General features: G+C 41.2%; 1 protein-coding gene and 1 long non-coding RNA gene across 2 annotated transcripts; one reads left to right on the top strand and one right to left on the bottom strand.

The window, feature by feature from the left end:
* Positions 1-29,044: 29,044 nt before the first annotated feature.
* Positions 29,045-30,428, bottom strand: LOC121453627. Its single transcript, XR_005975034.1, has 2 exons — positions 30,217-30,428; positions 29,045-29,892 (listed from the first exon to the last, which is right to left on the bottom strand). It is a non-coding gene; the product is annotated as an uncharacterized LOC121453627 (long non-coding RNA).
* A 76-nt stretch (positions 30,429-30,504) lies between these two features.
* Positions 30,505-114,460, top strand: LOC121453626 (DNA excision repair protein ERCC-6-like 2). Its single transcript, XM_041660519.1, has 19 exons — positions 30,505-30,782; positions 34,576-35,000; positions 39,023-39,142; positions 45,826-46,019; positions 49,136-49,297; positions 50,069-50,276; positions 52,956-53,096; positions 55,190-55,303; positions 56,081-56,200; positions 60,257-60,328; positions 60,917-61,062; positions 64,115-64,210; positions 70,289-70,388; positions 73,625-73,777; positions 75,103-75,183; positions 77,052-78,156; positions 84,585-84,739; positions 108,950-109,119; positions 112,825-114,460. Exons 1-19 carry the CDS (start codon positions 30,740-30,742, stop codon positions 113,768-113,770), a joined length of 4,551 nt encoding a protein of 1,516 aa, XP_041516453.1. The 5' UTR covers positions 30,505-30,739; the 3' UTR covers positions 113,771-114,460.
* Positions 114,461-144,179: the final 29,719 nt, after the last annotated feature.

Here is a 144,179-nt window from a genome sequence, read left to right as displayed (position 1 = left end):
AGAGTCCATTATGGTGGAGTCCATTTGGGTGGTGTTGGGGGAAGTGTGAACACAGGCAGCTGGAACAGAAAGCTGAGAGATAGCATCTTCAGCTTCAAATACCGAAACAGAAAATGGACAAGAAGTGGGGCAAGACTATTGTCTTAATGACTTTTATGTTGCTGTAAAGAGACACCATGACCAAGGCAACTTATAAAACAAAAAAGTATTTAATTTGAGGGCTTGCTTACAGTTTTAGGCTGGTCCATGAGCACCACAGCAGGCAGCAACATGGCTGGCAGGCAGGCATGTAGGCACAGCATGTGAGAACTTACTCTGATCCACGTGTATGAAGCAGCGAGAGAACTAACTGGAATGGCCTCCTCCAACAAGGCCACACCTCCTAATCCCTACCAAACAGTTCCACCGACTGGAACCAAGTATTCAAACGTATGAGCCTATGGGAGACATTCTCATTCAAACTACCATAGCTTTATACACTTAAAGTCCATCTCCAACGATGTACTTCCTCCAAAGGTTCCATGACCTTCCCCAAAAGCATCACCAACTGGGGACCAAGTGTCCAAACACAGGAGCCCATGGGGGACATTTACCATTCCAGCTAGCACACAATCTTTCTCCATACCGATGATGTGCAAATGAACAGACAAGCAAAGAAAAACTACAAAGCAAAAGCAAACCAGATGAGCCGATGCTAGTTCCCATGGTGTAAGTACTCTCTCCATGGTCTGCTTCAAGCTCTCAATGGGGCAATCCCTGTATGTGGACGTGGGAAGAGACCCTATAGTTTACCCTTCCAGCCAGTGCAAGCAGCCTGGAGTAAACCATTCCCCAGACCTCCTAAATAAACTTCACGCCCACAGATCTTTATTTTGGTGCCCACTTTGGGGACAATACAAAGAAATATGGAAATCAAAGTCCAGGGAAATTGGGTATAGTTTTCTTAGATGTGGACCGTTGGCCAGAGGCTGAAAGAACAGTTTGTTATTACTTCATAAGTAACATGATAAACTGTGACAGTAAGTCAGACGTAGTTTGCCTGTGAGTTACTTAGACTTCCAGTGTTTGTTGGTGGTAATACATTAGGTGCTGATGCTTTATCCAGCATAGCAGAAAGGAACTGCGGTCTTATTATAAAAGCCTAGGCAGATCATAAAATCCTATATTGCAACATTGTATCACAGCGTCCTGCCAAAGGGCCTGATTTACTCCGACCATTATTCTTCGCCATGACAGTTTCACTAGACCTGTTCTCGTGTTTGCTTATGTAATTAGCAAGACGGACTTTGCATCTTCAGATGAGAACCATATTTATTGCATTCTTCAGTAGAACAGAAATGAACTAATCGGTCTTGGGTTTTGTCCTTTCCGAAAGTGTTGTTATAATACATTTAGAACCTCATAACTTTTGAGAACACTGCCTGGAAGTTGCTTCTTTTTAAAACTATTTTTCTATTGCCAAAAAATTCAAGGCAGCTCATCTTTTTTTTTTTCTGTCTTTTGTAATATGGACTTTCTACCTCTGTCTTGCCAAGTGCATGCAGCCCAAGCTGCAGGAATTACCCTCCAGTGTGCAAAATGAAAGGATTTCAATGCTCAGGAGCTTTCCATTTTGTATTCTTGTGAAATCTGGGCCAAATATATGTGATGTGAGTCGGATGCTCAGAGCAGCCTGGCTGGCTGCCGCACAGAGTCCTTCGGGCTTCTAGTAGCCAGCCTATGGGAGTTTGTCCCACTTCTCTGATGAAAGTGGACATGGGTGTCAGAGATAAATCATGTCCTCCTTATCTATTCACCTTTGTATTTTACACTTTGTATTTATGTATTCATTAATATCCCCATGTATACAAATTCCTCTCTTTAAGATTCTGTCCCAGTGGGGTTGAACCCAGAGCCTCTTGCATGCTGCAGGCAAGAACTCCCTAGTTCCTTACCTTTCTTTCTCAGTTTAACAGAGCACACCAAAATTGCTTATCATCTGCCCGAGAAACCTTAGCTAGCTCGCATTTAAAACTAAAGGCACAGTATTTTACATATGATTGTGTGGCATAGAATCGGATATTTGGTCTAATTGTGCAAATTAAAAGCAAATACATCAGAGAATGAGTCATTGGCGGCTATTAGGTTTGTCAGTTTTCTTACAAAGTCAGTAAGTACATACTGTGCATGGGAAAGCAGACATGCCAAAAAGGTTCTAGAATACTGGTATATGGAGAAAGGACCAGACCATGTGTCTTGTTTTGTTTTGACTTCTTTAACCGTGGTCTGCATTTGGCTTGAACAACTCGAGATGCAGTTATGGATGTTTTTGTCTTACTCTCCATTTGACATTGAGGACTTTCAAGGCAAAGTGTAGGTCTTCTATTGTTTTACTTTTTATTTTTGTTGTTGTTGTTGTTTATCGAGACAGGGTTTCTGTAGTAATATGAGCGGCGGGCTGCATCCCCAGCACCCCAGCAGCCTGGCTAGCTTATGCTCTGAAATAACAACACACAAACTGTATTCATTTAAACACTGCTTGGCCCTTTAGCTCTAGCCCTTACAGGCTAATTCTCACATCCCGATCAACCCATCTCTAATAATCTGTGAGCACCAGTCTTACCGGGAAAGGTTCAGCATGTCTAACCTGTCAGCTTGCTTCATTGTGTGCATCTGCCCGGGAGAGCGGAGCATGGCATCTCTCTGAGGCGTCTGCTCCCGAGAGGAGAGATGTGGAGTCTGAGCTCACTTCCTCTTCCTCCCAGCGTTCTGTTCTGTTTACTCCTCATTCTAACCAATGAGGGCCAAGCAGTTTCTTTTTATTTAACCAATGACCTTCCTCCATCATTTCCCCTTTTTCGGTTTAAACAAAAAAAAAAAAAAGGCTTTAACTTTAACATAGCAAAACTACATATAACAAAACAGTTATCAAGTAAAAGTTACAATAATCTTTATCATAACTAAGGAAAACTATAACGATAACTAACTATTCTTAACTCCATCAAAGACTCCAGAAAGATACAATACTACCTAAGCAAACAAGAAAAAAGCAACTTTTAAAACTCTAGAAATGACAGAGACATCTCGCTGCCTGGACAGTCACCCAAAGTTCCTCTGTACCGTTGGGGCATCCATCTTCAGCCTTCAGGCCCATGGTATCCAGCAGACATTTCCATAAAGCAGGAAAATTCAAAGTCAGTTTAGTCACTATCTCTTGTGTCCTGCAGAATGTCTCGCAGACTCCTTCATGAATCAGGAACCCCGAAAGATCATCTCACCTTAGGCAAGTTCAGTAGTCCTCTCTCTGCGGATTCTCTGTGTCCAGTTTATGCAATAGTCCAGGCAAGAGCAGTTTCTTGCCCAAATGGCTATCAAACTCCATAACGAGCCTCTTCGATGCCCACCTTCCTCTTGAAGTAGATTGGTGCTGCCAGGAGCAGAGTGTCTCATTGTCATGAAAAGTCCTAAGTTATTAAAACATTAAATGTCCTATTCTGTAATCTTTGAAAAATATGAAGAATGTCTATCTAAAATATATCTCTATATATCTAGAAAATCTAACTAACATGACTACAAGCTTGACTATTATTTATGATTATCCATCAACAACCTATATTTCCTAATTAATTATACATTACATTTTAATAATGAACTACACAATCACAATACCTTAATCAATATCAGAAATACATATACATATAACAAAATTGACCGTAAATCTCTATCAATAAAGCAAAATCTATACTAATGCAAATTATTCATACCTATATCATATCCCCCTTTAAATGTAAAAGAACGTTTATAAACCATATTTGGGAACATGGGAGCAGTTTTTTCTCTCCAAACTGCTTCCTGCTGAATGGGGGCGTCGTTAATTAGGTCTTTCATGGTATAACCTGTGTGCTAGTTTCATCTCAGTTGGCAGTTGAGCGAAGCAGTTTTCTGAAGATGTTCACAGCAACCCTTCAGGAGGACGTGGTCCATCATACCAAATCGGAATAGAAGAAATGAACAGGGTCTCATCCTCTGTGAAAACAAAATAAGAAACTCCTTTCCAAAGCATCGTGTCCTTAGATCCAAATTTCAAAGTCAAGGCATCAAAATATCTATGTTGGATTAGTTCAGCAGCACTTATAAATAAATATCTTTTAGCATCTGTTGCTCCTTCCTCAGCATTTAAATAATTTAAAGAGAGCATAATAGCATACAGTATCAAAATTCTCTGTGTATTTTCCATCTTTGTGCAGCTTTGTTTTAACCTCTATTTTGTTTATTTTTACTTTTAACTCTTTGCTTTTTGAGACAGGTTCTCTGTATCTTTTACCTGAAGTAACTCTGTAGACCAGGCTGTCTTTGAACTCTCAGAGATCCGCCTGTCTCTGCCTCCCAGGCATTCGGGATTAAAGGTGTACACTACTACACCTTGAACTCACAGAGATCTGTTTGTCTCTGCCTTCTAGGCACTGGGATTAAAGGTGTGTGCTGCCACACCTTGAAGTCACAGAGGTCAATCTCACTCTGCCTTCCAAGTGTTGGGATTAAAGCTGTGTACTACCACACACAACAACTCTCTTCCTTTTTTTTTTGTTTTTTACTTTAAGAACTTCAACTCTTAGCCTACATATATTTTTAACACACTGTAAACCATTTAAAAATTTTCTTTGTCTTTGAATCTCTCTTTACTGTATATCTCTCTTTTTCTGACCACATGAGTCTTTAATTTACCAAGCAATGTCAGTAGGATTAAAGGCGTGGCTTTGCCGGCTAGATGTAGCCCATTCCTTAGCTTTCCAGCCTCATGGCTGAGGTACTGGCTGTAGCCATGTTTACTGCCACAACTCTATGGCATTTCAAGGTCCCTGCCAGCAAGCGAGCTTCAGCAGCCTGTGCTTGCAAACCGCACGAACCGCCTGAGTAAAAGAGTCAGAGTTTGCCCTGGCAGGACAGCCCAGAAAGCCGGCATTTTTAAACGGCACAACTTTTTTCCTGCTACGGCTGAAAACCGAAAAGCATGCATTCAGCTTTTTGTCAACACCATTTAAGTGTTTCGTGGCAGGACCTCTTAATGAGCTGCAGGGTTTTGCAGCTAAAGCTGAGTCAGGAAGCCTCTATTAAATTGCAGCTACCAAGAAAACATGCTCTTCTCTTTCCCAAGCTTTCTCAGGCTTTCAGTGGATTCAGTTGTCCACACGTCTGGGCGCCAATCTGTAGTAATAAGGGCGGCGGGGCTGCATCCCCAGCACCCCAGCAGCCTGGCTAGCTTATGCTCCGAAATAACAACACACAAACTGTATTCATTTAAACACTGCTTGGCCCTTTAGCTCTAGCCCTTACAGGCTAATTCTCACATCCCGATCAACCCATCTCTAATAATCTGTGAGCACCGGTCTTACCGGGAAAGGTTCAGCATGTCTAACCTGGCAGCTTGCTTCATCGCGTGCATCTGCCCGGGAGAGCGGAGCATGGCATCTCTGAGGCATCTGCTCCCGAGAGGAGAGATGTGGAGTCTGAGCTCACTTCCTCTTCCTCCCAGCGTTCTGTTCTGTTTACTCCTCATTCTAACCAATGAGGGCCAAGCAGTTTCTTTTTATTTAACCAATGACCTTCCTCCATCAGGTTTTTCTGTGTTGCTTTTGGTGCCTGGAACTAGCTCTTGTAGACCAGGCTGGCCTGGAACTCACAGAGATCCGCCTGCCTCTGCCTCCCAAGTGCTGGGATTAAAGGTGTGCGCCATCACCACTGCCAGAACTAGGTCTTCTATATCATTCATCTAAGTGCCTCCTGGAACATGAGAAATTATATAATTTTTTGAGACAGGGTCTCATGTATCTCAGGCTGGCTTTGAAGTCCCTGTGTAGCTGAGGCTGGCCTTGGACTCCTGATCCTTCTACTTCCTTCTCCCAAGTGCTGGATTACAGGTGTGCCCCACTATGCTTGGATCTATGTATGAGAAATACCATTAAACAGCAGCAAACTAAAAGGTACATGTGTCTTTTCAGCCCTGGGCTTGAGCTAGCAACAAAGCTTTGGACTCACTCTTCCACGTTTCTGTCTGCTCTATCTTCTGTTTATAACTTAAAGCATAACTTGTGGCTGCCTTTTATGTCTAAATGGTTTATTATTAATGGGATCACTTGTGGGCCTAAAATGGCGACACATATGACTGCCTCTCTGGAGGACGCTTTCAGAGTGTTGAACTTTATTCTGCTTCAGCAGATTGAATCTGTCACCGTCTCCTCTAAGTGTGGCCCAAAGTTGTGGGTGGCAGAAAGCGTAGCCTGTGGAGCACATGTGTCCTCCAGGCTCTACTGGAAACATGAGGCTTCTTCAATTCCAGATGCCACTTAGGCTTCCAGAATAGTTGGCCTGAGAAAAGCCATCCCTGGGAGATTCTGAGACAGTGCCAGGCTGGGCCCTGGGCGTGCACTGCCCTTCTTGGCATTCCTGTTGGTGCCTGCTTTCAATTGAGCTCAGAAGGCAACTTTGCACCCACGTTCCTGTCTCCCTGTCTGTGTTCCAACCTGATTAGACCAGCCAGCTTGTTCCCACCGCCTTTCCCACTTTATTCTGATTGTCCTTCCTTCATTCCAACTACCTCTTCTAATAACAACTTCATCAAACCCACACTTTGCCTTGGCTGGCTGTTTTCAGCACCCATTGCTCCTCTCCTGGAGTTCCTTTCCACTTAGCCTGGGCAGGACCTCAGAACCCTTCTCTATGAAGTGTAAGAGATTTACTCACCTCCCTTCTAGCTGGTCTCTATCTGGAATCTTCAGTTTAAAGGCCTCTGTGGCCTTCTCTTATGGGAAGAGAGAAAGTCTCTAGAGGACATAGCTCATCTGCAAGAGCAGTCAGAAACAATGAATTCTCCGACTTCAATCCTGCCATGCACAGTCAGAAATTCTGAAACCAGAGTCCAAAAACGTGTGTGTGTTACTCTGAACCATTTATAGGTGTGGTTATACATATTATATTTACCCACAAAGCCATCGGTGGTGGTTTGCATAAGAATGGCCCCATAAACCCATAGATTTGAATGCTTGGTCATCAGGGAGTGACACTACTTGACAGGGATTAGGAGGTGTGGCCTTGATGGAGGAAGTGTGTCCCTGAGGGTGGGCATTGGAGTTTCAAATGCTCAAGCCAGGCACAGTGTCTCTTCTGCTGCCACTGATCTGGATGTAGGACTCTTCTGTTTCTTCTCCAGTACCATGTCTGCCTGTGTGCCTCCACACTTCCCTCCATGCTAACAGTGGACTAACCTCTGAACTGTAAGTCAGCCCCAGTTAAATGTTTTGCCTTATAAGAGTGGCCGCAGTCATGGTGTCTCTTCACAGCATCAGAAAATTGACTAAGATACCATCACTATTTATTTCTAGGTCTCAAATAGAAAGCCCATATTCATTAAGCAACAGCTTCTCATACCCCCCTTCTTGAAACCCTGGGCACCTCTGCTTCCTGTCTTCATGTATGTGTCTGTGGAATGACATCTTCTCTAAGTGGGATCCGAAAACACATGTCCCATTCTGTGCCATGCTGTGCTGCTCAGAATGACTTTTACTGAAGCATGCACTTGAATTGCCTTCTTTTTCTAGGCTCAGAAACATGCCTCTGCGTGTATATAGTACATTTTACCTATCTGTTGGTGGGCATTTGGGCTTCTACTATGATTCCTGTTATATTATGTGATTTGAGTCCTTGACTTCAATGCTTTAAAACTGCTCAATTATTCATCCGGAGATGCTTCTGATCTGTTTCCATGGTGAAAGCACCAAGCCCATTTCCATCACCAGGACACAGTGTTCCTGTCTCACTACAGCTCTATCAACATTGATTGTTTTCTAGTTCTTTTTTAAATCTGTGTGTGTGTGTGTGTGTGTGTGTGTGTGTGTGTGTGTGTATACACATGCATACAAAGGTCAGAGGACAACCTGTGGAAATAAGATATCTTCTTATACTATGTGGTTCAAACTGAAGTCATCAGACTTGGCTTTTACCCCATGAGACATCTCACCAATCCTTTTCTCCATATTTTGAAAGTTGCCATTCCCTGGGGAAAGTGATATTTGTTAATGGTTTTGATTTTTATTTGCCCGATGACTAGTGACATCATTTGAGCACCTTGTCAGGTGCTGCGGAATGCTTATATGTGTTCTTTGGAGCAGTATCTATAAAGTCCTTTGCCTCTTTTTAAATATTTTCCTTTTCATTGCTGTAGGTACTCTAGATACCAAGTGCTTATTAAACACGTGATCTATAAATATTTTCTGCTATTTAATATAATCTTCTCACTCTCTTATTTCTGATTCTTTTGTTACAGAAATTCTAAATCTTGATGAGGTCCAATTTGTGTGCTTTCTCTTTTGTCAAAATCTGAGTTTTGGGGTATTGTACCCAAGAAATCATTGCCACATGCAATATCATAGTACTTTGTTCTTGGGTTTTGTTCTAAGAGTTTCCATGTGAGTCCTTAATCCATCATGAGTCCGTTTTTATTTATGTGGTACTAAGTAAAGGTTCCACCTCATTCTTTTGTGTATGGCTATTTGGTTTCTCTGTATTTTTTGAAGAGCCTGTCCTTTCTCCATTGAATGATGCTGTGTGTGAATGTTCCCCAAACTAAGCAATCATCGTCTCAGATTTCAGAGGTGCCACCTTGCAAAAGAGCTATCCCAGCTGGGCTTATTGACTGTTCACAGCCCCTTGTGGAGGCTTGGGGAGTCAGGGGCTCCTCACCCGGGTGTCCAGTATCTCTCTATAACCAGTTTTGTGCAATGCTGCCTGAACTGTTGTGGCCTTGGGGAAGAGTTAGAATATATAGGTGGGGGAGACATAGGAAAGGAGGTCTCCATCCATGCAGCTCCAGGGAAGCCTTCATCCCTGCTGGGTAAAGGTTTTCTAGGTACAGCCTGTTGGGGGAGGATCAGCCACACTGTTGTCAGAGGTTTTCTGTCCTGCCTGGTTCCCGCAGTCGTTAAGTCCCAAAGAAATCACACAGAGATCTACATTAACTATAAATTGATTAGCCCATTAGCTCAGGCTTCTTATTAACTCTTATAACTTATATTAGCCCATTATTCTAGTTTATGTTAGCCACATGGCTTGGTACCTTTTTCAGCGAGGCAGTCACATCTTGCTTCTTCTATGTCTGGGCCCACAACTTTGTCCTCTTTCCAGAGTTCTCCTGTTCTCCTTGACCAGCCTCTACCTCCTGTCTGGTTGTCCCACCTATACTTCCTTCCTCGCTGCTGGCCAATCAGTGTTTATTTAGAATATAATTGACAGAATACAGACCATGGTTTCACACTACCACACCCTTGTAAGTAATCTCTTACTCAGGTTCTGCAAGGAAACCTAATACACTCATTGGTTCCCCAGAGAGAACTTTGGCAGAGTCGTGCACTGGTTTGTTGGTGGAACCTCACGAAGAGGGTAACCATTGCTTTTGTCTCTCTCTGGAAAGGGATTTTTAGCAACAAATGGCCTTGGCATATTTTTATCAATTTGGATTTGTTTGTTTGTTTTGGTTTTTCAAGACAGGGTCTCTCTGTGAAACAGTCCTGGCTGTCCTGGAACTCACTATGTAGACCAGGCTAGCCTCGAACTCACAGAGATCCACCTGGCTCTGCCTCCCAAGTGCTGGGATTAAAGGTGTGTGCCGCTATCACCTGTTCAATCTGGATTTTTAATGAGCTGCTGTAGTAACTATTCCTGGGGAGATGTGAGCTAATGTCTATTCACCTGCTAACAGACCTAAGTAAGGATACCACTGAAGTCCAACTTGGCGAACCAAAGAATTTACTGAGGTTACTTATAGGAGCATGGGGGAGGGGTACATGAGCATGGGGGAGGGATACAGGAGCATGGGGAAGGGGTAAAGGAGCATGGGGGAGGGGTATAGAAGCATGGGGAGGGGTACATGAGCATGGGGGAGGGGTACATGAGCATGGGGGAGGGGTACAGGAGCATGGGGAGGGGTACAGGAGCATGGGGGAGGGGTATAGGAGCATGAGGAGGGGTACAGGAGCATGGGGAGGGGTACAGGAGCATAGGGGAAAGGTACAAGAGCATGGGGAGGGGTACAGGAGCATGGGGAGGGGTACAGGAGCATGGGGAGGGGTACAGGAGCATGGGGAGGGGTACATGAGCATGGGGGAGGGGTATAGGAGCATGGGGAGGGGTACAGGAGCATGGGGGAGGGGTACAGGAGCATAGGGAGGGGTACAGGAGCATGGGGAGGGGTACAGGAGCATGGGGAGGGGTACAGGAACATGGGGAGGGGTACAGGAGCATGGATAAGGGTACAGGAGCATGGGGTAGGGTTTGCTTACAGAAGCATGGGGAGGGGCTGCTTACATGAGTGTGAACAATTTAGGAGTCACCGTTGTCATGACAGGGTTAATTCAGTTACATCTGAGCATGGCAACTATAGGAGTCACCAAGTTCTATCAGTTTCCAGAGATGTGTCTTCAACACAAGCCTGGGAGACAAAGAGTTACTCTGAAGCTGTCAAGCAGTGCAAAATTCCCTGACATACTGATTTTCCCTGCTCTTTAGAGACCCGGGCTTATTTAACTGACAAATTGGACTTTGGTTTCTTAGTTAACTGTATCTTTCAATAGTCGGGCATCACGCAACTCTGAAGTAAATACTGGCTGATTAAAGTAGTGAAGGTTAAAACGTTTAAACCATGTGCTGTAGATCTCAGCAATCAAGTCAATATGTTTAAAGGGAAGAATTATTAGAGGTTTTATAAAGCCTGGCTTGAACAAATTAATTCATCAGTTTGCCAAGGGTCTGCCGATGAGTTCAAGAACCCATTTTAAAGGAGAAACATCTGCTGAGTTTAAGTTCCTGTTTCTAAGTGCATACTGTGGGCTGCTCTCTCTGAATGGGAATATGCCTTACACAAACGCATCTGAAAGCTGATTTGAAGTCACTCCGGTGGTTTTGAAGATCAGGAGGCAAATTCCTGAGTGACATCAGAGATTACTGGCCTGTCCACTTGTTCTCTGTGACTGAAGAGGACTTTGACCTCTCTGAAACTGCAAGGAATGCCAACAAACCATGATGCCAGCTGAGTATGAAAACCCTTTATTTACCCATGCTGGCCTTCCTGAGGTCACATCCCTAGTGGGATGCTCACAGGTACTTCCTTACGCTTATGCATATGTGTTTGCCAAAGACACACAAGTCTGTCTTACATCTGTACTAACGCTAACCTCAACTTAGACTACTTCCCACTCTGTCTTGAGCTAAAAAAAAAAAAAAATGCAGCTGGCACACACCAACAGCCGAGGAGATGGACGTTCAGAACCATTGTGTGAATCCATTCAGGGCTTCAGCCATGTAAGTGGAATGCCTGTCTTTGGTTATAAGGACGTTGTTTTTCCAGTTCTAAGCATGGCCTTCCTTGACATTTTCAGATATGTTTTCCAAAAAAAAAAAAAAACACGAGGTCTCTGAAGAGTCCTCAGTCCTGGTACACACAGGCTGTAATCTCTAGATTGGCTGCAGGCTGCAGCAGCATTTCTTAAGAGCTGCTGAAATTCAGAATCTTGGGCCCCACTCTGATCTAATGATTCAGAATCTGTCTTTTTTATTTTTCTTCTTAAAGATAGAGTCTCATGTAGCCCAGACTACCCTCAAAATAGCCACAAGATGGCTCAGCAGTTAAGAACACTGGCTGCTCTTGCAGAGATCCCGGGTTCAGTTTCCAACACCTACATGGTATCTCACAAACATTTATAACTCCATTTTCAGGGGAGGCAATGCCCAATTCTGGTCACCATGGGGGCAAGGCACATGCATGGTACACAGATATATACATGTAACATGAGATAAACATAAAAACTTTAAATTGCGATGTATCCACGGCTGACCATTAACTCCTGATCCTCCTGCTTCTGCTTCCCAAGTGCTGTAGCGCTGTGATTGCAGGCATCCACCACTGGGCCCAGGCCTAGAGTCTGTGTTCTGACAAGACCCCCCGGTACCTGCCCCTGCTTGAGAACCTCTGTTTCAGACCCATTTTAAGAAACCAGTGCTGGAATTCACACACTGGAAGAGACTTTTAAAACCCTTCCAACTTAACAGTCTTTCAGAAAACAATTTTCATAATGATTGATTTGTATGTGAGGGACGAGGATTTTGTTCCAGACTAGTAAAAACCAACCATTATGAGTCTGAAACCAATTCTTTAATTTTTATCTAAGGATTAGTTCAATAATACATGGAAGAGATTTGAGCAATTATTCCTGTCTTCAAATCAAGAATCAACCTTTTAAAAAGATTTTGGGAGCTTAAGTTCATAACTCATGGTGTCCTCTATTGCTTTAGGTTATTTTTATATACACTGCATGTTCTTGGTATTGTTTATGGTTTTTATCATAGTTTCATAATTAAATCTGGGATGTGTAGGTTGTAGTTTGCTCAGGAAAAAATGGGAATCTCAACTGAATGGAGTAGCCAATATTGCCCCTGGGTATGGCAACTAGAAACAGCTTCGTGGTAAATCAAGTCAGCCCTTATATACTGAGTTTTGTCAACTTCCTAAGTCATACCCAGCAAGTACGCACACCACACACCACACACACACACACACACACACACACACACACACTAACTTCTGTGATCCAGTGGTCTGCATTAAGCCTGTGACTGCAAAATTAAACCCTAGAATTAGGAGCTGATGAGAGTTAACAGCTAAATTTTGCTCAAGGTTCTTTGTGACATGACAATTTGGGTTAGTTTTCAGTACATTTAAAGTTCTTATTTTTAATTATGTGTATGTATGTGGATATGTGCATGTGAATGAAGGCACCTTAGGAGGCCAGAAGATGGTGTCAGACCCCTTGGCACTGGAGTTTCAGGCAGCTGAGCACTGCCTGGCGGTGAACTGGGAACTAAACTTGTGCCATCTGCAAGACAAGCACATCTGTCCTAATCACCACTGAGCCATCTCTCCAGCCCCTGGATTAGCTTTCAGGGAAAACCAAACATGTAGACATGACAAAGAAGAATCAATCCCATTCCTCATATTTCCGACTTAATAAAATTCCACAGGACCAGATCCAAAATTCTTGTGTTGTGGCTGTGATCTACTTGAGGGTGCCAAAGACCCTGACTGAGATGCTCCGCCCTCACCATGAGACTTGGGCATAGCTAGATGTGTCAAGGACCTAACCAGGTGCCTTAAGGCCTCTCTCTATGTGAAGTCAGGAAGCTGAGGGCGAGAATAACAGTGTCTAGCTGCTTCATTAACTGCTCTCCATGAGCCTGTGAAATGCATTCATTTTTGCTTCAGTGCTGTTCATTTCTGGCACTTCTGCTGGGCTCCTTCTTAGGACCTTCTTTTCTGCTTACATTAACTATTCTCTTTTACATGATAATTGATGTTTCCCATCAGAGCACGTTTATTTATCATGGTTGTTTTAGGTTTCCCAATATCCCAACCAATATGGTGATAAGTGTATGTTCTGTATACAGAAGGCTGGGGGAAAACTTGAAAGAAAATGAAACAACTACCCAGGGACTGGTGTGGGGTATGTGTGGTGAAAACGTAAGAAAGAGAGAAAAGAAAGACAGGAGCTATTGGAAGCCAAAAGCACTCTGTCCTCTGTGTGCCTGTACCATGAGGTCTGCACACATGGTGACTTTCTCCTTGGAAACAAGAGTATTCTCTCTCAGATGTGTGCTCTGTTTTCCTTGCCTGAGTTACCCATTTATCAACCTCTGGGAAGTATGTTGACCACTGAGGGACAGCTCCTCTCCCTGCATCAGTGACCAAGCTTTTCAACTTCTGGAAAGTCCATTTTAGGTGCTCCCTGTATGACTCAATGGCACGCTCACTGCTGATAAATAATCTCATTATGACTCCCCAGCGCCTAATTTTAACAACTTGTAGTAGAAGGAATGAGTTGCTGCGGAGACGTTTTCTTCAGGTGCCTTCTCCCATCAAGTCTACAGTTGGAAACTTCCCTTTTGAAAGACCAGAATGTGCACACATTAATGCCAAGTGCTTGTTTCTGCCAGTCTCTATCCCTCAAAAGAGCAGAAGAGATGGATGACTATGATTTTCTACTGTTAACAGAGATTTTTAGAAAAAGATGCTCTTATTTGATGGCCTGGATGTATGCGTGTTTCAGATTTTAAAAGAGGAGAAGGAAAAAACTGAAAAGCTGCCATCCGCCTGTGATGTCTGAGTGCAGCTGAATGAAAAAGAGACTTCGATGTGTGAGGTGAGAAGCTGCTTCTGTTGAAGTTAACTTGAAAGCCAGCGGATATATTGGGTCGCCATGTATCGTTTATTCCACGTCAAAGTTCATGTTGAAACTCAATTGCACTGTGAGTAAGAGGGCAGAAACAATCTGATTATACTATTGGAGGTGGAGACTTGGTCAGGTGAATAGTGTTAGATGAAACCATTAGGGTGGATAGAAACTCTTTGACCCACTGCTAGTAGGTTTATAGAAAGAGGAAGAGATTAGTAGCAGCACACACACACACATACACACAATATCAACACATGCTACCCTGCACCATCTAGATGCTACCAGCAAGAAAGCCTTCCCAAGATGCAGCCCCTTGACCTTGGACCAGAGCTGTGAACCAAAGTAAGCATCTTTTTTCCCCCTCCACCTCTCTCTTCTACTGTCCTTCCCCCTTTCTCCATATAATTGAGTGCTGATTGTGAAGTTAATAATAAGAAGGAAACTGAAATTAACACCAATTACTTGGTTTTTAATCTTTTGTGCTAATGTAGGCCATCGCAGACAACACAGCTGATGCATAAACCTTATTATAAAGGCGTGTGGTTGTCATCGACTTTTGCTGAAAGCCTCCAGATAAGCTGCTTCCTCTTGATCACACTGTTAACTGTTGGAACAACAATTGTAGCTATAGAGAGAGCAGCTTTGCCATCATACTGATTCTTCAGCCCAGTGTTTCTTCATCCTCGGAAAGGTAGAGCATTTGCCTGGAAGTCTATCTTGCCTGGGCTATAAAAACGCAGCAGTGGGAAGCACTGCATACCAGCCACAGTGTCACAGAGATGCCCAGATACGAGTTCAGTGAGACCCTCAGCTACTCAGGTAAGTTAATCTACTTCTTTGCTGCATTACTGAGACAGTATGGTGGTTACTCAAACCATTCCACGTTGGAAACTTGTTAGATGTTGCTAGCTCTGAACGTCACCTGAATCCTCTCCTAAGGTTTATATCAAGGTTGAAAACCTTTAACATTGAAGATAATTAAAAAACGTACTGACCTCCATGAACTTAAAAGTTTATGGTTAAGATTATTAGCATTGTCTTCATCCTGAGAACTCAAGAAAATTAGAAATTTAGATAACTGGTATCAAAGGCCAGTTGCCCACATTTTAGGGATAATTAGTTGCTTTCTCAGACTTGTATTTGGAAGTGACTAATTTGCTTACAGAGAGTATGGGTTCGTTTTTGTTATTCTGTATTCACTGTTCAGAATAGCTGGCTTCCTTCTCACATCCAGTTTACCCAGGGTTTCTGGCACTGCTCTTTGCCCGCTAATCTCCTGATGGCTGGTTCTTCACCTTAGTTGGAGATCTCAATTTAGCTCTGTATCTTTCATAAACAGAATCTCTTTCCTAGAAATTCTAGAACTATCTTATAAGAAATGATTTTATTTTCCCCCAGCTTTTGATTGTAAATATTTTACCATGTTGAAAATTTGAAAGACAAAACAATAAATGAATCATAACCCAAGGCTCACATTACCACATCTCTGCCACCTGAATTCATAAGCCTTGAATGTTAAAACATCACTAGTTTTTTCATGTGTGCATGTGTGCACATGTGTGTACCTCTATGTGCTTAGGGATGCTACATTAAAATGAATTGCATACTTCCGGAACTCTACCCTAAATTTCAGGGGCAGCTTCTATAAGCAGGGTGCTCTGCTGTGTAAGTACAATATCAACATAACAAAAAAAAATAGTTTTGCAATGTTATCTACTCCCTAGACTACATTCAGCTTTGTTCATGTGTCCTTAATACAGTTTATATAGTATATAGTATGATATTCCTTTAAAAAAATCAAGTTTTAGATAGTGGATTTTATCTTTGTGTCTCAGTTTCTTTTGATTTAGAACAATGTTCTAACACAATCTACCCAAAGACATACTAATTTGATACTTACCTGCTGGGGAATGACAGCAGGAAAATATTGACTTTAGGGTTGTGAGCGGGTGTTAAGCAATTGGGCATTGGAGCTGGATCAATGACTCAGCAGACAAGAGTGCTGCTCAGAGGGGAGTTTGGTCCCCATCATCCACATCAGGGAGCTGTAACTCTAGCTTCCAGGGATCCAATACCATCTTCCGGCCTCACTGGGCACCCATAGTCACATACACCTAGACACGTGTGCACACACATACCCAGAGGCACATAAATAAGAAATAACACAATACATTTTTTTTTTGATTTTTCGAGACAGGGTTTCTCCGTAGCTTTTGGTTCCTGTCCTGGAACTAGCTCTTGTAGACCAGGCTGGCCTCGAACTCACAGAGATCCTCCTGCCTCTGCCTCCCGAGTGCTGGGATTAAAGGCATGCGCCACCACCGCCCGGCCCACAATACATTTTTTAAAAACGAAGTCAGACACTAGCTGACCCCTCATGTCCTTACTTGCTACAAAGTACATATTCCTTAGTCTCCCCATGAACACTTGCATTTACTACATTGAAGATGATTGTTTTTCTTAAAATATACTTTGGTAAATGTGGTAAATTTAGCAAAAGAATTATTAGATTCATTCTCTAATTTATCTTAAAACCGACTGATTTCTGGCCACTTGACTCAGAACTGCCCCTACTAAGAGGAGCCATTTAGTGTTTATTGACAGAATCACAGTCAGGAGAATGGCCACATGTGAAACAAATTGTCAAGGACTAGGTTTAGTTTCTGAGCACTGTAATTTCCTAGAACCTACTTGGATCGCCATGCCAGACTCTGTTCCTAACCAGGTTAGACTCTGGTTCTAACTAGGGTGAGGAGAGCCTAGTATTGGCAGTTAAGAGTTTCAGAGCTTTAACTGCAGAAAGCTAAACTACAGAAAAATCTTTTTTTTTTTAAAAAAAAAAAAAAGGCCATAGGAAGGGTGTATTTAAATATTAGAGGTCAATTTCTAGGGAATTAAACAGGTGAGATTGGGATTTTAGAGCTGTTTGCCATAGAGAGCACTCATATTTATGTCTCTACCCGAGGACCCAGGGATAACTGAGATGAACTCAGCATTCTGTCACTTGTCAAATTTTCAAATTTTCGGGCTGAGTTAAAATAACAATGAGATCAAGTCTACAGGTCAAGGCAGCCCAGCTTCTTCAAATCGCCCCCTGCCATCTTGAGGGGTAGCGCTCATCTGCCACCAGGTGGCTGTGACTTGGGCTGACTGGTCAGCCTTCTTCCTGGTCCAGGAAAACCAGGGCTCAGGTTCAGCTCTTTAACCCCCTGTGTTCCTGCACTGACTTGATACAGCAGCTGGCCTGCTAGTTGTTGACCTAGTTCAAAGCCGGGTCTTCATACCCACTGTACAAATGCGTGGTGAGCTTGCAAATCTAAAGCCTAATAGGAAAGCGAGAAGGTCTTAGTGTGGAAACAGGAACAGAAACTTAGTGAGGCTGCCAAAACTAAAACCGAGAACACCCAGAGCTTCCTTTAGGCTCCAGGGATTTCTCAAGACTTGTTTGCACTGTTTCTCGGAGGCGGCTTCAATCTTCTAAGTCCTTCATTAGCCAGTCAAACGAAAGTTCAAGGAGACATTGAGAAGCTCTGTTTGATCCTGAAAGTCATTACCAATAATCAAAGGGCCTTGGCAGCTCAGCTCAGTAGGCACATTGGGAGCATCACGTGGCTTCCGTCCTTGGGATGTCACTAACTTGATGGAAAATCCACAGTGGGGTCAGTGGACTCTCAGCCTCACCCTTGAGATCCCCTAAGGCCACAGATACTTCAACAAGACTTAATTATGTTTTTTTTCCCTCTTACAGTTCCTATGGACATTCTGATTTTTCTGTTTATTCTTTAATGAATAACATTTGAACTTACTCTATATATCAAATACAACTATTTTCCATTGCCATGTAAAAACGCCATCTCTTCCAGAACGCCAGTTTTCTTCCAGGATTCCTGATGGCACTTGTCAGATTGTATTTGTTTATTTTCTAGCACTCCGCGTATTTCTACTGTGTGAATAAGTATATCTTGTGTCATCTTCCTCTATCACACTGACATTCATAGGCACAGAGATCACATCTTATCACTATTTCCAATTGATCATGGGGTAGAAAATGGGGTTAATAATATTTCTGGGTTCATACTATACAGTCACTAGGGTTCTAGAATCAAATACTTCCGGTATTTATTCCTTTTTCATCTCATTCCCCATTAACACTCTCCTTTCTCTTTCCACATGTATCTGCTCTAAAAAACTTGGATATTGATCATAAATGCATGGCCATGTGCTGCATGATGCTGTGGCAAGCAGATTGCACATATGACGTTGGGGCAATGCCGTGCTTTCTTTGTTCATGTAAATGTAGCCCATGACGCTCACATCATGCTTTCCTCGGAACATGTCGCCTGTTAAGCAATGCCTGACTGCATTTTGCTTTTTTCAAAATGTTGGATTGTTCTGTATTTTAGTAGACACAAGACTTATTTATTTGGCACCATGTTTTTAAGATCTGTTAATATTGCCCGGTAGACAACTGTTAGTTCAAATTGCCAAAAGATACTCAATTATAAGCACCACACTTTCCTCAACTCTTCCTTCAGCGCACACCAAAATTTCTTTGAATGCTTGGCTTCTACAGTGTGCCACTGACGACCAAAGATGTTTCATTTCTGTAAAATCAGGACTCAGTTCCTTTTAATTCTGATTTCATTTCCATCTTCTCTCCTTTTATGTGTTCATTATAACAAACTTTGTCAACTTTGTTGAACTTTTTGAAGAACCAACTCATTTTGATTAATTTCTTTAGATTTGTTTTCTATTCTCTACCTCTGTTGTAATCCTGTATTTTTTTCTTTTCTGTATTGCATTTCTTTGCACTAGTGGTCTGTATATGAAAATTATTCACAAAATGTAACCTGCGTTGTTCAACTCTAAGAGTCTGTTACAGCTAATGTATTGAACATGGTACAGACTTTCAGTTTTATGAAGGCAGAATCATGATATTTCTGTTAATGGTTTTATCTCCGGTGCTTAGCAGAATTCCCAGCATATGGTAGGTTTTCTAAATAAACATTTATTGAATGAATGTCTAAATAAATATTCAGGGAATTGTGAACTTTTCAGACAATTTTTAATATTATTAATTCTTTTGTAAATTTCTCATTTTTGTTAGAGAATTTTTATAGCAAAAAATTAGAAATTGACATTTAGTAGACTATAATATTATTTACATTAAATGAGCTGTAGATTATATGAAATACACAGAAAAGGAGACATGCAAATTATAACTGGTTTATACATCCACACCTGGAGTCTGAACAATACACTAGTCCTGCCTGAAAAATGCAGCCATTCCTGTGCATGCCACTGTGCAATTACTGCACTGCACTCGGCCACAGACTCCCTCCCTCCATCATACGGTAACCAGCTCAGTGAGATCACATGTTTTTCTAGGAATATTGTAGGTGTACTGTACTCCAACCACTACAAAGATCACTAAAAGACTTAGAACTGAAGTGATTTTCTTTTTATTTCCCTGTAGAATATCCACACATATTAGTGGACACTAAATGATCAGACCGAAGTAGAAGACTTGGCTTAAGTTATCTGTGTGATAGTTATGTCCTGGTCCTAGGTGCTTGCTCAGGAGAGAGAGACTTTGCTCTATCTAGTGACGGTTGAGTGGGTGAACCCTTTCACCGCCATGCTAAACTATCATCTAGCATTTTAGAACTATGTTCAGTAGACATGCAAAGTTACAGGGTGCTACAGCCTTAGTGACTGGAGCAGTTTTCTTAAGGAACAGCACTGAAAAGATTGATAACTGGAAGAAAGCAGACATTTTCCTATGCCGGTGAGCACAAAAAGCAGGGAAATGTGCTTTGGGTGGCAACATTCTTGCAGGTCTTCAGATACTGAGAACTTATTTGTCAAAGCGAGCAATATAAATAATTAGAAGAAAGAAAAACAAAGGCCATGTTTTTCTACAGAAATTGAATGAATTATCGAAATTTGAGAAGGTGTTAACAGTCCTGAAAATATGAATTCTTTGGGTTTTGCATTTCCACTGTGCATAAGTAGTATGGGATACTTCAACCATTCTGTCAAATAATCTCAGCATCGGCTGGAGAGCATGAACAGTTCCCCTGAAAGAGTTGCTTTATATTGAAAAAAAAAAAACGGGGTCCAGTTTAAAAACAAATTCACTTGCCTTTTATATATTTTTTTTATATTTCTTCCATCTTAATTAATTCCTTAACTTAACTCACTTCCAACCAAATACAGTTAAAGCCTACGTATTATTCAACCATATAATGCGTTTAGGATAATGTGATCAAATTAATCTCTGTGTTTGCATTTGGAACAAGCCATCGAAGTCTGTACATCTTATAAACATAGCACTTCTTTTGCCCTTGTTTTATGACACCTACAATCTTGTTCACTGGGGAACATTTTTGAAAAGTAAAACTTGAGCAACAATCTTTTTCAAAGCACATCAGTACATTTTAACTTTGCAGTTGAGAACTTAGAACTATGTAGCCTACTCTCTCTTCGGTTTTCTTTGCTTGAAGGATTTAAGTGATGCAAACTCCAAAGACAATCTTCAAAGATCAGATGATGTGCCCTAAAACAAGTCAGAGAAAAACTATCTTTAATAGAAATCACATGGGTCATTGGGCATAGGTGGGACCATGGCTCATATAATATGAAAGGTGTTGGGAAAGTCCATTTTAAGGCCAGAAAGCATTTTTTTTAACCCACAATTCTAAAATATGATCCAGATAGTTGGGTTTTTTTTATCATGCTTACTGAAAGCTGTTAAAATACAATTTACCTATTTCTCTCATATCTTGATTCTATTCAGATATAATCTACTTTAATTGAACTTCTTAGAAAAAAATTCTATTGTAAATATGCAGTGGATTTTTGGAGCTTAATTCCCTAAAAATGTGTGTTTAGGGGCTGGATGGATGGATCAGTGGATAAAAACCCTTGCAATACAAGCTTAGCAATCTGAATTCAGTCTTCAGAAAGCACAGAAAGGTGGAGAGAACCAACTCCAAAAAGTTGTCCTCTGACGTCCAGATGTGTGCTGTAGCAATGTGGTCACACATTTCATACACACACAATAGTAATAAAATTTTTAAAATCTAACAAGGAAACAGTCTGTATATGTTCAATACAGACCAAACACCACATTTTCACTAGTTTCTTCTTCTAGTTGAGGGAGGCCTTTCCATGGAACTTGTATTAGCTAACTTTCTGTGCTACAGCGCTTTTGATATGTGGGGGAAGAAAGTACAAACAAGAGTATTATTTATTAATCTTTTACTTGAAATTTTATTCAGTTTCACGTTAGCTTTCAAAAACTAGTTTGGGCACTTAAAAATATCAGTATAGTTAAGCCTACATTGATTTAATTACTTACATATTTTGGGCGTATGCATGTGTGTGCGTGCCCATGTCTACATGAGCATGTAGACATCAGAGGATACCTTAGGTGTCACCTGTTAGAGGGCATCCACTTTGTGAAAATTTGAAACAGGGTCTCTCGCTGTCCTGGAATTCACAAAGTAAACTAGGTGGCTGGCAGGGATCTACTTGTTTCTGCATCTCCAGTGCTGGATTAGAACTGGACGCCATCATACCTGGATCCCTCCAATCCCTCTCACATACCCCTCCTTGTTCTTTCTTAAATTTCCACCTGGAAGATGCCTGATCTCAACTGGCATTCTTTAAAATATAGGTTCTACAGTTTCAACTCATGCTTGCAAGTCAAGTACTTCTACTATCTAAGCTATTTTACCAGCCTGCATTTATTGTGCCAAAACACAAAACAAAACAAAACATTAATCTAGGCTGGGTGGTGGTGACACATGCCTTTAATCCCAGCACTCAGGAGGCAACGGCAGGTGGGGCAGGTGGATTGCTTTGATTTCAAGGCCAGCCTGGTCTACCCGTAGATCTAGTTCCAGAACAGACTCCAAAGCTACAGAGAAACCCATTCTCAAAACGAAAACAAACAAACAAAAATTAATCTATTGATTTACATTTCCATCATAATCTACCAACAAAGTTGGGCAGCATGTTTTTCTATGGATATACTATTTATTCTGATCATTCTCTGCTGAGGAATAATCCTCTTGTGTACTGTAAAGATTTGTCACTCGAACTAGTTTAATAAAATGCTAATTGGTCAGTAGCCAGGCAGGAAGTATAATAGGTGGGGCAGCTTAACTAAGGATGATGGGAAGTAAAAGGGTGGAGTCAGAGGTTGCCAGCCAGACACAGAGAGAGCAAGATGGGCATGCTGTAGTGAGGAAAGGTACTGCCATGTGGCAGAACATAAATAAGAAATATGGGTTAACTTAAAATGTAAGAGTTAGTTAATAATAAGCCTGAGCTATTGGTCCAGCATTTATAATTAATTTAAGCCTCTTTGTGGTAATTTGGAAATTAGCTGCCAGGTATTTGGGAATGAGTGGCTCTGAGACAGGAAACTTCCGTCAACGATTCTCATAAGTTAATTATATATGATATTGTACTTTTATATATGTATCCAATTTATATATTCTTATTTTCTTATTAATTAAAATCTTACATTAAATAAGATGAAAGTATGCCAGAAGGAGTGCTTTGAATATAAACACTCAGGCTTCAACAACATGCAAATTTTGACACAAACAATAAAACACAGTCCTGTCCAATTAAAGATCTAAAACAGGCGTGATTAAGCAAGGCCACTGCTTTGCTAACTGTCCCTTCCATGCGTACTCTGTTCTTCAATGCTTCCTTCCCTGTTATAGTTCTTTGCTGTTCATTTGGTATTTGATGGTTTACTGAGCTGACTAGAACATCTGTATACCTGAAAACTTTGTCTTCTTTCTTGCTAAACTTAAATCATTAAAAAAAAAAGGGGGGGGGGTTTGATGCTTAACTTTACAGTGTTAGTACCAGTGCTATTTTTTAACTATTCCTTTGATACCATGTCAATGTTGACCTCACCATTCTTCATTTACTCTTTCATATGAATCCTTACAATCTCACTGTTCAGGTCTGAGGGAAACCCTTGTTGGTAATCTGGCAAAGAATTGCTCTATAAATTTATTGGGTTGGGAGGAGCATCTTCATCGTACTGAGTTTTCTTACCGTAATAACACAAACTCTCTCTCTCTCTCTCTCTCTCTCTCTCTCTCTTTCTCTCTCTTTCTCTCTCTTTCTCTGTGTGTGTGTGTATGTCTTTTTTTTTTTATCAAGACAAGTTTTCTCTATGTAATAGCCTTGGCTGTCCTGGAAATCACTTTGTAGACTAAACTGACCTTGAAATCAGAGATTCACCATGCGCCAACTTGTCCAGAGATAGGTATTTCTTTATTGAAGATTTTCACATTTTATTATTAGCTTAAAAATATTTTCCATTTATTTTAAACTATTAACTATTGTAATTTTTGTTATTAAGTGTAAAATAATCTATTTTAAATTATATTATTAAATTTGAATATAGTTCACTTGTGCTCACCAATAATCCTCTTATTCTAAAAGTTTATCAATAATTTTTCATTTTATACATAAATGATCATCTTGTTAACTATTGTTTTTATAATTTGTTCCTGGTATCTATGACTTATATCCAACATTGGTTTACTAGAATGATTAGTACAATGTTGACTAGAGGGAGCAACAGACATCACACTCCTGATTTTAAATGGAGACCATATAATGAAATGAAATGAAAGTTATGCCCTGGCAGTGCTGAAGCATGCATGGGCAGCCCGAATATGGTGATACAAATTAATAGAAATGGGTTAAGATGTAAGAGTTAGTTAATAAGAAAACCTGAGCTAATAGACCAAACAGTGTTGTAATCAATATAGTTTCTGTGTGATTTTCCGGTCTGGGCAGCTGGAAAACAAATGCATGGTCTCCAGTTGTAGGTCTCTGCATCTGTTACCATCTTTTGCCAGAGGAAGCCTCTCTGATGATGACTGGGCGAAGTACCAATCTATGAGTATAGCAAAATATCATTAAGAACCATTTCATTGACTTTTTTTTTTTTTTTGTCAGTTTAGTTCTACCCTAGGAATCTCTGAGCCATCCAGTTCCCAGTTCCTGTATATCTAGGCATTGTCAGGCATGGGCCTCCTCTTGAAGCTTGGGCCTCAAATTAGACCAGTCATTGGTTGGCCACTCCCACAAGCTCTGAGCTGTCTGTCATTGCTCCAGCACATCTTGCAGACTAGACAGGTGTGGGTTGAAGATTTCGTGACTGGGTTGATGTCCTGGTCCCACCACTGGGGACCTAGCCTGGTTACAAAAAATGGCTGGTTCGGACTACATATTGTTGTGGAATATTATTTTAAGATGTGTTAAACTTATTTATGCTGTGGAACATTTGTTTTAATGATGCAAAGATGTTGCATTCTTTTACATTGCTTGTGTTTAACTCTGTTAAGCTGTGTTACTTTGCCTGTCTAAAACACCTTACTGGTCTAATAAAGAGCTGAATAGCTAATAGCTGGGCAGAGAAAGGACAGGTGGGGCTTGCAAGCAGAGGGAATAAATTGGAAGAGAAATCTGGGAAGAGAAGATCAAGGAACAAGAGAAGGAGAGAGGACACCAGGGGTCAGTCACCCAGCTACACAATAAGCCATGGAAAGGTATAGAGAAATAGACAAAGATAAAAGCCCAGAGGCAAAAAGTAGATGGGCTAATTTAAGAAAAGTTGACTAGAAACAATCCACGCTAAGGTTGGGCATTCAATAAGTAATAAGTCTCCATTTGATTTATTTGGGAGCTGGGTGGCAGGCCCCCAGGAGTAGAAGAGTAAACAACGCAACAACACGTATCCTCCAGTACTAGGTTGTATGAATTTCAGGGTCACAGTGAAGCTGAACACAGCAGTAGAAGCCTTTTATCTTCTGCAGGACTTGTTTAATTTTATGGAGGATAGAAGCAGAGTAAGGAAGGGAGAGAAGATCTCAGTGACCTACCTCCTGAAACAAGATTCCATCCCCTAACGTTTCTAGAACCTTCCAAACCAGGGCTGCCGGCTGTGAGTCAAGAATTCAGTGGCTCCCCTGGGTGAGAAATTTCATATTTATGTTATAATACCTGCCTTACATTGGGGTGACTGAGTTTTATCTTTTCCTATTGAAAACTTGTATGCCCCTTTAATATTTAACTATACTAACATTTAATGTGAAGTCTCCATCAGAAGTTCATCAATGCCTGCTTTCCTTTCCAGCAAAGGCATCTTTTAACTCTTCACATGCCTTCACTGTCTGCAGCAGTCTGTTACTGTAACTTAAACTGCTTGCTTCCGTTTTGGGGGTTTCAGCTGATGGTGCCTTGGCCCCAGTGTTTCTGGGCCTGACATGTTATGGCAAGGGTACATGGTACAACAAGCTACTTACCTCGTGGTGTCCACCAATCAAAGAGAAAAAGAGGAGAGCCTGGGATCTCAGTGTCTCCTCTAAGGGTATGTTTCCAGTGACCTGAGCCCTCCCACTAGCCTCTACTTCTTAAAAGTTTTCGTTACCTCCCAGGAGTGCCAGGCTGGCAAGTAAGGATTTCTCGCGTGAAACTTTGGAAGTTATGCAACATCTAAGCTGCAGCATTGTAGTCATGTTGTATGCTATTATACAACATTCTTATTTTCTTTTATTTTCATATATTCAAATTGTTTCTATTGTTTTGGTTGTTGCTTTACAAGGCCAGTAATTGCCTACCAATTTTTTTAGGCTAATCATTCCTTCTTACAATTTAAAATTTTAAGTTCAAAATCCTTTAACAGATTCTGTAGTGAAAGCCCACTGGTCTTGTCTGAAAATATTATTTGCCTTAATTAAAATCTAGGTTGGCAGCTATCTCCCGTTGGCACTTTGAAGTCGCTCTTCTATTGTCTCAGACTTCAGTGTTACTATGGAGATGTCTGCTCGTCTTGGTGTCATTCCATTGAGGGGTAATCTGACCTTTTTTACAGACCCTCAAGATCTCCAGATTCTTTGCTACTTTCTTCTGTAGTTTCACTTCTATGTCTAGTAATGCATTTTATTTATACACACCACTCTGCATACTTCCCTCGTCTAAAGACATCAGAGATTTCTTTGAGCATTGTCTCTCTCAGGCTCTCTAGTCTTTACTTCTAGGTCTTCAATTAGATTTTCACCTTTCATCTGAATTTGCTTTTTTCTTTCTTTTCTGTTTCACGGCTTCTTGGTCTTTTACACTGTATTTGGGGACATTCCCGCAGAGCTTTCAGTTCATAATTTTTTGTTAAGATGTGTTTCATATGCTCTTTATTTTACCACTGAGTTTTAGATTTCAATAACTAAAATTTACATTTCTAGAATTTAAAAATAATCTATCTAGACTTTTTTGAGACAGGGTTTCACTGTGTAGCTCTGGCTGGCTTGGAATTCCCTATACAGACCAGGCTGGCTCCAAACTCAGAGATCTACCTGACTCTGCTTTCTTGAGTGCTGAGATTAAACTGTGTGCCTGCTTATCTAGTACTTCTTGACGGTGCCTTTTATTTACTCTCTTGCTTTCTGTCCAGTATATAAAAACATCAATAAATATTTGAGTGACAGTTAAAAAATACCTATTATTCTAATAATGAAAATTACCAGGGTACTATTTTTATTGCAAACATTTTATGGTGGATCTTGTTCATGATGGCTTGTTTTTGTATATTTGTTTCAGTTTTGGGATTGTAAATTTCAGGATAGGGCTTTTTCTCTGAGATCTGTGAATCTTTAACATGGTTCTCACTTGAAAGGATGCACTTGTTTCTTTCCAACTAACTGAATGCAATAATCTGGTACTTCACTCTTATTATTTTGGGGATTTCCAGATTGTGTGCAAATGAAAATTCTAAATCTGTATGCTGCAGATACAGGAAAATATCATAAAAATCAACAGCATAGAAAATCCTTGAAAAGGATCCTCAAGCACATCCTTTTTCCATCGTTTAGGTGTTTCTTTAAGTTTGCCATTTCGTGAAGAACATTGTATTTCAAATCTTCTTATTTTAAATGGAGAGTTTTACTTCCAACATGGGCTTTAATAAGACTCTGTGAGGATGAAAGCTTTATCTTCTGCCAATGACTGTTAAAATTCATGGTTATGTAACTGAGACAGGTTAATGCCTTCATGATAGCAGTGGGTTAAGTACCACTTCAATAAGCCAGCTTTCAGTTCCTTACGTAGATGTCCTGTGTGCTTGTAATATATTTTTGAGAGGTAAATTATACATCTTAGTATTTTGACAGAAATATTTCATCCAGTACTTATGGGTGATTGTGTGTACCTGTGTTCATATGTGTAAACATATGTATATGCACAGAGGCCAGAGGTTGGTAATACATGTCTTCCTTGATCTCCACCTAATCATTTTGGAGTCTCTGGCTGAAACCAGAGCTCACCAAATGACTGCATAAAAGCTTAAGGAATCCACCTGTCTTCTTCCCTCCACAACCAGCACCAGGGTTATGGGTGCACATACCCATTCCTAGACTTTTTATACAGATGCTGGCCATCTGAACTCACTTTACTGACTGGGCCATCAGTAAACAATACCAGTTCTTGTTTAGTTGCAGAATTTTCAGGCTTATTATCTGCCATTAAATGGAATACTACATCAAAGTCACAGGCTTTAATTCTTCAAATCTAAAGATTTCTTCTGTACACGGTTTTAGAGACCTTATATAAGAACAAGTCAGGAAGGCTGGGAACACAGTTCAGTGATGGAGCTCTTGCCTATACACACACAGACCTTTGTTTGGAGACAGAGCCTCTATAACCCAGGCTGGCCTCAAGCTTGCTGAGGCTGCAAATGACTTTGTACTTCTGATCCTTATGCCTCTATACCCCTAGTGATGGGATTACAGGTGTGTGTCACCACTCTGTTCATGTGGTGCTGGGCGTTGAACACAGGGCTTCATGTATGATGGCCATACATCAACTGAACTACAGCCCCACACCCTTGGTTTTTAAATGCTAAACGTTAAGACTTATTGGCACACAAGGACACATCCACTGCATTTCTTTTCTCTTGCTCTCACTTACATCTTCCATCTTTCTTTTCATTGGCTGCGACAATAGATCAAGGGAGAAAGAAAGGCTACAACCCAAACTCATATAATTAATAAAACTTAACAACATTCTTGTGTTATTTTTGTTTTCATACTTATTGTTTTCTATGAGCCTTTTGATGGATTAATCCATCATTTTAAAGACCTATTTGCCTCACAATATGTATTTTTTTACATTGTGAGCTTAAATATTAACCAATTTTAATAAAGTATTGGGGGGTTAATAATGCTAAAAGTCTCTTTAATATTCAAGTAAAATTCTTTTGAAATGCTTATGCTATGATGATTGTATTGGGTGCTGAGGGTTGAACCTTGGGTCTCATGCATGTCAAGTATATGATCTATATTCCAGGTGCGCTACACCACAATCCTATTGTTATAGTCTAATTTGGCTTAATTATTCTAGGTTCTCTATTGCTAGTGGTTTTGCATGCAACATAGTCAATGCAACAATACTTATAATTGACTTCAGAAATTCTCAAATATATCAATTTCACTTTGAAATAATTAGCATTATAGTGTTTGGAGGGTCACAATATCAGCATCCCCACAAGAGACTGGCAGACAACCGGCAAGAACAACAGCTACTGGTAAAGGCAGGAAGAATGTTACAGATGCTTAACTTCATGAAGCACGTAGATCTTTAAGATAGTTTCATGTTACAACTGTTTCCGTTTCATTGTACAGGACAAGCATAGCAATGCGGTGACATAATCGACACTCAAGGATAAGGTGTCTTCTTTCTTGTTAGTCATAAGAATATTCCTTCGACAAGTTGATTTATTTTATTTAAATCAAACTTATTTTGAGTTTATCAAGTCACCTGTAGTTACAGGTCAGCTCTGTAAGGATTGACATCTTAAATCAACAGACTTCTGGGAAATCAAGACAATATACAATTAATGATATCAATGGATAGCAGGTTGGAGAGTGGGGAAGAGCCAAACTTTTCTTGTAGCAAAAAACAACAACAACAACAAAAAAAAAAAAACAAAAAAACCCAAAAAACCAAGCTTGATTAAAATTTCTATTTATCATTTTGATTTCAAAGAGTATGTGAGGAGAGTTTAAGATAAGGAATACATCAGAATGTATGCTAGAATCAAAGGTTGTAATTAATAATGTTTTCAATGGTTGTATCTGAAACATGTCCTATAATAGATGGGGATCTTAAGTTAGAATCAATGGATCAAAAATAATATGGTACAATAAACTACCAGTCAAAATATTAACCTATGCAGCATGTAAATTTTAAGTGGATACATTTCATATTTGTATGAACAAACATTTCTTATTGTGACTGCAAAAAATGGAGATCGCTTTGTAGGACAGGCATAGTGTATTCAAAAAAGATCCTATAGCAGGCAGGATAATGATTCCCTCAAAAAGAAATTTGTCTCTATAAATTCAGGAACCATAAACTTTTTTTTACGTTTCATAAGGGTCTTTACTGATGCGGTTAAGAATGCAGACATGGAAATGAGATTATTCTGGTGAGCTCTGAATCCATCCTGGTCAAGTCGAGGAGTCATGATTTCTTCCACCTTCGGGAAGGAATGCAGCTTCTGACATTGGATTTAGCTTCAGGAGACCCATATAGGAATTGTGGCCTACAGAAATCATAAAGACATTAATGCTGTTTAAAACAAAAAGTTTTGTGGGAACCGGTTACAACCGCAATAGGCAAGAGGCTTATTCCAGCTAAATCAACGACATACTGCGTAGTACACGAACATTGTAACACTGTAACATTGTAACAGAGTGCAAAAAGATACTCTGGCTTCATTAACTTGGCGGGGAGGTGTCAGACAACGGGCAGCATCCATTTAGCTCATGCTAGAGAGGGTAACAGGCTGCGTGGTGTGCGCTTCTTCATCAGGGCGTTTCACGAGGCTAAAACTCCGGGGTTAGTTAACCGAACCCCCCTTGTTTACCTTGTTTGTGCAAGGCCTGCTGGTTTTGTAACAATAAACTAGGTAAACCCAATAAGACGACCTCTTAAAGCTCGCCCTCCTGAAGCTCCCAGACGACGAAGCCAGCACAAGGACAGCAATCTTTGCAAGGTTCACACTGTCCTTTCCCGCTGTTGGGGAACGCCACGCGCCTGGAGCCTCAGCAAAAATAAATAGATAAATAAAAGTTCAAAGTCGGCGATGAGTACCAAATCTCGCGATATTTGGACGTCCGCAGATCGACCGGGCCGACCGAGTCCAGAAGGGAGCTCGCCGGAGCCGGCTTGGAGGCTAACCCATCTTCTCGCGATATCTGCCGGGAGCGCCTAGGGGGTCGTTCTCGCGGGATTTCGGCACTGCGGCTGGTCGCTGCGGTGACGCCCACCCCGAACTCTGCGCTCCCGGCGGGCGATGCCAGGCGGGCGGCCTCCGAGCCGTGCCCTCTTCGCCGCCGACCGCTAGATGTCGAGAGCGGCGGGGCTGCCAGGCGCCTCCCCCTGGCCCGATGGACGCCTCCTCCCCGCAGCCCCGCGCGGAATCCCGCAAAGGTATGAGCTCCGAGCTCGCGCCTTTGCGCTGACACGCGCCCCGAAGGGACTTCCGGGAGAGGCTTCCGCGTGGTTTTTTGATTGGCAGCTGACGCTTTAGACCCCTTTCACCGCGGGAACCTGAACGTCAAGAGTTAGTGCTGCTCCTCTCCGTGGGAACAGACACCTCATCTTTTCAATGGGGACAGTTGAGTTTCATGACTATTAGATGAGATGTACGCAAGTGACTCCACTTTTGACCCGTAATAAGCATTCAGTAAATGTTAGATATTTTTCCTTTCCGTCTTTGCATATGCCAGTCACTAGACGATAGTAGGAATTTGTTAAGTGGATGAGTGAAGGTCTATTTAGTTAAGTTTTAGTCTTATTACACAGACAGCTTATTACATGGTGTATTGAAGCCGCGAATTCTGCCTCTAGTAGACCACCAAGAGTTTTTGAAGAAGGCATGTTTATTTCATAAGTATCAGGATGCAGGCTTGCCCCCTAACTTATATTAATTACAGTGATTGCTATAACTGATTAAAAACCGTTTTGTGTATGCCTGCGTGTGCACGCACCAGGCATGTGTACGTTAGGGGACAACTTGAGCACGTCAGTTCTCTCCTTCCACCTTGTGAGCTGTGGGCATGGAGCCCAGGCCACCAGTGTTAGCAGCCAGTTGGCTTACAGGTGGAGCATCCTATAGACCTCACAGAATGGATATACAGTTGACTGTTTGTTGCCCAGGAATCTTCTGATAAATTTTGCTTTTTCCTTTGAGGAAGGTCTCTCATGAAAGCAAGGCGGGATCCAGTGCTAAATCTCAGAGTAGGCAACAAGCCCTGAACTCCGGGACTATAAATTGATAAAGTCATCATAATTAAGGGCCCACAAATATAAATGCCTTTGTGAGTCTGTCTGCTAAAGGCAAATAAGTAGAACTTTTTTTTTATTGATTTTATTGAGCTCTACATTTTTCTCTGCTCCCCTCCCTCTCTCTCCCCTCCCCTTCAACCCTCTCCATGGTCCCCATTCTCCCAATTTACTCAGGTGATCTTGTCCTTTTCTACTTCCCTTGTAGATTAGATCCATGTATGTCTCTCTTAGGGTCCTCATTGTTGTCTAGGTTCTCTGGGATTGTGATTGGTAGGCTGCTTTTCTTTGCTTTATGTTTAAAAACCACTTATGAGTAAGTACATATGATAATTGTCTTTCTGGGTCTGGGTTACCTCACTCAATATGATGTTTTCTAGCTCCATCTATTTGCCTGCAAATTTCAAGATGTCATTTTTTTTTCTGCTGTGTAGTACTCCATTGTGTAAATGTACCACATTTTCCTTATGCAGTCTTTGGTTTGGGGCATTTAGGTTGTTTCCAGGTTCTGACTATGACAAACAATGCTGCTATGAACATAGTTGAGCACATGTCCTTGTGGTACGATTGAGCATCCTTTGGGTATATACCCAAGAGTTGTATTACTCCGTCTTGAGGAAGGTTGTTTCCTAATTTTCTGAGAAATCGCCATACTGATATCCAAAGAGGCTGTACCAGCTTGCACTCTGACCAGCAATGCAGAAGTGTTCCCTTTACCCCACAACCTCTCCAGCATAAGTGTCGTCAGTGTTTTTGATCTTGGCCATTCTGACAGGTGTAAGATGGAATCTCAGAGTTGTTTTGATTTGCATTTCTCTGATGACTTAGGATGTTGAGCATTTCCTTAAGTGTCTTTTAGTCGTTTTAGATTCCTCTGTTGAGAGTTCTCTGTTTAGGTCTCTACTCCATTTTTTATTGGATTATTTGTTCTTTTGATGAACAATTTCTTGAGTTCTTTGTATATTTTGGAGATCAGCCCTCTGTCCAATGTGGGGTTAGTGAAGATCTTTCCCATTCTGTAGGCTGTCGTTTGTCTTGTTGACCATGTTGATTTACAGAAGCTTTTTAGTTTCAGGTGGTCCCATTTATTAATTGTTTCTCTCAGTGTCTGTGCTACTGGGGTTATATTTAGGAAGTAGTCTCCTGTGCCAATGCGTTCAAATGTACTTCCTACTTTCTGTTCTATGATTTTCAATGTGGCTGACTTTATGTTGAGGTCTTTGATCCTTTGGACTTGAGTTTTGAGCATGGTGATAGATATGGATCTATTTTCATTCTTCTACATGTTGATATCCAGATATGCCAGCACCATTTGTTAAGTATGCTTTCTTTTTTCCATTTGATATTTTTTGCTTCTTTGTCAAAAATCAGGTGTTCTAAGGTGTGTGGATTAATATCCATAAATGATCCCTGGAAATAAGATGCAGGGAAACTACTCACTACCTTTCTTTGACATTGTTCTTCATTTTATACCCATTATGTGGTACAGTGTCTGATAAATAATCAGTGTTCAAATCATGTATGTTGAGTGTCAAATTAAGGAATTAGGTTTTAAAAATCAGAGGCAGATGCATCATTTAAAACAGAAATTATGTGTTAGGAACTGCCATGGTATCGTTAGCTCAGGCTCAGCTAGCGCTGTCCCAGAGAGAAGACACTTGGACCTGCACACCCTTCGTGCCTGGACAGTAAAGTAGGGTTAATTTCATAATAGAATAACAGTTCTCAGTTTGGATCTTAAGAATAGAGTGGGAGAACATGTTTTTTTCATGTGTACTTAGGATGACTATAGTAAAACCACCTCAGCAAAGTTAGTGGGAATAATGCTTTTGAGGAATAATTGATGAAGACCATCACGGTGAGTTATTCCTGCTTAAGACAGCTTATACCTCTCATTATAACCAGAAATGTTTTGAAGTTCTAACTGGAACTTCTCAGGAAGATCCTAGGAAAGCACTGATGGTCTTGTGGTATCAGTGAGGAGTGTGTAAGAAAAATAATCCCCAGTATCCTTACAGTTATAGCTGTATAATTTCTTAGATCCTTTCAATGAGGAATTCCATTTGGAAAATTACCTTTTCTTAGTGCTCTCCATTTTGTTCTCCTTAAGCTGCTTAGTAGTATATTCTAGGAAATCTCTCCCCACTCATGCTGTCTTCAGAAGAGAAAAAAAGACAGTTGGCTGAATAGTTAACAAAGAGTGAGTTCAGGTGCATAGAAATCAGTATCTTCAGTAATGGCAGGATCTTACAAAGGGCTCTTAGGACTCATTTTTGTCTCTCTTTTCAAGACTTATTTTATTTAAGGTGTATGAGTGTTTTGCCCGTGTATTTATGTGTACCACATGTTTGCCTGGCACCCAGGGAAATCTGAAGAGGGTGTTGGATAACTTGGAATGGAGTTATAAATGGTTATGAACCACTGTGTGAATACTGGGAATTGAACCCTGGTGTTCTGCAATGGCTTCAAATACTTTTCAGAGCCCTCTCTTACAGTTTAAAATATTCAACACCCAAAATAGATAAGCTGTAATGGTTGTGGTGTCATTGTAGTCAGATAAGAGGTTCCCTTGGCCTATTACATACCGGTGTTCAGAGAAGGATGGAGTAAACAAAAAGCTCATGTCACAGAGTTGCTTTCCTGAAGATTCCAGCTTACTCTTTACTGTGTCTGTTTCTCTTGCTGTATCATATAAGGAGAATGTGTATAATATTTATGAATCAGAAAGAATGTTTAAATCAGTGGATTTCAGCTCTGGTTGACCATCAAGATCAATTTTATAGGAATACATCTGATAATATATTTTAGAAAAATATGCATGAAAATAAATATTTATTTTGTTTAAGTTATTTGGAAAACATGTTATATTTTCTTTTCTCAGATAATGAGGTATGACTTCGTGAGCTTTTAGAAAAGCTAATTTTCTTTCTTCTTATAGACAGGTGGTATCCAGGAGAAAGATGTCTTGCTCCTTCTTCAGATGAGAAAAAGCTTTGTGAAGCAACCATAAAGTCTATCACTGTGGATGAAGATGGGAAGCCATGTGCAATTGTCCTGTATTCAGATTTTCAGGAAAAGAAAATACCTCTTCAAAGACTTCAAGAAGTAAAATCAGCTAAAAATTTCTCCAGAAGTTTTATATTTGATGATGAAGATTTGGAAAAACCTTATTTCCCAGATCGAAAAATTCCACCATTGGCTAATGCTTTTAAATTATCTGAAGATGGAGACTCCATTCCTTACACTATTAATAGGTATTTGCGCGATTACCAAAGAGAGGGAGCTCAGTTTCTCTACGGACACTACATCCAGGGAAGAGGGTGTATTCTCGGTGATGACATGGGACTTGGAAAAACAATACAGGTATTTATATTAATTACTTTATAATCAGGGTAAGCTCATCCTATGTATAAGAGTGCATTAACTTATTCAAATCTCTTTTTGTAATACCACCTGTTACTATACGTTTTTGTTTGTCTCATTAGCTAGATGGTAAAGTTTCAGAATTGAGAACAGTGACTCGGTGTGTCACTATTTTATCCTCAGTACTTTGTTAATATGTGGGGAATAACATTTTTCTTAATTTTTATTCTTAGAGAAAATGCCATATGCAATATAAAAAGTTAATTAACATCTAGCGCCCCAAGCCCTTTAAAAACGAAGCAAAATAGCCTTTGCATTTTAAAGATAAATTTGATAATATCTGTAATTCATATTGTAAGACTCGAGCTTTGTAATGAAAAATGAGCTAAATCGCCTTTCAAAGTGGCATTTAATTATACATTTTTAAAAATATATTTTGGTCGTTTTGTTTTGTTTTGTTTTTTTGTTTTTCGAGACAGGGTTTCTCTGTGGCTTTGGAGCCTGTCCTGGAACTAGCTCTGTAGACCAGGCTGGTCTCGAACTCATAGAGATCCGCCTGCCTCTGCGTCCTGAGTGCTGGGATTAAAGACCTGCCCCACCACCGCCCGGCATTTTTTACCCTTTCCTAACTCCTCTTAAATCCTCTGCCTTTCCCAACACCGTATTCTTTCCTCTCTTAAACACACACACACACACACACACACACACACACACAAGCAAAAAACCAAAGAAACCAGGCAGGGAATCAACCAACAACAACACACACTCAAAAGAAAAACGAAACAAAGAAACCCATGGGATTCATTTTGTGCTGACCAAGGACCCTGACCATAAGACCAGCTCTGGAGTGTGTGGTTGATACACCCATTGCCACTCTATTGAAGACAATGGGCTTTCCCTCTTGATCAGCTATCAGTTGTAAATAGCTTCTTGGCTAGGGAGTGGGACTTCATGCCCACTTCCCTTTTTCCATTCTGGGAAGCTGTCTGTCTTGAACTTGTGCAGATCTTGTGCTTGTTGGCACAGTTTCTGAGTTCATGTGTGCTTCAGTCTTACTATACCTAGAACATGCGATTTCCTTGGAGTTGTCCTTAACTTCTGGCTTTGTAACCTTTCTGTTTCCTCTTCTGCATAGATCTGAGCCTGGAGGGGAAGGGTGGGATAAAGACATCCCATTTAGTGCTAAGTACGTTGAAGTTTGTCACTCTCTGCATTACCATTTTTTTTAAGCAAGCAAAAATCTTTTTGCAAATATTGTTCTGAAACATTCTCTGTTTCTTTTCATCTTCTGTGAGATGAAAAACAATAAGGAATGTGGTTATCTCTTTTGTCTTATGAAACCCACTTGTCACCCTCCTTTTTTTTTTTTTTTTTTTTTTTTGGCTAGGCCTTTGGTTCGAATGTTTGAACTGTTTCCTAGTCTCTCATTTATTCTATATCAGGAGGTAACTGCAGGTGAGGGAAGGTGACTTATAAAAACGTTTGCTTGGCAGAGTTTAGAAGGGAATGCCTGTGAAAGCAAAACTTTTCCTGGAAAATATTTTATCTTTGAAATGCAGGTTATGACTTTTATTGTTCTAATGTGATAGTCTTAAATTTTTATCTATTTATCTATATATATTCTGTAAGCAATTTTGTAAATATTCCATAGTAAAGAACCTTCTGATTAGTTTCTTCTGAGGATTAGTTTTAAAAATCTTCATTCTAAATTTGTCATAGATCTGTAAATTGAGATTTGTGTAGACCTGTACTGTGGCAGTGAATTGTGGTAGACCAGGCCTGATCTTCTCCAGATATCCATGTTCCTTTTGCTGTGGAGTAGTAGACCAAGTACAGTGTTTCTCTAATCTTGCATGTCAGTGTAGTTTTGATAGACTTAGGCCAGTAAAAATAGCATAGATGAGATGAGTACCATTTTGGCCCTGGCCCATGAACTACCTGTATGATTCTTCACATCCTTCTTTCCCCTTTGTATATTATTAACACATTATAGTTAGCATCACTTTAATTATATCAGGCTGAGAGATTTCCATGGCTTTAGTCTCCCTGTTCACTTAGGGTGTGTTCTCAACTAAAGGACAAGTTTATACCTTTTTTTGGGTGTGGGTGAATGAAGCAGTAAAGTTAGAAGTTAGTGTATATTGTTGTTATTATCATTAGTGTATTTAAGGAATTAGGTAAAGCTGATTTCTAATTGGATCTTAAAATGTAGTTACGATATTTTACAAAAGTCTGAGTGTTTTTAAAAATGATTTGTTCTTAATTATGTGTGTATGTGTGTTTCTGTGCATGAGTATGAGCACATATGTGTGCAGGTACCTGAGGTGTTCAGAAAAAGGTGTATGATCCCCTGGAGCTGGAGTTGCAGGCAATAGTGAGCCACCCAGTGTAGGTGCTGAGAACCAGACCTGGTCCTCTGCGAGAGTAGTGCACTTCTTAGCTGCTACACCATCTATCGCTTCAGCCCTAGATCTGAGATTAAGTAAGTGAAAAGCATTTCATGTTTTTGCTTTAGGGAATTTGACAAATCTAGAATTAAGATTATTTTAGAAGTATTCTAAAGTATTCTATTTGTTTCCTCTAGTCACTTTTAATAACTTTTGTGTCTCAGTTTTTGTTCTATGAAGCACCCACTTGTGAATTTTTGATAATTTTTTATTTTGGTGGTGGTGAGTAATTAATATTTCTAACTACTGAGCCTATGGCTTAAGATTTTTTTTTAAATGAACAACTTTTATTTCTTCAAATAACTCTAATTACCATTCCTTTTCTTCTCTCATTTGGGTTTAGATAATTGGTATCTACATATTAAAATCACTTTTCTCATAAGGTGTGTACTGACAAACACATGCATGGATGCAGTCACACTTGTAATTCCAGCACTTGGGAAGGATAAAGCAGGATTGCTACAAGTTTGAGGCCACCTTGACCAGGTTACTAAGTGAGCTTTAGTCTTCCCTGGGCTAGAGAAAAAAGATCTTTGTCATCCCCCTTCCTTGTCCCCAAATCCAAACTTTCCTTTATAGTTTTTCTACTTTCTTTTATAATTTTTCTCTAGATTTCAATATTTCTATAATTTATTTATTTTTTTAAACTTATTTATTTATTTATTTATTTATTATGTATATAATATTCTTTCTGCGTGTATGCCTGAAGGCCAGAAGAGGGCACCAGACCTCATTACAGATGGTTGTGAGCCACCACGTGGTTGCTGGGAATTGAACTCAGGACCTTTGGAAGAGCATGCAACGCTCTTAACCGCTGAGCCATCTCTCCAGCCCCTATAATTTATTTTTTAAAGTAATGATTTATTTACTTCTATATGAATACCCACCTCATACACTTTCATCCCAAATCTTTAAAACAACCTTGCCAATATTATTTTTATCATTTTTGCAAAGAACTATTTAGGGAGTTGAATCACCTTGCTGAAGTTCACACAGCTGCCAAAGAACTAGAGCTAACGTTTCAACCAGCCAGCGTCTAATTGGTTGAACGTTACTTGTTGTTGATCGTGTGACTACACATGCTTTTTCTTATTTTTAGCCTTCTTATTTAATTTTTGGAGAATAGCCACTATTTAAAATGGTATGTGTATTGATGAGTTGTGGTACCCTACATTAAATTGGCATTGCCATTCATTAGATAAACAAAGGTACTAATCTATGAGGCAAATATTTCTTCCTTTAAGGAATTCATTTTTTACAGGAAAAGAAAAATGTATAGTTTATTCTAGAGGCTTTGAGAAGATAGTATCCATGGATAGAAACAAATAGTAAGGTAATATCTCAGATGAGGGAATAAAGAAAGAATTCATCAAATGGGCAGAATTGTTCTGAGATGATGGCCATGTGGAGTTTTATGTGTTCAAAGGTAGTATTATTATATGTTTGCTTGTTAATTCAAAGAAAGTACCAATATTTTTATGCTTCCTCTGACATATTTTTGTTTGTAGTTTACTGATTAGTTTGTCACATGTACAGTGAAATTATGCATAGTGATAAAGTCTTTTTTCTTCCCAGGTTATTTCATTTCTGGCTGCAGTTTTGCATAAAAAGGGAACTCGTGAAGATATTGAAAATAACATGCCAGAGTTCTTACTAAAAAGTATGAAAAAGGAACCCTCTTCTACGGCCCAAAAGGTAAAATGTCTCGAAGTGTTTAGCTTATAAAGCTGACATTGCAAATACAGAAGCATTTAATCACAATATAATGTATTATACATTTTAAAACAGGAATTTAGACATTGAACTATTTATTTAATTAGACTATTTTTGGAAGGTTGCCAGTTTCATCTGCTAGTTGAATCAAGTTATATCTGAGACTTGCCCACCCCGTAACTAATCAGGCCTGGCTCTGTTGAGATCAGACAAGATTGGACATGTTCAGGGTAACATGCACAAAATAAGAGATTTGTAACAAAATTAATAAAACAATAAAATTATCAGAAGCGTTACGCTTGCAGCCTTTGTGTGTATACGTGTGTGTGTGTGTGTGTATACGTGTGTGTGTGTGTATACGTGTGTGTGTGTATACGTGTGTGTGTGTGTATACGTGTGTGTATACATGTGTGTGCGCGCGTGTGTGTGTGTGTATACGTGTGTGTGCGTGTGTGTGTGTATACGTGTGTGTGTGCGCGCGTGTGTGTGTGTGTATACGTGTGTGTGTGTATACGTGTGTGTGTATAGTGTGTGTGTGCACGTGCGCGCGCACATACGTATGCAGAGGCACATGCACGTATGCTAACGAGAACCAGAGGTCAGTGTCTGGTGTCTTCTTTCTTCACCTTAGTTTTTGAGTTTTTGAGTCAGGGTCTCTCAGCAAACCTGGACCTTGCTGATCCATCTAGACTGGCCAGCCAGCAAGCCCAGGAATCCTCTTGTTTCTATGTCCTCAGTGCTGGGACTGTAGGTGTTCACTGGCACACAGCTTTTTAAACCATGGGTGCTGAGGATTGAATCAGACCCTCATGCTTGCACAGCAGGTCCTTTACCAACTGAGCCATCTCCAGTCCCCTTATGTGCTCTTTTGTTGTCCTCAGTATTTAGAAAATTAATAGGAATAAAGATGGAGTGATTAGATGAAGACAATTACTGTTTTATTAAGGTAGTGAACTATATTCCTCAAGTTCTAACACGGGGTTTCTTTAAGATTTTATAAATCTTATTCATAAGATTGCTATGAAGTCCAAGTTTACTCCAATGACCTCAGAAGAGTTATATTTATATAAAAAGTTGAGAAGTACTGGTTCATGGTATTTTTGTTATTATCTTAAATTTTCTTACTATTTTACCAGCATTCATGCATGTGGTCTGAGATAATAGCTGCCTCAGTTGACACTGGTGTCTTCATTTATTCTTTCCTTCCTTCCTCCATGTGTCTGTGCATATATATTTCAATCCTTTGTCATAGCACACAGCATTTTTATTAGATCTTCTGTAGCTGAAATTTTACTAATTTGTGTTGTCTTGTATTCTAATAAATTCCATTAATGTATAGATGTTCCTTTGAGCACTACTGTAGCTCCATTACTATCTTGATAAGTAGTAGTGTTCTCGTTATTCTTGTCTGAATTGTCTGTGACTCCACTTTTGCTCTTTTTACCCAAGTACTATTTAAAAGACAAGTTCTAAAATTTCCAGATAAATATAGTATTTGTGATGGAAGAGCTTAGTTCTTAGGATAATATAACTGAAATATTTCCTTTGTAAAGTATTGATACTGTATTTTGTGTAGTCTGTTATGTTAAAATACCCATTTATTTTTTGTATTCTTTGTTATTATGGACACATAGTTGTGTACGTTCTGTTTAACCAAACTTGATTGCCTTCTTAAAAACCTTAATCCTATAATTGAGACAAATTAGAAAGACAAGGATCCTCTTGACTGCTGAGTGTCGAGAATTCCAGCACAATTAGCAGATTTGCTGTGAGACTTGCCTGTCTATAAACATCAGAGCCATTTCAAGTAGAATACTAAGATATGGAATTTTGCATAAGACTTAAAGGGATATGTCCTTTGAGTTTGGCTCACTCCTTTCACAGCTGTAAACCTGCAAGTCTTTGAGATGCTCACTAGACTATAAACTTTGTTTATGGGAAAAGCCTATGTTTTCACTACCTAGTGTCTACTATAATTGGGATTCCTTCAACATTTGTCACCTGTAAACCTATCCACTGTATCTCAGGAAACAACCTATGATCCCATTTACTGAAAAATGGTATTGAAGGAAGGGTGTTAGAAATTATTTAACAAGGGAACCGTATAGCCACCAAAATTATCTATATGGCTACTGCTAAGATACTTAAACTCAACTCTCTTGACAAGCTCATGTCTGTATGTGGCTATGTACTGTTTTTTCATATTTTCTCATCCTGAAACTTTTGCAGTGTAGTCAAGAATCCTGAATTTTCTTGAGTAACAGTCTCTGAAAAAGAACTCAGGCTTGGACAGGTGGCAACTGTGTCTCCTGCTTCTAATATGATTTTCCTGTTTATTTGAGCAACTGAGTTCTGAGAAATTAAATTATCTGTTATGACTGAGGTTGTGTTGACCTTGTGTTTGTGTTGACTTTCATTAGTCTCTTCAAGTTTGGTTTCATAGATTTTGTTTGTATATTGGTTACATACTTGGTTAACAGATTATTTGATGATTTCTGAGTTCAAAATTTTATCTTATAACTTGACCTAAATAATTTTATTATGTTCTGTCATTACGTATTTTAGATGATGGTTCAATGCTGAATTGATTTTTTTCCCATTGAAAGGAAATTCCTTTTTGTTGAAGTACCAAGCATTCTATCTTTGAAATTTCAAAACAGAGCCCTAATATTTACTGTAGAATTCTTTCAAATAAGTTCACTTTTGAAAAATGTGTCTAGGAATCAGAAGGATGGCTCAGCAGTTAGGAGCATTTACTGTTCTTGCAAAAAGTACCAGGGTTTGATTCCTAGCATCCACAACTCAAAATCATTTTTAACTTCAGCTCTAGGGGATCATATGCTTCTTCTGGTCTCCACAGGCCCCTGCATGCATATAGTGTTCATATGTGCATATCCACACACACATAAAAATTAATAAATAAACATTTTTCTGAAAAAAATATATACAGTACTTTTTTGTAGGGAAAGCTAAGGAATGATGCCAGAGTCAAGTTTTTGACAAAAGCCTCGTTCCACTGATCTTTCTGAAAACCCCTGAACATGACTGTTACTGACCTGGTCCTTCCAGCTGCTTCAGTTTGTCCGTTGGGTTCTGCTCTTGCTTTTGTTTTTATGACTTTGTTTGATGATTTCTCTTTCATTGGTGCTATTGTGGCCTTCTCAGTTCTGCAGCGGGTGGGGAGTACACACCCCTGCCATCTTCCTGGACTTCCTGCTCTGCTGGGAGCTCCTTTCCAGGTGTCACAGCGCAGATAGTTTTCATAATTTGTTCTTCATTTTGGTGGCATCAGTGCACATATGTTTTCAGAGAGTCCATTTGAAGGAGCATACATTTTTAAAACATGTTTTGTGAAGCCGAGCAGTAGTGGCGCATGTCTTTAATCCCGACACTTGGGAGGCAGAGGCAGGCTGATTTTTGTGAGCTCAAGGCCAGCCTGGTCTACAAGAGCTATTTTCAGGACAGCTAAGTCTGTTACACAGAGAAACCCTGTCTCGAAAAAACAAAGGGAAAAAAATGTTTTGTGAAAAAGAGAATAAATAAAGTAAAGCTAATGCCAGGATTAAATCAACCCTGAAACACTGATCTTTAATCTCTTTGAAAAAGAAACACTCAATGAATTAATAGATGCTACAAATTAAGGATTAGTATTTTGAGCTAGGGATGTATGTATGTGTAAAAGATCTATTTTATATACATTCTAAAACGTTGCAGGTATGAATAAAATTTTGAGGAATGCGTGAAATGTAAGTGCCAATGAATTCCTAAAGGAAAAGACACAAATCAAAATCATGCATTTCAAGTACTTATTCTTGGATGATTCATTAGATTTAGGCTAAGTTTATGCTGTAGTTTGGTCTTTATGAAATAAATCATAGTAAGTTAATTAAAATATTATCTTTTAAGATCAAACTTTGGAGATTTTTAAGAATAAATTGTAAGAGAAGGGCGGAGGCTATGGAGACAGCTCAGTGGGTAAGGTACTTGCTGTGATGGGGCCCTGAGTTTGTACCTCCAGTGTCCGTGTAAAAAGTGGGTTGGCAGTTTGCACCCATGACAGTGCTGGCAGCAGAGATAGGCAGAGCCCAGGGCTTGCCAGACAGCCAACCTAGCCGAAATAGGAAGCTCCAGGTTCAATGAGAGAGGAAAACATACAAAATCATTCTCAGCCCTGCACATCTGTACACATACACATGCACCACACAGGGAGAAAATTAAAATTGAAAAATGAGAGGAAGAATTTCCTAGCAATTACAATACTAGTGTTAGAAAGATTTTCAGTTGTATTGAGCAAAAGAATTTTTCAGCTATTTTGTGTAGCATTTACCATCTTTTTTATATGACTGAAACAATTCATAAGTTTCTGTTTCCTTCTTTTACTGTGATAAAACACTCTGGTCAGATGCAACTTGGGGAGGAAAGGGTGTGTTTATTTGGCTTACACTTTCAGGTCATACTCTGTTATTGAAGGGCAGGAACTCACAGTGGGAACCTGGAGGCAGGAACCGTGGGGGAACACTGCTTGCTGGCTCATTCTCTCACTTGCTCTCAGGTTCATGCGTAGCTAGCTTTCCCATAGCTTGTCCAGGATACTACAGCCCATAGGAGGCTAGGTAATCAAGTAATAATAAAGACAGCTCCCCACAGACTTGCCCACAGGCCAGTTTGATCAAGAAAATTCCTCAATTGAGGCTTCTTTTCTAGGTGACTCTAGGTTATGCCAAATTGACTACTAAGACTAACCTGAACAGAAACACTGGAACAGAAAAATAAGGAGCCAAGCAGTTTTAAGAATAGGTCACAGGAGGCTGCATTGCAAATGATGCTACTGTAAACACCGTTCTGTGTACAGCTCGTCAACCTTTGTAGTTAATAAGTATAGGGTACGTTCTTAAGACAGACTGCAATTGTGAGGGTAGGAAAACTACTGGGTGCCCAGATGGAGTTTGTACCCAGGATTGTCATTCTATAATATACAAAATTCAAAGGGAGACATCACAATTGGACTTAGTATTTTGAGCCTTGACTTTGTATTTGAAAGCAGAAAAATTAAATTTTCAGGTGAGCTACAATAGCAAAGGTATTTGAAGGGAAGCAAGAAAGAGAAGGTGCTCCTGTGCTTGAGGAGGAGTGGGGACAAGGAGCTCACTTTAGTTAAACTTTTGCTTTCTGCTTTCTCTTTACAAACATAGTAATGTATTTTGTTTCTTACAGGTCATAAGTGACCTAGACGAAACATTACACAGAACCTATAAATTGGTTCGTCTCTTGGGTAGTGGGGCAAGTATAAATCTTTAGAAAAGTTTACCAATAATACTCTCATATGTAACAAGCTATAAGTATTGGTCATAGGGAAAAATGAAGTCATAAAAAATTTTAAGCTGTTGATAAGAGTGGTATCCAGGGTTCAAAAAGAAAAGTGGAACCTCCAAGCACCACTTTGAGAAACAGATGTGTTAGTAACCTTAGCAGCCTGCTTTGGTTGAAAGCTGAATTAATCAGCTTTCCATCACTGGTACAAATTACCTGAGATAAGTAACTTTAGAGAAGGAGAGGTTTATTTTGGCTCTTAATTTTAGAAATTTTAGTTCATGATCTGTTGTCGTGCTCTTCAGCATATGGCAAGGCTCGTCATGGTAGGAATCCATGGAGAAGGAAGCCAGAGTGAAAAGACACAGGAGATGTTCTCCAAGGGCATGTCCCAGTAGTTCAGTTTCTTTTCACAGGGTTCTGTCTCTTTAAAGTTCCACTACCTTCCCGGGAACCAATCTTTTGCCACACATACCTTTGGGGGAACACTTCATATCCAGACTATAGCTTTTTTCCAAACAGAGAACAAATTCTGTTCACATGAGTTCAGTAGAGAACAGAGGGTAGAGGTAATAAGTACCGACCAGTCTGGAGAACATTGCTGTAAAGGAAGGGACTGGGAGCTGAAGATGTACACTGGAGAAAACCTGTTCTGTTTTGTTTCAGTTTGATTTTATTTTGTTTTTTTAACCCTGGGAAATGTGCTCATTGATAAAAGTGGTTTGTTATAAAGATAAAGCTGGCACGTGTTGATTCTAGATTGGCAAGAGAGATAGATGGGAGCCACTGAGTATAATCAAACATCATTTTGAAGAACAGAAGCAGTTAATTTGTGGTCAGAGGTGGTAAGGCAGGTGTGTGGAAATAAATATAGATCCAGTTATGATAGAAACCTACATGGAAGTCCTCTACTTGTTTCAGTTTTCCAGTGAGTTTCTCATGCCTTTAGCACAGAGAAGCTGAGGAAAATGGAGTAGGAAAGAGAGGTAAAAGAAGCCCCAGAAGACTGTTTGGAGAAGGATGCTACCCATTTGCTTTGCTTGTTAGCTCTTTAATTTGTTGTTGGGATTCTGATTTTATTGCTCTCTCTCTTAAAGAGTTACTTTTCTCTTCTTCAATGTCTTTAAGAATAGAAATGAAAAATGATGATTCTCTTCAGTGGATTATCTTTGTTGATGTTCTGACAGAAAACTAATTGAGCAAAGAGTATTTTTTGAGGATGTTTTTTTCACAGTTAGCAAACCAGTCAGTTGTATCAATCACTTATAGCACCAAAATCAAAGAGGGACTGTTGATACTGTGTATTTCATGTTGGAGTTCTTATTAAAACATGGATGCTTTCCTTCTGTTTTTAGATGTTCTTAATAGTTGCCCCTCTTTCTGTCCTCTACAACTGGAAGGATGAATTGGATACCTGGGGATATTTCCGAGTCATTGTTTTACATGGCAGTAAAAAAGATAATGGACTGATTCGTTTAAAGCAAAGAAAATGTGAAATTGCTCTAACAACCTATGAAACACTGCGCTTGTGTCTGGAGGAACTTAACAGGTAAAACCATAAGAGTCATGCTGTCAGTGTGCTGCCAACATTAGTCATATGCATCCTTTATGTCATGATTCAAAACTCAAACGCTTTTAGTTTGGTTTCATGTCAGGGTATAAAGCAGAGTTTGTGATAGTTGACTCCATCTGGAAGGTGTCCTACCACTTCATATTCTATTTTTTAATCTCAGAATAAGACTCCTTTCTAAACTGTACATTTTAAAGAATGGTAGGATTTGTCCCAAGTCCCCTGTACAACACTGTGTTGTTGTATGAGGAGTGGCGGGCTGCATCCCGCTGCCCGGCTAGCTTAACCCCTGAAATAACCACACAGAAATTGTATTAATTAAATTATTGCTTGGCCCATAAACTCTAGCCTCTTATTGGCTAACTCTCACATCTTGATTCAACCCATTTCTAATAATCTGTATGTCACCACGAGGTTGTGGCTTACCGGGAAAGATTCAGCATGTCTGACCTGCAGCTTCATGGCGGCTCGTCTCTATCTGCTGCTTTCTTCCTCTCAGAATACAGCTCTGTCTTCTCCGCCTATCTAAGTTCTGCCCTATCAGGCCAAGCAGTTTCTTTATTGATTAACCAATGAAAGCAACACAAATACTGAAGGACCTCCTACACCACTGTATAAATGATGCCTCCAAGAGTATTGAAAGCCACTGAGGATATTTTGAGCTGTACCTTAGATAAGAAGCATACCAAGCATACCCTGGCATATTCCCAAGATATATAGAAAAATCCCTGATTGGTATGTTCAGCCACATTGATGGAGGAAAACCAATTAAGAGGTTTGTTCTGAGCTAACTTGTGCCAAAATTTCTGATTCATGTGTATAAGTTCCACCCTTAGAATGTAATCATGTTTAAAGATGTGATTAAAAAAAAAAAACGGGGCTGTTTGAATAGAGCTATAAGTCAACATAAGGCATCCTTACTAGGTAACAGACAAGTACCAAGAGCGTGTGAACAGGGAAGGACATGTGAGTTATTTAATATCTTTTAAATGGTGAAATATGTAGTTTCAGTCAGTTTGAATTATAGTCAGTTGAAAGAGAGAATGGCAGAAAACTACCTCAAAGGTGATGCTTTCCAACCATCTAAAATCCCATGGCATGAGAAAATAATGAAGAACAAAAGCTGATAGTAGAATGTATTCAAGAGTGAAGTCCAGCTAGATGAGCTGGTGCAAATCTCCAGGTGGTGCATCTCACATACTCTGGAGGCTGACGTGGGAGAATCATGAATTTAAAGCCAGTGTGAGCAAATATAGTGGGGCCTGTGCTCAAAATATTAATAACAAAGAAGAATAAAAGCAATCACTAATTAGCTATGTGGATTTGAGCAAATTATCTATCTCATCTGGAAATGACAGGATGACTTGGATCTGTTTTTGCCAAAATGGACTATTGAGATATAGATGGAACGTTCTCTTGGAATTAACTTAATGAGGTTCAGTTTATATACCATAATCAATACTGATTTTTAAATGTAGTTAGCTTCCATTTCCACAGGTTCTACATCTGGGAACTCTCAGCCAACTGTAGATTAAAACATTTGCTAGAAAAATGTGTCTATAACAAACGAATGGTTTCCTTAAACAAGTCAGTGTAATATTTTTACATACCATTTACATTGTGGAGGGTATTACATATCATCTAGAGATTATATAAAGAACAAAGAATGATATATGTAGGTTATACACAGATACTATGACATCTTATGTAAGACGTTTGAACATTCATCTATTTTTGTAGCACAAATTCTTGTTCTTAATAATAAAAACCTAGAGCCAGATATTAGGGAGTGAAAACAGAGAGAGCAGAGAAGCCGTGCAGCCAGACACTAGAGAGACCTTTACCTCTACTAATGCTCCCTGAGTCCGCCTACTTTTTCTTTCTATTTCTGTTCTGATTTCCTGCCTGACTTTACTGAATCATTGGCTGAAGCAGCTTCTTTAATAACCAATGGTAATAAAACATTCATAGCATATAGAGGATAATCCCACATCATATTATACCCAATTATAATTGGGATTTTTTTTTGAGTCAGGCTTTCTCTGTGTAGCTCTGACTGTCTTGGAACTCACTCTGTAGACCACGCTGGCCTTGAAGTCAGAGATCCACCTGCCTTCTGAGTACTGGGATTAAAGGAGTGCGCCACCACTGCCTGGTGTAAGTTATTCTTGATGCTCCAATATTTTGATTAGGCTGGTCTGGGCGTTTAACGTAGCTTTGGCTCCTCAGTATCTCCCACTGACCCACAGCACCTGTTCTTTTTAATAGACTGACACTGTAGCTATTCATTTCCATGCAGTGATATTTTGTTTGTAATCTAGCAAATAAAACTGCACCCAAGATCAGAGTGCAGAGCTAAGCTACTAGGCATTCATAGAGGCCAGGTAGTGGTGGCACATACCTTTAATCCCAGCACCAGTGGAGACAGAAGTGATATGGCTGGGCAGAGAGAGGAATGTAAGGCAGGAAAAGACAGGAGCTCAGATGTAGTCTGAGGATTCATAGAGACAAGATCGCTCCTTTGGTTGGAACATTGGTAGAGGTAAGAACTCTCTAGTGACTGACTGCTCTGCTTCTCTGATCTTCCAGCATCAATCCCTGTATCTGACTCTGAGTTTTTATTATTAAGAACAATTAGAATTTGTGCTGCATCTCTAGTAGGGTCACAACATTAACCCTTTTAGTAAACAGCGTTCATTATAAGTTTCAAAAACATACTGCTGTCTATATCAGTGCTTTTCAAATTTAACATAAAGTTTGTTTCTTTTGTGTGTCTGTTTCTGGTTTGTTACTTAAAGGAGGAATAGTCATTTAGCTTTCATTCCAGCATTATCAGACATGATCTCTAAACCTGCTTTAGTATCATTTCAATTTTATTGGGGTCTACAAAAATCATGGTTTGTTTTTTTTTTTCTCATATTTTTTCCTACATTTATCTGTAACATTCTGTGATCTAGACTCACTTAGCCAAATGAGAACCAGTATAATCATCTAAGGATAAAGATGTTAGGGAGAAAAACAGTGCTATCTAAATTCTATTAGACTAAAGTAAGGATATTTTCTATTCCCCATTATTCCCTTTTTTTTTCTTGTAGTTTGGAATGGTCAGCTGTTATTGTAGATGAAGCTCATAGAATCAAGAATCCAAAAGCACGAATTACAGAAGCCATGAAGGCTGTGAAGTGCAAGGTCCGCATTGGCCTGACTGGTACCATCCTCCAGAACAACATGAAGGAGCTGTGGTGTGTTATGGACTGGTGAGTGGAATGCCTCGATAGTTTCTGTTTAGGTGTTTTCTGATTACTAGTCCTTAAGTCACAGCCCCTCCCCCAGAAAACTGGCCACTTAACTGTTTACAAAAATATCCAGCCCCAAACATGTTTCAGTCTAGGAAGTTGTATGAGAAGTCAGGATGTGCCTGTTGGTTCCCAGAGTAAGGAAATGCTGGGTTACTAGTTCCGTCACCTTCAGTTAGAGACAGTCACAAGGAAGAAATGCTGTGCTCCTGGCTCTTGTTTTCGCTGTCATTAGTAAGTAAGCCACTGAAAGGATTCCTTACTAGTAAAGGAATTGAATGCTTTTCTTTTTAGATAATTTGTAACATGAGCGCTGGCTTGTTTGTTGTTGTGGTTTTTGTCCTGCCCGGTACCCCACAGCCGGCAAGCCCCAAATAAAATCACACATAGGTCTCCATAAATTATAAGCTGATTGGCCCATTAGCTCTAGCCTCTCACTGGCTAACTCTCACATCTTGATTAACCCATTTTTCTGATCTATGTTAGCCATGTGGGGCAGATCACATCCTGTTGCTTCGGTGGTCTGGGCAGGAGTGGGAGGAATCAACTTCCTTCTTCCCAGAATTCTCCTGTTCTCATTACATCATTTCTACTTCCTGCCTGGTTTTTCTGTCTATATTTCCTGCCTGGCCAATCAGCATTTATTTAAAACATGATTGACAGATTACGGACAATTCTCCCGCACCAATAACTTAGTAACCTTGTTACATTTTTCTTACTTCCTTTATAAAGGGCTGTGCCAGGACTTTTAGGTAGCAGGAGCCACTTCAAGAAGCAGTTTTCTGACCCAGTGGAACATGGCCAGAGACACACAGCAACCAAAAGAGAGCTTGCTACTGGCCGAAAAGCTATGCACAGGCTTGCAAAAAAGATGTCTGGCTGTTTTCTCAGGCGCACCAAGACCCTTATCAAAGGTCAGCTACCTAAGAAAGAAGACCGGGTGAGAACTGTATTTGTTTGTATTATTAATTACACATCACAATTTTTTTTTCCTGAAAAGCATTTTTTTTTAAATTAGGATTCCTTTTGTTACATGTGGAATTTCAGAAAACATCAACTGAGCTCAGTTTTCTTTCTTTCCTGGTTTTACTGACCTGTTGGCTATTAGGCCTGCAGTTAGTACGTGTGTTAGTTAAATTTCTGTTGCCATAATATATTCTAGAGATAAGTCACTGTAAAAGGAGGAAAAATCTATTCTGGTTTCATAGGTTTCAGCCCATGGTTCTTTGTACCTGTGGCCTGTGGAGAACATGGTGGAGCAAGCTCTTGCCTCACAGTGGTGAGAAGGAAAAGAGACAGGAAGGGGACAGGAGCCCAATACCCACTTTAAGGACACAGTCTCAGTGATCTAAGTTTCTTCTGAAGGCTCCACACATCAAAGGCCACTGAACTGGGCTTTGGCTTATGGGCCTATGGCGGACATTTGGTTTCTAAGCCATGACAGTGTGTGCCTAATGCATATCTTAAGTCAGGTGTAGCGGGGCATTCCTTTAATCCCAGCACCAAAACTCAGGCAGGTGAATTTCTGAGTTCAGGCCTATCTGTTGTACACAATGAGTTCCAGGCCAGTGAGGTCTACACAGTGAAACCCTTTCTCATAAACAAAAAAACCAGACCAAATTCTCGTGTCCTATCAAGACTTTTGATTCAGTTCTAAGGAAGTAGGGAGAGCTTCCCTTTGTAATGCATTTTCCTTCACACGTAGTACTGTTCAGTGTGTTCTGTGGCATCTTAATTCTAGTTATAGGACTAAAATGGTTTAGTGCTGCTTTTTTTTTGGTTGGCTTCATGTGGAATGCTGTTTGTAGTTATGCTACTGACCTAATTATTCACTTGTAAGAAAATAACATTGTTTAGAAACTTGGAGTTGTCGAGGATTTTATATTTTTCATTGATTATTTAACCTTACGTTTGTTAGCTCCATCAGTAGAATAAAGATTCTGTAAATTATTACAAGTTAAATCTGTCACATGCTGTTTTAACTAGAGGTGATGATATCAATATCAAATGCATTCTAATCTTAGGATACCTTGTAAAGATAGATTTGAAAATAAAGGCTGGTACTGACATGGTAGTCGAGAAAATTGATGATATGTGACGTGATATTTACCTAAAACAAATATTACGTTAGAGTACTTATGAACCTCTGCTTTCTAAAATGTTTCATGCAGGGCCACGTGTGCGTGTGTGTGTGTGTGTGTGTGTGTGTGTGTGTGTGTGTGAGATCTGTTAATAGAAATAATGCAGACAGAATACATCAAGAGAGAACTGTGCCTAGAGATTTAGAACTTGGGCTCTGGCTCTCCCAGTTAAAGTTCTTTTTCAGTTGAGCATCTTATTGAGGTTCTCAGACCAGTGTTGTTTTTTTAAGAAGCCATTGATGATAGGCAGGCTTCACATGGTTGCTCTGAAATGCATGACACGTACGAAACACTTAGTAACTGTTAATGTTGAATACTAATATAAAATATCCTTTATATTGTCATCATTGACTGCCATAGTCTATGTCCGCCTGCTATTCTTAAGTACTTTTATAATCAAGACTGAGCATCAAGGAGTAATTGTATTCTGTAGATATATTTTTAAAATTCTTTTTTTTTTTTTTAAATTTATTTATTTATTATGTACACGGTGTTCAGCCTCCATGTATGCCCTCAGGCCAGAAGAGGGTACCAGACCTCGTTACAGATGGTTGTGAGCCACCATGTGGTTGCTGGGAATCGAACTCAGGACCTCCAGAATAGCAGTCAGTGCTCTTAACCTCTGAGCCATCTCGCCAGCCCTATTTTTAAAATTCTAACACTGTTTTTAAACACATTCCTATATTTGCTGCATGTATATTTTTTGTAATGCTGTCTCATTGAGCATATAAATGCTTAAAAGTGGATGGCTGTTCCTTTCTATTCATATTCTTTATGGCCTGTTTTGGATACATTTGATTTTATGACACTGATTTCACACATATTTAGAATTTTATCATTTCTAGTGCTGCCAGAAGTAGGAGGGAAACTGTGTTCCTTATAACTTGTTGGCATTGTTTTGTTACAATATTTTGTTCTGTCCTTGAATTCAGACATACAATAGCAACTTTATTTTGGTTTAACATATACTTATTTAATTCTTATCTATACTAATTTTAGGAATTTATAGCAAGGTACTGAATAAAGTAATTAAAGTAACATGAAATTTTTAATGTTTTTGCAGTTTTTCAAGTATTTCAGTAACATTTGTTATTTATACTATTGTTCTAAAGTCTTTTGTTTTACTTTATCTTAATTTCTTTGCATGATGGACTAATATTATTCTAAGGAGACCTGTGATATACTGAGAAAAATATAAGGAAGCTACATCATTTGTTTTTTATGTTATTTTTTTTCTTTTAAGTAAAATAAGAACAAAATTGTAAGGATTATTTTAAAGTGAGGTACGATAGTCTGTGCACTATCAAATGAGGTGAGGAGCAAGAGTGAAAGAGATGGGAGAGTAATAGTCATAAAGACAGAAGCACAGGTGACCAGTGTGGGTGAGTGTGGTGTGAGCATCAGTAAATCTAGTAGGCGTTGTGATGACTCCTCATTGCTATAGAAATCCTCATAACTGTCCTCTCCTTGGTCTGCAGATGGTGTATTGTTCTTTGACAGAGTTCCAGAAAGCTGTCTACCAAACAGTATTAGACACAGAAGATGTAGCTTTGATCCTTCAGTCCTCTCAGCCTTGTACCTGTGGCAGTGGCCGGAAAAGGAGAAACTGCTGTCACAAGGCAAGCATTCCCCTTACCTTCACTGTTTCATTCTGTGTCAGTGAGACCACTGTTCTTCGGTTCTTTAACTTTAGAAGCTGTGTTTTTAGAAAGTTATCAAGGGGCCAGGGAGATGACGTGGTGAGAAGTGCTGGCAACACCAGCCTGACAAGCCGAGTTCTGATTCCCACAACCCACGCAGATAGCATGCGCAGCAGGCTGTGTGATCTCAGCACTCCTGGCAGGATGGCGTTGTAGGCAGGAAAATCCCTGGGAGCTGCAGGTCAGTAAGAGAGTCTGCTTCAAAACAAGGTGGAAAGCAGGGATTGCATCTTAAAAGTTATCCTCTGGTCTCCACATGTCTGCCATGGCGCATGCATACCACACGGGTAATCACAAATTAATCAGAAATGCTTTACAATTTCAAATCACTACACTATAAAATACAATATTCAGATAGCAACAAAACCTAGTTTAGAAATTGAGCTTCGGTTTGGTATCTTACTACTTATTAGGAAATAATTTACTTTCATTCTAAAATTCCATTTTTACAAATTTTTCATCCACTGCTGTTAAGAATGAATCAGTGCTTTGCTGATGAAATACAACTCTTAGCACAGTGTCTGCTTAATAGAGCACTGTTTTAATAGAACAAAAAGTTTCCTTAGAGATAAAAAAATTACTTGTTTTCCTATCTGCTTATTTGGTTGTTTGGTTGGTTGTTTGGTTTTCTGAGACAGGGTTTATCTTTGTAGCCCTACCTGTCCTGGAACTCACTGTAGATCAGGCTGACTTTGAACTTACAGAGATCCACCTGCCTCTGTCTCCCAGATACTAGGATTAAAGGTGTGTGGCACCACTGCCCAGCCTTTATAAAATTTCTTCTTATGTCACATACCTGTGATGATTACAGGGATCCAAGTATTTTTCTAGATTGCTTTTTATTCAGTCTAGCTGGTTTTGCTCTTTTCAGCCATTTCCATTTTTGTAATATCCCATATTTTTAAAAAGCTTTCTAGTTTTATTATCAGATTTGGGGGTTACACCCTGTTCCCCAAGTCAGATCTGGCCTCTCATCATAATTCAATTAAAGAAAGCAAAGGAGATTTAGTAAGCACAGCTACATTGGAAAAAGGGACAGAAATCCATCAAATTCCTCAAGTCTATGTTCCCATTCCAGAAGTGAGATTAGCATGTAAATAGAGGGCCAAGGATGTGCCATCCCAGCGGTGCCAGTCAAGATGCTGTCCCACCCACCACTGTCTGGGCTTCAGTCTGTAACGTGGTTTTGCAAGTTAGAACTGTGTAAAATCTTTCTGGAAGTCGGGTTCCCTCAATGGCTAGCGTTTTTTTCAACCTCCCAGTTTCTTGGGTTCCATTGTTTTAGTGGTCTGATAGTCTATAACTGGAGGTTTCTCTCCCACCTGCCAGTTCCCAAATAACCACTCTGAGGCTTAATATTAATTACAAAAATGTTTGACCCATTAGCTCAGGCTTATTATTAACTTAAATCGACCCATTTCTATTATTCTATATTTTGCCAAAAGGGTCGTGGCTTGTGACCTCACATCTTGCTTCTCTAAACACTACTGGCATCTCCCTGACTCCACCTTCTTTCCCCACCTCTACTTTGCTTGGATTTCCTGCCTAGCTCTATTCTGCCTGGCTGTTGGCCAAATTAGCTTCTTTATTAACCAGTGGTAATAGAACATATTCACAGCATACAGAAGGGCATCCCACATCAGTAGTCCAATTGAGAAACAAGTGTCTCTTCAGAGTATCTTCAGTTCTGCTGAGCTAGACGTAAGCAGAGAGTAAAGTATTCTTTAGAACATGGTAACTACGTCATAGTGCTGATACCAGACCCTCCTAGTGTAGCCTTTCTGTCACTGTTCCATTCCAGAATGGAGGTTCCCCTTTATTAAATACTCATTGCTATCTTATGATTCATGAAGAGTGATTCTAGGTCCCTGCTTCATGGATATTCTTCCAAGCAGTTGCCTTCACTGTCTTAGATAATTAGAAATAAGTATTAGTGTTGTGTTTTATAATTAGCTATATAGCCATGTTGTTAATGCTTTTCTTATTTGTGTTTTCTGTTCTTTTGGTTACAGACTAATTCACAAGGTGACAAAGTGAGATCGCTGTGTCTTAGTTACCTGACTGTGCTACAGAAAGTAGCAAACCATGTCGCTCTGCTGCAGATTGCCAGTACCTCCAAACATCAGGTGGGGGTTGACTTTATATTTTTCTGTGTTGCTGTTGGTATAAAACTCATACTGTACAGTGTTGTTAACACAAAAAAAACATAGCTCTCATCTTAAAGGAAGTAAAGGATACTTTATTCTGGAGCTATTTCAGTGACCAGAGCCTAGGAAGAAGGATTTAGATTATCCCAAATTCCATATTTTAACATGGAAGTGGTTTTATGGAGTTTTATAGTTTACTGAAGAAAGAAAGTCACAAATTGAGGCAAGTTTTATACTAGTGGGCATATCAGAGAGATGGGTACAACAAGATGGCAAAACTATTTTTATAGGCTCAGTATGCTATTCTGATAACATTTTTAGCTTATGGATTGTTAGAAACTAAGATCCCAAATTCTTTATCTGTTAGCCACAGAACGTTAGTTCTGACATAGAGGTAGGCAAGGAGTGGCTGTCAGAGAGTGGGACTAAAGCTTCGTCCGTTAACTTCTGAAGCTGCAACATTTCCATCTGTCCACAGTATTGCAGCACTGATCAGTTGATCAGTCTCTGCAGCTTCTTTCCGGAGTTCTCCTTCACATTATCTTTGCTAAATACTCTTGGCTTTGTTTGGTTTGGTTTGGTTTGGTTTTGGTTTTTCGAGACAGGGTTTCGCTGTAGCTTTGGAGCCTGACCTAGAACTAGCTCTGTAAACTAGGCTGGCCTCGAATTCAGAAGGCAGATTACATTTGTCTTTTTACAAAGTTTTATTTTTTGCAGGTTTAAATATGTATTGAAATTTCTTCTTCCTTCTCTCAGGAAACACTTATCAAGAGGATATGTGATCAGGTATTTTCCAGATTCCCAGATTTTGTGCAGAAAAGCAAAGATGCAGCCTTTGAAACACTTTCTGACCCTAAGTATAGTGGGAAAATGAAGGTACGTGCTCTTCCTTCAGTTTGCTTTCAACCAGGAATGCTGCACAGAAAAGTTTGATTTATGCAGTGGTACAGCAAGGACACCAGCGAGTCAGGACAGATCCCAAGCCCTGAGAAGTGAGGGAGATTGTAAGCTGTGCACATAGATCTGTGCACACAATGAGTTCTCAGTGGCAGTTGATCAAATTACTTCAGATTTTTCCTTACTAATCTATTGGGCTTAAGAGCACTTAAAATGATGTATGCACATATAACAGAGACAAGGCCTCTATATCTAGACTAGATTTTCTGCCTCCAATTTTTGTTTGTTGACCTGGATAGTAAAATTGCAAGGGAGCATTTTGTTCTGCTCGGGGAAACTGACCTATGGCCGTGTTGTTCTTGGTACTGCATCACTAAAGGGGTGTGGAAAGGAAGCCATAGGAAGACCTACGGAAGCTTAGGTTTCTGGACATTACCTGTCATCGTAGTGTGACTGCCTTCTGCAAGAAGCCAAGTTTGCTTGACCCCTCAATAACTATCAAGAATCCCTCATTTATGGGCTCACAGATTTTTATAGAACAATTCTCAGCCTTATACTACAATTTATAAGATGGTAAGATATTTATTTCTTTTGGCAAAGGGAATAAAAAGGAAGTAATTCAAATTAGTCAATTAGTGTCTTATCTAGAAGTGCTTTTAGCTGTTATTCTAGATAAGCTCAATGTGATTTAGTTGCTTAGAACCTAGAATTTTAGTGAAACAAAATAGGTAAAAATAGAAGTAGTTAAGAGGATTACATTAAAAATTTATTTTAAAAATTAAATTAATTTGTATTCATGAGAATATTATGATTTATTCAAAGAAATAATTAAATTATAACAATCTCTTTTTATCCATTTTATTTGTGTATTTTAAAATTTCAAACTATAAGAGCCAGATTCATTTAGAGTTTTATTTTTAGAAATTATAGTGTGTAGTTAAGATAATGATTAGATTTCATTTTTATTTTTATTTTGGTTATTGAAAACTGGATAGGCATCTTGGTTTCTATGGAGAACAGCTGATTTGCAACTTCTGATTGATTGCTAGTCAAACGGATCTTTACAGTAATAAGCTGGAGATGTATACCGCAGGGCTGTTTGTTTCTTATCATGTAATTATCAGCATTACCTTTGACATCTGTTTGGTAATTTATAGCCTATAGGCTTATCATAGAATTATTGCTGTGAGGTTAAAAACTTCAATTGTGAATTCAGACATGTTGAATTTTCTGTCTATCCCTTGGAGAAATACCACAGACCCACTTACTAAGAGAGCTAGAAAGTCTAGGGAGCCCAGATCAGTGTTCTGTGACTGAAAGACACCTCGTTCATCCTTCTAGGCCAGTCTGAATAATTCAAGAAACTTATATCCAAAAATGTATTTACTTTGAATACTCTCAAATTCATAGGTAGATTGTTTTATGGAAGCTAAGTAAAGATCTGTATTATTAAAGTGTCAACATATATTCGTAGTACTGCCATTTTTGAATTTTTGGTAAAAACCCTTAATTTATGGTTATTCATTTAGTGAGTTGTTTTTCTTTAAATTAGCCTAATAAGACCTGCAGTCAGGAGAAGAAAAATTCTCTTCTCATTACTTATTTCTGCTTTTACTTTTAAATACCTCAAATGACAACAGATCAGAAGCCATCCATGTCCAGTGACATGAATAGATTTCTGTTCAGAATATTTCCGGTTGAATACATTAGCATCTTCCAAGGGAATAAAAGGACAAGCTGCAGACCAGAATGTCTTTACAAGATGATGAAGGATTGGTATCCAAAATATACAGAGAATCTTCAAACTCAGTAGTAGAAAGTAGGTAATCTAGCTTAAAAGTGGGCGGAAGATCTGAACAGATAATTTAGTACAAAAAGAAGGTCAGATGGCGAGCAAGCTCAAGGGAAGATGCTGCCCACTGCTATATAACTGAAAAAAATAAAAGGAAGGAACCAGTGTATGCCTGTTACAGTAGCAAGTCCAGACCACTGGAGCACCAGGTGCTTCTGCTCCTCTTCCATCACAGGTGAAGCTACAGAGTGAGTTGGTCTGTCTGGAAAATAGTCTGATGACTTTTGGCAAAGCTTTTACTTTTGATAATGGTAAATGCATAGCATTTAAAATGTGTTTGAGATTTAAAATATGAGAATGAAACATTCATACCTTATTACCCATTAGTCACATTTCCTGTTATTTATCTAAGAGTTAGATGTAGTGAATTTTACTAAGTTTAAACTTATGCCTGCACAAGAACCCCACCTAAATTTATTCATAATTTTCAAAGCTTGGAAACAGTCAAGATGTTCTTCAAAAGGCAAATGGATAAACTGTGATGTAGCCATAAAATGGCATAGTTTTAACAATAAAAATTAAGTGAGACATGGAGGTGCTTGCTTTTAATCCCTTCACTCTGGCTGCAGAGGCAGAGGCAGAGGCAGAGGCAGAGGCAGGTGGATCTTGTTAAGTTCAAGGACAGTGTGGTCTACGTAGCCAATTCCAGGCCAGGCAGGGCTACACGGTGAAACCTTGGAGAACTCTTAAATATACATTGTTAATTGAAGAACCCAGTCTGGAAAAGACTAAATGCTGTGTGATTCCATCTGTATGACCTTCTGGAAATGGAAGCACTCCAGAGATAGCAAAAGATCAGGGGGAAGAAAGGTATATAGGTAAAACACCAGGGACTTTTAAACAGTAACACTGTTTTATATGATGTTGTCATGATATATTCATCAGAATTCAAAACTAGAAACAAGGTGAGTGAACACTAATGCAGGCTGGACTTCTGTTAACAGTATGAGTCAGTATTCTTAGTTGCATAGATACCCCGTGAATGATAATCATATTTTAATAATATTAGCTTTACATAGACGTTAATAGGAGGTATTACGGGGATATATAACTCAGACGTAGAAGCCTAGCATGCACAAGGCCATGGATTAATCCCAAGTATTGCAAAAAGAGAGGTGAGGAGTGGTATGTGGGAGCTTTTCACATTTATACTCAGTTTTGTAAACTTCTGTAATGTGTATCAGTTAAAAGTATTAATCTTATATAAAATTAAAATGCATGTCCTTCATAAACTCAGTTATTTCATTTAAAAATAAACTAAATGCAAATAAAACTTTATATGTTGTCAGATATTAAAATAATATTTCCCTAGTTGTGGCATTTTTATTCACCATCTGAGTAGATTTAAAAAGGCAACCTCTGTAGCATGTTTTTTTTTCAAGGATGGAGGGTACAGCTCAAATTTAGAACAAGTCCTTACTAGATAAACTATTAAAAGGTGCTATATTGAGTATATTTTTTCTTTAGATATTTATCATCAAATAAATAGCATTGTTTCTTTTGTAGTTCAGTAAAACTTGGTAGAGAAAAGTCCTCTTCCCTCTGTGGATTGCTTTTTCGTTGTGTTCTGTTTTCCCAGTTATGAGGATGTCTGCTTGAAAATAGCCTCTTCTTCTGTGTATCTTTGGGCTTTTGCTTCCCCTCCAAAAGACCTGAGTATGAGGGCAGGTTATTAGCACTGTGAGGTCAAATCCAACCTGGAAGTCGGGTTTTACTGTAAATAAACAAACGGGAGAAAGTAAGGTGCAGGTGCGTATCTAAGAATAAACATCAGGTCTTTCAGAACCTACCTAGATGCAACTGAGAACATTGTGTTTTGTTTGTCTAGAAAGCCATTTATTTGCTAAAAGGTATGATTTGCTAATTCAGTTTCTTAACATAGTGTAGATATAAAATTGTATTCTAGAAATTAAATTAAATCCCTCATCTAAAATGCTTCTTTGTATTAAAACCAGATGAGATGAAATAGGCTTTGGGAACTTTACCTTCTTTCTGACAGCAGGATGAGGAATAGCATTTGATGTGATAAAGTTACATTTGTTAACTTGGAATAGATAAGTTAGCAAAGATGACTGAGGTTAGTGTTGTGTAAAGCACTTTCGGGAACTCTTCAGGGCTGTCTGGATGTGAAAAGTGTGGTTGTGATTGGTACTGGTCCACTGATGCCCTATGTTCCTTCCCAGGTTCTCCAGCAGCTTTTAAACCATTTTAGGAAAAGCAGAGATAAGGTTCTTCTCTTCTCCTTTTCCACCAAGGTGAGTTCCATCCAGACTGTTCTTGCTTGGTGGACCTGGGGTCTCCAGGCACTAAGCACAAGGAAGTAGCAGATTACTGTTACGTCCTCTTCATCCCCACAGCAAATTGTGGTGAGGGAAGCAACTCAGACCTTCCCAGCACACTCAGTTGTGTGTGGAAATTAGATAGGGATGCCACCATCCTGTCACACTCAAAGTAAAGTTGTATTTTCTGTTGGTGTTTTTTTAAATATTTAGGATATTTTAAAGTTTGCAAAATGACATAAATAAATGTTTACATTATTTGACTGATGATTTTTAAGAAAGACTTATTAAAAGAAAAGATAGCCTATTTCAGAATAATGGAAAGAAATACATGGGTTAAAAGTGAGAAAGTATTTATTTTTTTGGTGCTGGAATGAACTAGAGCCTGGGCCTAGCATAGGAAATCATTCTCACACAGAGTTACACCCAGGACCCCTTTATCTATTGCTCATTAGTTAGAAGGAATGGTGAGCCCAATGGTCAGTGCTCACCAGATGCAGCCTCAGTGGCTGGACAAAGCCTGTGACTGAAAGAAAACTTGATGCTTCCCCTGCTCCCCTTCAGCTGCTGGACGTGCTGCAGCAGTACTGTATGGCTTCTGGCCTTGACTACCGGAGACTTGATGGAAGCACAAAATCAGAGGAAAGACTCAAGATTGTGAAAGAGTTCAACAGTACACAAGACGTGAACATTTGTCTTGTCTCCACGATGTAAGAAAACAAAACTGCATAGATTGATTTCTATATGGTTGTTTTTTTTTTAACTGTTTTGGGATTAATTTTTACCAAATAGGTGTATGTTACTCTATTTTATTTGACTTTAAGAAGCAGTAAAAACTCTATCATTTGTAACTGGAATAGCAGTATCTTGAGTTTTACCTAATCTTTTATTTACTTATCATTCTGGAACTCCCCGAGTAAGGACAGGCCTATAAGATGAGAATGAATACACCAACGTTGATTCCCAGGAATTCCTGGACAGTGTTGGTGCCCTAGGGTCAGTACCATTGGACTCTTTGCTCAGAACTGGGCACTGCTTCCTTCTCTGCCTTGTCCCAGCTGAAGCTGCTCCTGAGATTTTATAAGGAATAGATTTGTTCTTGCACCTACTTAGTGAATCTCTAATTAGAACCTTGTAAGGAAAATGTGTTCTTCTGAGAAAGATTTCAGCCAGTAGAAATACCCAAGGAAGATATTTGAGGGCATAATAAATACTTTGGCATTCTGTGTGAGACTTTTTAGGCTTTTCTCACTGTTTTTGAAAATAGAGAACTGTAGCGGGAGGCCGCTTGTTTGTTCCCAGCTGCCCAGGACCAAAATAATCTCAGAAATCTGTATTAATTGCAATACCGTTTGGCTAATAGGTTAAGTGTATTTCTGGCCAGCTCTTACATCTTAAATTAACCCATTCTACTAATCTGTGTATTGCCATTTCGCTGTGGCTTACCAGCAAGGTTGTGGTGCATCTGTCTCCTGCAGGCAGCTACATGGCTTTTCACCGACTCCACCTACTTCCTCTCTACATCTCTGCTTGTATTTCCCGCCTGGCTTTACTGTGTTTAACCACTGGTCTAAAGCAGCAGTGGTATTCACAGCATGCAGAGGGGAACCCATATCAGAGAACCTTTAGAAATCAAATGTGAATCGCACATGTGGAACTCAAGCTGAGTACTGAGATGCAGAGTCAAGCTGCTGTGGGGTGACTGGATTCTTGCAGCTGAGAATAGGGGAGAAGCTTTGAACTCATTTGCTGTGGATGATATCGAACATCCCTCACCTAAGTCCTTACATTGAAAGCAGTACATAGTGATGTAAATCCTGCCTTCCTTTCTTAAATTCTGTGACACTGAACAGAGGTTGTTTTCTGAAAACAGCTGACAGCTCTGGTCTCACTGTAACTGAACAGTCCCTACGTACCCAATGCACTGCATTCCTAGTGTCTGAAGAAAAATGTTTATTTTTAGGAATCCTATTAGAGCTTTACAAACCCATCTTATCATTTTATTTGCATTTTGTTCCCTGTGTTTTTTAGTCTTTTAATTCTTTATCACATTATTAAAATTTTTGAAATTATTTTTAAAATTAATTTATTTATTGTGGTTAGGCAAGGCTTATGATCTATCTTGCTGATCCTAACTTTTTTTTTTTAAGACTGGGGTCTCATTCTGTAGCCCCGTCTGGCCTGATGTGAACCAGGTTGATCTTGAACCTGCTTCTGCCTCCCACATACTGAGGTTAAAAGCATGCACCAGTACACCCAGCCCCTAAAATCTTTTTATTAGTTGTTTTTTTACCGTATTCAGTTTTGTACTTGGGGTTGCTAATCATCAGGCTGTTTCCTCAGGCTCTTGCTTCTGCTACATGATTTCTTCACATATTTTATAGTTTTTTATTTTGATTTCCTGGTGGAACTTCTTTGGAGACCAGTTGTCCTCCACTTGTGTGGTTTCCCTGTGTCTTTTATTAATGTCCTGACCAAGGCAGAAGTTCTGTGTGACTGAGTTCAAAAAGTAATTCTCTGCATAAGCCACTCCTTCTTTGACCTTTGCCCCCATCTGTATCTGTTAACTCTTGTCTTTTACTTTGTTGGGGCTATCACTGTTTTTTTTTTGTTTGTTTGTTTTTGTTTTTGTTTTTTTTTATTTTTTTTTAAATTTATTTATTTATTAAGGATTTCTGCCTCGTCCCCACAACCGCTTCCCATTTCCCTCCCCCTCCCCCGATCAAGTCCCCCTCCCTCATCTGCTCCAAGATCAATCAGGGTTCCCTGACCTGTGGGAAGCCCAAGGACTGCCCACCTCTATCCAGGTCTCGTAAGGTGAGCATCCAAACTGCCTAGGCTCCCACAAAGCCAGTACGTGCAGTAGGATCAAAAACCCACTGCAATTGTTCTTGAATTCTCAGTATTCCTCATTGTCCGCTATGTTCAGCTAGTCCGGATTTATCCCATGCTTTTTCAGACCTAGGTGGGGATGTTCTATTGGGATCTCACTGTTTTTAACTCCTGAAACGCTAACTAGCTTAGTATCCACAGATTAGCTTTTAGAGCAGTTATTAGACATGCAGTGTGCTCAGATGCACATATTAGACATGCAGTGTGCTCAGATGCACATATTAGACATGCAGTGTGCGCAAACGCACATATGACCTCTCCTTGCTGTGCATTTGAGTCTCCCCGCGTTTACCTCAGCTTCTCCATGCTGGGATTGTATTGTTGTCTTTTTTTTTTTTTTTTTTTTTTTTTTTTTTTTTTTTTTTTTTTTGAGACAGGGTTTCTCCGTAGCTTTTGGTTCCTGTCCTGGAACTAGCTCTTGTAGACCAGGCTGGCCTTGAACTCACAGAGATCCGCCTGCCTCTGCCTCCTGAGTGCTGGGATTAAAGGCATGCGCCACCAACGCCCAGCTGTATTGTTGTCTCTTTTTCCAAAACTCTTTCCCTTTCCCACCTTTGTCCCCAGGTTCAAGTCTCTCTGGAATCTCAGGAGCAGCTCCAGCTGGGACAAGGCAGAGAAGGACGCAGTGCCCAGTTCTGAGCAAAGAGTCCAATGGTACCGACCCTAGGACACCAACACTGTCCAGGAATTCCTGGGAATCAACGTTGGTGTATTCATTCTCATCTTATAGGCCTGTCCTTATGTTAGAGCTAAACTGACCTGGAACTTTTGATTCCTGCTTCTGCCTCCTGAGTGCCGAGATTACAGTGTGCACTGCCATCCCTCTCAGTGGTTTATGCTTTTTAATGTGTTGTTTCCTTTTCTTTACAGGGCTGGTGGACTAGGTCTCAATTTTGTTGGTGCCAATGTTGTTATATTATTTGATCCAACTTGGAATCCCGCCAATGATCTTCAAGCCATTGACAGGTATTATACTGACAAAATGTAAATGACCTGTGAGTGCTTGTCATTTAAAACCACTCTGGGACTTTAGAGATTGCTTATAGTTAGAAAAGGTATGTACCTTGAAAAAAATTGTATTAAAATACGACCCCAAACCTCTAAATTCAAATGGCCGGCTGCTCATAGCCATTTGTTTTCTACCTCCAAATCCTGCTCATGTGAATAAGACCATAATACCAACGGAAACTAGGACAGTTCGTTGCTGGTCCAGAACTTCTGCGGAAACTCCAAAGAGAGACTTAGCAGAGAGAAAACTGTCAGCCTGAGTGACAGACAGCTCGTAGGGTGTGGAAGCAAGGGTGTTGCTCTTGCGACCTCATAGAGCGACAGGAGACTGAGGCAGCTTCCTCTGTGTACTTCATACACAGGCGTGGTCTATGGTGAGTTCCTTAAAGGATGGTTTCACAGGTAGAAAACTGAGATTTAGGTCACTAAGTGGAGCCAGACAAGAATCCCAGGTCTTCATAGTACACAATACGAGAAGTAATTGAATAAACCTATTGCCTACACAGGGAACTAGACCATCTTTCCACTTTAATTCACGTGCCTTTTTATTTTAATTACAAAAGAGAAATTAAGAATTATGAGACATTTTCATAAAAGTAGCAGCATGAGAGAAAAGGGCCACAGGGAAAAACAGGCATTGAAGGAACTAAAATAAGGGTGAGGCAAAAATAATACAGCTCAGTAAGAAGAATACGTATGTAGTGAGCAAGAAATGTTATTAGAAATTACAGCTTTTGCTGAGATCAAACTCATCAGCAGATCTGAATAATAAAGTAGAGAGAGCGATGTGGTCTAAAGGATGTGCATTTTAAATCAAAGTGCAGTCAAATAGATGTAGAATATGAGTACAGAGAGAGGAAAGCACCCCCCCCACACCAAAAAAAATCATCTGTTTGTTCCAGAAATAAAAATAGAAGACTGAAGGATGGGAGGGAATTAACAATATATCTGAAGAACATTTGTTAATTTTGAAGGGCTGCCAAACACTTAGTGCAAATAATGGCCAAGAGGGAGATGAAATCTATATCTTTGTTATATTTCTAATTCTGAAGATAAAGAGGACTAAAATACCCCAGAGTAAGAAATAAGAGGATTTATAAAAACAAAACCCAAAAGAAAAATCAAGTTAACCATAAATGGGAATCAGCTTCATCTCTGCAGGTCAGACTTTTTGTCTGTGACTATAGCTATGACCTTATGAGAAAGAAAACTACTTTGTCTTGTGGTTGTGATCAGTGACTGACTCATTAGTGTGTAAGACAAGATTAAAAGCACCCTGACACCCGAGAGCTCAGGAGTGTACTGCTGTAGGCCAAGAGCAGTGCTCAGACTGACTGACATGGCCGAAGAAGGTTCTATGTAATTGTTGGTGCTAAAACTTATTGACAGTGTGGCCAAGAGGCTTCATACAATTATAAAGGAAAAATTCTCCTAAATACTAAAGGATGATATAAAAATATCAGTAGGTAAGAATTGAAACTCCATGTAATTTTAGAGAAGTGTCAGGATTATTCAAGAAGAAGGAACTCTCAGAATTTTTCTTTGCTTTCAGGAAACAATATCCTGATCAGTTCTCAAAAATTTTAACAATGATATTTTTAAATACTAGAAAAAATTAAGGGCAACAATTATAAGAGCGAGTCATGGGTGATCCTTCACTACTGTTTGAAAGCACAGGTGACTAGCCCTCATCCTCCACACAGTCTGCTTCTGAAGTTATATACAGGAACATACGATCTATTCAAAGTAATAGCAAAACCAGTCTCCAGACACTTTCCTTAAAGATAGACAGTGAACATACAAGACAGACTTTAGAGTAACCATCTTAAATTCTCTAAAAACTGAAAAAATACACAGAGAATTCTAGAAAATACTGGTGGGCAAAATGAGAAAGAATATCAGCAGAAATAAACATTATGAGAACAAAAGTACAAATATTCTGAACCTGCCATTCAGTTCTATAATTAAAAGCTTCATTAGACTCAACCCTGACTTAAACAGGATGAAGTAAAAGAACCTGTGAGCATGGAGTCATAGTACTTTAAGATACTAAGCCTGAGAAAGAATCTTTTAAAAAGAAGGAAAAATAAATCTCACCAAAGAGACATATTTTCCTTTACTTTTCTTCTCTTTTCTCCTTCCTTCTCATCAAATAGACCTATTTGCACATTATGGAATTCTCAGCAGAGGAAAAAAAAAGGAATAATAATTGAAAATTTTCCTGAGTTTGAAGGAAAATAAAGGAAAGAAAAAATTCCATGTTGAGATGATCCCAAAGAGACTTGTACCAAAACTTTTTCAGGCTGTCAGTAGATAAAAACAAAGCCAAAATCCTAAAAGTGGTAGGATAAAATTGTAGGATATGTGGAACTGATCTCCACAGGCTCATCAGTGATTGTCTCAGCACAGACCTGGCAGCCAGAAAGCAGTGTGCTGGTGTGTTTAAAGTAGTAAATATGTATAAAGTGGAAATGAAAAGACAGCAGACAGTAACTGAAAGCTTTATGAAAGTCCATCAGTCTAAGTAAATCCATGGACAAGTACAAATATCAATAGAATTTAAATGTTTGTTTTCAATAGGATTCAAAAGGAAAATGCATAAAATGCTTATGAATCCATCTGTACATTTGTAATATATGTTTTTATATATTTTATTTATGTATATGTGTCTTATATATATATAGAAACAACAGAGAGGAAAGGAATCAGTGTATCACTGAAAAAAAGATCAGTTAAAAATACAAAGGAATACAAGAGCTAGTTCCAGGACATGCTCCAAAGCTACAAAGAAACCCTGTCTCAAAACAAAACAAAAAAAACCACAAAGGAAAATCAATAGTGGAGGAAATCTGACAAAACAGTTAAACACAGCAAAGGCAGCTGAGCATAGTGGTACAAGTATTTAATCCTAATACTCTGGAGGCTAAGGCAGACAGATTTCTGTGAATTTGAGGCCAGCCTGGTCTACGTAGTGAGTTCAGAACAGCTAGGGAAAGGCCCTATCTCAACAAACTAGCAAAAGCAAGACCTCCTTTGTTTTTTTATTTGGCCATAGGCAGATTCACCTCCCAGATCAAAAGACATAGATCTCAGAATAGATTAAAAAGGAATATGGGGGAGGATAGGAGTATCTGACTGCATGGTTTCTCTAAGTCTCGGTGTGGATTCAAGGATATGTGTAAGCTGGAAATGAAAGGCTGGAAAAAGATATTTCATGAAAATATTAACCAAAAAAGAGCAGAAGTATTGTGTTAATAGAATTAAAAATAGACTTTTAAGTAAAACCTGTTATGAGAATAAAAGAGGGACATTGTGAAATGATTTTTAAAAGTCAGTATGCCAGCAAGTTATAACAGTTACAAACAGAAGTATAACAAACATTGACTTCCAACCCCTCCAGCTCCAGTTAGAGAACTTCACAGCAGACGTAAAGAGAACACTTGAACAACATTGGAGACAAATCAGACGTGACAGATGCTTCTTCCAACAAAGCATCAACAAAGTGTGTTTCTCTCAAATACACATACAACATTCTCTAGAATAGCCCATATTCTAACCTGCAAAAAAGCCTTAACATGTTTAAAAATACTTAAATTGTTTAGTATTTTATTTTTCATTTGCAGTAGAAGGAAAAACTCAAATATTCACAATTATCTGGAAATAAAACAACCCACCCAAAACCCCTAACTGGTCAAAGAAGTGGCAGAAGAAATTTAACATATCTTTGAAGTGAATGAAAACATCATTCCAAATCTTATGGGATACAGTGAATAAGAGAGAAATTTATAGCTATAAATCCTTACTGAGAAAATTGGGTACGGGGGGGGGGGAGACTAAGGAATTGCTGTTTGGTGGATAAGAAATTTCAGTTTGAAATGAGGAAGGTATGCATAGTATACATGATATTGGTTCCAAAGCACTGGGTCTCTTTTTTGCATTTCAGCTGTATGCTCAAATGATTAAGTTTATGTAGCATGTATTTTATCATGAAAGAAAAATCAAAAGAGTGGATGTGGTTTTTTTTTTTTGTTTTTAGAAATAAGTACTAGTGAAATCACTGTAGGTCACTAAGTTCTCATTAGTTTATAATTTTAATTTCTTCTTTAAGGTTTTATTTTATGTGTATTGTTTGCCTGTATAAGTACGTGTGCACTCTGTGCATATGGTGTCCACTGAGGCTAGAAGGGGACTTTGGATCCCCTAGAATTGGAGTTACAGGTGATTGTATTCCAGTTCAATGGCTACCAGGAGTCAATCACTGAGCCATCTCTCCAACCCCGAATTTTAAATTAATTCCTTAGAAAAGACTGAAAGTGAATGAAAAACACAGTATAACTTAGAAAACTAGCAAGCAAACAAAAAAGCAATAAGAGAAAGTTATAGAAGAAATTATCATTATTAACATGACATAATTTAAGTTATTAATTAAAAGAATGGTGGGAGAGGACAAGACAGAAGAGTTTAAGAGGCAGAAAGATGCCTTTATGGTAGCATACACCTGTAGTCCCAGCACTCTGGAGGTGAAGGCTAGCCTGGTCTCTTTAGCAAGATCCAGGCCAGCCAGAGCTACGTAAGAGAGCTTGTCTTAAATAATAAATAATAATAATAATAATAAATCAGAAAGGCTTACTAACAACTAATGGCAAGTACTTTACTGAGTTACCACCCTAGGTCCTAATTTTGTACTTTTTCAATTATATCCCTATGACTTAACTATTCCACTCTCCCTCATAACATAGTGCATTTCCCTCCCCAACCATCTCCTTCCACTGAGTCTCTAGAACAAAGAGAAATCAAGACATTGACCTGTATGTTGTAAAGCAGTTCCTTTATATTTGTCTCTATATAGTAGAAGACTCATCATTTGTAAGTCCCTGTTTGATGGACCAAGAACTTGATGAAGCATAAGTACATGTATTCAAGTTTCACCCGTGGAGATTAAAAAACAAGCATTCTAACACAGAACACAAAACAGTGGACTACACACACATGAGGGAGGGAGAGATTTGATATTTTCTTGGATCCTTTTCTGATTTTTTTTTACAGCCCCTTTATTCCCTTCTGCAGAAACAAGGTTTGCAGTACCCAAAAGTCTTTATGAGAGAATACCAAATATTAATAGTATTGACAGTGATCTCTCAAGTTCAAAATAAATTTTCCCCAAGTTATAAAATTTTTCAAGTATTATAAATAGTTAATAGTTAATAATTAATAGTTAATAATGTAAATAGTTAAGTCTTGTCCATTTGCATCAGGAACTCCACAAGTGTTGAGGAATATGACTTTGTTCAGAGCATCAATAGAGCCTGTTTGAGAACCAGAGGGAGCAGACTGGTAACCACTGTGGCGAATCAGTATAAAGTGTGGTTGGTATCAGGGTCTGTATCACAACCTGACAACCTGGGGATTTAGGTAACCGAGTGATTGACTCAGACCCAGAAGATATATGTCAGTTCTTAAACCTGCATCCGAGAATTTTCAATTATTTTTAACAAAATTTATTTTTATTTTCGTTTTTATTCTTTGGGAGGGGTACTTTTTATTGTTTTTATTTTAGATCATCTTATTAAAGTGTAATTGCCATATTTGCATATAGTAAACTTGACGAACTTAATGTATACAGTTGGTAAATGGTGATGATTGTGTACATCATCACCATGATCAAGATAATGAATGTATCCCTTCCCCCACAGCCCTTCGTTCCCAGGCAGACATTAATCTTGCTTTTGCCACTATGGATCAGTCTACATTTGGAGGAATCCATAAGGAGGTCCCCTAAAAGAAAAAGCTAAATTTAGAAAAAAAGTTTGGGGCAGTGGACGATGATATTTGTAACAGAACATTTTATATACCTTTTCTAAAGTATTCTCAGCAACTAATCTTTTATATGACTAGATATATTTGCATTATTACTAAATAACACCACATAACCTAAGCACGAGGTATTAAAAATGTTGTGATCGTCCACTACTACACATAGAAGCTGCCTCTTAAACTTCGGGTTGTTTCACCTGACGTCCTGGTTTTAATTTCCAGAGCATACAGGATCGGGCAGTGTAGAGACGTCAAAGTGCTCAGGCTGATATCCTTGGGGACTGTGGAGGAGATCATGTACTTACGGCAGGTTTACAAACAGGTGAGAACATACTTCATTCTAAGTTAGAAGTCAACATGGGTCTATTTTCAGAAATTAGGAACAAATTTGTATAAAGAACTTTTGAATTTTTACTCTAGTGTGTAATTTACTAAGATTATAAAATATACTCTTCCCATACACGTGCACAAAATAGAGTAATTGTCAAGTTCATTGGATTTTACTCCTGAAAGCTTCTTAAAGCAGTATCTCTTAAACCTTAATGTGCACTTTAATCACCTGGGGATTTGTTGACATTCAGGTTCTGATTAAGTAGGTCTGAGGTACAGCCCAAAGACTCTGCATTTTGTTTCCTCCTGAGTGCTAGGATTTAAGGCATGCACCACTACTGCCCAGGTGACTCTGCATTTTTAACTTGCTCCCAGGAATGCCAGGACTCAGCTAGTACACTGACCATGGTTTAAGTCATACAGTGAGCCAGGGTGTGATATGTGTACTATAGGTGAGTTTCCGGTGCACAACTAACAGCAGGAATTTCTTGAGCCACCTTCAAGCCTTAAGGGACCTCCTCTTTTTACTGTAGGTTGATATTCATGGGTTCTTCTGTATGTGCTGAGACATGAAAAAGATCGAGAATGCCTTGAAGATACAGAGACACCTTAGGAAACTGGCTGCAGAGATGCCCAGGAAATAAGATTGTGCAGCTAGAGCTTCCGCTGCTGCTGCTTGGTACTTGAGTGTTCATCTGAAATCTCATTGGCTCTTTAATATGTGTAGGATATTAATTTCTGTTCTCTTCATACTTATAAATAAACAGTTCTTCATTTAGGATTGCTCGTTTGAGAAGCTCCGAACTGAGGCTCAAGTTTAATTACAAGTATTAAATTTGAATTGCTCCCTGTATATTTGACTGGCATCTATTTAAGAACAAACATCTTTCACATGTGGTGGTAGTTAACCTAAAAATGATTCAGTCTTAAAACTCATGCTAACTTCTTCATTCTAAAAATAGGACCATGCGCAGCAGTTTGTATATTTTCTTAAATCATTTAGCTCTAAAGGAAATAGTTTGGAACTACTTGAGAGAAGTTTTTTTCTAACTTAACCACTTTTGAAAAAAATAGGCTATTTCTTAGGACCTGTAGTTTTGAGTTCTGTCTTAAACTGGTCATCAGTAATGTTTCCTTAACCATGTAAGTGGTTTTCAACCTATTATTATATGCACTTTTAGTTTTATCTAAAACGGCATATTATATACTGTAAAATAATATATAATAGAAAAATTTCAGGAAACTGTAATTTAAGTGTTTAGAACTTTGTATGATACATACAAAGATAAGGTAGCGATCATATAAAGAAAAGGTAGAACACATGGTTTAAAGATAGTTTGGAATTTGAAACAAGGATGCATATCAGGCATACATACATTGAGCCTCACATTCTTTGAGAAAAGAAAAAAAAACTAAGAACAAAAAAAGCTGTAAATATGTTGAAACACAGAAGGTTACTCAGGGCCCAGAAATTGTTTAAGGATCCTTAAAGACAGAAAAGAAAGAAACTCAGTGAAACTCAGCCAGAAGAAGAACACCAGAAAAATTAGACAGTCACTACCCCAAAAAAGAATTCCTGGAAACTCTGGAGCATCATGTGCAATAAGGTGGCTTAACGTGTATTTTCATCTGTGCACTGTGCAGCCAAGAGTTGTCTGTTCCCAAGTGAGAGCAACAGATAGAGATCCTGGAAGCAAACAAGTAAGACAACGCAAACATTTTGCTGATTACACAAAAAGTCACTCATCACCCAGGCTAAAAACTTAGACAATCTCTGCTCTACTTGAAACAACCATGGAGTAGGCCGAAGTGAGCGTGGATTGAAACGCACTAGTGACCAGGTGAAGAAAAGAAATGAAGAGCACCACGGAGCTGGATTATGGTTAGCAAATCTTAGTACCTGGAACCATATTACTTCATATCAAAAGCTATGTTTATACATGAAACTGTTCCTCTGTAGCTGCAACTGCACTGCAGGGACATCCGGAAAGATCTAAGGGAGAGCTCTTGTTTAAGGAGGACTTGGAATGGGGTATGCTGTGCTTCCATGCAGGGATCAGATAGTCTATGGTTTAAAATAATATTTATACAGCACCCGTGGTCCTTGAAATTTGGAGCATCATATACAATCAAGTTTGGCATTTTAAGATTTGCCTTATCTATATGTTGTACATAGGTATACCTATATATACAATTTATTTAGAAAAATTTACAGAAGAATTGACTGAGCAGCTCAAAAAACTCCAAACTTGCCCCAATTCTCGTTTGATAACATTTTCTATGTTTGCCTTCTCCTTGTTGGAGCTATTACCTTTCTTGTTTCTCTGGGCCATTTGAAACTCACAGACTTATCATCTATGTGTATTTCCTCAAAGGTCATGTTTAAATTTTACACACTTACATTACATTATGAAATAGTTAGCAAATAGAGAATATCCATATGATGATGCTAAAATGATATATATCCACATATATCCTAAATTACTCCATTGATGGGGTTCTCAAAACTCTTGACAGTGGTGTTTCTAAGATTTTCATGGTTGTTGTCAATGAAATATTGTGGTTGGTAAATCTGCAGTTAGCTTGGCATCAGCATGTTTATTGTATAGTTACTTTAGATTTTAACATAAGTGATATAACAATTCTGCTAATAGTTTTTTATATTATAAGAAATATTTAATATGAAAGTTATCAAAAATTATAAGAATTTAAAAAATCTTCATAGAAATAGGTTCTTCTGGAGGATAAGGCATTAACTCTATATTTGACTATTTAATAGCAATGTTAAAATAAAATCTTCTTTCTATTTTGCTGTTTTAGTTTGCTTTGTGTTACTATAATAAACATCATGAGCAAAAGCCACTTGTGGTAGGCAAAGGCTTACTTGACTTAAATATACTTTTTAATGTAGTAATTTTAAAAGAAGAAAAATTTATTCAGATGTCAGATTTCATTATTAAACATAATAAAACATTTATAATAATGTAATCTTGACTCAGTATTTAAAAAACAGATAAACTAGGAAATATAAAATGCCTGCTTCAGCAAGGTGGCCAGATCATTATTTCACCATAATGGCAACATCTGCAGGGAAATTGAAACAAAATCTCCTCCTTAAGGCAATTCAGCCAACCCAACTAAAACTGTGTGTGTGCAGGGAGTGCCAGGAAACTCTGACATACTGCTGGAGCAAACATTTCAGAAATATCTTTTATTTTTCTGCTCTAGCAACTTCACTGTGTGGTGGTTGGAAGTGAAAATGCCAAGCGATACTTTGAAGCAGTACAAGGGTCAAAAGAACATCGAGGAGAGCTCTTTGGTGTCCACAACCTCTTCAAACTAAGGTCCCAAGGGTCATGTCTTACGAGAGACATCCTGGAGGTATGGAGCTGTTCTGTGACCTCTTCAATGATGATTTCAGTACAGTTTTATCATTTGGGAATTTTCAAATACAATTGGTGTCTCCTTGTCAGAGAAATTTTTTGTTTTCCTTAGCATAAATGCCTGTTTAGTATGTTTACTTTTAAAGAAATGGGAACTGAATTGTACCTCAAAGCCAAGGCTTTCTCGTGGATGCTGATAGATAATACACATCCATATATTCCATCCACTCATGAGATAGTACGGCCTCCACGGCCATTTCAGACAGACAAATTTATAGATAATACACATCCATATATTCCATGCACGCGTGAGATAGTACAGCCTCCACGGCCATTCAGACAGACAAGAGTTTATTATTCTGAAAACGGTTGTTGAAATTGAGAGCTAAAAAATTAAGATTTTCCTAAATAAACAAAACTGTAAAACATGTTTTGATTAGAAGTTACAAAATATTCCCTGAGATGTACTCTCTTGTCTCTTAGAGATTTTTGTTTTCTGTTCCCAATAAAAATTCCACACCAATATTTCAGACTCTTAGCTATGTTCCTGCTCAGCTTACAGATGTTTCTTATTCTTCAAATGAGACACTTACATGGCTTTAAAAATTCCTTAAGTTCGTTAATTTACCAGAACACTGAGAATATTGTCCTTTTTCTCAACTGATATTAGTGTAGATATGATAAAGCTCTGGAATATCATCCTTTTCCATCTCCTTCTTACATAGATGAGGAAACAGCCAACAAGAACTCCAGGCTATTTCCCTTGGCTTCTGGGACTTTGTAGTAAAATTCTTGACTGTATTTCATTTAGTAAGCATCATAAATATAGTTCAAGAAAAATTAATCCCTGTCTTTGAGCAATTTCTGTCCTGATGGAGATGAGATGGAGGGCATTTATACAGGTGGATATATGTACTGTGAGTGTTAAATGTAATGCTTGAGTAGTTGTTCAGGACGAGCACTGGGGAAGCTAGAAGACCTGTGGACTGAGCAGCCCAGTGACGTTCTGTAGTGGCTATAATAGGGAATGCACTGCTGACACAACCAGAGCTTGGTGATGCTTGGATGGTGGTGCCCTGTGCTCCGTCTTCACACATGAAACAGCAGCTGTGATGGCGGATTCCTGGGCAGATGGGACACTTGTGCTTCCCAGCAGTGTTTGCAGTGGAGCTGGACACAGCCACTAGTTGTCTATTTGTGAAACTGCATGAGTTTCTTATTAGGATGCAAAGCCACTTAGACTTAGCCTGCTTTGCTGTTACCTTTCTGGTTGTTTCACTCTGTATTTACAGCTGTTTATATTCTCCCTTGTGGACATTATAGAGAGAAGGCCAAGTGGAAGCTGGCATCATGACAGCCACGACATGGTTGAAAGGGGGACTTTCAGCACAGGAACTAGAAACAGTGAGTAAACCAGAAAACATGGCATGTGATAGTCTTTTCTTCTACTTCTTCCTTCATTTTTCAGTACACAAAAAATAGAAAGTTTTCTAAAATCTCAGAGGAATAAAGTCATAGGATGATGAATGAAATTAATTATTTAAGGTGCTCAATATTCATATAAACAAGTCCAGGAGCAGTCCCAAATTAAACACCTTCTGTAAGTGACCACACCAGACTATATTGTTTGTTTGTTTGTTTTGTTTTTTCGGGTTTTTTTTTTTTTTTTTGAGACAGGGTTTCTCTGTGTTGCTTTGGATCCTGTCCTGGAACTAGCTCTTGTAGACCAGGCTGGCCTCGAACTCACAGAGATCCGCCTGCCTCTGCATGCTGTGTGCTGGGATTAAAGGCATGCGCTATCACTGCCAGGCCAGACTTTTTTTTTTTTAACTGAAGAACAAGTTAAATAGAGAAATGACCATCAATGTGCATCTAAGATTAAACCCAAGTATCAAAATCATTCAGTAAATCAAAGCAAGTATTGTGTTGGTTTGAGTCTGTGATCTTAAGATCTCATCATATAGCCATGAAACCTATGTTGTTACCAGAGGCCATGTTAGATATAAGATAAAAGAAATCTACGGAAGATTTTTATTCTGTGGGATAATGCTCTTATACACTGTAAAGATTGGTCACTCGTATTGGTTTAATAAAATGCTGATTGACCAGTAGCTGGGCAGGAAATATAGGTATGGCAACCAGACTAGGAGAGTTCTGGGAAGAGAAAAGGCACAGACACAGTCACCAGCCAGATATAGAGGAAGCAAGATGAAAATGCCTTACTGAGTAAGATACCAAGCCACATGGCTAAACATAGATAAGAATTATGGGTTAATTTAAGTTGTAAGGGCTAGTTAGTAATAAGCCTGAGCAATAGTCGAAACAGTTTATAATTAATAGACGCCACTGTGTGTTTATTTGGTACTGAACAGCTGCAGGACCAGGTAGGACAGAAACTTCTGTCTACATTTTTATGTTGCTATTTTTGTTTTTGTTTGTTTTGTTTGCTTTTGAGATTTAAGTTTATGTGAACTGAGTGACCTTGAACTCAGGGGACTTGTTTTTCTTTACAGATTTTGTATTCTACCAAGTTGGATCAGGCTCGGGTTGTTAAGCTTGGTCACGGGTGCCTCTCCCTCTGAGCCATCTTGCTGGCCCAGGCTGACAATTTTTTTTTTAATGTAGATAAACACAAATATAAAATATTGGCAGAAATATCTAATTACTTTCTGAAGATATTAACAAATTAAGCTTTAATTTTAGGGAACTGAAGGTTATCCTTAACTTGGGTTATCATGGAAAGGGAACTGAATTTAAATTTGTAGCAAATTTTGTTCTTGAGACAGGGTTTCATATAGTCAAGACTGGCCTTGAATTTCTGGTGAAGTGGAGGATTGTTAAAAGAAGCTGCAAGAGTATGTTAAGGGTTCTCAAGAATTTATTTAGGTATAAAATAGGGGTAAACGCTCACTGATACTGAGGGATGTAGATGCCACCACTGATCAGCTGTCTTCATCCAGTCTATTCAGGGATGAAGAGCAAGCTGCCTACTCCGCTCTGGCCACCCAGGAGAGCATGAGAGCAAGAAAAAGCGAGATCCTCTCCCTAAGCTTATAAATTGTCACATCTGCAGACAAGTCTTGCCCTAGGACTCCTAATCCCCAAAAGCCATTGGCTAAAGGGATCAGAATCCCACAACAGAGGATGGTCTTGAACACCTGATCCTCCTGTCTATTTCCCAAGTCCTTTGCTTTTCTAGCTGTAGGCATGCACCACTGCACACCACCCTTTCCCTCATGTTTTCTGATGTTTCTGACTGCTTTTTTATGTAGCCTGGAGACCCTGACTGTCAAGAATCCACAGAGGTTTGTGAGCTCTACGGTGACTTCAGTGATGACGAGACAGTGTGCCGCTCCCTCGGAAAGACGGCTGAACACAGAGTCTCTGGCTCCAGTAGAGCTGCAGGCTCCTCAGCGCAGCTCACTTTGCTGCAGTGTGGATTCTCTAAATTGTTTGAGGCCAATTGTAAGTCAGTCCAGGATGGCGATGGAAATGATGCCTCCAGTGATGAAAGTTCTGATGAGCAGCCCACATGCCTGTCAGCAGAAGCCAAACAGGCTGCTTGTCAGAAAACTCGAGACTCTGTTTGTACTTCAGAACATCAGAAATCAGAGAACATCCAAAATCCTAATGAAAAATGTGGTTTTGATAAAAGTAAGAAGATTTTAGAACAGAACGTTTCTTCTCAATCTGATGATGAAAGAAAGTATCACAGTACAGATGGACATCATGTCAGGGGACAAAATGACACAGAGTCAGAAGACAGTGATGTCATCTATCCCACACAGTATCCAGCTCAGAAAGCCCCTAATAACCGTATACGCTTTAAGCTGCTGTTTGGTGAATCTGAAGATTCTGAAGCAGAAAACCCTGTGAAAAGAAATTGTGTTGCTGGTAGACAGAACAGTGGCAAAGGAAATGGACCCTCAAAACCCTTGAGTACTGAGAACATGACCTTGAAACTTGTTAGGAAAAGAAAAGATACAGATGATATTAGCGATGAATCTGATGACATCGACATGTTCCCCAAGGCAAGAATAAGAAAGCAAAGAGCTACTACTTCCCTAAAGTTTAAGAGAAAAAAGGAAAACAAAAGGGAGCCTTATCAGTCTCCTGGAAGAGCAAAGGAGGCAGAACAAGTGCACGCAGATGGGGACTGTAGCTCTCAGGTCATTGACGACTTCTCGTCCTCTGATGACAGTGTATCTGTCAGCCGTCGGAGTTCCTCTGAACTAAAAGATAGAATCAGTTTGTTCTCCAAGCTACCTGGCCCGGATGAGAAAAACAACACTTTTATATCAAGGAAGCCAGCAAGCTTTTTAAATGAAAGAGTTGTCAGTCAAGAGCAAATGTGTGACTCAATGGATAAAATATTAGGTAAACATTTCTCTAAATAACTTTTTCAGTCATATTCTAAGAGAGATTATTCAGCCAGCTGTAAAATAATTCTAAAGTCAGGATGCTGCATTGAGGCAATAATTCAGGATAATGAAGAAATAATGAAGTGGAGGTAAAGGAAAGGCCACCTACAGGAGGGTGGAGAGTTTGCTGTCTCCCTGTGATGCCCCTCCGTGTGGCCCACCCTCAGCACAGCTTCTCTGTGCCATAGAACCAGTTATTTTGATTCGTAAATTCCTTAGTATATTGTTAAGTTTTGTCACATGGGTGTGTATTCTCTGATAGCGTAGTTCAGTCTTGTCCACTTCATCTTATGTAGTCTGTGTAATCTGCAGGAATCTTCCTCCATCCTTTCATTACCATGTAATTTACTTACAGAGTTTCCACCAGTCTGCATTTTGCTCAGTTTTCTCAGCAGTCAGACATGTTCGCCGACCTCTGTATTACCTGTGATTTACCTGTGAAGTATTTCAGTGGTCATATTATTTGTACGTTTGCATCTATAGTTTTTGTACTATATTTGTAATTATATATCTTAATATGTATATTATACATATACTCATTTGTATATGAATATACATACACATATATTTTATGTAGTTGTATGTGATGGTGAATATACCTCATGAACTATATTTATACTTCCATATTTATAGTGGTACTTAATTAGAAAGTTCTCTCTCATCTCCATTATATTTGAATATTATTTCTTTCATCTTGATCATTCTGGTCACATACAAAGACTGATTTAGTTATAATGTCCCATAATTGCTTATTTATTTTGTCTCCTACTACACAATAGTGAAGGAATGCGTTGACATGGTACCACAGTGAAGGTTGGAGGTGTATCCCAGAAGCAGAGCATCACGAAAACATTTTTAATTTAAGTTTTTTGTTTGTTTGTTTGTTTTTGACAAACTGTTCCATTTCTTTCCACTTTTACAGTGGTTACACTATGTCTAAACTGCCAGAGACTTTGGCTAAATTCTTCCCCTTTGGTTTCACTCCCTCGTGGTGTACAGGTAACTAGAAATTTCATGGTCCCTTTCAGTCCTCCTAGTGTCAGTGTCTCTAAATCATTTGCATCATCTGGACCTTCTTCTCTAAATCATTTGCATCATCTGGACCTTCTTTTCTAGTAAACCTTTTAAGACATGTTGCAGAGGGACTTTTTTTTTTTCTGCTGAAGTTCATGTGATAATGGTTTGTGCCCTGAAAGCCAGTTTTGCTGGATATAAAGTCCTTGGCTCACATTTTGCTGAGTATTTTCAATATTATTTCTTTTCATTGCTGCCCAGTGGTTTCAGCAGACTGTGTTTGGTGTTTACTCCGAGTCAGTGTTCTCATGTGCAGATGTAGTTTCCACCAGTCTTTCTTTAGGAACATCATGCTGCATCAAGGGACTTGTTCAGCTGTTCCGTCTTGGTCACTGCTCTTGAGAATTGATCATCTCTTAAATCATTTTTATCTTTTCACTTGTTTGGGTTTTTGTCATTATCTATTTCCTCTTAATGTTTCTTCTAGATTAGTCTTCACTTACAAATGACATTTTCTTTTTGTTTTTATTTTTAATTATTTTTTTTAATTTGTAATTTTTATTTATTTTATATACCAACCACAATTCCCTCTGCTCCTCCTGCTCTCCCCTCCTCTCAACCCCCCACCCCAAATCCACTCCTCAGAAAGGGTAAGGCTTCCCCTGGGGAGTCAAAAAAGCCTGACACATTAAGTTGAGGCAGGGCCAAGCCCCTCCCCCCTTCATTAAGGCTGATCAAAGCATTCACCATAGGGAGTGAGCTCCTAAAAGCCAGCTCATACACTAGAGATAGATCCTAATCCAAGCCACACCACTGTCACCCACATACAGGGAGCCTAATTTGGTTCCATACAGGCTTCCCAGCTGTTGGTTTAAAGTTCATGAACTCCCATGAGCTTGGGTCAGCTGTCTCTATTGCTATCTCGATCATGATCTTGACCTGCCTTGCTCATATAATCCCTCCTCCCTCTCTTCAACTGGACTCCAGAGTTTGGCCTGGTGCTTGGTTGTGGATCTCTGCATCTGCTTCCATCTGTTAATGGATGAAGGCTCTAATATGACAGTTAAGGTATTCACCAATCTGATTACAGGGGAAGGCCAGTTCAGACACCTTTTTCACTATTGCTAGGAATCTGAGCTGGGGTCATCCTTGTGGATTCCTGGGAATTTCCCTAGGACCAGGTATCTTTCTAACCCCATAATGGTTCCCGCTATCAAGATATTTCTTTCATTACTCTTCCCACTCTATCCCTCCCCCCAACTGGGCCATCTAGTTCCCTCATGTTCTCCCCCTTCCCCTTCCTTCTACCCACTCCACCACTATCCCCATTTACACAGATCTCATCTATTTCCTTTTCCCAGGGCAATTCGTGTGTCCCCCTTAGGATCCTCCTTGTTACCTGTCTTCTCTGGAGCTGGGGATTCTGATTTGGTTATCCCTTGCTTTATATCTAGTATCCACTTATGAGTGAGTGCATACCATGTTTGTCTTTCTGGGTCTGGGTTACCTCACTCAGGATGATTTTTTTTCTAGTTCCATTTGCCTGCAAATTTCATGATATCCTTATTTTTTACCACCGAGTAATAACCCATTATATAAATACACCACATTTTCCATATCTATTCTTTGGATTGGGGGCATCTAGGTTGTTTCAAGGTTCTGCCTATTATGAATAATGCTGCTATGAACATAGTTGAGCAAGTGTTCTTATATGATTGAGCATCTTTTGGGTATATGCCCAAGAGTGGTGATGCTGGGTTTTGAGGTGGATTGATTCCCAATTTTTTGAGAAATTGCCATACTGATTTCCAAGGTGGCCATACAAGTTGGAACTCCCACCAGAAGTGGAGGAGTAGTCCCCTTACCCCACATCTTCTCTAACATAAGCTGCCATCAGTGTTTTTGATCTTGGCCATTCCAACAGGTATAAGATGGTATCTCAGAGTCATTTTGATTTGCATTTCCTCATGACTAAGAATGTTGAGCAATTCCTTAAATGTCATTCGGCCATTAAGATTCTTCTGTTGAGAATTCTCTATTTAGATCTGTATCCCATTTTTTAATTGGATTATTGGTATTTTGATGTCTAGTTTCTTGAGTTCTTTATATATTTTGGAGATCAGCCATCTTTCAGATGTGGAGTTGGTGAAGATCTTTTCCCATTCTGTAGGCTGCCATTTTGTCTTACTGACCATGTCCTTTGTCTTACAGAAGCTTTTCAGTTTCAGGAGGTCCTTTTTATTGATTGTTGCTCTCAGTGTCTGTGCTACTAGTGCTATATTTAGGAAGTGGTCTCCTGTGCCGATGTATTCAAGGCTATTCCCACTTTCTCTTCTATCAGGTTCATTGTAACTAGGTTTATGTTGAGGTCTTTGATCCACTTGTACTTGAGTTTTGTGCATGGCGATAGATACGGATCTATTTGCATTCTTCTACTTGCCAACATCCAGTTATGCCACCATTTGTTGAAGATGCTTTCTTTTTTCCATTGTACAGTTTTGGCTTCTTTGTCAAAAATCGTGTGTTCATAGATCTGTGGATTAATGTCAGGGTCTTCAATTCGATTCCTTGATCCATGTGTCTGTTTTTATGCTGCTACCAAGCTGTTTTTATTACTACAGCTCTATAGTAGAACATGAATGAAATCAGGAATACTGATGCCTCCAGAAGTTACAAAGGACATTTTCTTAATGTCTAAGTCTTTCTGAGACATTCCACCTCTCATTTCTAAAATATTATAATTATGATTTATATTTTTGGGTTGGGGCAGGTGTTCAATAGAAGATTTCTCTCTGTAGCTCTGGCTGTCCTGGAACTCACTCTGGCTATAGAACAGAGATCTGTCTGTCTCTACCTCCTGAATGCTGCGATTAAAGGTGTGCACCACCACCACCTGGGCTGATTTATATTGTTAATTTGTGACTTCTTTCATGGTCTTAAAGTGTTCTGACATCAGTCTTTTTTTGTGAGTCTATCATTTACCTGGTTTTGACATGTCTGTTTTGTGAGCCGGTCATTTCTGACAGGGATATTACTCTGTTGCTTGTTCTTTCTTTGCTTATAATTTTTGGGATTTGGCCCAGATAATTCTTTCGATCTTATTTTAGGGGAAATTATTCCCCTGCTTAGTGCTGAATCCTGCTTTCCTACACACACTGATCACCTCCCCATGTTGCTTCTCTTTGCTGGGCTCTGGCTGGGAATTTTTATTATATAGTTAGCTTGGTAATTCTCCTGAGGCCTTCTTACTGTAAGACTTCTGATCCCTTCAGTCCTAGTGAGCAGAACACCTTCCCTCTGGGTGACCCTTTGTGCCTCCCATCAAATGCCTGTTGGCTATCCTGGGATCACCTGTTCTTAGGTCTGTCACATGCTACACCTCCCTTCTTCCATAAAACAGATGTCAGTACTGTACAGCAGTGATTCTCAGCCTTCCTCACACTGCTGCCTCTTAGTGCGGATTCTCGTTGTGGTGACCTCCAACCATAGCATTATTTTCATTGCTATGTCATAACTGTAATTTTGTTACTGTTACAAATCATAATGTAAATACCTGTGTTTTCTGGTGGTCTTAGACGACCCCTGCGAAAGGGTCATTTGACAATCCCCCAAGGGGAGAACCATAGTTTTGTCATTGGCAGATTGCCTCTACTTGATTGTAATTTAGGGATCATGGAAGTGCCCTGTCATCTAATTTTGTTTTCATGTGGTCCATAGGTGTCTACTTTTGTTGTCTAGTTGCTTTTTTATTTCACCTGGGGATTCAGAGGGAATGAACAACCTTTGTTCAGAATCTACTTAGTGGTTATGAGTTAGCATTGCTTTATGAGTGTCTGTCTTATTCCCCTTAAGTCATGTGAAGAAAGATGAAATAAGGTGCTACATGCAGCTTGTTAACTTTTATTTACCTCTGCATTAGGCTTTCTCTTATGGATAAGACCCATTTAAAGTATCCCCATTATATCTGTGCATCCTGGTCCCATTACTAACTCAGCACAGGACTTTGATTGGATTGTTTACTCCAGTGAAATTAGAGGGCTAAGGATTTGTTACAAACGCTTTTAAAAATGATCACATGAGGTTTTTAACGGCAGGTGTCAGCAGTTGTTAGTGGTATTTTGTGTCACCTAGAGATGTTTTCCTGGAAACTTTTAATTACATGATGTCGCAGTGTCTAGTGGTTTGTGCTTGGTGATTGCTGGAGAGTTCAGGGCTAAACCAGTAGAGTGTTGAGGTCACAGCTGAGGTTCATTGCCAGGGCTGTTTGAGAAAATTTTAACAGGCCTTACTTCCAGCCTCCTCTTTTATGGCTGTAATTTCAAAATAAATTATTAGAGCCTAGAAGCAAAGCAATAAAAAAATACAGCCACATTTAAGACTTCTTTCAGATAAAAAGCTATGAGTTAAAATTTTTTTTCATTTCCTAAAAAGCTCTCATCTTGACATTCTCTGGGCATGTGTACAAAAAAAGACAAAATACAAACAATAAAGCCGAGCACCACCAACCAAACACAACTTTCTGGTCATAAACCCCATGCTCTCGTCCATCACTGCCACCAGGGCTTTCTTAGACCAGCAGATAAGCCTAGAGCAGCTCCTTAAATGTGCAAGAACAGTTTGAAATTAGCAAGGAAGAAAAATCTATACAGGACCATTAACCATGATTCTCACCGACAAAAATCTTCATTTCAGATTTAAATTTAAAAATTCTTACTTAATTTCAGCAATTCTCATATTGATAACAGTAGAAAGTCATTTCCAGGTTAACCTGAATCAACATATTTGAATTCCTTTTTCCACTTACTTTTTAAAATGTTGTGATAGTAACGTGATCTTTTAAACATTAAAAATAAAGCAAGCCATTAAGCATAGTTGCTTATACCTGTAATTTCAACAATACTCAGGAGGCTTAGAGAGGAGAATTACCAAGAGTTCAAGGCCATCCTGAGCTGCAGAGTAAGCTCTTATCTTAAGGAAGCACAAAGATAATAATAATTTTAAAATACAGCAAGCATAGCCAGATGTGGTGGTGCACACCTTTAATCTTAGCAATGGGGAGTAAGAGCTGGGCTGACTGAGTTTGAGACCAGCCTGGTCTACATAGTGAGTTCCAGGTCAGCCAGGGCTACTAAGTAAGGTGCTATCTTATAAAGAAAGAAAGGGAGGGAGGGAAGAAAGGAAGGAAGCATAAGTAGGAGGCTAAGACAGAAGAATCACGGGTTTGAAACTAACCTGGGCTGCATAGCAAGAAGGTCTCAAAAATAGAGGGAGTAACAAAGCAGGTATATCCTGTTCTTAGTGTGCTGTGGATAATTAGAGCCGTATTGCATCATAGTGATTAATCATGTAATAAACATGTTTGCCTCCTAGGTGGTGTTCAGGAAGTGGCATATATCCACTCAAATCAAAATGTGATTGGATCAAGCAGAGCTGAAAATCACATGAGCCATTGGGCAACACGTGATGTATTTGAGTTGAAACAGTTTTCCCAGCTTCCTGCTAATGTAGCTGTTTGCAGTTCTAAGGTAAGAAAATTTAGTTTTTATTTCACTTTTCACAAAAGTTTCTCAGTAGGGTCCTTTTTGATGTTTTTCAAGACAGGGTTTCTCTGTAGCTTTGGAGCCTAGCTCTTATAGACCAGGTTGGCCTCAAACTCACAGAGATCCGCTTGCCTCTGCCTCCCAAGTGCTGGGATTAAAGGTGTGTGCCACCACCACCCAGCTAATAGGGTTCTTTTTATGACCTCAGAAGTAGCCGCTGATTCTATTAGGAGACATAGAACTAAGTGTGGAAAAGCCATATAGCATTGTAATAGTGACAGTCACAGAAGATGTTGGGATTGTGTGGTGGCTTGAATGAGAAGGGGCCCCATAGACTCATGTTTGAATATTTGGTCCCTGGTTGGTGGAACTATTTGAGAAGGATTAGGGGTGTAGTCTTGCTGGAGGTGTATCACTGTGGGCAGGCTTCCCAGAGTATTCTCTCTGCCTTCTGCTTATGGATTAAGATATGAATTCTCAGCTACTGCTCCAGCACATGCCTGTCTGCCTTCCTGCCTCACGCCAGGCTCCCTGCCGTGATGGTCACAGATTCTAACCTTCTGAAACTCTAAACTCTAAATAAACTCTTTTTCTTTTATAAGTTGCCTTCATCTTGGTATTTTATCACAGCAAAAGGACAAATTAAATGACATCTGTAAATTAAAATGACCAGTAAAACTGAGTTGACTAATAGTTATCCCTTTTTAAAAAATATTCCTATGTCCCCAAATTCAAAACAACCTGAAGAGTTACACAAATTAAATCATAACCCCCAACTACTTCTGCTCCTATGGATATGATTAGGTTTCTTCAGGTTTTCTTCCCCATCTAAAAGACACAGACACAAAAATCTAGCCTCATACAGACTTCTATGAAGGATTTTCATAATGTTAAAGTAATAAAGCCTGGATTTTCCTGCTTAAGATTACTGCTGCATGGAAATAAAGACTTACATGGTTGTATTTTTTTGTTTATACATGGTCATTTTCATCAAAGATTTTTAAAAATGTTTTTGTTATTGTATTCATCTAAAAGCCTACTGTTTCTCGTTTTATAGGTCAGAGTTAAAAGTGCATGTTGCATGTAACAGTGATATAATGTAGTGTTGCTTTTAAGAGTGAAGCTGGGGGAAATCTCTCTGAACCTTCCAACTGTCTTAATTTGATTCAGATTGTCTTAACAGTAAATCGAGAGTGTAAAGTTAAACTCACGACCAGGGAAATGTGAACTAAAGAGCAGTGACTGGAAGAAGGGTAGACTGCAGCACGTGGTTAGCACGTTCTACATAGACATCTTACCGACAAGACAGTGTGAGATTTCCAGTGGGTATAACAGAGGAGACAACCGGTATTGTCTCAGCTCGAGTTTGAATGATCTTGTTGACCAGATGCTGAACAGACACAAACCACCATGCTGGGCTGAGTGTAATGGAGTGAATTCACATGCCAAAAAAAGAGGGGTTATACTCCAAATGCTTTAACATTGAACATGGGGCAGACAAAGACTACAGAAACAAAAAAATACCAGTCTTAGGAGAATCAAAGCTTCTCATAGCATATAATTTGAAGGCAGTTTGTCATCTGAGATTTGTGTGTGTGTGTGTGTATGTGTGGTGTGCTTGTGTGCGTGTGTGTATAGAGGCCAGAGCTCTACGTGAAGTGCCTTCTTCCGTCTCTCTCCATCTTGGTTTTGAGATAGGGTCTCTCTGAGCCTGAAGTTTATGGATCCCGCTAGACTGGCTGGCTGTTTATTTCTATCTCCTCTCTTTTTCCCAGGCACCGTAATTGCAGACACAAGTCTCAGGGTCCTCATGGGCTCTGGAGATCCCTTGCTCCTCAGGGACTTTACTGACCCATCTCCCTAGCTCTTCATCTGGAATCTTTTCATGGGGTGGGAGAGGCTGTTAAATGAGCTAGGGAAGAGCCCATCCTCCTACAGTATCCATAGAGTAAATGTAATGATGGGTTTTAAAAGGACCCAGTTTAATATGCAAATTTAGGTTTTTCTTTTGAAAGGAAGCAGATACTGTTTTTTGCCCTCCCGTTACCCTTTTGTGTTTTTCCTATCCCTCTCCTTTTTAGACAACATCCTCTGCTTGCATATCCCTTTCCTACCTCCGTATTGTGTATATACATTTTTATTTTATTAGAGTCTCTGTATGAGAGAAAACATGTAGTGTTTGTCTCTCAGTCAGGCTTATTGTGCTGCATTCAGTAAGAATCCCCTTCAACCCATTTTCCTGCAGGGAACATAATCTCATTCTTTCCCCTTGTGTATATAAACTTTATTTTCTTTACCCTTCGACCCATTTTCCTGCAGGAAACATAATCTCATTCTTTCCCCTTGTGTATATAAACTTTATTTTCTTTACCCGTTCATGAGTTAGTACATCTCAGCTGGTTCATGTCTTGGCTGTTGTAGATAGTGCTAGAATGAACATGGATGGTCAAACATCTCTGTAGTACACTAGAGTTAATGAGATAATTTACTGGATATTGGTCACACAGAGAACGTCACAGTTAACACAGTTCATCTAAATGTGAGCTTGAAAAGCGTCTCCCACATGTAGAAATAGTAAGCAGCCTCTTCAGAGCCATCTTTAAGAAAGATGTGAAACGAGAAATACACCTCCCCTCTAACGCACTTTGACTTCAGCGTTTTATAGGAACAGTCTCATCTGAAATCCTGTCTCTGCATAGTTTTCATAATGAGATTCATCTCCTACCATGAAAGAAGCAGGTATCTATCCTGTGAGGTTTCTTTTTTCATTATTTCTAAAACTTCCCATAATAAATTTTGGTCACATTTTTCCCCTCCCCCAACTCATCCCAGGTCCCTCTCTCTTTATCCACCCTACTTCATATTATTTTTCTTTCTTTTGTTTAAAAAAAAAAAAAAGGCCAAACCAAGCACACACATACGCAGACACCCAATAGGCCATGGAGTTTGTTTTGTGTTGGCTAACTGTTACTGAGCATACGGCTTCCCTGGGATGTGGTCAGTACGCCCAGTGTCATTGCTTTGAAGAAAACTGATTTTAATTCTCCCAGCAACTGTCAATAACAAATTGATTCTTGGTTGGGGGCTGTGGTGGTTTGAATAGGAATGGCCCCCATAAGCTCATATATATGAAGGTTTCTTCATTAGGGACTGGCACTACTTGGCAACAATTAGGAGGTATTTTCTTGTTGGAGAAAGTGTGTCCCTGGAGTTGGGCTTTGAAGTTTCAGAAGCCCAAGCCAGGCCGAGTGTCTCTCTCTCACTCTACCTGCTGCCTGCAGACTCAGATTTAGAACTCTCAGCTCTGCAGCACCATGTCTGCTGTGCACCACCCTGCTGATAATTGGCTAAACTTACAGAACTGTAAGCCAGCCCCAGTTAAATGCTTTCCTTTATAAGAGTTGCTGTGGTCACGGTGTCTCTTCACAGCAGTAGAGCATTGACTAAGATGGGGTGGGGCATGGTGCCCACTTCCTTTCTCAGTGTTTGGTCTTCTGTGCTTAAATATATTCTTATACCACATTCAGCTTAGAGGCCATTTTTTATGGAATATGATTAAATCAACTATTTAATGGCTAAACTGTGGTATGTATGAAGATTGGAAGAAGTTTTAAAACAATTGATCAGCACTTTGGGCAGATGGCTAAGTGAGTAAGAAAGCTTGCTGCAAAGCGTGAAGACCCGAGTTTCAATCCCCAGCACACATGTGAAAGACTGCACATGGACACTTAGCCTGTAACTCCAGCACTGTGGCCCGGGAGACAGAATAGCTGAGACCTGCTAGCCTGCCAGCCTCGCTGAAAACAGACAGCTCCAGGTTCGTTGATAACCTTTCCCCAAGGGTATAAGGCAAGGGAACAGTAGGATACCCAGTGTCTTCTGGCCTCTGACATATGTACCTACACACCCAAACCATGATCAGGAGGATCTACCCATGCCACCAATGCCACCAGTGCCACCAATGCTAGTGGGCCAGAATGGTCATTTCTGTAACTAACATCTTTACGTCAGTACTCAATACAGTGAAATTTCATCCAGCTTTGCAAAAGCCATCTTCCCAGAATTTCTCTGAAAGTAGTAATTTCATCATACTGGACAGTATTACTTCAAGATCTTTAATGAGAAAATTATTAAAACTCACTTCCATCTTTGGTGAAATATTTCTATCACTCACTGTATAAAGGTAGGTGGCATCAGTAAATTTGAAGTTTTAAAAAAGTTAAATAGTTATTGGGGGAAAAGAGTAAACAAGAAGAAAGGAAATAGGCCAGGCAGTGGTGGCGGACGCCTTTAATCCCAGCACTTGGGAGGCAGAAGCAGACAGATCTCTGAGTTGGAGGCCAGCCTGTCCTATAAAGCAAGTTCCACAGCAGCCAGGACTGTCTCACAGAGAGGGAGAGGAGGGGAAATGAAGGAAGAACAAAGGAGATTTCTGTCGGTCTCAGGAAGTACCTGGAGCAAAGCATATTGGTGCACTCCTGTAATCCTAGCACTTGGGAGTCAGGGACAGGTGGAAACCCTGTGAGTTTGAGGCCAACCTGGTCAACATAGTGTGTTCTAGGATAGCCAAAGCTTTGTAGAAAGACCCTGTCTCAAAAAATACAAAAAAAGGAAGGAATACTTGGAGGCCTCTTGCTCCTGAAATCTTAAAAATAAAAATAAAACAGACTTCCCACCTACAGGCCTAGAATCTTTTCTCTAGGGCTCAAATCCAGTCTCTTCTTGATTGCTGAGGATTCTTCTGAGTGCTTGTCTGTCATCAGTGTTCTGTATAAAACACATGTTTCAGAAGGTGGTGTGTGTGTCTGCAGCCAGATGCAAAACAAAGCAAATCTATGTATTTATAAGAAATTAATAGTTGAGCAACAGTGGTTGCAATATTTCAGTGTTTGGCTGTGTGGGGAATGCTACACTTGAGGCTCACTTTCAGCCTTTGACTAACTTACAAAGAAATATGTATACCAAATGGAGAACTTGTAAGAGAATTAATGGACACCACAGTATTAGATAACCCTCAGAGTTCCTCAGTATTTTTAAGCTAATAGTTGTTAAACAAAATATCAAAAACTGTGAATCTACTTTGAAAATTCAACCTTTTTTTTTTTTTTTTTTTTTTTTTGGTTTTTCAAGACAGGGTTTTTCTATGTAGCTTTGGAGCCTGCCCTGGAACTAGCTCTTGTAGACCAGGCTGGCCTCTAACTCACAGAGATCCGCCTACCTCTGCCTCCGGAGTGCTGGGATTAAAGGCGTGCACCATCACTGCCTGGCGAAAATTCACCAATGTCTTTAGGAAAGACCTAAAATACACAAGCTTTTTCATGTTTCTTTTTTATTCTTGTAGTAATACTTACTAGTTTTTATTGGTAGAACATTCTATAGATGTACTAAAGTAAGACCTCTTTCTCTCAAAATAAATTTGTAATTATACCTGTTATTTGACAATACAAATATAAAATAGTATGCAAAATAAGCACATATTTTACCTTCAATTATACTTGTTTTCTGTTTTTATTTTTTAATTATTTTTAAATTAAAATATATTACTTCCCTTCTTTCCTTTCCTCCCTCTAACACCTTGCATGCCCACACTCCCTGTCAAATTGATGACCATTTTCTCTTTGATTATTGTTGTGCACACATTTATATGTATATATATGTATATACATATGCATAAATAATATAAATATAACCTACTGAGTGTGTGTGTGTGTGTGTGTGTGTGTGTGTAAATTCAGAGCTGACCATTTGTATTTGATAGCCAACTTAGAGTACTCATCCCTGGGAGAGAATCCTTTCAGCAGTCATTAGTTGCCTGTAGTTCTTTGTATAGTGAACCCCATGAGATTTTCCCTTTCAGTAGAAAGAAATAGTCATAATGATGTTGTCATTATTGTGGGTCTCATTTAGGCAGCCATATTGTTGTAGTATCATGGGTGTTGCTTCCCTGTCATGGAAATCCGTATGGAAATCATTAAAAAGCTAAAAATAAATCTATTATATAATCCGTTCATCTATACTGCTTCTTGGCATATGCCCACAGGACTTGATATCCTACCCCATAATACTTCTCAGCAATATCCTTGGCTGTACTAAAATTGAAACAACTTAAATGTCCTTCAGAAGATAATGAAATGTGCTATATATTCACTATAGAATGCTATTCAACCATAGCAAGCAAAATTTATATTTTGATATTTAAAAACTATCTTTGTAAGGATATCTACAATGAAACCCCATGTGTCTTCTGTTTCAGTTCAGACCAGAAAGAAAGGTTTTAAGTTTGTAAAGGAAAGGTGTTGTGTGTCCCAGACTTCACTCCACCTGTGGGGCTCTGTGTCCCAGAACTGTACTGTGGGGCTGTGTGTCACAGAATTCTGTACTGGGGGGGGTTTTGTCACAGAATTCTGTACTGTGGGCCTGTGTGTCTCAGAACTGTACTGTGGGGCTGTGTGTCACAGAATTCTGTACTGTGGGCCTGTGTGTCTCAGAACTGTACTGTGGGGCTGTGTGTCCACAGAATTCTGTACTGTGGGCCTGTGTGTCTCAGAACTGTACTGTGGGGCTGTGTGTCTCAGAACTGTACTGTGGGGCTGTGTGTCACAGAATTCTGTACCTGTGGGCTGTGTGTCTCAGAACTGTACCTGTGGGGCTGTGTGTCACAGAACTGTACTGTGGGCCTGTGTGTCACAGAACTGTACTGTAGGGCTGTGTGTCTCAGAACTGTACTGTGGGGCTGTGTGTCTCAGAACTGTACCTGTGGGCTGTGTGTCTCAGAACTGTACCTGTGGGCTGTGTGTCTCAGAACTGTACTGTAGGGCTGTGTGTCTCAGAACTGTACTGTGGGGCTGTGTGTCTCAGAACTGTACTGTGGGGCTGTGTGTCACAGAACTGTACTGTGGGGCTGTGTGTCACAGAATTGTACTGTAGGGCTGTGTGTCTCAGAACTGTACTGTGGGGCTGTGTGTCTCAGAACTGTACTGTGGGGCTGTGTGTCTCAGAACTGTACCTGTGGGCTGTGTGTCTCAGAACTGTACTGTGGGGCTGTGTGTCTCAGAACTGTACCTGTGGGCTGTGTGTCCCAGAACTGTACTGTGGGCCTGTGTGTCACAGAACTGTACTGTGGGCCTGTGTGTCACAGAACTGTACCTGTGGGCTGTGTGTCCCAGAACTGTACTGTGGGCCTGTGTGTCCCAGAACTGTACTGTGGGCCTGTGTGTCACAGAACTGTACCTGTGGGCCTGTGTGTCACAGAACTGTACTGTGGGGCTGTGTGTCTCAGAACTGTACTGTGGGGCTGTGTGTCTCAGAACTGTACCTGTGGGCTGTGTGTCTCAGAACTGTACTGTGGGGCTGTGTGTCTCAGAACTGTACCTGTGGGCTGTGTGTCCCAGAACTGTACTGTGGGCCTGTGTGTCCCAGAACTGTACTGTGGGGCTGTGTGTCCCAGAACTGTACTGTGGGCCTGTGTGTCTCAGAACTGTACCTGTGGGCCTGTGTGTCACAGAACTGTACTGTGGGCCTGTGTGTCACAGAACTGTACCTGTGGGCCTGTGTGTCACAGAACTGTACTGTGGGCCTGTGTGTCACAGAACTGTACTGTGGGCCTGTGTGTCACAGAACTGTACTGTAGGGCTGTGTGTCACAGAACTGTACCTGTGGGCTGTGTGTCTCAGAACTGTACTGTGAGGCTGTGTCACACTAAGCCTGTGGTGATGCAGTGCCTCCTTTCTCAATCAACCACATGTCTTCAACTTAAGGTTGCTTAAAGTTTTCTGAAAAAAAAGTGTACAAAGACAGCATTCAATTAAGGATTAATCACTATGGCAACTGAGATATGGTGACTAAAGGGGGAGGATGTATTCTCCCCTGAGTTTCCTGCCAGCTGTCATAGTCAACCTTTACTGCCTGAATCCAAGCCAAAATATAGACTGTGACCAACTCTAAGAAACTATATCTGTATTTTTATAAATTGGTACAAGTATCAGACTATAAAAGAAGACTTAATCCCCTGAATTGGATGACAGACACTTGGCACTCCTGCTAGTGTTTGACAGAAAAATAATGGGTCACTTTGTAGTAAAACCTGGATTAATAGTAAACCCTTCTTTATATGATTTCAGTGTGCTGTAAATGAGTGTGCTAAGCGGGCTGTCAGGCTGAGGTGGGAGTGTCTTTTTATAACCAACGGAGATTTAAGTATTGTTGAGAATACTATAAACTCAAAATGTTGTGTTAGCAGGAACTTCTCTTGTATGTGTGTTAGACTGACATTCTTTGGATTACTTAATGCAAGGATTTCTGTGAGCTTTGGTGGATTGATTGCAGTGTGTTTATACAACTTTGGAGTCAGCAAGGAAGAGTGGACTGTTTATAATGAGCAGACTTTGGGGAAAGGGAACATTCTATTACTCTATTTTTATCAGGATAATCGTCAATGGTATAAAGTAATTGACTAGTTTATGAGGTAGTCCAGTAAGTACAGTGTATGGATTTAACATGTTAACAGAATTTACTCTCAGTGGGGCTTTTCTTGTCTACTAATTTTTCTTCTTTATCTCAATATTAACTTTATATAACTTTATCAGATAGTTTTTTTTTTCAAGTAACAAGTAGGATTAAGATTTCTGGGACTACAGTGAATATATGCATGAGGTTATGGTATTACTATTGGCATGAAAGGAGCTTTGTGTCTTTATCCCTAAGAGGAAGATTGATTGTAGGTGACATTCTTTTCCACAAAAACAGTGCATCATCTGAGTGAAGAATACTCGTGTGTTAGACAGAAGGACAAGCCAGTGCTCTTGTATACATAGCCCTGTCCTTCTTAGAGCTACGGTCCAAGAAAACCTGTGGTATCCTTCCTCATAGTATCCAAAACACACTCACTGCCTTGAAAAATAATTTTTAAAAAAGGTGCTGAAATTACTCAAAACAGAACATAGATTTTTATTATTATAATAGTGGGAATGGCTTAGTAGTCACATGAGGGATAAACTCTTCTGTGGTTCTATGTAATTATCTATTATTACTTTTTGTTCATTGTTCATTAATAAGGTAGCTAATAATTAATAAGGTTAGCTACCTGGTAAGTCTTCTAATTTTATTAAGAACCTGTCCTGAACTATGACTGATTTCCCATGAAAAGGGATAGAGAAAACATATGTATATATACATACATACATTTTTTAAGAACTTAGCCAACATTGGATTAGATAAACAAAAATAATTTTTCTTTTTAGGAAGTGGTATAATTCTAACCCTTTTCCTAGATGTTGAGGCTTCTGATTGCACAAAGAAATTGACTTTGAAAAACTTCATGGTTTAGACAGTTGTGAGGTTTTACTAATTTATAAAATGCCATTTCTTCAAATAATGCCTTCTGGTAACAAGATAGAAGTTCAGAGGTTAAAAAAAAGCCTCATTGAACCTTCATTGGTTCTACCTAATGAACTAAGGGGTAGTAAGCAATGAACAGTGCTTTTCAAATTGCATTTTATAGCTTTATGAAGATCGTGGTGTCAAACAGACATAGTTACATGATAGAAACCCTTTTCCTTTGATCTCTAGTTGAATATTTCAGATTGATTTTCTAATATGTGACATATTAACCTTTTAATTTTCTAAGATACCTAGTTTTTAAAACATTTATTCCAATTAAACCTAAAAGCCAACAACTAAAGTGAATTCATCATTCCTTTATATATATATTTCAAAGAATTAAACTCTGTCTGGACTCAAGAAGTCAGCGAGAGTTGAAGAAGTAGCTCAGGGGATAAAGCACTGATTGGTGATAAAGCATGAAACCTGAGTTTGAATCCCCAGATCCCATGTAAAGCCCGCTGCAGCAGCACATGTCTGTATTCCCTGTGTTCCCATAGAGATGGGAAGTGGAGACAGGATAGTTCCTAGAAACTCATGGCCGGTTATCCTGGGCATAGACATATCTGTGAGCATACACAGTGGCTAACAACAAAGATACACTGCTTAAATGTAAAAAGTAGTTGACCCACATTCAAGGTTGTCCTCTGACCTACATACACTACACACACTGGATATGCATGCCTTTACTGACACACACAAAGAGGCACACACATACATCGCACACACACACTGTGAATATGCATGCCTTCACTGACACACACACAGAGGCACACACATACATCACACACACACACTGTGGATATGCATGCCTTCACTGACACACACACACACACAGAGGCACACACATACATCACACACACACATACTGTGGATTTGCATGCCTTCACTGACACACACACACAGAGACACACATATATCACACACACACACACACACACAAGAAACATGACAAAACTATGAGGAATATCAACTTTCCCAAAGATATTTTGGCAAAGATAATAATTTTTTTTTACTTTTTCTAAATACTGTGTTGGTTAATGTTAGTTGTCAACGTGACTAGATTGAGAGATGCCAAGAAAATTGGCAATCAGACTCTGGGTATGTCTTTGATGGTATTTCTAGCCCATTAATATGGTAACCTGAGGGGAAATATCTGCCTTCAGTAGTCTGAGCTCTGACTAGATGAGAAGCTACCTCATGGACTGACTTGAGTGGGTGCATTGCTGCTGCTGTTGCGATGGTCATCAAACATTGCAGTTCTTTAACCTGGGAATGCCAGCTCACATCAGCAACTGTCCAAGGAGCTTCCAGACCTTCAGCCCCTGACTGGGGATGCCTCATTGGTCCCTCTTGTTCTCACGCTCCAGCTTCTTGGATTGAGCAACTGCTGAGTTCTCTGGTTCCTCACCTAGAGATAGCCATTTTGGAGTTATTCAACCTCTATTCATATAAGCCAATGTACTAAATCCTTTGTGTGTGTGTGTCTGCATGTGTGTGCACATACGTGTGTGTTACTCTTTTCCTTTGGAGAGCACTGATTTATACTTGTACTTTTCCTTTACCTAGAATAACATTCAGATCTCTCTGCCTTTCAGTGTGCACCACCACAAATGTGTCATCTCTTCCCCAGGTCTCCACTAGTTTCTCCCCAGCTAGAAACAAACTGCCCTTCCTCTTAGGCTCTTTCTTCTTCGTTCAGTAGAAGAACTTCGTGTGGCTAGTTCTTACTCTAAAGTAGGTATTTGAGAGTTATATTATAGTTGTGTTAAGATATCTCTTTTTTAAAATTAAAATATAATTATATCATTTTCTTCTCTTTGCTCCCTCCAGTCTCTCCCATGTACTCCATCCTCTTTTCTCCCTCTCCAAAGCATGGCCTCTTTCATTTGTTGTTTCTCTCTCTCTCTCTCTCTCTCTCTCTCTCTCTCTCTCTCTCTCACACACACACACACATACACACACCCCTACAAATATAAATACAACCTGCTCAGTCTGTGAAATGTTGATCATATGTTTATGGTTTCAAGGCTTACTGATTGGTTTTAGGTAACCTATGAGGGGGCTTATCCCTGGGGAGCACAATTTTTCCTGCTCTCAGTATTCTTTAGGTACCTGCAAGAACATACCTCTTCAGATAAACCAGAAGTGTGGATTTCCCTAAGTAGGATGTATTTCTGACTCACTTTTGATAACCTAAATTGAGTTTATATTTGAGTAAATACTTTTTCCAGAAGATTTAACTGTTAGTTTTGTCAAGGTACAATGGCTTCAGACACTATTTTGGTCTTGGAAAGTTTGTTTTGTTGTTGGGTATGATTGGTTTGATTTATTTTGGTTTTCTGTGATGGAGATGAACACTGGGCCTTTGTGCATGTTAGGCAGGCACACTACCATTACGTTTACCCAGTCTGTGTTCTGAACAGTTAGTTTCAATCATCTTTTCTGTGAACAACTTTCTGATTTTTCTAGAAATCACCTTACTCAGAGATAGTACTCAGTGTATCCAGACTGGGGGTCCTCTATATAGATGAGAAATTGTGACATTCTGGCACACACGTTTTGGTTTTGTCCCCTGTTTGGGTCATAATGTCTCTCCAAAGCGGGTCCTAGATACCTGTCTCCCACCAGTACTGCCTTTTTATCTTAGGGACAACCTTATAGAAATTCCATGACTTAAGAGCCTCATCACAGGAGGGTCCTGTCCTGTCCTGAGAGGGAGGAGGCTATGAATAACAATTGGTACAGACAGGCCTTGCTGGGTTTCCCCATCCAGCCTGCTAGCAATTGTGCCTATGCAGTAAAATAGCCACAAAAGATAAGGAGGAGCCGGGCGGTGGTGGCGCACGCCTTTAACCCAGCACTCGGGAGGCAGAGGCAGGCGGATCTCTGTGAGTTCGAGCCCAGCCTGGTCTACAAGAGCTAGTTCCAGGACAGGAACCAAAAAGCTACGGAGAAACCCTGTCTCGAAAATTAAAAAAAAAAAAAAAAACCCTAAGGAGGATGGGTTTGATCTTCTGACTAGCTGTGCATGTGGAGGTTATGATAGAGTGGCATACCCAGGGTGGGCATGGCAGCTCCATACCATGTCCCCACAACTTTGCCTCTGCATATTGCTTCCATGTGTGGAATATCCTGAGCAGTAAACTGGTGAGCAGAAGCCAGTGTTCTCTTAAGTTCTGTGAACTGCTCTAGCAGGCACAGCCGAGCTAAACTGAGGCGTACAATTGGCATCTGGAGTTGTGGAAATGCTAGTCTTGGAGAGATGGCCCCAGAATTAAATTAGAGGACATGAAGTGCCTGACCATTACTGCTAGTGAAGAATATCCTTACACACTGAGAGCAGAATTGTAGTGTCCTTAAATATAGAAACACCTCCAACCATACCTAATCTGCTGGCTGACCTCATTCACATGTCTCAATGCCAGTCATTACAGATGGGATGTGAACTTCCTGTAGCTTAACGTCATGTGTATCTGTTCTTTCTTGATGTAAGGATCAAAATATAACATACACTTCCAGATACGACCACCACCACTCAGCAATGGCAACAGAGTGGGCTTTCACCACATGCTCGTTACTGGTAATCCTACATTAAGATACAGCATTAAAAAGAGCTCACCGCCAAAACTCCTTCAGCTCAGCTTCTCAATTCAAAGTAGTCACACTGGCATGTAATGCAGAAGGATTAGTCAGGTTTGAGCAGCATGCATGCTGGTTATTCCTCATTGTTCATCATGGTGCTGGCAAAGAAGCCTACTAATAAAAGAAGAGCACGTGGAAAATGGAGTAAGGAAGATGCCCTGTCCTGTGTGTGAAGTCAGAGTGAGACTTTGTTTTCTCTCTCCCACAGGTCTGTGAAATTTCTTCAGTTTTTTTAAAACATTTATTTAGTGTGTGTGTGTGTGTGTGTGATGTATGTGTGTTTCACTAGGCATGGCGTGTGTGCGTATGTGTATACGTGTGTGTGCATGTGTTACATGTGTATGGAACTTTTAGAAATTAGTGCTCTACTTCTACCTCATGGGGTCTGGGGCTTGAACTCAGGTTGTCAAGTTTAGTAGCAAGCACCTCTGTCTGCTGTCCACCAGCCAAGTTCTATGAAATGTCTTACTATAGTCTGGGCATGGAGGTGCGTGTTTATATAATGTCAGCACTCCAGAGTCTAAAGTAGAATTCTAAGTTCAGTACCATCCTATGCTACGTGCTGAGTTTTAAGTTAGCCTAGACCACAAAGTGATAGATCCTGTCACAAAACCACCACGGAATAAAGTTGCTTTAGACTGCAGTTGTTAGACTTCTGGGAGGAAAGGAGCCAGAGTTGCCAGCTTCAGCCTCCTCTTCTTCCCAAAACATGTTTCAGACTTGAATCTGCTTGTGTTTTCAGGCCTATCATTTTTATAACATGCAGAAAATGTGACGTTTGTGTATATTTGGAGTGAGTCCTCTAACCACTTGGTTTTTCTCCCAACTGATGGCTTAATGTTTAAGAGTAGCTTTTAGACTTAGGTTTTTCTTAAATACAAAGACCTACATTATGATAACCTTGCATAATTAATTAGAATATTTTCACCCTTGTACAAAGATCCTTAAACAGCTTTGTCACTTTAGACCCAGCTGCCATCTGAATGAATTTACTTACACTGTGCTATCTGTTTTGATAGCACTCCCCGTTCCTTGTATTACAAAGATAAGAAAATTTATGCCTTTGTGTGTTCTTACAGTTTGGTCCTTAACCAAAGAGATCTGTTTTTAAGTCTTTTGTTGGAACAGATGTGTAAACAAAACCTTGCAGCCTGAGACTTCACTGTTTAAGGCTTGAAGACAGAGACTGAAAGAACACTTGATTTGTAGCCTCCATTGCACACATGGTGTGCTGGGGATGAGGGACGAGTATGGCCTCACATGGTAGTGACCTGAGAGTGTCTTTAGAGCTCTCTGCTAGTCTTGGGAACAAGCTGTAGGCTCCAGACTTTCCTGGGATAGGCAGGTCCTCTGTTCATCTTAGAACTAGCCTTCTGAGTTGAGCCTTTCTTCATCATGACTTTCCACTACTTTTAAAATCCCCCCTTAGTTCCAATTCCCTATTAGTGATCAAGCCTATCCATCCCTTATCTGCCCAGTAAAGGATTTCACTAGTTCCTGTTAACCTGCCACAGATAGGCTATCTTGCCCGTGCACCACTCTGAGTATCCTTCCTCTGAAATGTGCAGGGTAAGGTAAGCTGGGGAGATATTATGCTAGTAATGGATGTGGCTCCAGAACTAGCCCCAAGAGAGATTATCCATTATACTTTTATATCTTTTCTGTAAAATAGGAGCTAGGGACTTGTCTTAGAGTTTTATTGCTATGAAGAAACATCATGACCATGGCAACTCTTATGAAAGAAAACATTTAGTTGAGGCTGCTTACGGTTCAGAGGTAGTCCATTATCATCCTGTAGGGAAGCTTGGCAGCATGCAGGCAGACATGCTGAAGAAAGAGCTGAGAGTTCTACATCACAATCTGCAGGCAGAGAGAACCACTGGGCCTGGCTTGGGTTTCTGAACCACCAAAACCCATCCCCAGTGACACACTTCCTCCAACAAGGCCACACCTCCAATAATGCCACTCCCAGTGGGCCTTTGGGGGCCATTTTCATTCAAACCACAACAGGGCTCCTCATGATTGTCTTCAAAAGTTAGCCTCATGGTGAGCATTGTGGCAAGCTTGTATAGCCAAAACATTCTGAAAGCTGAAAGAAAAGTACCCAAGTTCTTGGGCTACATCATTAGTTTTAAGGTCACCTGCAACAACATTGAAAAACCCTGTGTCAAAAAAATAAAAGTTCTTCATTCTTGGCCCATTTGTTAGCAGATGTGGTCATGAGGCCTTTTCTCATCAAATTCTTTTTCCCTTATTATCCCTATGTAAGTGCCCTCTATGGTTCTTTAGCAGTTTACCTCCTAACTTATTTTTCACTTCAATTAATGTTAATAAAAAGCGGTTTTTGTTTTGTAAACATTCTCTGAACTATACAGTGCTATTCCTAGTATATACAATCCATATGTGGCCGAGTAAACAGAAAAAAGGAAGTGTGAGCATACAGCTGTGAGGTAGGAGGAGCCCTCCTTTTGAAAGTTTGACGTTAATGATTGCTGTCTACAGTTTTCTTAACCCTTTCTTACTGAAAACTCTGTAGCTTTCCTTTTTTTAGCTGCGCCTGAAATAAAACTCGGTGCTTGAATAAAAGTAAGGCACCTTGGCTTTGGCCTTGTAATCAGAGCCTGCATTTCACTAAAGGACTAAGACAGAGGCTTCTGAGATGGCTCAGCAGGTGAAGGCCAGCAGCCCTGGCCCCCACATGATGGAAGAAAACCACTAACCCCCACGCACATGCTTTGGCATGTGAATACTAAAGCCAGGCATGGCAGCATACACCTTTAATCCTAGCACCCAGAAGGCAGAGGCAGGCAGATCTCTGTGAGTTTGAGATCAGCCTGGTCTATAGAACAAGTTTCAGGACAGCAGGGCTACACAGAGAAACCCTGTCTCAAAAAACAAGCAAACATAAAGACTCAGTATTGTCCAAGGCTGTTTGACGGTTTCCTGCTGCAGATGGGTAACAATGCAGTATGGCTGAAAAGACCTAGTGTGGATTCATTTGTTTCCTCAAGTTTGGCTTTAAGAGATTTTATTTGTACACTTTTTTTTTCCTATTTTGTCTTCTAAGTGGGAAAAGGTTGATTTAGATTACCTTGAGTTTCAGATTTGCATGCTCTTATGTAAAGCAAGGGGAAGGGAGGGTACAAGTGAACACATCCCTAGCATTCTTCCTTCATAAATGCCTTCTTAGCTACAGAGTTTCTCTATAGCTTTGGAGCCTGTCCCAGAACTAGCTCTCGTAGGCCAGGCTGGCTTTGAACTCACAGAGACCCGCCTGCCTCTGCCTCCCAAGTGCTGTGCTGGGATTAAAGGCGTGCGCCACCACCACCCAGCTCATGTGTCTTCTATAATTTACAATAATAAATCATAGTAAATACATGCTTATCCAGCTTTAAATAGCAGTTTTTTATTTTGAATCACATTTTAAAGGTAAACCAGAAAAATCAACAGTGATTCGATAGTTTTATCAAAGTTAATGCAAAGCAATTATTTGTCTATGCTAAAGTTAAAACTTTTTTATTTAGACAGAAAAGGGAAAATGGTGTGGGAAGCCCTTCTGTATATGTGTTGCTTTTATTGGTTAATGAATAAAGAGGCTGTTTTGGCCTGTGATAGGGTAGAATAGAGCTAGGCACGGCAAGACTAAACTGAATGCTGGGAGGAAGAAGGCGGGTATGTAGCCACCAGAGGGCAAAGACACGGGCTGTCAGGTGGAGCCTTGCTGGTAGGCCACGAGCCTCTTGGTAAAATATAAAATAATGGAAATGGGTTAATTCTAGATGTGAGAGCTAGCTAGCAGTACACTTAAGCTATTGGACAAACAGTATTGCAAATAATAATAGTTTCTGTGTGACTATTTCAGGAGTCTGGGTTTAGTTATTGGTAGATAGATTGTTTTGACCAAAAATGTCAGAACAATTGTCATTTATAGAAGCGTTTTATGTAGATTAACTTATATATACTAAAATGTAATGATTATTTTTGTAAAGGCAACATACTATACCTAAAGTTTCAATGCTATAAGACTAGGGTCCACTTAATTAGCTTAGCCTATGGTTTACTTTTTCTGTCTTTATCTAAAGCTCCGAAAGGACAGCAGGGTTATTTCCCTTATTTTCCCATTTTCAACTGACTGTTCCTGGTAGACTCTACATGTCCAAAGAAGAAAGAAATGTTACTTACTGCTTATTAATTAAATTGACTACCTTAATGTCCTCTGATAAGTTCATCTTTATGACTGACCTCCTGCTTTTTACTCAGGACATCTGATTAGATGACTTATTTAACTTTATATTATTGAGGAATGGTTGCTGCATTTCTTCATTTGTGCAGTGACTTTTATTTTTTAACAAAGATTCTAAAAGTTGGATTTGATTTTTTTTTCTCATACACACACAGTGGTGAACATACCTAACTAACAGTGGTGCATAGTTTATGGGATTGGTCATCCACATAGCAATTACTGAGTGAAAGGCCGTCTGAAGTGTGATGTTTTCTAAGGTGTTTAGCAGAAATACTCATACTCAATAAAGAGTACATGAGATTCTTACTTTCGTAACTCCTTTCTTATTTTATTACAACCATAATTAGAATTTATGTCTGATGTAGCTTCAGAACCATTCATTTGTCAGTACCTTCTCTTTGAAAAAGTACTTTAATAATGAACATATTTGTATTAATTTTTCTTTTGAGAAGATATAACTTTTTTTTCATTTGAGACAAGGTTTTGTTGTATAGCTCAGGCTGGCCTCAAATTCACAATCCTCGTACCTCTGTTCCTGAGTGCTAGGACTCCAGATGTCTGCTACCGTACCCAACTTCAAGACTGATCCTGATTTTTTTTTAAATATTATTTATGAGTGTTTGGGCTGCATGACATAAAGGCTAGAAGATGGCATTAGATCTCCTAGAACTGGAGTTGTGCGTGGTTGTGAGCCACCTTGTGGGCACTGAGAACCAAACCCAGGTCTTCTGCAAGAGCAGCAAGTGTTCTGAATTGCTGAGCACTCACTCCGGCCCCTAACATTAGTTACTTTTATGGTCAATGTGACAAAGTATATGACAGAAGCAACTTAGCAGAAGACTTATTTTGCCCAGAGCTTCAGTGTGTCATGGTAAGGAAGGCATGTTAGAGTTCGTGGCAGCAGAAGCGTGTGGCAGAGGCTCCACATGTTTTGGCAAGTCAGTAAGAGGGGGATCAAAAGCAGGGCCAGGCTGTAACCCTCAAGACTAACCCTAATGGTCTGTGTCTGTCAGAAAGCCTACATTCCAAAGGTTCCACAGCTTCCTTAGACAGTGCCACCAGCTGGGGACCAAATGTTCTAATGCATGTGCCTGTAGGAGCATTTCATATATAAACTGCAACAGATTTTTAGAGAAAATATTAGAGATGCCAGGTTCGTGTTTATAATTCTATCACTCAAGAAACAAAAGAAGCAGAAGCAAGAGAGTTGTGAGCTTAAGACCAGAGTGGGTCTTAAGTACTGGGTTCAAGGCCAATTGGGGGTACATTCTGAAACACTGTCTCACCCAATTCACCAATGAGTAGGAAGGGGGTAATTGTGGCTATGCAGAAACAGGGTTTGCTTCTTGTAGTTTCAAAGCTTTCCATCCAGTTCCTACCCAGTTATCCAGTTGTTGCCAGTCCTGCTCTCTGAGAAAAGAAAGGTGCTTTTAGCTTGATGCCTTGAGCCACAAGAGCAACTTCACCCTCCGTCTTGATGTTAAAAGAGACAGGATTGCTTTTTAAATTCCTCATCCACTTTCTTTAGGGACTTAGTGTCACCGCACTGTCAGGACTCCATAGCATGCCTGATCGTGAACTGTCCTGTCCTGGCTGCACATTGTCGGGGCACTACGCTTCACTTTGGCATTAATTGCCCGTCTCAGCTGTTGTAAAGAGTTAGCTGTACGGCTTTAAGATAAAACAGTGAAAACCTCCTCTGTAACAAAAACACCAAGATATTTATAAAATAATATGGACATTATTTAAAAAAAAACAATTTTTAAAAACTACATAAATAGAGCTGCCATGTAAACCAGCAGTTCATAATTCTTTGTGCTCACGTACGCTTTAATACAATGAGAAAAAGCTCTAGGCTTTTCTGACAGAGAGTTGTGTGGATGCTCACATACACACCCTGCAAATGCAGCTTCAGAAGGTTCAAGAGTACCTTTTTCTGTGGCCCTAGAACCTTCATAGGGCCAGTGAACTCTAACAAAGGACCCTTAGTAAAAAAAAATCCCAGAGTCACTAAAATTCTTGCCCATGGCTAATCTCTGGAACTCGTTAGTATGTTATCTTACCTGACAGCAGAGAACTAAGATTATAGGTGCAATTCAGGTTGAATCGAGGTGGTCTTGTTGAATTAACTGGATGGATACCATTAAAGGATACTTACTACCCATCTGGCCAGGATCCTTTGCCCTGAGTATCTGGCTGGACTTAGGAAAGTCACATTCCTTCTTACCAGCAGTACCCTCCCTGGCTGTATGCACAGGGTGGTGTGACCCCGAAAGAAGTGTTACAGGAAGACAAGGACTGTGTTCTGCATCTGGGAGTTGGTGAAGTATGGAAATGAATTGTCCCCTAGAGCCTCCGAAAAGGAACATAACTCTGCCAGCACTTTGATTTTAGCCCAGTGAGACCCGTGTCAGACATACCTACAAAAATGTAAGGTCAGGAGTTTATGTTGTTTCAAGCCAATAATACCATGGTAACTTGTTATACAGCAATCAGAATGTAATCCACTACCTCCATTCCATACTTATAATTCAGTATAAATGTGACAGCACAAACATTCCTGAAATCTTAATACAGTTGGGCTAAATACAAATTTATGGCTTACAACCTAATTTCAATAAAATAGTAAAATTATCTACTAAAATAGCAATTTGAAGTCATGTCTTTTTTTAAAAAAAAAAGATGTAGAATTCATGTGAGGGGGGGAAAATGAACTTTCTCCTTTTAAGAATCTGGTTTTAAATTGTGTAATATGTCAGAAAATCTAATGACCTATTTATCCAGTATCTTTGGTTGCAAAGACTGAATTCTTGAAGGATTTATAAAACTGATTCTTTAAATGTATATAAAATGTGAGCTTTGTAATGTCAGAAAGAGCAATCACATAAAAATTGAAAAGAGCCATTGCCCAGACTGTCTCTCCATGGCTTCAGAAATCACAGTGTAGTAGGAAGGGGAGTTCTTGGTTGGTCCAGCTGCTCTCCTGTTTATTCTCCTTATGTTCACATTAGCATTCCCATCTCTTAAAATACTGAACAGTCATCTCTGGGGATTTAGAGTCTGTTACTTATAACCCTCGTCTTGTTTCTGATAGAAATACATACATAACATCTCTTTTGGATTTATTTTAAAGATCAGTATTTTTTTCTCTTCAATGATGATGTTTTCAGGCAATTTAAAAACCTGATGGCCTTAACGAAGCAGCTTCCAGTATTCCTGACTGCTGTCGGCAGAGCTGCGGTCGCACCTGTCTGCCTGGCACGGTTTGTTCCTGTGCACCATCATAGCTTCTGAAATGTCTGCTTATCTTCATTAGAGATGGTTTGCACACAGTTGCTTTGGGGGGAGGGAGGGCATGTGAAAGTAAGTTAAGATATACATGTTGTGCAAGGAAACCAACGGGCTAAGTGGTTTTTAAATGGTCTTACCTCTTATATCATGGGTGATATGGCTTCAGTGTGTGTTTGTGTCTCAGATGCATAGTAATGGGAACATAAGAAGTACTTAGAATATCCATGGAGTCAAAATGCACTCTCTACCTGTCTTGTGAACGTGGGCCATTTTGTTCCCATTTGGATTCCCTCCGTCTTAGGATTCCTATTGCTGTGATGAAACACCGTGACCGAAAGGCAAGTTGGGGAGGAAAGGGTTTATTTGGCTTATACTTCTACATTGTAGTTCACCATTGAAGAAAGCCAGGACAGGAAACTCAAACAGGGCAGGAACTGATGCAGAAGCCATGGAAGGGTGCTGCTTATTGGCTTGTTCCCTGTGTCTTGCTCAGCCTGCTTTATTATAGAACCCACAACCACCTGCCCAAGGGTGGTCCCACCCATGTCAACCACTAACTAGAAAATGCCTTACAGGCCTGCCTGTAACCTGCTCTGATTGAGGCATTTTTCTCATTTGAGGCTCCCTCCTCTCAAGTGTCTAACTTGTATCCAAGTTGACATAAAACTAGCCAGTACACCATCAAGGAAAAAATACTACACTGTTATCAACAATCTTTTTATATTTGAAATTTCCTGTGTTTTTGAGATCAGCTCTCTTTATTTTGTCCAGCTAGACCCTGACCAGACAGTCCTGAAGTAGCTGGGTACAGGCGTGCCCTACAGTGCCTGGCTTGGGCAGTTGTCAAGCTGTAGTTTGACCTGTGTGTGATTTTAGGTGGCATGGCCTTGTATAACACTGAAGAGATTACCGGTTTGTTCTACTGGCACTAGTTAGAAGTCTTATATTCGCCAGTTCTTTTCTACCATCTCTCACTCCAGCAGTTTTTAGAATATTCCCTTATCTGTAATCAGAAGGAAGATATTTATTATCTTTGTTCCTAGTAAAGATGCTCTCTCCTTTTTTAGTTTGAAGTTTTGTTTCTCTAATTCTTTGCCCTATGGTTATATTCCCTCTCCATTTTCTGAATTCTTTTTTTATTTCTAAATATACTTTCCCTCTCTTCTCTCAGTACCTACACTAAATTCTGACTTATTTTATTTCTCTAGTTTATCAACCTCGTTGCAGGCCTATGCTTGCTGTCTAACCCATGTATTGTTTCTATTTTACCTTAAATCTGTTTTTTAAGGTTTGTATGTGGCACTGTCTTGAGTATCGCTATACAGTGCTATGCTGGGGTTTTCTTTCTCTTTTTTAAATCTTCCCCGATAAGATAATTGAAAGTGTCCTTCAGATTGCCTGATCTCTTGTCATTCTGCAATAGAATTCACATCTTGGCTGTACCTGTGGCTTAACAATGCTGGGCTTTTAATGTTCTTTAGGACTCTCTTAATTTCTTTCCCAACGGAATCATAAGCCTTCTTTTGATTCAGGAAGCCTTCTTATACTGATTTGGTATTTGGACCTCATTGGACTCTAGTTTTCACTGGTTCTTGGCCAGTTTTCAGCATAGCTTTTCTTACCAAACAGAATGTACAAAATCAGGTTCTCCAGTTGTCACCAACTGGCCATTCTGTTCATCTCTAGTTTTTCTTTCTAGATACTACACCCAAATGGGCCTTTTAGAAAGAACCACTAAAGGAGTTCCCACAACAGTTCTTTCTGTCTAGGGTAAGAAGGAAGAAGATAGCCCCTACTTTTGTTCTGTGTACCAGTTTAGGCTTGTCTAACCTTCTTGTGGGGAGGGGAGTGCTGGGGAACTAAGGCACTGATTGTTTTGGACAAACATTTACCGCTGATGCTCCTGCTATTGCTGCTCCGTGTGTTTCTAGTATGCAGGTGGGTACATGTATGTGCACAAATGTGTCTTGTCTTCCTTGGGACAGTGCGCCCTAGGATCCTCCTGCCTCTTCCCCAGCGTCGGGATCACAAGTGTGCCCCACTGCACCCAGCTTTGATGAGTCCTAAGGTTAAACTCGGACCCTTTATCATTAGTAGAAGTACTAACACTCTTTAGTTTGCATATGTGTGCATGTGTTAGTGCAGTAGTGGTGAGAGAGTGACTTCAGTCGTTGGTTTTCTCTATCCACCTGTATTTCTGGGAATTGAGCTTAGGTTTTCAGGCTTTGCAGCAAGCCTCTCCCCACCAAGTCATCTAACCAGCCCCCAAACAGATCTCCATGCTTGCGCAGTAAGCATTTTGCCAATGAAACTATCTTCCTAGCCTGTTTGTTTATTGCTTAGTTGTTGTTGTTTTATTTCAGGGAGTTAAATCATGTCCATCTCCCAGCTCCACATCTCCTGTGGACCATGTTCTAGAATACTAACCTGTGGCCTGCTGGGCTCCCACTCATTGCTATGTCGTTTCTTTGCTTTTGGACGCTAGAAAGTTTGGTTTTCTTACTTTTGAACTAAAGTGTGTTTTTGTTGTTGTCGATTTGTTTCTATTATTTTTATTTTTGGAATGGAGTAGAACTTTACACCTGGCCACAGTTGCCATTGAGATTAGAAGCATATAATATCTTTTCCTAACATTAAACAACAGCCCATAAAATTATTATAAAGTAACTTTGGTTTTATTTATAACGTAGAAGCTGTAGACAATGTGGAGAAGTGATTTTGTTTGTTTGTATTTGAGACAGGGTCTTTCTGTGTAGCCCTGGCTTTCCTAGAACTCCCTCTGTAGACCAGGTTGGCCTCAAACTCACAGAGATCTGCCTGCCCCTGCCTCAAATGCTGGGATTAAAGGTGTGTGCCACCACTACCTGATTGATGATATTTTTAAAATACTTAATATTCTTCAGCCTAAGAGAGGACTTATGAAATTGGTTTCCCTTTTTGCTACATAATGGTTCCTTTTTCTAGTTATTGTGCTTATATAAAATTAAACAAAAATTGCTTCATAACTTTTACAAAAAAAACAAATAAATGAGGTAGACTTTATTGGTTTTATTTTTTAATGTTTTTTGTTTACAAGGGGGGCACATGTTTGTGCTATAACATGCATATGTAGGCTAGGAGACAACTGATTTCCAGGTTTTGGTTCTTTCCTGCCTCCTTGTGGGATCTGGTTATTAGGCCTGCATGCAAGTGATCTCTAATCCTGTTTTATTTTTTGAGATTAGGTCTCTTTAGCTCAGGCTGGCCTGGTAGTCCCTGAGTTCTTCAGAATGACTTGAATGCTTGCCTGATCTACCTACCTCTGCCTCCAAATTGCTGAGATTAGAAGTGTGGACAACCACACCTTGCCTAGATAGACCAATTCTGAACCTTCATTCATTTAGTCATTGGTTATTATCCTTAGATAGTGGCTGTCAGCCTGTGTGTCAGTCCATCTACATCCTTGACAGCAGACAGTACCTCGTTTTCCCATGCTTTGTCCTTTTAAAGGTCTAGACTAATATCCTCCAACAGTTGCTCCAGCTGAATAATGTGATCTGCTTTACTGTAAAGAGTATCTGGGAAATAAGTGTGATGTTCTTTGTCTTGTTGATCCAAAACTATATTTTCAGGCTTAGTTTTTATTTCCTTTTTTACAGACATACAAAAATAAGGTGAATGCACACTCAGAGAAAGATGAGACCCCAAGTGATGGAACCATTTCCTCTCCTCTGTGTGTATCCCACCCTGTGAGCCAGAAAAAGAAAGATGTCTACCGTACTAACCAGACTACCTTCATCATTGGAGAAACACCAAAAGGAATCCGCAGGTGTGTTATCTGTGGTAACTCTAGACTCAGGCCAGTTCTCAGAAGATGTATAGCTTCATCATAAAGTATAGAATGTAAAAACATACCTCACATCCAAATTTCAGAAAATCAGAACTTTTCTATGTTAAAAAAAAAATGCTTTTGAGATAGGTTCTCACTAAGTAGCTGCGTATAGTTCAGACTGGTGTTGTGAATCTCATGCCTTAACTTGCTAAATTCTGGGATTACAGAGATGTAGTGGGGACTGACATGGAAATGAGGCCGTCTTCAGGGTCGGTGAAGCTCCACACGCAAGTGTTAATGTTACCAAGAATGGCATCAGAGTTGGTGAGGTGGCCCCCTAAGCCTGGTCCACGGGGCCTCTGGACAGTGGAAATGATACCGGCTCTTGCTCAGAGTTAGTCTCTGAGCTCCCAGGAAAGGAGCAGCAAGCCCCACAGTAACCCATAGAGCTGGCATGAGGCCACACCTCGCCCTGCCAGGCAGGCTTGCTGCAGTGATTCCTGCACGGTGTGCCTTTTCATTGTGGTCAGTTACTCTTCTAGAAGGCAGCTGTATTTCCCTAGTCGTTAAAGAAACGTGGGTCCCTGTAGTAGTGTGTTCAGAGGAAGGAAGGACAACGGTGGTTTCCTCTTGTCCCTTCGTTGCTCACAGCCCACAGAGGAAATGTCTCCTGCTAGGTGAAAGGTAAGGAGTAATACTAGAAAGCCATGACCTGTCTGGACACCCCACCCTTCCTGCTGCCATCATAGTCAGTCAGAGTCAAGACAGTTTCTTGTAGCAGCCACATGATGGCCTTTCAACACCTCCAGCCCTCAGAGAGCAAAGGCAGTGACGTGGTGATAGCAGCTGTGGTCCAGCTCCTTCCCAAGAGTAGACGCGCTTTGGAACGTTGGCCGTCGTAGCTTCCGGTGACTCCTCGATGGTTTCCCTTTTCCCTTTTCCTAAAGCTTCTCTACTACTTTTTTCTCACAAAAGTGGTTAGCTTGTGTTCCTAATTACACCTTGCATCTTCATTGAATTCTTAGAGAAAATTCTGTTGAAGTCCCAGAATTAGGAAAATGAGTTGGAAGGTAAAAAAATAATCCTTCTGTGCAGCCATGAGCATAATTCACTCAAGGTTCCATGGGCTAAATAGTGTTGAAGCAGCACTCCTCCCAAGGACAACCCACCCAGAGTCCTAGGTGAGGGCGTGCATCCTTTCAGGTTGCTTTGGCATCTGCTAAACAGAGGTTTCACCAACTCTTGCATAAATAGAAGACATCACCTAAAACCCTCTTGGTCACTAAATCCTTATAAATATAAGTAAAAACATTTACTAGGTCCTGGAAATGGATTTGTGTGGGTGAACACAAATAAGGTAGTCCCACACTAGCTCAGAATTGAGAATAATAAAGGGTTCTTTATTTAGGGGGAGGGAGGGAGGGAGGGAGAGAGAGAGAGAGAGAGAGAGAGAGAGAGAGAGAGAGAGAGAAAGTGTGCACATTTTTTAGTATCCAAGGCCATGCCCAACCTGGTCCAGCATCTCAAAGGCCATTGGCTGAAGGCGTTTCCCAGCACCTCCTCTTTTTGTCTAAATAAGAGAATTCCAAACCCAATACAAAACTATATACAATAAGAACATATATCAAGTATAAAAATTAAAATTACAATCAGCATAAATAATATTAAGCAAGAAACATATGCTAAATGATACTTATTTTATTTTAAGGAGTCTAAGTCCTGTATTATAATAACTTGGCTAAGTCATGAGAGAAAAGTAACTACAATTATCTACTAGTCTTTAACCCCATCAAATACCTGTTGTGTAAAGTGAAATACAACTCTAAAACTGTGGAGCCTTTAACATGTGCTACATAATTGGCTTTAGTTTTTATCTGAAGGAAAATTTGCAGATACTTAGGTTTCCCAACTTAGGCCCCAAATGCAGCATCAGCAAAGCCATACGCTGTACCTTATTTTTTCAGTGGGGAGGGAGATGAGGCAGGCTGGCTCCAAACTTACCATATAGCCGAGGTCGATCAAGAACTCAATCCTCCTGCCTCCACATCCAGAGTGTTAGGATCACAAGCATATGTTACCAAGCCTGGCTCAAAACTGGGATCTTTTGAAAACACCTTGTGCTAGTTCCCTATTCTCTTCGATGCCCTACCCATGACTTTACTTTGGTCCTATAGGTCCTTTTGCCAGTGTTGTCACATTGAACTTCAGTGTAGTTTAGGGGATAGGCACAATTTAGATTTTAAGTCCTCACTGTGGAAAGTAGCAGTCTATGGCTCAAGGAACCTAAATAATTTTTCTGCCTCCACTTTACCAGGGTTCCAGAAGGCGCATTTGTGTGTGTACATAGAGAAGTGTTAGAATCTTACTCTAGGAAGGCACTTTGTGTCTTCAAATAACATCTTACTTTGTTTATTTGGTTTGGGGGGTTGTTTGCTTGTTTTTGAGACAGAGTCACCCTATGTAGCCCATACTGCCTCAAACTTTCCATCCTCTTGTCTCTTGGTACTAGGCATGTAGGTGTACACACCACCATGCTCAGTAAAAATGGGCTCTGGCTTCTAAGATGAGCTGTCTGCACAGGTTGGATCAATTGGGGGTGGGGTTGGGGGGCTACTGTAGGAGAAGGGGGATGATTGTTAGTTCCCAGCTGCCCCATCTAGCTTAGCCCTGAAATAACCACACAGAAACCATATTAATTAAATCACTGTTTAGCCCATTAGCTCTACCTTCTTATTGGCTAACTCTTACATCTTGATTTAACCCATTTCCATTAATCTGTGTGTCGCCACATGGTTGTGGCTTACCGGCAAGGTTCTGTGGCTGACTCTGGTGGCGGATCCATGGCGTCTCTGACTCCGCCCATCTTTCTCCCAGCATTCAGTTCCATCTTCCCTGCCTACCTAAGTTGTGCCCTATCAAGGAGCCAAGGCAGTTTTCTTTATTCATTAACCGAGAAAAGCAACCCAGACAGAAGGACCTCCCACACCAGACTACATTTATAGGGCTTTCTTTAAAGCTCAACCTAAAGCCCTGTGAAATTCTATACTGTGAAAGAAAGGGGAAAGGGAATTTTTTTTCAGAATTTTCCATTTATCAAAGCCATTCTTTAACAATATTACTCTGAGATTTGAATGCAGTATAGATTCTCAAATATAGAGTATTTAATGATGATTCTCATGTCAGTCATAAATTGACTAACTGGAGGAGTAGCCTGCTGGGTTCTCATAATTCCCAGGAAATACATAATAGTATATAAATCAGAGTCACCGAAAAAGCTGATGATTTAATAAGGTAAAAGATCATTTCTGGTAGCATTAGGGAAGAGGCACATTCTCCTAGGATGGAATTAAGCTGATATTCCAAAGGGCAAGGTGCATTGTTCTGTCTTTATGTTTCCTGTCACTGCTAACAAGCACATTAAAAGTCCTTAACTCCGCTGCAGTGTGCGAGCACAGGCACACGCGCCACAGAGCGTGTGGAGACCAGAGGACAGCGGTCTGGAGTTGGCTGTCTTGGAGACCAGAGGACAGCGGTCTGGAGTTGGCTGTCTCGTTCCACCCTTGCATGTGTTCTGACTGAATGTAGGTCCTCCTCACTTGTACCTGCTGGGCCATCTCAACAGCTTTCTGATTAGCTCTTTCAAAATAAATTGTAAATATAATACAAAATAGTAACTCCTGGCTCTGTCTATCCAATCTTTAGAAAGCAGTTTGAAGAAATGGCCTCTTACTACAAGTTATCTGTGCAGGAGTTTGCTAGACAGGTAACCAGCGCCACGTCTGAGGAGCGACTGAGACTGCTCAGGGACTTCTACAGCCTTCGGCACCCAGAGGTAAAGGGGTCCTTCGTGAGTTCTGCCCCAGAGTCGACCAGATCTGTCCACAAGGAGGAAGAGATGGTCAAGAATAAATCCAAAGGAAAAGAATCTCTTTTAAAAGAACGACGCTCAAATGATAACACTTGGTCACGCAATGATCCCACCAACAAAATGTCTCAAGCTTACAACCCAAAACTATATAAAGGAAAGTCAACCAGATTTCAAAATCATGGTTCCCGTGGAGAAAAGATATTTTCTAGTGATACAAAAATTAAGAAATCGTCTGTCAGCTTTACTCAAGAGAGCGACAGTGAGAGAAATGACCACACACCCAGGAGCAGCATGACACTCTTCTGTCCAAACAGCAAGCCTGGAGCCTCAGAGGCAGAGCGAGAGAATTCCCCAGGGGCGTGCAGTTCCAGAGACAGATCACTTCTCAAGCTGGGGAACAGCAGGGTAGAAAACCCAGCGTCAGAAAAAGCTCCTGTGGAAGGCTTACTCGGTGACACCTCTATTCTTAACGACCTCTTTAAAAGCTGCGGAGAGGGTCCCACACAGCTGCCAGAGAACGTTCTTTCAGGATCTGTGACAAAAGCAAAGCAGAGACCCAAAGATTTCTGGGACATCTTGAATGAGCAGAATGATGACAGTCTTAGCAAACTCACTGACTTGGCAGTGATAGAGACTCTGTGTACCAAGGCTCCCCGCTCCACAGCCTCCAAAAGGAACGATGAACTGGAAGCTCCCCTTTGGAAAGCAAATGAGAAGTTTTTGTGGAAGACGTCTAACTCGGAGGATGATGAAAGCGTAGCCAGTACGAAGAGAGAGTAGAACATGGGTGTGCCGTTAAGTTAATGGATCGGTGAGCTGTGTGAGCGTTTGTGGTACTGTAGTGGAGTCCTGAACAGTTGTTTACAACAGCCTAAAATGTTATCCTGGGTTTTCTTTCCCTAACATATATGTATATGTTTAATCATTAATCCCCCAATTTATACAGTGCTGGGGATCAAGTCCAGGACTTCATGTACACCAAGCACTCAGGGCAACTCCAGCTGCATCTCTCGCCCCTGATTTGATCTTTGGAACAAATGTGACTATATCATATTATCATGTTATTAAATGAAACCTTGGGCGCTCTCCTCCTGTGTGGTTCTGTGACCTCACCTGAGTGATTTGCCCAGTGTTTGCCCACTCCTCATATGAAAGATACCAGGATTGAGCCAGGTTAACATAGCCTTCTACTTTGGGAAGTTATTATTTTCCTTCCTTGGAATCATGTGCTAGTACTATTGAATTATTTTAGATAAGAGTTGTAATTAGGAATGGATATATGGTATTATGTTAAAATGGTGTAACTGCTCGGAGTCATGTATAACTAAAGTAGTGGGATTGTTATCATTACCCAGAGCACCAACGCCTTAACCTCTCACGTTACTGTGATCTAGTAAATATAAACAGAACTTTGTATTTTAACTTTGTATTTAAGTGGAAGGAAGTGAACAGACGTTTGATTTTAATTGAAACCCCTTTCAATGAACTTAACATATGTGGTATGCACACTCTGAAATGTTCTCATTGTTGGATTTGTTTACTTGGTGGCTTTTTCTCAGCTGCTGTGGTCTATGATTGGTGCTTGGCTGTGTAGGTGACACCTATACGTGAAGGCAGGGAGGTCCTGTCTGCGGAGCATCAGGTCCGCACAGCCCCTGGGTTGTGACTGGCACACTGAGGGTGTGGGGCTGGTGCCTGCCCACATTCAGCCAAGTCTGCAGGAGCGATGCAAGGAGCTATCCAGTCAGAAAAATAACGGGCTCTCCAGACTCCTCCTGCGCTGGAGCATTTTAAACTTACTACTTTCTTTTTTCCTTTGCCGTAAGAACCTCTTGAACCTGTTGCAGTGCTGGAACACAATGCTTGAGGTAACTTGAATCTGTGATCCAGGGCCATGATCATTCATACTTGGCTGGGGCAAGTGTTTGCATGTGTTTGCATGGGCAGAAACCAGCCTCTGGTAAGGGCTGTACACCCACTAACAGAAACAAGAAACAGGCCCCCAAAGGCTTCTCCAGCCCCTGGTGCCCCTCCTCCGCCACTCCCCAGGGAGCAAGGAGGGGAGCAGGCTTTGGATTAGTCAAACTAAGAGTTGTTGACAGTTTAACTTCGTGGGTACTTGGAAACACACCCCGGGATCGCCCAGGTATAGAGGCCTGCCACTCAGAAGGTGACTGACCTTCCCAGGCTGGGCATGGCACAACTCTGGGGCTTTTCCTTTTCAGCCTGCAGCAGGATGGACCACAGCCAACAGAGCTTGGCCCCACACTTCAGGAAAACTGCAGACCCTGTGGACCACAAATGAGCACTTCTGTGGGTGGCAACTCCCACAAAGCCTGAGCGCGCGCGCGCGCGCGCACACACACACACACACACACACACTGCCTTAAAAGAGAAGAAAGGCTAATCTGGAGGCAGCGACGGAAAACTCTGGAGCTCAAGCCATTGGGAAGCTTGTTATCTACCACCAACCGCAAGCTGGGCAGGCATCCTGCATCCCTCACAGCGTGAAGCTGTGGATGGTCCAGCTTTGGGAGTGCAGGGAGCTTGAAGAGCCTGCGCCTCAAAACAGGGGGCTGCACGTCTGTGATCCTGTGGGGTCCCCCATAATATTCTGGCAGGAGGGTGGGGATAGTCGCCTAGTGCGTGTGGCCAGTCGAGGGTCCAAGCGGAGGTCCATTAGGAGCAGGTGGGGACCCCGGGCGGGGGTGCAGCTTGGCGCAGTGGACCTCAGGTGGAGAGGTCCCGCCCCCTGGAGGCTAGAGGCGGCGATTTCTGCTGTCTAAATCACTCTACTGATTTTAGAGTCGAAGCCGCTGGCCGGATGCACCGCCCTCCCTGCAAACACCTAGACAGAGCTGCCGAGCAAGGAAGGAAAGGGAATGGGAAGCTGGCAGGATGAATCTGGCTGATTCCAGGCTCAGTGTTAGCGAGCCCACTGGGGACTCGGCCAGGCACGCCCCGCAAACACACGGCAGGCCCGCTGGGGAGGAAGTCAGACTTAGCACCTTGGCGTACTCCACCTAGCTTCCCCGGCCAGCTGCCCCGGGAAGCAACCCCCCACGTCCAGAAGCACTCCCCAGCCTGTGCACGCCCGCACTGGCTGGGCCTCCAGTCCTAGGCCACACACCCCCTAGGACGAGTCCTGTTGCTGCCTTCCCTGCCCTCCCACCTTCATGCTTCCCTCAAAGCCAGCGCCTTCTGCCAAACCTCCATTCCCAACCTGTTATCACGTCCTGGAGAGAATGTCTCTGAAATATTTCCTGAATCCCACTGCCAAGAACCTCGAGTTTCCGTCCCTCCACCTCCCATCTGGATGCCTGCAGACTTCTCCCTGGGTTCCCAGGCTCCAGCCTCCTCCCTCTCTAATCCATTTTCCACACCGCATCCCCAAAGCCTGTTGAAACACAGGGACTTTGGCTGCAGTAAACCTCTCGTTTCCTCTGTTAGAGCGGGTTAAAGGATTGGGCTGGGGAATAAGTACATCAATTCACGTCTATTGAGCATTTACTGTGTCGTTTGTTTAACATTTCAAGTGATTCTCATGTTTAATCTGCCCGGCAGCTTTCCTGAGCAGGTGTTACCTGTTTTATTGAGGAAGAAACTGAGGCACGGCAGCCACACGGCCCTGAATCGGCAACAGCTTGATTGGCAGTGTCCATGAGATACAGGAATGACTGAGAGACTCTTCTTTCCCTCCTTCCAAGGCAAGCTCTTCAGAACCCTCCATACCCTGCCTTAGATCCCGACTGCCAGGCTCTGACCATGCCCTTGTTTGTGCAAGAGTCCTGGTTTCCATTGTCCTGGAAGGAGGGGGATTCCTCTCTTAAAATTGTGGCTGGGAAATCTGGAGTCAACAACAGGCCCTTTCTAGCCTTTCCTCCCACCCCGCTCCTCCCCTCCAAAACATATTACTGGGTCTCTGGCCCTGTTTTTCTACCTAAGAGTTAACAAGGAAGGACTCTGCACCAGCCTGACCCACACCATCTCCTGTGGCTTGAAGCAGAGACTCTGGAATGGCTGTGAGCAGGAGACCTTGATTTGCTAGCTGATCCTGTTTCTGCTTCTGCGCACGGGCCGATTACCTATAATGCTTTGTGCTTGGGCTAGCATATGTGACTTTAAGCAGCTTTCTGAAATTTTAATTCCTTTTCCTGTATAGATCCATAATAGGACAAAGACTTAGTTTTCTTTACATTATCCTGCCATTCCTTACCATTCTGGTAGGTTTGTTTGTTTTTTGTTTTTTTTTTTTTTTTAATTTATTTTGAGAGGATCTCATGTATCCCAGGTCGGCCTCAAACTCATGATATAAGTGAGAATGACCTTGAATTCTTGGTCCTCCTGTCATTAGAGGTTATAGGACTGTGTCACTAAGTCCAGCTAATCAGTAGGGCTCTCTTGAGAATGATTGTAAGCCCGCTTTCCTGTCCAGCTATGTTTTCAGTGCTTTCTGTGTTAAACCTCCATTTCAAAGGGAACACTGCTACCCCTGTCTAGTTGCCCAGCAACCAGTCCCCACACGGGGACTAGAAAGACACTGGTGACATCTAACTGTACCTCAAGGCTGCATTGGATGTGGAACCAGCACTAGACACAGACACTGTGAAACCTTGCCAGTAGGCCACGAGCCTCATGGTAAAATATAAAATAATGGAGAAGGGTTAATTCTAGAGGTAAGAGCTAGCTAACAATACGCTTAAGTAATTGACCAAGCAGTGATTTAATTAATATAGTTTCTGTGTGATTATTTCGGGAGTCTGGGCGGCCGGAAAAACAAGCAGCTTCTTACAATGAGAGAGGACTTAGCTTTGAGAGCTGCCCCAGCTTTGCTTGGTGTAACACACAGACCAGCTCCTGTTGCTGCTTCTCCAGCTGTGTCCGCCTGCATGCTGCCCTGTCCCACCATGGTCATAACGGGCTGAACCTCTGAACTGCAAGCCAGCCACCCCAGTTAAATGGTTTCCTTTACAAGAGCTGCCGTGGTTATGGTGTCTCTTCACAGCGATAGAAACCCTAACTAAGACAAGTGGAGAAGACAGGCCTCAGCAGAGGGACCACTTGAGGGCAAAGCACAGCAAAGGATTCCGATACAGCACTCTGTAGTAACAGCCTCCAAGGCCCAGAAGCAGCCACTCGGAGCAATTGGAAGTGACCACAGGCTCTCCCTGGTCACAGAGAACAGTTCCCCAGGCAGCTTGTGTTCAGAAAACAAACTAGACTATCAGAAGTCACTTGTAGTGTGGGGTTGCTCCAGGAGAAGTGGCAGCTACAGTGTGGAGCAAGCTCCTTCCTGCCACCTGCTCAGCCAACAACTCGGACCCAGTTGGCAGAGCCCCTACCCAGGAACAAGTCTGGGTTGAGTGCCAACTGCACGGTGGAGAGTATGAGGTGAAGCCTTGTTAACGGCATAGAAGACCACAGAAGGAGAATGGACTGTGGGAGGCCAGCCTATGGGCCTGCTGTTCTGGATGTGCTCTGCACAGAAGGACACCTGATGCACTATTAATAAAAACTCAGGGTCAGAAATTGGGGTTCAATCTGAAGATCTGAAAAGCAAAAGAGCCAGCCGCTGGCTCTTACCTCGACCTCAGTCTGAAATGGCAATCCTGTCTCCAGGGATCTCAGAATGAAACTGTTTGTTAAGATCTGTTTCCTCCCATTTTATAATCCTCTTTTGGGCTGGGATTAAAGGCATGCACTGCCCAGTTTCTATGGCAACTAGTGTGGCTTCTAGGATTAAAGGTGCATGTCATTATGGCTATTGAGATTAAAGGTGTGTGTTACAATAACCTGGTCTGTAAGGCTGGCCAGTGGGACTGTTTTACTCTCGGATCATCAGGCAGTCTTTATTTATTAAAATACAATTGAAATGCCACTACATTTCCCCTTTTTGTTTAAAATAAAGAAGGCTATAACTAATATAAGAAAACTATATACAAAAAGTACAATGCGCATATATGATATATACAGGCAATAAATATATGTACAATACCTAGTCCATTTGCATTTGATAAATTCAGAGAAAAGATTTCACATCTATCCTATCTAGGTGGGTTCAAAGTCTTATCCCTAATTGACTTTCTATCATAATTTGCTTTCTGTGTCTGGAAAACTGGAGCTGTAGCTATCAAATCCTCAACTCCCTCAGAGACCCAAGAAGAAAATAACAGGAACTGAGTAAGCAGGAGGTGCAGGCAATTGACTTCCAAAAACCATGAGTAATCACAGAAACAGCTGACTGCCTGGACAGTCACCCAACCCAACTTCCTGGGCAGCATTGGGGCATCCGTCTTCAGCCTTCACGCCAAGCATATCTGACAGACTTTTCTGTGAAGCAGGGTATTTTTTTGTCCTGCTTGTCCAATTAGGACAGCATAATGTCAGCAGTCAAGGCAGGGGCATTGTTAAGTGATTACATTGTTAAGTGATCTGTATAGGTACAAAAACTTAAACAAGATTAGAAATATATGTACAATATGTTTTAACAAAATTAATCTCAAATTTTTATCAATATACAAAATTTAGATACAATATGCAAAAGTAAAACCAATGTAAAACATTTAAAACTAAGAGTTGCTTTTTAAAAAGTAGATTCAATAATCTATCTACCTTTCTATCTTATCACATTTATATCCCCTCTTTTCCTTTCTTTTTTTTCTTTCCTTTCTCTTTCTTTCTTTTTTTTCTTTGTGTATTTTTTGGTTTTTTGAGACAGGGTTTCTCAGTAGCGAGTTCCAATCCTGGAACTCGCTCTGTAGACCAGGCTGACCTTGAGCTCACAGAGATCCACCTGCTTCTGCCTCCAAGTGCTTGGATTAAAGGTGTATGCCACCACCATCTAGCCCTTTTTTTTTCAAAACAAGAACCTTGAATCTAATTTCCTTTGTTTAGCTTTTTTTCTGACCATTATCCATAACAACTTGTTACCAATGCATTAAACAAAAACAAACATTAATAATCCATTTTTGGGGAATGTGAGCATAGTTTTCTAGGCTACTTCCTACTGATTAGAGGTGCTGATAATCTTATGGGGACCCAAAAAAAAATAGGATTATGGTTAAGTCCTTAGTGGAGTATTCTGTGAGGCTGGATCATCTCAGCCAGCAGTCTTGAAGCTGTTCTGGATATAGAACTCAAAGGAAACTGCAAAAAATGTACTCTAAAGTGTTGGATCATTAGGGGCATCTGTTCCCATTGGAACAGATTTTTCAGGGGGTATTCCTTGATCAAATCTTCTTTTTCTTAACCAAGATATAAATCCACAGACTTTCATTTCCCATGGAAACAAAAGCATATCCTCTTCTCCAAAGTAACATATCCTTTGACTTAAATTTTGAAGTCAAGGCATTTTCAGAATATGTAGGTTGGATTAATCCAGCAGCATTTATAATCAAATGTCTTCCGGCAGCTGTTGCTTCTGCCTCAGCAGTGAAACAATTCAGAGACAACACAATAACATACAGTGTCCAGATTCTCTGTGTATTTTCCATCTTTACATGGAAGCTAAGCTGAGGCAGATGGGAGCTGGGAGCGTTAGTTTTTCTCCCGAACCCAAGTAGCTAGGTTTGGGTTCCAAATCCTAGAGCTTGAATTCCAACCCAACTCTGACCATTAGCTCTTACCCCAACCTCAGTCTGAAATGGCGATCCTGCCTGCAGGAATCTCAGAATGAGACTGTGTGTTGAGAGCTGTCACCTCCCGTTTTATAATCTTCTCTAGGGCTGAGATTAAAGGCGTGCACCATCATCATTAAAGGCAAGCACTGCCCAGTTTCTATGGCAACTAGTGTGGCTACTGGGATTAAAGATGCCTGTCTTTATGGCTACTGTGATTAAAGTTGTGTGTCATTGTGGCTACTGGGATTAAAGGTGTGTGTTACCATAATCTGGTCTGTAAGACTGACCAGTGGGACTCTTTTACTCTCAGATTTTCGGGCAGTCTTTATTTACTAAAATACAATTGAAATGCCACTACAGACACCTGCCACCACCAGCAGGTGGGGAGCTACCGCTCAGCCTCAACTAACTCCTTGACATCCTGCAGGTGTGCTTTCATTTGCTGTTAGCACAGGCAGAATATGCCATACCCCACATGTATACACACTATATTCCTTTTACCATACCTGCCATACACACCACACACCAGGTGCATGCACCTCACACCATATACACATATCATACACCAGGTATACATCATACCATCATACACCAGGTGCATACACCATATATCAGCTACACACATCATACACCAGGTACAAACACTAGGTGATCACATCACACACCAGGGACACACACCACACACTAAGTACATAACTATACACTAGGTACACACATACCATATGCCTTTATTCACACCAAATACAACCAGAGCTCACACATACACACACACACACACACCCTACACCAGTACAGGGAGCCTAGGAAGCCTTGAGTGAATATGCAAAGAGCAGATGAAGCCCTGAGTAAATGTGTATTGTTGACAGGATACAACATGTCAAGGACCCAATGGGAATGGCAAAGCCTTCCCCATACAGGTCAGGCTTGGAATAGGCAAAGCCTTCTTCCGGTCTGGATGTGGATGTTGACAGAGTGTGAAGAAACCAACAACTGAAGCTTTCCCCGCTGAAATGACTAGAGCCTGAGACTCCTGGCTACAGAGACCTCCTACCAAAGCTGGCTAATTCTTCCCCCTGTGCTCTACATAATAAACACACTGAGGTTTGGGTTATTGTGGTAGTTGGTGCAGCTCCATCAGAGTGCACAAACCTACCAGGCCCCAGCTTTTCTGTACCTATGTCTGTTCTTTTCCCATTCCCCTGCCACCTGTGGTAGTTGTGGATGTCACCTTGACTGCTTCTGGAATTGACTGAATCTCAAATGGCTGGACACACTTGTGAAGGCTCTTTCTCTTAATTAAATCATTTTAAGTAGGAAGACCCACTTTTTTAATTCTTTTTTAATTGTTTTTATTGAGCTATATATTTTTCTCTGCTTCCCTCCCTTCCACTCCCTTCCCATTTTACCCTCTCCCGTGGTCCTCATGCTCCCAATTTACTCAGGAGATCTTGTCTTTTTCTATTTCCCATGTATATTAGATCCGTGTAGGTCTCTCTTAGGATCCTCTTTATTGTGGAGATCTTGTCTTTTTCTATTTCCCATGTATATTAGATCCGTGTAGGTCTCTCTTAGGATCCTCTTTATTGTCTAGGTATTCTAGGATTGTAAACTGTAGGCTGCTTTTCTTTACTATGTCTAAAAGTCACTTATGAGTGAGTACATATGATATTTGTCTTTCTGGGTCTGGGTTACCTCACTCAATATGTTTTCTAGCTCCATCCATTTACCCTCAAATTTCAAGATGTCCTTTTTTCTGCTGGGTAGTACTCCATTGTGTTAATGTACCACATTTTCCTTATCCATTCTTCAGTCAAGGGGCATTTAGGTTGCTTCCAGGTTCTGTCTGTCTGTCTATCATCTATCTATCTATCATCTATCTACCTACCTATTTATTTTGCTATGTGATGTAGCCCAGGCTGGCCTTACACTCACTGTGTAGCTGAGAGTGGTCTTGAAGCTCTGATCTGCCTCCAACTCCTGCATGCTGAGATTACAGGCAGGCACCACCATGCATGATTCATGTGGTGTTACAGAGGGAGCCCACAGCTTCATGGTAAGCATGGTGGGTAAGCATTCTAGCAACTGAGCTACATCCCCAGACTAAGGCACAGTTCTGAATACCTGAGACAGACCAGCAATCATCCAAACAATGCCCCTGAGGTCATGGAAAAAGCCCATTCACAAGCAAAGAGACAGACTAGATATGGCATGTCCAGATAGAATTGCATGCTCTGAGTGCACAAGGCTGAGGTTGGCTGATTGCTGCTCACACACCAAGGCACCCAGAGCTCTATATGCTGAGTGCCTGGCAGCTTCCAGAGGAAGCAAAATGTTTTATCTGCTGTTGATGCTCAGCCAGGATAAATGCTGTCTCTTTCCCAATAAGCAAACGAGGGCTCGAATCCAGGAGAAAATAACTTCCCAGCATCAACATCAGCCTACTCCAATCAAGTGGCTTTCCAAATGCTATAAAGCTGAGGCTCCTAAGCTCAAGGATCCAAGAGATAGGCAGGCCTCGTGCCAGCCCCGAGGCCTGGGTCCAGCTTGCTTGTGTGTTCACAATTTGTTTGTAAATAAAGAGTCGCTGTGAAGATCTCCCGACCCTTTTGTTTCCATCATCCCTGGAGACCCACTGCCTGCCTCCACTCCACAGTGTCACCAGCCAGGCCTGATGAAGGAGCCATTCTGTGGGTTCACATCAGGAGAGGAAGGTGGACCACCCTGAGTCCATGTTATCAGCATGCAAGTCTCTCTTCTCTCTCTCTCTCTCTCTCTCTCTCTCTCTCTCTCTCTCTCTCCTTCCCTCCCTCCTTCCCCTCTCCCCCTTTTCTTCTCTCATCTCAGACTGGCCTGGAACTCACTATGACCCTTCTATGACCTTAAACTTCTGATCCTCCTGCCTTTATTTCCTGAGTGCTGGGATCACAGGCCTGTGCCACCATGCCAGGTTTATGTGGCGCTGGGGATAAAACCAGGATTTTGTTCATATTAGGCAAGTACCCTACTAACTGAGTCCCATCCCTAGCGTGGCTCTCTCTCTCTCTCTCTCTCTCTCTCTCTCTCTCTCTCTCTCTCTCTCTCTGTCACACACACACACACACACACACACACACAAAATTAAATCCTATTCTGTGAAACTATCAGAATACAATATGATGAATGATGAGAAAAGTTAAACTCATGGGCATCCATCCAGTGGCTGGGAACTACACACACACACACAGAGAGAGAGAGAGAGAGAGAGAGAGAGAGAGAGAGAGAGAGAGAGAGATGCCAGAACTCCACATAGCTAGGTCCCTTCACCAAGGATAGCCCATGGCCCCCAGACCTACAGATCACTTGGAGAAGCAGGAGTAGAGGGCATACAGGGACACAGGGCTCGGGGACTGAGCGACTATAACAGAAGCTGCTGCTTGTGCCTGGTTGCTGTCCGCAGCCTCCCCTCTCCTTATAGCATCTGTGGCAGAGACAGCCCCTCTTCATCTCCTGTGAACTCTAGGAAGGTCTGGCTGTGCCACGGCTTGTTTATCTTTGCCTGGAATCCTAAGAGTTTATCTCCCACCATTGATCTCCCTGGTAGGTTTGTTTGTGTTTTTATACAAACACAGTCCATCTGCTTTGATAGTTGTCCTCTGGGAGTCTTTTTTGTCTGTCGCTAATGTCATACTCCAGAGCTAGCTAAACACAGAAGGACTGATCCTTGCAGCAACTCCAAACCAAGAACCTGGGGATGGCAGAGCCAGAGGGAACCTCTGTGTGGCCAGAACACAGTTCTCCTCTCTAACATGCTATTGTCTTCCCCTAACTCTGGGTCCCTTCAACTCTGCAGTTCACTTAATAGTCTGGGAACAGCTCCATTCCTCTATGTAGGTCAGAGCCTCAGTTCTCAGGGCTCCCAGCTGACTTAAGGATGTCAACAATGAATCTTTCTCCTTGAGCATCTTCAGTGTGTGTGTGTGTGTGTGTGTGTGAGAGAGAGAGAGAGAGAGAGAGAGAGAGAGAGAGAGAGAGATTTGTGTGCAGTGTGTGTTTACATGTACAGGCAGGAGCATTTCTACATGTATGCATATGGGTGTGGAGACCTAGAGGCCCATGTCAAGTACCTTCCTTTAACAGGATCCACCATATTTTTAGATAGATCTTCACTGAACCTGCAGTTCACTGTCTGGCCCAGAAACTCCAGTATGTTTTAAATTAACTCAGTCTGTTCCAGGATGTATTTCAGGTAAAAAGGTTTTTTTAATGCTGAATGCTACCATAGGGATTCAGTTCTGAATCTCAGCTGAAGGACCATCGTGGGAAGCAAAAGGTGCTCTAAGGGAAAACATAGCATTGCTACAGGCTTGTGTGTGGTTTGGGTAGCAGTAGTCTGGGTTGCTACATTGCCAGAAGGTAATGTCAGCACCGAGGGAGTGGACACAACTCAACATTGCCTTCCTCCACACCCTAAACATTTTGGGACCTCAACTCAGACAAACCAGGATCTGCAGCTTTCGTTTTGAAAAGAACTCCAACACTCACTGGCACAGTGAAGCCGAGTTTGAGGTTTTGTTAAGAATATTTTAATAGTTGCTAGAAGGAGAATCATTCTTTCCTAAGAATGTGACAGCTGGTAGGTTTCCCATGTTCCAGGGGATGCGCCCCCCGCCCCCGCGCTCCTACCCCATTCACATGTGGGCAACAATAACTAAACTGATTTAGTTTCAGTTGAGATTTAGGCGGGGAGAAAAGACATGAGGTTGGGAAGGATCGCGATGGGAGACATGAAGAAGTTGGAGGGGTAAATGAAGCACAGGTATGATCATACCGAAGGGGAAGTGGAGGGAGGGTAGGGGAAGTAGAGGAAGCGTAGGTGTGATCATAGGGAAAGGGAAGTAGAGGGAGCATAGGTGTGATCATGAGGAAGGAAAGTGGAGGGAGGGTAGGTGTGATCATGAGGAAGGAAAGTGGAGGGAGGGTAGGTGTGATCATAGGAAAGGGGGAGTGGAGGGAGGGTAGGTGTGATCATATTTCATTGTACACGTGTATGAAATCCTCAGAAGTAAATGGATTTTTTTCTTTTACAATAGAAAGATCACTGTGAGGATTCAGTGGTTGAATCCTGCTCTTTCTACCTCGTACACCCTGCTTCACCCTACACCAGCGATGACTTGTCAGTTTCTGACTATGCACCAATCAGGAGCCTCGACATTGGGTCTATTTGTGGGAGCCTCCTTTTCCTAGGGTTCCCTGAGCCCTGAGGGGAGGGACTTGATGGAGACAACCCATTTAGGATTGAATGTTCCAAGGTCTCTTATTCTCTGCACAATGTCTGCTGCGGGTCTTTGTATTTGTTCTCATCCGCTGCAGGAGGAAGCTTCTCTATTTATGGCCCAGCAAGGCGCTGACCTATGAGTATAGCAGAATGTCATTAGCAGTCATTTTATTTCTGCTTTCTTGTTTTGCTTTGTCTTAGAACAGTAGTGTTTGGTTTTATCATAGGTCCCTGGACTGTCTAGTCTCAGGTTCTTGGCCACCCAAGCAGTGTCAGGCATGGGTTCCATCTTGAGGAGCAGGCCCTAAGTCTAACCAGATACTGGTTGGTTAGCCACACAAGCTTTGTGTTACCCTTGCACCAGAATATCTTGTGAGTGTGGCACCATTGTAGATCCAAGCGTTTATGGTGGGGTTGGTGTTTATGTTCTCCTTAGGTGGCATTCATAGTGCCTTCCTGTGACAAAGTCCATAGGGTGAAGGCTCTATCAGCACCAGTTCAGCTTCTCTATGTTCAATGAGCTGTGTAGGTGTTGTCTGAATCAATGGGGCCTTGATGTCATCTTGTGGAGAGCAACCTATAGTCTTGGGAACAGCCTGAGTTTTTTGGAGGTTCCTGTGGGACCCCTTTGGACAACAACTCAATTAGATGTGACCCAATCCCAGTACTGGAAACTTGATTTGGTGATAAGAGATGTCCAGTTGGGGCTCTGTGTCTCTCATTATTTAGTGATCACCTTCATATTTATATATTTTAGGAAGCTTCTACTGTATTAAGTTTCTATGGTGCCCCTCAAACGATCCTTAATTCTAGCTGTCTCTCCCCATATTTCTTCTCTTGTCCCCTTCTTCCCCCTCCTCCACTTGATCCTCCCATCTCAGTATCCTTCCCACCCATCAACAACTATCTATTGTGTTTCCTAATAAGATCTATCTGCCCCCCCACCCCGTCCCTTATTCTATACCTAACCTCAGTGGTTACATGGATTGTAGCCTGTTTATCAAAGACTAAACAGCTCATATGCACATATAAGAGAATAGTATCCACATATAAGAGTCCTCCTGGAGAGGACTCAGTGCTTGCTGTAAGGCTTTTCTGGAATTCAGAGTGACTCAGGAGGAAAGGTTAAGGACAGTAATTTTTCTCTGTGCCTTTTAGCCAGAGAGTAGACACAAAATAACAGTGGAGGGACCAGGGATGAAAGATTCTGCTTTTAGACGTGCTCTGAGAATGAGGAGATGGATTTCTTTTGCAAAAGCAGCTGCTAAGTGCCTCTTTCATTCTTTTCCTCCAACCCGTGGCAGCCATCATTCTGCTTTCTGTCTGCAAGAATTGCATCATTCAGGCTAGAGACATGGCACAGAGATTAGGAGCACAGGTTGCTCTTCTAGAGGTCCTGAGTTCAATTCCCAGAAGCCACATGGTGGCTCACAACCATCTATAATGAGACCTGATACCCTCTTCTGACCTTCAGGGGTAAGTGCAGATAGAACACTTAAATAAATAAATAAAATCTTTAAAAAAAAAAAAAAGAATTGCATGATTCTAGGTGTCTGGTAGAACTGAAATTAGAGAATGTTTGCCTGCAGCAGTCTTTGTCTTTGGCCCCCCAAGCAGCTCCCAGATAAAGACACGGAGATGTATTATTAGTTATGAGTGCTCATCCTTTTCTCATGCTTGTCCCATTAGCTCTTATAACTTAATTTAACCTATTTCTCATCATCTATGTTTTGCCTTAGGACTTTTTGCCTTTCATTCTTCATGTCCTACTTCTCCTGCTTCTTTCGTGGATGGCTGGCGGCTGCCTACATGGCTGACCTCAGGTGTTTCCCGCTCTTTCTCCCACGTTCTCACTTCCTTTCCTAGCCTAGATTCCTCCTCCTACTTACTCTCCCTGCCCACCAGTCCATCCTATCCCTCTCCTGCCTAACTATTGACTGTTCTGCTTTTTATTAGACCAATCAGGTGCCTTAGGCAGGCAGAGCAACATATCTTTATATCGCTAACAAAGGCAACATAAACAAATATAACACACCTTTAAATAGTTAAAGTAATAGTTGGCAACATAAACAAATGTAACACATCTTTACATAGTTAAAGTAATATTCTGCAACATTTGTCAGTTTGTCCTTTTGGCTTGTTTCACCTCATACGACATCCCTAAGTTTCTTCTGTGTTGTTGCCTGTGTTGGAAATTCCTTCTCTGGAAGACTAAATGGTACTCTCACATTATCCATTCATCAAGATGTTGGTGAACATTTGGGTTGCCTCTGCCTTGAGTATGTTTTTTTTTAAATGCTACTGTAAATATGGGTTTGCAGATACTGAAACAGGTGCTTAGATGCTGTGTCATGGCCCAGTATGTTAGAAACACAGGTGGGTACATTGTGTCTTTCTACACTGCATAGCAGTGAGTTCACAAGCTGCCTTAGTCTCACTGATTGCAATTTGCCAAACAGTTCCAAGCTTCCAAGGGAAGCAGATTCTTCAGTTCTGATCTTCATTACTGATGTTAACGCTGAGACCACTCATTATACAACACATGTTGACTATCTCTTGATGAAGATCTAGGTTGCAGAATGGCTACAGAGGGCTAAGGAGACCACAGCAGAGTTCATGTAGCTCAGAGTGGCTGTGTGAAGGCTGAAGAGGGAGGCTGGCTTAAGATGCAGAGATTAGTGAACCAGGAGCTGGTTGCAGAGTTAAGGCAAGTGACAGGATCAGAGTTTAGCTGAGTCTTTTGTCCTAAAATCTCCAGTTACCCAGTTACTGTAGCTTTTTGTTGTGTCCCAATTACCTCTGAATAGAAGCATTCCATCCTGGAGGAAGGTTGGTTAAGACTCAGAAAGGAAGCTACATGAGCGTTAGCAAATTGCTGATCAGTGGCCCCTCCCCAAGCTTACAGAAACAGCAAGGACTGCTAGAGAGACTTTCTGGCCGCTCTGGCTGCCTGTGGAGTCATACCGAGAGCTCCACGGAGCCTACCTCAGCGTTCACAAACTGTCACTCAGGCTGAGGTGGGCTTTTCAGTAGAGCAGCTGGCTTTGAGTCATCCACGTTCCTGTGAGTAACCCTAATTAGACAGCAGTACCCTGGAGTTCTGGCAGGGTTCTGCAGAATGTAGGATACGCTTTGAATCAGTATCCAGTGTGTGGTTCTGTTTCTCCTATAGCCAGGATCCATAGATTCAGGAATCAAAGGGTGGACCGGGAATGGTTTACTCACTACTGCCCCTAGTGCCCCACTAGGGAAATTCTTGCTTCTTATAATACAACCCGAAGTTCTGCTGGCCTAAAAGTGCTCAGTGTCAGAGGTGAGAACACTCCTACAAGGAGACAACAAACATTCCCTTGAACTGGAAGCTCAGATCTCGACTTCCAGGGGACACTGGATTGCTTCTCCACAGTGGCGGTAAAGATTATGTCTGGAGTGCAGGAGATCCTTTAGGGCATCTCTTGGTGCTACCATGTCCTGTGTTTAAAGTCAGTGGAACTTGTTGAGGGTAGAGGAAACAGAACGCAACACAAAGGAAGGCGGATATAAATATCAACCAAGGTTACATCACCAGTTGCAGACACGAAGGTTAAAACTGACATACATGCTTCTGTCATGTTTTGATATGAAAGTGTGCATACGTAGATATACATTAAACACACTCTCCATTATGTAATGTAACATTGATTGAAGTACCATGAGGCACAGAAAGACTAAGCATCCCTCAGGGGAATTACCACCCGTTCCATAATGCACCTTCAGTTGTACGTGGGATAGCTATATCACGTTGGCAAAATGCTGACCTGGTTCCTGTTCTCATTTGGAAATTAAGGATGACTTAAGGAGTCGTGACTGTGTGTCGGGCTGACAGAGGAGGACGGTTGTCAAATTACATCTGAGATCAACTAAAACCTAAGCAGCTGGGCAGACCTGTGAGGGATTTTCCTAATCGTGTTGTTCTGAAGCAGGAAGACCCAACCCAAATCTGACCCACACCTTCTGCCCACATAAAGGATGTGGGAGAAGGAGCCTTTGGGTTCCGCCTGCTTGTCCTCACTCTCGCTGGCAATCCATCCATCCTGCTGCTGAGACGTTTATTCAGTGGTGTTGGACCCTACTTCTTTGGGATTTCAAGGTAGACTGGAGACCAGCACCTCTCTAAATGTCCTCCAGGCTTCCTGTGCCAGGCTGTGAGTGCTGAGACATCCAAGCTCATAGCCTGAACCACTACCAGATTCTCTGCCTCTCCGGTCTGAGGCAGTTATTGTAGGACTACTCATACTGCATCTGTATGGCAGTCTAATAAATCCTTTTAAAAACATTATGCATATTCATCCCATCAATTTTGTTCCTTTAGAGAGTGTGGCTAATGCCAACACCCTTGCTAGCTCCTACTATTCCTGTCCCAACCTGTGCTAGGCTGGAGCCCATGGATCTCTCGGTTGTATTTGCTCTCTCTTCTGAAGCAGGGTCCTAACCATCTTCCTGTCATGTTCCCTAACCTCACACTATTTCTTTATGCCTCAGGTACCTCCTGGCTCTACTTCAGCCAGACAAATTATCAGTCACACCTTCTCTCACCATCTTCCCCTTTCTGGAGATTGCTATCTCCTTCTCTACCAAAGACTCAAACACTATGGACCACCTGGAGTCACTATTCTCTACGTCTGGCTGGTCAAATAAACTTATTATTTATTTAGATGAGTCTATCCCAAGAAGGCTATGCTGTCCCTGGATGGACTCAGTTCTCACAGGGGCCTGAACACCAATTCCAATCATGTCTGAAGCAGGAGAGGGCAGAGCTCAGGACCTGTGTCAAGCACCACCTGCTGGAGAACTGGACGCCCACCCTGAAGCCCTTAGATGTGTCTCTACTTTACAAAATTCACTGAGGTTTCATCGGGTCACACAATTTTGAAAGGACGATCGTGCCTCTCTGGTCACCTTCCCCTCCTAGTCTCTCTCCTATCTATGTCTGCGAGCTCTGTGGCCACATCTCCCTAGAAGTGGCCCGGGTAACTGACTTTGCAGAGATGTGGACACTGTTACACCAAGCCAGAAGCAAGCCTCTCTGCAAAGCATGAGATGCTGAAGGACCAGGTTCGCCATGCCCTCGGACCTCAGCCCTCTGCCCCCCCAGTCGTTCAGTGTTGAGACAAGTCAACTTGAAGCTGGATAATAAATGAATTCCAGCTTGAGTCTTGGCAGGATTTGTTTTGCTTGAGGGAAGTTGTTTATGCTAACGGGTCCCCCCTCTGCATAGTTCGATTTATATTAAACAGAGTCTTGTCCATCATCTGGATAGCGCTGTAAACAAGATAATCTTTGTCTACCAGGAATGAGCCTGATGCCAATAACTTTAAATAAACACAAGCACCAGTTTTGTATTTACATTGTCTGAGGTAACCGCTGGCAAGAGCTGTTAATGGCGCCATCGCCCTCTCCCTGGCTAAGGTAGTGTCGGCTTTCGGGCTGACCTTGTTCATGGAGGACTAGCTCTAGGGGGTGGGGGTTGGAGATCTTATACTTAGCAGCTGAGTGCTACACCCAGGGCTGCATTCTTTTGTGTGGCTTTAGCATTTTAAAATTCCACTTAAATATCATGACCCCTTTTTGTGCCAGGGAGAAATGGGGCATGGTTTGGAGGGGGGTCGTTATTAGACACAGGAAATCAAATCTCGAGTTTGAGCTATGAATGCCTTCAAGGGCCAGGCTCTAGGTACAAGTGGGCTCCAAGGATTGTATTATTAATGAGGTCCTGACTCAGCTCTGTGGACGGGATCAGTAGACTGGCTTGCATTCCAGATGGAGAAAATGTGGAATTTTGCAGAAGTCTGGGTATCTTTGCAAGTCTGGATCAACAGAGAAGCCACAGACACTAAGTCCTCTTCATGTAGTGATAACTGATCTTTGTGGGATAATAAAGAGAAAAGCCTTTTCTTTCTCTCCTGGCCTATCTTCATTGCAAAGACAGTGAGAGCCGGCTCTGCTGAGTGTGCAAAGACAGTGAGAGCCGGCTCTACTGAGTGTGCAAAGACAGTGAGAGCCGGCTCTACTGAGTGTGAGAGTCACACTCATACCTCTACGCTGAAACAGACTGGAAATGTCATTTTGTGACAGCATGTGGCCAGGTATCTAGGCTGCCTTAGAAACCCTGCCCTTCTCTCCTGAGAGATGGGATCCACCACCTTGCCTGGCTGGAAATGTCTCTGGTCGTATGTTTTTAACAGTCTAGGCTTCTGGTGCACACGGCTAAGAAACTGGTTTGTTTGCTTGCTTGCTTGCTTGCTTGTTTTGCAGTTTTGACTTGGGGTTTCATGCAACCCAGGCTGGCCCTCTCTGTGTAGCCAAGGATGACCGTGAACTCCTGCAACCCAAGTGCTGGGATTACAGGTACACACTTTAGCCCCTAGTGCAAAAGGAACTAAACAGGCTGCTTGTCCAACATCATCGAGATGAGAGACGGTGTTAGAGGTGCAATGGGAAACAGTGCCCGAGTATTCCATGAGGAAAATCTTTCTGGTCCCTGTTTGAAACTGGTAGGAGGATGAACTTTTTTCTTAAGTCTGAAACTAAGATGAATAAAATATAGTTTCCCAACCAAGCAGGCAAAATCAAGCAAACAAAAAATCCAGCCTACTTTGTAACTACATACTTTTATGGTATTTTGAGTTAATTTTGTGTAAAAGAAACAAGCCATTGAATGAATTATTAAACTGGGCATGGACTTCACATGGTGGTGATGAAGGCTACATGTTCCAGGATCAGGCTGTGTGGGGACAGGCTCATGTGACTCTGAATGACTTTAAGCAAAAATTTAATTCATAAGCAATTCATTCTTCTGTAGTAGGAGTGATTCTCGAACAGTTGTGACTCACTTGATAATGGGATGTATTCTGAGAGTCACACCCCTGGGTGGCTTTATTCACATATAAACATTTTAGAGTATACTTACACAAAAGAGTATAATGATACTTAAAATCACTAAACTTGGCTTCTTGACACACACACAAAAGAGAAGCCTGGAAGCATGGTGGCTCACACCTGTGATGCAGCACTCAGATAGTCTCAAATTCAGGGTCATACTGGACTACGTAGCAAGACCCTGTCTTAAAAATGAGAAGAAGGAAGCCGGGCGTTGGTGGCGCACGCCTTTAATCCCAGCACTCGGGAGGCAGAGGCAGGCGGATCTCTGTGAGTTCGAGACCCGCCTGGTCTACAGAGCTAGTTCCAGGACAGGCTCCAAAGCCGCAGAGAAACCCTGTCTCGAAAAACCAAAAAAAAAAAAAAAAAAAAATGAGAAGAAGGTGTGGGAAAATGTATCAGGATGATAAAGCACTTGCCTATATACAAGGTACAGGTCAGGAGGAACCCTACTATTTTACGGTAATTTTTATAAAAATAGAAAAAGTACACTCTAAATAACGCTAAGCAGCCAACAATAAATGCATCGGACTGAGAGTTAGTGCTGTTATCCGGTGTGTGCCAGGCTTTCATGTGGTAAGGAGTTAGACGTATTCATACCACAAACATTTGAGTAATATGTTGTACATGACCTTAGAGTGGTTATGATGTCAAGACTAAGGAGATGGCTTAGTTGGCAAAATTCTTGCTGGGGAAGCCAGAGTACCAGAACTTAAATCCCCGGCACTCATGTAAGAAGCCAGTCAGGGGCGGTGCATGCTTGCAATGCCAGCACCGGGGAGACAAAGACAGGAGGAGCCAGGTTCAGTGAGACTCTGTCTCAAAAACTAAGGTGGAGAGGGATAAAGGAGGACATCAGACATTGATCCATGTCCTCCCTGCATGTGTGCCCCCGTAGGCACACACAAGCATGTCTACAAGGCCCCTGGGTGACAAGAAGCTTGGAGAGCCGCTGGTATAGATGCTGTCTGCCCCTGACATTATGTGGTATACGTCTACAGTTAGCTCTTAAGTCTACTGAGGGTTACACTGGCTTGCACGTAACAGCACGGAAAACATACTATTCTTCAATGGCTGTCTTGCTTAGTACAATGTATACTGATAGATTCTCATATGATAAATACATCATCTGATTAAAAAAAAAAAGCAGTTATGGCCAGGCAGGCTAAGTTCCAGAGAGAGAACCCCTCCCACTGGTTTCTCTAAGCTGGGCTTAAACAAATACCTTATAGAATTGACGGGCAGGCTGAGAAAACCAGCCTTAGGTGGAGCTTTCACACACGGTTTCCAAAGCTACCATGTCAAACCAAGCCACCAAAGGAGCTGCTGCTTGTACCCAAGGAACAGGCACATGTGCTGCAGATTCTCATGAATGGGAAAAGCAAGTAAACATACAGTATGTCTTCTCTCTAGGTAGATCTTCTAGCCGCAGCCTGTCTTAGGGCAATTGGAAGCCTTAGAAAGTGATTTCAACCCCAGCTCCACAGAAGGGGGATGGACTATGGCCAAGGACAAAGAAGGGTCATGGAATATCATGCAAGCAGTGCCAGATCTGGTATTGCTTCTCAGCTTCCTGTTACCGTGACAACTGCTTGCTGAGATCCAAACAGATGCACCTGTAGGGGATACTTCATGGCTTCAGTCCATATTCACTGGGCCCTAAAGCTTTGTAGCAGCCTGGTACATCACAGAGGGAGGACATGGCAGAGGAGGTCTGCTCACTTCAAGGCAGCCAGGGAAGCAAGCACATTGCCTTCCTGGCCCAATGTCCTTCTACTGAGCCCTACCTCCCAAAGCTGACACCACCTCTCAATGCACCACAAGCTCCTGGCCAAGTATTTAACATATGGGCCTGTGGGGAGTGTTTACCTTCCCAACCCAAACACTATTACCTGGTGCCTACCTAGGTTTCAGATCTGCACCAGGTAGTCTGGATTTTGACTGTTCTCCTCCTTCCAGGATCTCAAGGTAGCAGTACTGGGAGATGAGACCTGGAGAAAGTTTTTAGGTCACTGGGGGAATGTCCCTGTCTCTCCCTCTTCCTCTCTTTTATTCTTGGACTGTGGCATGTGTGGATTTTCTCTGGTAGACATTGCTGCCATGATGCACACTGCCTCTCACAGGCTCAAAAAAAAAAAAAAAAAAAAAAAAAAAGAACTGGGCCAAATCCATCTCTGTCCAGAGCCTTCAAAACTGTGGGTCAAAAGAAACCTTTGTCTTTTATACGTTGATCTTCCTGAGTATTTGCTACAGTAGCGAAAAGCTGATTCACACAACAAAAATGTGCGAGTCGACTTCTTTAATCAGAAGCTGCCCTGCCACAGCTCAGCGGGCTTGGGCTGCTCCAGCGGTGGCTGGGCTCCAGGCTCTGCTGCCCAGAGCTGGCCTCTCATGCCAAGTCCTGCTTCATTTCGTCTCGGCAGTGCCATAAATACTTCTTGGATTTAACTGCTTCATTCTTCCTGCACACACTGGAGCTCACACTGAAATAAAAGGAGCTCAGCATCTTCCCAAGTTCCCACAGGGCTCCAGCTGGATCCAGCTTACTCCTGTTTGAAGTCTACTGTCAAGGATGGGTACCAGTGAGGAGAAAGTAAATAGTCTTGCCCAGAGTTTCCTAAAAGAAGTTCACACCTAATCACCTCCTCCCACAGCCCCGGCTCCTGTGCCCAACAGTTCCTTATTTGATAAAGGCAAATACTACCTCCAGCCTGGCCAGACGACTCCCCCAACTGTGCTGGGGAGATAATTAATGTCCCAAGGCAATGTGGGAAGGGGTGGCCAGTGGGTGGGACCCAAACCAGACTATTCTGGAAGAGAATGAGTGGTGGTTTTTTTTTCTTTTTTCTGTCACCCTACATAAAAGTGATTTCAATAATTCTGTTTGGTTCCCGTGTCCCATAAAAGCTGTTTTGGGGGTGGCCCCAGCTTTTTGTGTGTGTGCTCCTTAGTTATGGGGGCACACACTTGAAGCCCCCCTCTGACTTCTATTACAGATTGTTCTGGTTGCCAGTCATGGCCAGTTTGTCAGAGAGGATGGAGAGGGAGGGAGAGAGGAAAGAGATGAGGGGGAGAGAGAGGAGAGGGAGGGAGAAAAAAGGGAGGGGTGAAGGGAAAGAGGGAGGGAGAGAGAGAGAGAGGGAGGGAGGGAGAGAGAGAGAGAAAGAGAGAGAGAGAGAGAGAGAGAGAGAGAGAGAGAGAGAGAACACATGAGCTAGGAGCAGGGAGGGAGGGAGGGAGAGCAGAGCTGCCTTTGTGTGTGGTCCCAGGCTGGTCCTCCCTTCATGAAATCCCGGGCTTCATTCCTGGCTCTGGTAAACTTGAGCGTCACTTGAATGAGTCCCTTATCCATTTTCTAAACACTGAAGAGGTTTGAAAGGGCCCTGTGGGCAGACTGTTACTATCGGCGAAAGCAAACAAGCCAGCGTATTTAGCTAAGCATTTTTAATATTTAAACATCATAACTTTCAGCTATGCAGGAGCAGTGGCAGGCAGCCAGGAAAGCTGGCCGAAGGGACTGGAGCTGCAAGTGTTCCTTCAGGTGGGTCTTGCCGTCCTTTTGAGGGGCAAGTCGGCACCTTCCGACTTCCCATCGGTGGCAGCTTGCAAGGGTAGTCAGTCTTGTCACGATCCGATGTGGTTTGAGCCTAATTCAGTGCTTCCCCCTTCAAAACGTAAACGTCTAAGCAGACCCCAGGAGAAAAGGAAACGGGAGGCGGCAGTGCAGGAACATGAGCTGTGGGCATCAGGACCAGGTACAGCAAATATTATCCCTGTGGATGTGGCCTGTGCTCCCCACTCCCGGACTGAGGCCATAAAAACCGGCCTGGCCAGGGGCTGTGACAGACCACAGCTCCTCCACAGCGCTGGGGACCCCTCCCAGCCGGGACAGGATGGCACCAGACACCCGCCCACCAGACTCCATCCCACCAGCTGGAAGTGGCTTTCTGGTTTATGGAGCAAGACGGACCTGTAAAGTCAGTAATTCTCAGCGGCCAGAAGAAAGTCAGCGCCCCGCCCCCACTGGAGCCTGGGGAAGCTTCTGGAACCCCGCAGGCAGTTGAGCCAGCCGGAGCTCAGCCAGGCCTCCCAGGCCAGACTCCCCCGGTGCCACCCGAGGGGCTGAATGGGCTCCCTGTCTGCCAGAGCAAACAAGACCCCTGGGCAGGGCGCTGGGGAACAGCCTGGCGCAGAGCAGGCCGGAGGTTACACAGGCCACAGGGGAGGACAGGGGACGTTTTCTCTCTGGGCATTCCACTGGGGGAAGCCTGCCAAGGGCTTTGCCAAGGAGCTCAGTCGGCCCCACCATTACGGATGCACCAGTAAATGGCTCCATTCACAGAGGACAAGGCCCAAAGGGCCTTTCTAGTGCAATGCCTGCCCATTCTCCAGCCAGAGCCACTTCTTGCCAACCGTAGCTGCCACCCAGGGTCCCTCCTCTCACTCAAGCTCACCCAGCTGCTCTGGGTTCTAAGATACTTTTCCTGGCACAAACTTGCAGCTTTCCATCTATACAAGCGTGAATCTGACCTGCAGGGCTAGTCTGGGAATTAGTGGGGACTGCCTGAGTATGGCTGACATTGTTCCGACTTCAACTTTGGAGCAATTTTCAGGTTATCTAGCTTTGCTGACAGCCTTAAGCTGCCTGAGAGCTAGGTGGGAGGGAACTCCCTCTGGCAGGAAGCTGGGGTATATGGGAAGGGGCAGAGGAAGACCTCCCTTCTATCTTTCAGCCTCTCCCGCCTGGCCTGAGACCCACTCCATTCGGGAGACCGAAATGGGGCCGAGGGTGGAGTTCAAACTCCTCATGTTAAATATTGCCATATTCGTATGTAGCCACCTCCTGTCTCTTTATCATCCTTGAACTAACTGTAATTCAAATACAATGTATACGCTGTGTATATACTTACTGTACCTAGTAGTTTAGGGAGCAGACAGCAAACATGTCAGTACAGACTGAGAACACAGACTCAATTTCCCTCAAAGTGTTTTTCATCCATAATCGGTTGAATTAGATGTGGAACCTGTGGATGTGGAGGTTGGACAGTCACCTTCAGTACAGCTCGCTGAAGTGTGCAGGAACCTGTGTTCAGCATCACTCCAGGGCTCACCAGCTCACAGGAGGCAGGAAGACACATTTGCTGTGTAGTATGTCAGGAGACATACATTGCTATATGGGTCTCCCAAGAAGGTTATGAGAAGCTGGGCTTCTTGAGTCTGTGAGCTTAGAATCCCTTAGAGAACTTGTTTCTCCAAAACACCCTAATGTGGACACCTACAGGATGGGGGGGGAGGGGGCGGTAAGGGGTTTTGAACACAGTGGGTGTTCAGAAAAAAATTTTTTCCTTTTACTCCATTTCATTTATTCTGAAGGGAAGACAAGGAAAAGTGCAGGAGAGCAGAAGGCAAGAGAGGGGAGTTGGAGGAACAATTTCCAGCTCAAATTTAATCCAAGAAGGGCCTGCAGCAAGTGTCCAGGTCAGGCTCACTCCAGTTGTGCAGGAACCGGGGACACTGCGCTGTGAAGAGAAGGCTAAGACTGTGTGAAGTGCTAGAGCAGTTGGAGCAGTGACGTCATCTGCTCTTGCAGAGGCAAATCTGCAGCCTGAGTCCGTTTCAGTCCTCCCTGTGGAGCTACGCTCACCTCCAAGGGGATGGATGACCTTGAACTTCCTTCCTATTACCCAGCCTCTACCCACTAGGGCTCCACTGAACCCAGGGCCTCATTCACACTAGGCGAGCCCTGGACAAGTGAGTTACACCTTAGGCTCCTGCTTTTAACTTTTCCTTTTCCCTTTTGATGGCTTTAGCACTCTATAAACTCAATTTACCCACTGTTTTGCTGAGGTTCCCCCCCCCCACTTTTTTGAGATAGGATCTCTACAGAGCCCTTATCTCTCAGATCTGCCTGCCTCTACCTCTTAAGTGCTGGGATTAAGGGTGTGTGCCACTGTGTCTGTGTGGCTGCACCTTGCCCAACCTGCTGGTCTGTTATTCAGCCCCTCTACACCCTTTTCTACCGCAGAAATATCATGGCCCCCGTGAGGAACAGCAAAGCCTGTAGACCCCTGTGCCACCCTACACAGTTTTGCTGTCCTGAGGGCTCTGCTGGATTAACTTTTTCTAAAAATTGTCCTATGAGCATGAACTGGGAATCAAATTTTGTCCCTTTTATGTTCTGCTCTCTTAATAATGTCTTCCAGTTCCTGAAATCTGGGGGACCTCAACTGGAAATAGCTAAGTTTCCCAAATGGCCTGTATGAGTCAGCCCATTGGGGGTCGATTTCCCTCCCAGTGCTTTGGGTCCTGCAGTGCTTGTCTCAAGGAAAGATGAGGAATTGGATTACTGGGTCCCTCTGCTTCCGTGACTCTTGACTGATTCCATCTGTACCTCCTGAGCCAGATTCTGAGAGCCTTTTTCAATTCTTGTTAAAAGCTATTTCCAATTCGAGCAGTTCGTGGTACAGTCCACCCTAATTACGGGTTTTCTGGACTTCGACTGAGGTCCTGTTTGCGTGCTGAGTCGTGGGTTCTCCCTTTCTCTGCATTGAAGATGTGACTTTAGTGAACCCCTCTGTACTTGCACATTATTCTCTCCTTGTTATCCAGTGTCCTCTACCTCTTCCTTACAAATCAGAGGCTAATGGAGAGGATGTCATCCACATGTCTTTTTCTCACTGGAATCTCTCCCCTTCCGTGGGCAGGTTCCTTTTGACAGGCAGCATAGACTCAGTTGCATCTCACACTATGCCTAGCAGAGATCACAAACTTCTGCTGCCTGCTAACAATCCCATCCAATGTGTCCGACTTTCAGAGACTGCAGGGTCTTCTCTAACTCTTGATCCATTTTTGATCACGTAGTACTGTCACTGTCCTCACTCAGAGGACTCCCATTCATCCAGGGGGTCACCTCATATCTTTTAAAAGAAGACAACCATCTGGGATTCCCCCTAGGATAGTCAACATTCAGCTAGTTCAGCCTTAGTTACACGTCTTAGTACCTGTAGTAGTAGGTGTCTAATGACTATGGCCACAGCGAGAAAGCCTACTACCATAAACCATATGAGGAAGACAGGCCTTAGTGGGGTCATAGATAGACCACCCTCTGGTGACTAAGCCTCTGCTGCCTGTCTTACTATACATAACAGGGGCCATGCAACTTTCTTCCCAGCCGTCTCTGATTCTTCATGCTCATGTCCAGGTACCAAGTGTTGTATGACTTTTCCTGAGGAGTCTGTGTCTACTCACGACAGATGGAGAGAGCAAAAATATATCCATCCAATTGCAGCTTGGTGAACTGTTGTAGAATATTATTTTAACTAGGCAGAGATATGTTACATTTGTTTATGCTGCAGGATATTATTTTAACTGTGTACAAGTGTGGTTTTTTGTTTTGCTGTATTTGTTTAACGATGTAAGGATGTGTGTTTAATCATGTAAAGATGTGTTACATCTGTTTCACCTTGCCTGCCTAAGGCACCTGATTGGTCTAATAAAAAGTTGAATGGCCATTAGCTAGGCAGAGAGAGGATAGATGGGGCTGACAGGGAGAGAGAATAAATAGAAGGAGAAATTTAGGCTTGAGAGAGGAAGGAAAAATGAGAGAAGAAGGAGAAGAGAACATGGGAGACGCCTGGGGCCGGAAGCCAGGCCGATGCCAGCAGACACAAGAAGCAGCAAAAGTAAGATATACACAAGAGGGTAACAAGCCCTGAGGCAAAAAGTAGAGAAACAGGTTAAGTTAAAAGAGCTAGCCAGAAATGTGCCTAAGCGTTCAAAACTAATAATAGTCTCTGTGTCATGATTTGGGAATGGGTTGGTGGCCCAAAAGGAAGGAAGCCTGGTATAGTGAACCAATGAGAGTAGTTGGGGCAACATAGAAGAACATGAGTGAGGGGCTTCCTGCAGGACTATGGGTAACTTACAGGCAGCTGGACCACCAAAGAAGAGTCCCTTCTCTTCTTTCAGCAATTCTCTCAGCAATTGTGAGCTACTCCCATATCCTGGGGAGGGAGGGACATCAGGAACCTGTATGTCAGGCATTCTTTCCAGGAGGAAATCTTGTGAGGGTCTCATGAAGGTGATGGCTCTGATTTCAAGATGGTAAATTATGTCATAAGAACAACGTTCCCAAACACTACAGCATTAGCTGAATGGTTTCTATCCCATGTTCAATCCCTATTCTTCATTGCGAAGATGGTTTTGGGAGAAGAGATTTGGGGAAGGTGATTGTTCCATGAAGGGATTAGAGTCTTGTAGAAAGAGACAAGTGAGGGATCTCCAAGAGAGGGGAACCAGGAGGTGGGTCTTTGCTAGACAATCTGACAGGACCTTGGTCTTATTCTTTCCTTCTTACAGAACCGTGTCTGCCAGGACCTTGGTCTTATACTTCCCTTCTTACAGAACTGTGAAAGCTGAACTTGTTTTTAAAGCTACCCAGTCTGTGGCATTCGTTTCAGAGCTTAATCGACAGTCACCAGTTAAAAAAGTGACCATATATGAGAACTTAATCCACAATGCAATGCAGTAGAATGAACTAGAATGTCCATGTGCTGGACTGAAATGATCTTTAATATGGAGTAAGTAAAATCAGAAAGGGCTCAAGCCGTGGGTGTAGATTAATTCTTTTTATGTAAATAGAAGGTACATATAATCTTCAGTGGTTGAAGAGTTGAACTTTTTTTTGCAAGCATACAATTATCAGTATTTCTTTTGGGGAGGGCCACCAGTAACTTATTGTACATTTATTATTTTAATTTAATTTAATAGTATATTTGTATGGTGTTTTGTCCGCAAGTATGTCTGGTGCCAGTGGAAACCAAAAGGGGTTGGAGCTCCTGAAACTGGAGTTAGTTACAGTTGTAAACACCAGGCAGGTACTGGGAATTAAACCCAAGTCCTCTGGAAGAAAAGACTGTGGTCTTAACTTCTGAGATATTGTTTTAGTCACATTGGATATTTCTTTGCACTGCTTGGGTTTGTTTTTGTTTTTAACTGTGTGATGGTACTTTTCATCCAGATGAGAACCACACATGCTGGTTACTTAAGGCGACAGACACTTGGAGAGGAAGTTGACCTGCAGGGAAGGAGGCAGAGACCTTTGCCTGAGTTCAGCATCCTTCTGACACTACAGGCAAGCTGGGCTCAAGCTGTTTCCGATTAATATCACAGTCTTGCAGATGAATGGAATGTAAACCACATACCAATTACAAGAATCCCAAGGAGGAAACTCCCTCTTCCCTCTGTCTGTCCACCCACTTGTCCGACCACCCACCCACACAACTGCAGTGTCTCTCAGGGCAAGAGGGGAGAGGAAGGATGGGAGGGGGAGTGGTCAATGGGTAGCAGGGGAGACAGTGAACAAGAGCAAGCCCTAGTGCTAACAATACTGCATCTGCGAGCAAATCCCTTCCTTCTTTCCTTCCGTGGTGACTGTCATTCCCTGGAGGGAGATTTAGATCTGTGAAGACTTTTGTCCATAGTTACAAAGTCAGGGTCAGCATGGAAAATAATTCTCTTTCCTGTGCTGGAACAGAACTGCACACCCATGAAGCTGTCTCCAGAGTGATAGCAATAGGCTGGTAAAACACCCTGGTGGAAGCACCTCCGACAACCTCTGCTCAACCACGGCAGAAGTGCAGTGTGTTGGTTCTGTCAGTCACTGGAGAAGGAGGACACTCTTTGTGGCTGATTGGACACCGCCAACAGGATGGTTCTGTAATCTACAGTGTCTGTTAGGAGTTCTGAAACTGTGGTTGTATCCCTAGGATCACAACTGGATCCCAGCTAATTTATGGCATGCCCGTTTTCCTCTTGATCTCAGTACTGATGAGGATCACTGTATACTTCATACCCATGCTAGCCAAGCACTCTCTCACTGAACTAGCTGCTCAGCTGGAGGGCCACCAATCCTTGAGGAGAATGTAAATCAGCCAGCCAGCAAAGTTTTCCTTGGTAACTTTGTATAGGGAGACTAAGCATGTTCATTAGGCAGCTGACTTTTGGAGACAATGGGAAATGCCACATCCACCAGATCGAGACAAGCCAGGAAGAAGAGATAAAAGTGAATGTGGAACCATCAGAGGCAGGAGGCACAAGCTGGAATTCCCAGGGTCTTGTGTCCAGGAAGACAGTGCTGGACCAAGGATGCAGGGATAGTGGCAGAAACAGTTTATTAAGGAAGGGAAAGACACTCCTAGGATGTAGGCCAGAGCCCAGAAGGTTTAGAAGCCCGGTGGCTCTGGGTCATTAGAATCTCAACTTTTATGGGTCATTCTTGCTCACTCACAGGTTTCAGATTTTACTCCTGCTCTGTCCCGTATGCATGGCTCTTGCTTGTCTGTCCTTTCTCTACCATCGCTTTCATCTACCTGCTAACCACCATACCTTTCTCCTCTTGTCTTGTTCTCCTACCACAAAACCAAAAGGGCTTGCTGGACGGGAAAGCGAAATGGACACACACATTCGGTACTGTGAGGGAAAAGGGACCCAGGCCAGAGGCCCCAGCTGCAGCCTGGTGACAGATGGATCCGAAGGCAGGGTGTGTAGGCAGGAGAAAGGGTGCTGACAGGAAGGGTAGTTGATCAAATGCAAGGAGGAGAGGTTGGGAGCTTGTGGCAGACCAGCGAAAGGACAGGGAGCTTCTCCCACTACTCTGCAGTGCTGGGAAGCATTCTCTCTGGCCGCTCCATGGCACAGTTCTCTGATGCTCTGCTGGCCCCTACAGGGATGCATTGTAAGAAACATGAAGGAAGCAGACATCACAGCCGGTCTCTGCTCCTGGGTTCCCACAGATCAGGCAAGCTAAACTCCTAACTGCCTGTGCTGAAAGGTCCCCGTATCAAAGAGCCACAGAGAGTGTGACAGAGAATGGCCAAGTTTCAGAGAAGGTTCTGGGCCATTCTCCCAAGCAAAGTGCTTTCTACTTGGGAAAACCTCTAACTGCAAGTAAGAGTTGCTGAACATGCAAACGAGAAAAAGGCTGGATTGCCAGCAGAAAGGAGAGGCAGAGGGTCAACCATAGCTGTTGATCTGAGAAGGCTGTGTCCCTGAAGAGGCACAGAATCTGTTGGTGCTGTGTAAACGCTAGCCAATATTTACACGATATAAGCTACCTCTGGCTGGCATGGCTTTAAGCATATTCTAGTTAACTTCCTTCACGCTCACCCAGACCTGCAAAGTAGGTATAATTTCCATTTTATGGATGAGGAAACTGGGGTATAAATTGATTTAGTGACTGTCTCAAGGTCATATATATATGAGTAAGTATGTAAATATATATATATATGTCGACCCAAATGCTGTATAGTTGCATTCATGTATATGAATGCATGGATCTGGGCACACACACGCACATCGATAAATGACTCCAGAATGATTAGTTTGAGCAGGAACTAGC

Source organism: Microtus oregoni, unplaced genomic scaffold (assembly GCF_018167655.1).
Source record: "Microtus oregoni isolate MIOR12 unplaced genomic scaffold, Mior012 000011F_ref0000422, whole genome shotgun sequence".
In the NCBI taxonomy this organism is placed as follows: Eukaryota; Metazoa; Chordata; class Mammalia; order Rodentia; family Cricetidae; genus Microtus; species Microtus oregoni.
This window is presented reverse-complemented; position numbering and strand designations above follow the sequence as displayed.

Coding starts and splice junctions, on each gene's coding strand:
- LOC121453626 (XM_041660519.1), top strand. CDS start 30,740: ATGGACGCCTCCTCCCCGCAGCCCCGCGCGGAATCCCGCAAAG. Junction 61,063..64,114: donor ATTTGTCTTGTCTCCACGAT/GTAAGAAAACAA, acceptor TTTTCTTTACAG/GGCTGGTGGACTAGGTCTCA. Junction 109,120..112,824: donor ACACCAAAAGGAATCCGCAG/GTGTGTTATCTG, acceptor TCCAATCTTTAG/AAAGCAGTTTGAAGAAATGG.